The 144,179-nt window shown below is 38.2% G+C and overlaps 2 protein-coding genes across 2 annotated transcripts; one reads left to right on the top strand and one right to left on the bottom strand.

The window, feature by feature from the left end:
* Window positions 1-36,386: 36,386 nt before the first annotated feature.
* LOC149191248 (uncharacterized) lies at window positions 36,387-36,785 on the bottom strand. Its single transcript, XM_089406199.1, has one exon. The coding sequence runs from the start codon at window positions 36,783-36,785 to the stop codon at window positions 36,387-36,389; it is 399 nt and encodes a 132-aa protein (XP_089262325.1).
* Window positions 36,786-59,257: 22,472 nt separating this feature from the next.
* Window positions 59,258-136,566, top strand: LOC149191247 (small ribosomal subunit protein bS16m/bS16c-like). Its single transcript, XM_089404142.1, has 3 exons — window positions 59,258-59,573; window positions 59,690-59,735; window positions 135,895-136,566. The coding sequence occupies exons 1-3, from the start codon at window positions 59,438-59,440 to the stop codon at window positions 136,106-136,108; spliced, it is 396 nt and encodes a 131-aa protein (XP_089260268.1). The 5' UTR covers window positions 59,258-59,437; the 3' UTR covers window positions 136,109-136,566.
* Window positions 136,567-144,179: the final 7,613 nt, after the last annotated feature.

Genomic DNA, 144,179 nt, shown 5'->3' with positions numbered 1-144,179 from the left:
TTGTTATATATGAATAGACAAGATTCAAATTGATTCATATTCCTTAGAGCTACATTATTTATGCTCCAATTTCTTATTTTAAATTGGTTCCATTCACACATAGGCGGTTGAAAACTTCTGAATCGTTAATCAGTGTTGATCTTCATGTTGTTCATATCATTGTTGTAGAAACATATTTATCTAATGAGGATTCTAACTTGAGATTTTTCTCAAGTCTTCTTCTTAATTATGTATGTTTATGTTACTCAGATAAGCTTCATTCATTGTCTTTTCATGTTATAACAATTATGTATGTAAAATATAAATACATCACAAATTTTCATGTGGATGGGCTAATTCTACCATGTTCACACATGGATAATCCAAGGTCCAAAACTTCTTTGTGTATATTCACTTGTTGAGTGTCTATTTACCCATTTGTTTCTACAAGGCCTATGTGGGTTTGTTTGCATTTGGTGAGTCTACTTTGATTCTTTGCATCTCATAGGAATTTTCTCAACTCATAATTGTGTTTGCCTATACTTCATGCCTCCAAAGCCTATCTAATTACCCTTGACAGTTGTGAAATTTTCTTGTAGCACCCCAATGTTTTGCATGATGTTTTTAGTTATGACTAAAAGGAGATGGTGTTATGGACTCGTCATCCCATTATTGTTTTCTTTTGTTAATGATTAATTGTGGTGAACCTATACAAATATGTGTTTATTTGGATAACTATGAGCACTATTATTTCCTTGTCCATGATTTATTTAGCATTGATATTATTGAGAATTCCTATAAATCTTGGATAATCTTTGATGATGATTTAACATGGTTAGTCCTTGTATTAATATGGTTGATATGATATCACTTGATTAAATGACAAGAATAGTAAATCACCCCCTTGTTATGATGCTTTCCATTTATGATGATGATGTGGCATGTACATTGTTGTTATTGGAAGGACTAATATGTTATAGGTTGATACATTGATGGAAAGATGAGGAACACAATCAAGAGAAAGGGTTTGTGTCTCAATGAGGATTAACACCATATCCTATAGCTAAGGGAGCCTTTAAAGAGGACGAAACATAACAAAATGACCTTGACAATTTATTGGGGTAAAAGGGATAAGGGTAAAGAGTCGTAACTTACTTTTACCTTATTCTTAACACTTTTAATTTGATCCATATGGATGTTGGTGAATCACCACGGTCAATAATTATTTTCTACTATTGGTGGTTTACAAGCCCATGGTTTTGGTAAACCATGGTATCCACCCATGGCATTTGAAAGGTGGAAGAAAACAAAATAAAAATATAATTGTACAATTAGCTTTTATTGTATACAACCATTGCTAGCTTTCACCATGGAGGTTTATGGTATTCACTCATGGTTTTTGGTAACCCACCATATTTTAAATACAATGAAAGTGCATGACTCTTGGTGAAAAGGCACCCGTAAATAATATGAATATGCCTTCACCATTGTAAAAGCCATGAAGTTTCTCATAATGTAGTCTCGTGACATTTTTACCATATAATAAAAATAATTAAGCTCTTTTCATATTACTTTTTCCTTTGCATTATTTCTTTTCTGCACTTATGACATTTTCAATTGTCAATATTTAGTCTCATTCCTCAGATAGTCGAATCAGTGGTATCATAGTAATTTTCTCCTTGTCTTTTCCCAATGCATGTCCTTGATGAGGTGAGTGTATAGAGAGTTGAATCTCAGGCTAGTTTCACTTGAGGACAACCTCTCCTTCTAGCCCAAGCGACCTCCCATGGTGAAAGAAAAGATAAATAATAGAGCATTACATCTTATCAAGTTGTTGCTTGAAGAAGCACTCACATGAAAGAGGAACGAGATGATGAACAATTTCACCTAGATCTTTTGACAATTTTTAACAAAGGTTAAGGCAACTTCAACATGTGGCAATTTTGGAGGTGTGACATCCTTTAAGGTGCAAATTAACTTTGATATCCCCTTATTCGAAGGCCAAATAAATGTAGATGCTTCGGATAAATGGTTTCTATTAAAGGGCTATTACTCTGTCCAAAAAAAATCTGGCAATGAGAAGATCACCTTCTCACTCCTAAAAACCCTTCCCCATGTCAAATATTGGTGGGAATATTATTAGGAGATACACAAAGAAGACACGTCTAGGATATTCAATGTAGGACAAACTTGGGCCACTTTTGTTAATGTCTTTAAGGAGGAATTCTACCTTGCAAGGAACTAGGATGACTAATACATGAGATGGATGACTTTGCGATAGGAGAGAGACCAAACAACGCTAGAGTACACTAATAATTTCCATACCTTGCATTCCAATTTGGGTATAAGAGACTTTAAGCAACACCTAGTTTTGAAGTACCACAATGGCCTACATAGGTACATACAAACAATGATGGATTTCATGGACATCTCCTCATTGGGAGTCACGTATCACTAAGTTGTCAAACTAAAGCAAAATTTGAAGGAAAGGAGTAAGCAGGAGTTTGGGTTTTGAAAATCCATTGCACCAAAAGCTTGGAAAAGGAGGCCCTAACTCACAGAACAAGGAACAAAGAAAGGAGAACCAACCTCAAGATAATCAAAACAAGTTGTAGGAAAATAAGGGTAATGGGAAGTCAAAGAAACACACTGGAAAGCGGTGTGAGTTCCACAAAATCCCTGACACAACACTAATGAATGCTACTCGAAACAATCATTGTTGGTTGAGCTTAAAGAGAAAAAAATAGACTTAGGCTCAGATTTTGATTCAGAACAAGATAAAGAGAAGTAGATCATAGATTAAAAACCCAATATTACCATCGTGACCACAAAGATCAAACCAAAAGAGTCAGAGAAGCCTGAGGAGGTGGATCACCTCTTGCATTCACATATGTGGGTGAGGGGGACCCCACTACATTTAATTGTTGACAGTGGGAGCTAGAAGAACTTGATCTCAGTCAAGGTCATTGTTGTAACATAAATAGTTTTGATAAGTTAGACACCTTCAAGCAAATATATATATATATATATATATATATATAGAGAGAGAGAGAGAGAGAGAGAGAGAGAGAGAGAGAGAGATATTTGTGTGTGTGTTGTGTGTGTTGTGTGTGTGTGAGCAAGTCTAAATGCCACCATATAAAAAACAAAAACAACAAAATGCATTGAAGTAACTTTAGAAGTTTTTCAAATAAAAGTGTGTAGTGTGTTTAAATGCCACATGGGAATAAATTTTATAGTTTGATCATACTGTTTAATCATGATTAAACTAAATAAAAAGGTTGTGTAAGTTAGATAATAAATCAACCATCAAGTCTAATCTTGGTTGAAATAAATAGATAAATTAGAGGAATATTGACCAAAGTGTCTAAACTTGGTTAATTGCACAAATATGCATTAGAATAGGGTTAGAAGCAACCTTAGAAAAATAAAAAGGGTCTACAAGATTAAATGCGCCCTTAGGATACATTAGTTATATTTTGAATAGATTAATTTTAGTTTAATTATGTTAATCATGTGATTTAAACATGATTAATAAAATTGTAATATTATGTTGGTTGAAAAGCGAAAAGACTTGTTTTTTCGGCTTATGGTATCCGGCGCGCATCATCCACCGGCTGTGATTTACCTTGCCTAGATCAATGACGGGGAACCAATTTCAGACCCCCCTGCCCATTCTATCTTTATCAGTAGGGGGGTCCAAAAAGTTGATTCCCAATCCCCAAGCCCCATGATACGTGGTAGGCACTTGTTATTTTGCACCCCCTGAAAACTGCTCATCATCCAGCCAATGTTTATATGCACCCATCACATCATTTCCCTGCCATGTCCTCCACTTCTCCTCCACTCATATTCCACCACGTCTCCTCCCCGCTTCCATATGTCATTATTTTCCCTCTGCCACTTGCCTTTCCTGTTGACACCCATTCATTTTCGTTGTAATATGTCTATTACACAATAACCGTTACCTCCCGAATGTGCACCACCTAGCAACCGATCCGCTCCATAACGGACCAGAGGTAACGGGAAATTCCCAATTAATTGTAAAAATCCCCAAATTGTCCAGTGTGGTCCCTTTCTGTTCCCCCCGTTCATTTCAGATAACAGGTACAGAAATTTCATATCGCCACATTATCAAATATAGCACCCCATTACAATTGCAAATTCTAGACATTTGGTCTCTCACCATGTACCTGTTAATGAAAGCAGATTACTCAGCAAACATTCAAATATTCCTGGGTAAAATACCAAACTCCTCACCTCTGTTCCTCGTTATTCTGAATAATGGAACCTAAAGGAAAGTCAAAGAAAACTAGTGAAAATTTGATGATCCCTCCTGCAATTGACTTAGACCATATACCATTGGCAGACCAACACTAAAAAATTGCAGAGACCAATTGTGAGTTTGACTTATTCGAACTACACAATTGGCTCAAGAAAATCTTCTTGGACCATAGTGATGAAATAAACCTATGGGAATCCCTTTTGCCTCAATATGTTTTTCCCCAAACTCACCCTTTCTTAGACTTTGTCCTATGGTTTCAATCTCGATATATTCCTAGCCAAAGAGCCATGATGGCCCAGAATGGAGGCATTCTACTAACCATAACCCAAGAGTCCATTAACGAAAAGCTGCAAGTCCCCCAGAATGACTCTTTGAGCCCTTTTTCTATAGATTCCCTCATGGAACTCTACCAAAAGTTGACCTTCCCTCAGAGAGCTAGGATATTTGAGATTTTCCAACCAGAAAATGTTCAACTTCCAAAGAAGAATCCACCCTACCCAGCCTCTATGTTTCCTGAAAAAACTAAGCAAATTGTGTCATTAGTGTCTTGTCTACTAGGATATCACTCAAATAAATGGGTGGATGAACTTATTTTAGGTTTTTTGTCCATCACTTCACAAAAGAAAAACCTTATATAATATTTAATTTTAGTCAATTCCTTGCAAACAACATCCATGACCAATTCCTATCTTAGTCTTATCGCGCTCCTGAGAAACCTAGCGTGCGCGCGCTGCCTGCCGCCTTCAGTTCTCTGGTTTGCACCCCATTCTTCCTGATGGCCCCTCCGGAGGCTCCACCGGAGGAGGCTGCACAACAGCAGGCTTTCTCAACCCTTGTCAGTTCCCTGCCGCCTCAACGAGATCGCCCAACCCCTTCAAAATCTGTAAAAAAAAATAGAAGGACTTCAGGAGGTTTCCCTTCCTCCTACTCTGCCTAGAATGGTTGCTCTTGCTTTGGCCGAAAAGGGTCTGATAGGGCAATTCACTGGTCTTTTGCCATCACCTAAAATTGTTCAGAGGTGGGTGGAAAGAAATTGGTTGGACAAAATCCAAGGAAAAATTGCTATTAGATTCTGCGGGAAGGGCTACTTTACCTTTCACTTTGAGACAAAGAATGACAAGGATCTTATTTTTCGCAATGGACCTTATTTTATGGACTCCAGAGGTCTGTACTTAAACAAGTGGACACCAGATTTCGATCCAGAGCTTGACATTCCAAATGCAGTTCTTGTTTGGGTACGTCTCCCACATCTCCCATTACACTGCTGGGGAGATGACTCTGTGCGAGCCATTGGAAATGCAGTCAGCAAATATATTGACAGAAGCGAACCAAGAGACAACATGCAAGCATGCGCCTGTATCTGCGTTGAGGTCGACCTGGGCAAAGGACTTCTAGAAGCTATCAAGATCAAAGTTGATGAATGGTCGCACATACAACAGCTCGACTACGAACATATCCCCTTCAAATGTAAGGTATGTCACGAGTATGGTCATTTTGCCTATCGTTGCATTAAGATTATTAATGTGGATAATAATACTCAAGATCAGCAATGGGAAGTGGTAAAAAAAAAAAATCAGCCCCTAGTCCCTCTTTACCCAATGAACCTGGACCCTCCTCTCATAAAACCTTTGCCCAAATCCCATCTCCTCCGCCTTCCCCTCCTCTTCAATCTCATTCCCCTGGACTTGGAAAACCCCTTCATTCTCCTCCATCCACCAACCCTTTCCATGTTCTTTCCCTTCCTGAAGATGACCCTTCTCCTTCGAACCCTCCTGATCAGCCCTCCTCCCCTCATTCTATGAGTGCCCTTCCTCCCCTCTTACTTGAACCACTTCCCCCTAGAATTATCCGTAGCAACTCCAAGGATCAGGGCTCTTCCTTTGATGGACAAAAGAAGCCGAGGAGAAAGACTAAAAAGTAGCATAGGGATGAAAACGCGCAGAAAGACATAGCTCTTGGTCTACAGCATCCAATAGAATCTTACATTCAAGCCACGAAAGATCAAGAAGCAGCAAGCAAAGACAAGGGAGGCAGAGCACCTCCTCGAACCACAGTTCTGAAATGATTAAAATACTTTCTTGGAACAACAGGGGACTTGGGCACCCCGCTAAAATCAATGCTCTAACAGACCTTATAGTGTAGGAGAAACCATCCATCATATTACTTCAGGAAACAAAGCAAAGAGAATCAGAAATCAACAAAATCATTGGAAAGTATAAAAATTACAAAGGAAGCATATGCGAAGCAAGAGGAGCTTCTGGAGGGATTACCACCATCTGGAATCAAAATGACTGGCAAAGTGAAGCTGAGTTAATCGATCAGCATTGGATAAAAACAGTCCTGAGAAATAATATCAGCAATCAACAGATTGTCATCTTCAATGTATATGTCCCCAATCACTATAGGGATAAATGAAAATGCTAGGAAACTCTTAGCAATCACATCATGGAAGGAGACAGCAGCAACACCCTAGTAGGCGGCGACTTCAACTTAATTCTGCATGCAAATGAAAAGCGAGGGGGGAATTTTCTGCCAGACCCTTTCAGGAATCAAATGGAAAATGTAATGCACATTGGTGATCTGATAGACATAGCTCCAAAAAATCGCAAGTTCACATGGAGCAATCGAAGGCTGGGCAGCCACAACATCATGGAGAGGCTGGATCGATTCTTGGTTAATATTTCACTCCTGTCAACCTTTTCATCTGTTAATTCCACCATTTTGCCTTTTGCTGCTTCAGACCACTATCCAATCACCCTCGCCTTGAATACTCACTGCGCCCTTGGTCCGCTACCTTTTAAATATAATCATATTTGGAGTGATCAACAAGCTGCCCAAAACATCATTCAGCTCACCTGGAGACAGCATATTGAAGGTTCCCCAGGCTACATATGGGAGAGCAAACTAAAGAATGTGCAAAAAGTGCTTAGACAATGGGCCAAATCGCACTACAAGGAGCCAGAATAGGAAAAGCATGAGTTAAAGCTTCAAATCGCTGAACTCCAATGCACAATCGAACAAAAGGATTATTGCCACAGCGAAAAAATTCAAGAAGAAGAGTTGTACAATAAACTGAGCAAAATTAAAAGGCAGGGGGAAGAAAAGTGGCACATCAAATCAAGACAAATATGGCTGGAAAGTGGGGATAAGAACACATCATTCTTTCATAAGCAAGCCACCGCAAGACAAGTCAGAAACACCATAACTGCCATCTCGGACAGCGCAGGGACACAACATGTGGAACACGCAGATATTAAAGAAGCAGCTACAGAACATTTCAAGGATCTCTTAACCGAAGTACAGGAGGAAGAATCTTATGATGACCTGTTACAACATTTGCATTCTAAAGTCACATATGATCTGAACAAAAACTTGACAGCAGAAATAAAAGAGGAAGAAATCGTTGAAGCAATCTGGAACCTCCATCCCAACAAGGCACCTGGTCTGGATGGGTTCCCAATTAGCTTTTATAGGGATTATTGGGAACTGATAAAGAAAGACCTCATAAAATACATTAAGTGGATCCAAAAAAAAGGCAAAATAAGCGGATATACAAATTCTACCCACTTGGCTCTCATTCCGAAGGAGAACCGGCCATCCAATTTTTCTCGCTTCAGGCCCATATCTTTATGCAACTCATCATACAAAATCTTCACTAAAATCATAGCCTCTCGGCTCAAACCTCTTCTACCGCTGCTGATCTCAGAAAACCAAGGAGGCTTTATGGCAAACAGACAAATTTCAGATTCTATTCTTTTAGTCCAAGAGGCCATACACTCAAGTCATGCAAGGAATGAGAAAGGCTTCATTCTAAAACTAGATCTGGCCAATGCCTTTGACAGGGTAAGGCATTCTTTTTTATTTGCAGTTCTTCAAAGGATGGGCTTCTCACCTCTTCTTATTAATGTCATAAGATGCTGCATTTCTGGACCTTGGATCGCCCCCCTCATCAACGGAAGACCCGGACCTTCCTTCCAATCCTCAAGAGGACTAAGGCAAGGTTGCCCCTTATCCCCTTATCTCTTCATCCTCATGGCAGAATCATTTAGCTGTGCCCTCGATCAAAAGAGGCAGTCAGGCCTCATTACGGGCATCAAGTTTGAAGATGGCATTAAAAATATAAATCATTCTCAATTTGCCGATGACACCCTTCTGTTGGGGGGGCGACCACCATTATTGCAAGAAGATTCAAGTCCCTGCTTGACAAGTTCATGAGATATTCAGGAGGTAAAATAAATTACCTTAAGAGCTGTATTTATGGATGGAATGCTTCATCCCAAATGATACATAATATTGCCAATATTTTTGGTGTCCCCTTCAAGTTAGATTGGGACTGTTTCAGTTATTTGGGAATGCCGGTAACCATAGGGAAAGCAAAGACTAGAGTCTGGGACTTAACGCTAGACAAAATGAAAAGGAAACTTCAGAGATGGGGAACTCTATGGCTCAATCCAGCTGGGCGAGAGGTTCTACTAAAATCAGGGATTTCCTCCCTTCCTTTATATCAGTTTTCTCTTGCCCAAGCTCCAGCTTCATTCCACCGAAAGATGGATAGCATCCTTAGATTTTTTCTCTAGCAAGGGGGCAAGAATGAAAATAAAAAATTCAACCTAGTAAACTAGAAACAGGTTATACAAAGCCCTGAGAATGGAGGTCTAGGCATCAGGTCCCCATCTATTATGAATCTAGCATTCGCTGGGAAATTGATTTGGAGACTTATGGACAATCAACCAGCATGGTGGAAAAAAGTCCTAGAATCAAAATATCTTAACCAGCCAAGATCGCAAATTCTCAATGCTGAAATCCCCAACAGACACTGTACAAAGATATGGAAATTTTGTAAAAAAGCCATCGTCTTCATGGTGCAAAATGTTTCTAAAGTGCCAAAAGGAGGTGAAACAGTGAACATTGGTTCGGACAAAATCATGGGGAACCCTCCCATAAACAGTCTTCCAGATATCGGCCCTATTCTTCATTATCTCCACAGCAAAGGCATATCCAAACTGAGTCAAATCTCTCAATGGAATGAATCAACTAATAACCGGGTTCAATGGGAATTCCCACCCATACCCCACCATCTCAAAGGTAGCTTTGACTCTCTTTGTAGCTATCTGCACAGTATTGCACCCACCATCAAAGGTGCAAAGGACGAGTATCGTTGGGATCCTTCAGGAACAAACTATTCCATCAAAGCAGGTTACAGCTACTTGAGCAGCAAGGAATACCCCACTGCTGTCTGGGCTCAGGGGAAGATTTTAAAAAGAGCTGAAGCAATTCCAAAGATCAAATTTTTCATGTGGACACTTCTCCATGGTAAAATTTTAACTGCAGAGAACCTCAGGAAAAGAGGCATTTTCGGACCCTCTAGGTGTCCCAACTGTCAAGCGGCAGAGGAAACCATACAGCATTTATTTATATCTTGTCCCTTTGCTGCCTCATGCTGGAACAACATCATACCTTCTGCTCCCTCCATTTGGAATCCCCAACATTCTATTGTCGAAGCCTTAAACAAATGGAGGAGTAGCTATCCTTGGCATTCAGCGAATCAAAACCCAGCCAAAAGAGTTTGAAACGCCATTCCGTTTGTTCTTTTGTGGCGCATTTGGATCGCCCGAAACAGTATGATCTTCCGAGACAAGGCAACTACAATCAGGCACATAATCCTTAAAGCTTCAAGTCTTGCATCGGAAACTATAGCAGCCAAGATAACAAAGAGAATCGATCCCGTCAGTCTATGGACAGAGGAGCGAAACTTTATTTGGAATCTGATAGACAGGTCCAGCACCATTTCAGCAACAAAGATCAGTAAGTTCAGTGGCAAATCCGACAAACCAGAATGGAAAATCCGCCTCACAAAAGATGATTTCGATAAATGGCTCCTTTCAAAGAATTCTCACTCTTTATTTTTTTACGGAGCTTCCAAATCTAATCCGGGAGCTGCCGACGCAGGGGGCATCATTCTGGATCCTTCAGGTGCACCGGTGTCCTCCTTTGAATGAGGTCTGGGAAGAATAAGTAATAACCGAGCTGAAGCTCTGGGTTTGTTCCAAGGTCTTTTGCAGCTTCAGAACCAAGGGATTAACAAAGCCCTCGTCTTCGGCGACTCGGCTATAATAATCAGTTTAATGAATAGCAACAGACAAGCATCCAATCTCTTTCTCCATCAAATCATCAGCCGCTGTAAAAATATGTTGTCTCAGGGCTTGGAGTGCCAATTTTTTCATGTCCTTCAATCCAACAATCAGGAAGCGGATAAGAGAGCTAGTCATGCCATCTCATGGGAAAAAGGAAGCCTCTTATGCAATCAAGCGAGCCTGCACCAATTCATCCCTTGATCCACATGATTGCCCAAATCGCCACTCTCCAAGGAACTGTGCTTCTATTATCAAGGAGTCTGATCAAACCTCCATCTGCATCAATCTCTGTCTTCGCAGTTTATTCTCATTCTTGAAGACTTGGGAAAAAAATAAAATTGGATATTCTTTAGCAGAATTAGTGACTCTTGACAGCCAGCCTGAGGCCTCCATCGACTGACATATCAGATATATCACTATTGTTTAAATGTACTGCAAAACCAGTCTTCTGCTGTCCCAATTCATAAGAATCTATACTTGTTTTAGGATCTTACAAATGAACAATAAAGGCACTCATATGTACTGCCACAATGAAATACAAAAACAAGCAACTACTGTAATTCCATCTCTTTTAAAATCGGAGCTTAGACTCCTCCAACATTTTTGAATATATCAAGCAACCGATTTTGTAAAAAAAAAAACATCCATGACCAATTCCTCAATATCACAACAGAAGGAATGTTTAAACATTCATCAGTGTTAATGTACATGTTTTTGTTTCATCAGGGAAACAAATTTACAATGACCTTGCATAAATTGGATGATCAAGGTAATGCATAGTCAGTTATACAGTGGACCTCTTTAGTAAGGAAGAATTCAAGTGATTTCACCTTTAGTGACTTCATTGACGAATTTATCTATACAATGGTGTGTCTTCTAAACAACAATGTAGAACCCATAATAGGTTATGAGATTCAAAGAACCTTACAGCTTAGTGATCAAGCCAAGACAGGAGACTGGTACTTGTACCAGAACTACACATAAATCAGAGTGTATGGTTGTGAGTTTCCACCATGCAGATTCCCAAAATACGTTCCTATGAGAATTTTCTCATTGGATTATATCAGGAAAATGATCCATATGGATGATTTGCATTTTGTCTCAGCTAAGAAGAAGGCCCAATTCAAGATCAAAACAAATGTGGGACCATTTATATGCAACAACAGGGCAACAGGCACTGAGGCAGATACATTCTCAAGCAGATGAATTTTCAATTAAGTTTCACTTGGTCCTATGACCCCTTCAACATAATTTCCAGTCTAAGAGTGGAGCAGAAGACCACTCCTTATTTCAATACTCCGAAGCCCAAAATTGAGAAGTTTATGAAAAAAGATAAATGGGAGGATAACACCTTAGAGGAAGCTGAGGAGTAGATTTTATCTACAGCCACCTCACAGACAACAGTCCCTCAGGAGAAGCATGATAAAAGGCTGAGAGAATAAAAGTCTTCTCCAATGACAGAAATTGGAGCCAAGAAGTTCTTAATTTATAAAAAGAAGCCTAAAACAAATCCAAAACCTGTTTTTATGCAGGATGAAGAAGGAAAGGCTACTATAGTCATGACAGGTCCACATGTTTCAACAACACCATAAGACATTTTTGCAGGTACAAGACAAGAAGATATTTTTGTAGGCTCTCCATCTTCCACAGCCTCACAGGACCCTCCAGTGTAGCTCAGACAATATAGTTGGCTCAAGGCCATACAAAGCCCAACATCTTTGCAAAGTATAAAGAAATCAAGAAAAATAATGAAATGTTGAAGGCCAACACTTACACTCAGTTTTGGAAGAAGAATGTTCATCTCAACACATGCTCCCTCCAGATGTAGCTAAGACAATAGAGTTGGCTCAAGGCCAAAAAGAGCCCAACATCTTTGTAAAGTATAAAGAAATCAAGAAAAAGAATGAAATGTTGAAGGCCAACACTTACACTCAGTTATGGAAGCAAACTGTTTCATCTCAACACAGGTTCTTGTCAGCATTTGACACTGAAAAAGGGAGAATGTAGATGGCTTTCTTGTAAGCACGGGTTCCTTTTCCTAAATCATCAGTATATTACAAGAAGATCATCTTCTCCTTTGATACAAATCAAATCTAACCGATTGATTAGATGGACATGCACAAACAAACTAGAGAGATGTTGTATTCTACATTGACTAACACTGCCATGACACCTTCAAAATTGCAGGCCTCCATCAGCAACATACAGTCACAATTGAAGCTGGAGAAAATATCAACTTTGGTAAAGGATATTAAAATTAAATCACTGGAGGATTTAGTTATTAAGTTGGGTTATGACCCGAGTGATGTAAAGGCAGTAGAGGAAGTTATAAGAAAAAAGAATGCTGACATAGTAGCACTGAAAAAAAAGAAGCTCAAGCTACCATCTACAGAGGATACATAGGACAAGGAATTGGGAGAAATTAAACAACAGAAGGAGGACATGTTTAAATAATAATTGAAAAAAATGTACAGATCAGAAATATGGAGAAAGAACTAGAAAAGTTGCTCAAGGAAAAGGAGCAATCCTCACAACTAGCATTATTCCATTTACAACAATACTAATCGCAGTTGCAGGAGCAATAGAGGATTCAACATCAACAACAATACCAGGACAGACTTCATATTCATCCAATGAATTAATCAGAGCCATGGAAGATAAGTCCCTTTAGGGAAAGGAGATTGAAAATTTGAAAGAACAATTGAAGAATTTATGAAGAATGATAACGCTTATTTAGCAGAGTTACAAAAAACTCAGGGCTTACTCAGATAATAGATATTTTAGAGAGTGAGTCAGAAATGGCTCAAACTCTAGCACGGGCTAAAGAAAACATATGGACAAGTATCAATGAAGCTATAACTGAAATTTGGCCATCAATCCTAATCATTTTCGAGCAGGAAGAGTTGATACAGAGGTCAAAAACATTAATAGAAGAAGTGAGGGAAATGTTAGGCCAAAGACCAAGTGAAGTCACGACATTGATCAAAGTCCTAAATTATAATACTAGAGAATAATTAGAGGAACTTTAGATTGAATATAGGACTGAAACCGTCGTGGAAATCAAGAAGGTTTTGCATAAGAGAAACTTGATGGTTCAATTAGAGAACAAATGCCAAACTCTTGAAACTGTTGTCTAGAGATTACATACCAGGTTTAATCTGCTGAATCAGAAAGGTTTGTCGGGTTTAGTGGCTTTGAATGATAGGTTAATCAGTTTGAGTGACTATAATAAAAAACTTTACACTATTGCCAGAGATAAATCCAAGTTTGGAGGGGTAAAAGGAAGTATGATAGGCAAAGCTTTCTTGGAAGCTCTAGATTTTGATCTCATCATCAAACATGAGATTAAACATATTTTCATAAACAAGCCTACCTTTGAGATATATACCGAGGTTGATGAAACATATAGAAAGATAATAAAACTTTATATCCCTAGTGAAGACAAGTGGGATCACTTATGTGAATTGCTCGAGTAAAAGGTTTTCATCTCCAACACACAGACAACGAAGCATCACATTTTTTGCCCCAATCATCAACAGTCATCCTCAAAGATAGTGCCAACAACCCCATCAATTGAGCATTCCTTGATTTTTGTGTTATTTATGTAATTTGTTTTAGATATTTCCAAATATCTATATATCTGAATCTAGATATTTTGAGAAATTTTTGTATAAATAATTCCAAATTCGAATTATGAAGGGTTAAACACTTGGATAAGCTTCTAAAGCAGAATTGTAAACAATCTGAAATTGCTTCATATTAATGAAAGGATTCTAGATATACTTCAAAACAACTTGTCATCTTGTGAGTTCTTCTTATGTTTTCATTTCATTTTGTTGTTTCTACATATATTTAAGTTTTTGTGAAGGAATTTACGTAAGAGAAAATTGAATATCAATCTATCTTAAATCCACTGTGAAGTTATAAATTATTACAAAGACTAGTTTATTGGACTGTTTGTCTTTATAAGCTCCTCTACATTAATAAATTGTCACTTCTTCATGAAAGTATATATATTTGTTGGGATGTAAACATTGTTTACTTGCATTCTTTCTCTATTATTAAATAAATATCTTGTTTGGATATTTAAGAAATCATAACCTCTTACATTTCAGCCTTACACACACTTTTAAAATCCGAATTATTGTCAAGAGGTAAAGAATCAACCCTTTCTTGATATCTAGTTTTATTAAGGTTTAAGCACCTACTTTAATTTTCTCAAAACATTGGTTATCCAAAAACTTTCAAAACAAAAAAATGTTTTAGATGCTCTCGCATAGTTATCTAACCTATAATTATCTCAGACGATAACATCATATTGGCACCATTGCCGGGGATCCAAAAATTGAATTCTTAAAATATTTCAACCACTAATCCCTTTAGGTCTGTTCATCTCCTTTTGATTTGTTTGACTTAACACCAAGGGTATTAGAATAAATAAAATAAATAAATTAGATTTACATTTACCTGAGTTAAAACCTACTGATTTTATCTCATCAACTGTATATGCTTTTCAATCTACTTTTGCCCAACCTAAGGATACTTTTTCTGTATATTCAAATCCTTTGTTTGAAACTGAAGGAAAATCTGAAACAGAGGTGCAAAAGTTAGTTATTCAAACACCATTAATAAAAACTTCAAGAAACCCACCACCTTCATTTCCACCTCCATCTTCACCCACAACTTCATCTTCATCTACCACATCTTCTATTGATTCATCCTAATCTTCCAATATGGTTGTTTTCAAGCTATTATTCAAGCTAGGTGTTCTGCTTTACAGCTTCCTGTTCAACTCAATAATTTTCCTTATGGGTATTTACAACATCTACCTAGATTTAATGGATAAACAAGTTTGTCTGCTGATGATAATTTAGTTGCCTTCTTGGATTTTGTTGATAACATGAATATTGAACATGAAGATGTGTATATGAGATTGTTTGTTCAATCACTTGAAGGAAATGTTAGAATTTGGTTTAGACAACTGAGAGCAAATTCTATCCGGTCTTGGAATGAGTTAACCAACATAGTCAAAAAACAATGTGGGGTTAAAAAGGATCCTGTATATTTAGTTACAGAATTTGAAGAACTGAAGAGAAATCCTGGTGAGCCCATGGCCAATTTCATAAAGAGATTTAATAAACTTGATTACAAAATGCCGCCTAACTGTAAACCACCAGTAGCAGCAGCTAAAGTTAGATTTTCCAAATAATTTGAAGATGATTTTTCATTCATGCTTAGAGAAAGAACATCTCTTACCTTAGAAGACATGCAAACAAATGCCATATAAGTTGAAACCAATAGGTCAGCATCAACTAAAATTAAGGCTAAGGTAGAAAAAGTTGAAAGGAAAATGAAAAATAAGGAAGAAGGTTCTTCCTCAAAAATAAAAAATAAAACGAAGATCAAAAGATAGATGAAATCACTTCACTGCTTAGCAATCATTCAAATAGGATTTCAAAAATGGAGGCACAGTCTAGAACAATTCAACAAGCAACAACTAGACCTGAAACTCAATTTAGGAGACCTCCCCAACCCCAAATTTTTGCAAAGACCAAATACTAATCAGCAAATTCAACCTCCATTAATGATTGATAATCAGGAACCTGAAGACGTTGGCTCTCTTATTACAGATGAAATCAATAATTTTGATCATTCATCTATTCAAAGTGCTATTGTCCCTCCTCCTAAAAATCAATCCTCTCACCAAGATCAAGAAAACTCACAAGTTTCAAAATATCAGGCCTTTTCTGAATTCTTAATTGCATAATTGAATAGAAGATATGATTTAAGACCTAGATCAGGGCCTGGTAGACCTCCAAAAAATCCCATTGTAAATGAACCACAAATTAAATCCACTGAAACTTAAACAACAACAATTCAACAATAGAATCAATCAAATGAAACAATTACAATTGATAAAACTATTCTAACTACTTTCAATGTCGAAAGGGAATTAGAAAGAGTTAAAATACCTATTCCTTTATGTGAACTTTCCAAGAATCTAGGTTATAAAAATCAAGTCTCTAAATGGATCCAATCTTTAAGTGTTGATGCTAAAGGAGATGTAATAATCTTACAAGGTGAAAACCTTCAGTAAACTTTGGTCCTAGCTCTGATATGATTGATGAAATTGCACCACCCTTTCATGTCACTTTAAAAGTTCATGATTTTTTGTTATACAATTGTATGTTAGATTATGAAGCTTCCCATAATCTTACGCCTAAGGTAATCATGGATCAACTTCAATTAGAGATCACCATATCTTATCATGATCTATATACTTTTGATTCAAAAAAGGTACCTTGTCTTGGACTTATAAAGGATCTAGTGGTCACTCTAGCTCAAATCCATGTTAAGAGTGTGGTATTAGACATTGTAGTTACAAATATTCCTCCAAAATTTGAGATGTTATTATCTAGATCATGTTGTGTCAAATATGTTGAGGAAATACCATGAAGTCAAGTGGACAGTTCAAGCAAGATTTGCCTTCGAACAGATTAAGAAAGCTATTTCTAAAGCCCTACTATTGGCCAGTCCAAACTATTATGGAACTTTCAACATCTTCTCTTTTGCTTCTGAAACTACCCTAGTTGTTGTTCTTTTACAAAAGAATGAGAATGGAGATGACCAGCCTATTGCCTTTTTTAGTAAAGTCATGAGATATGATGAACTCAAATATGATATTATTGAAAAATAGGCCTATTCTTTAGTTCAAGCCTTGAAAGCTTTTAGAGTCTATGTCCTCCATTCTCCCATTACTGCCTATGTTCCCAATAATGTTGTTAAAATTGTATTATCTTAGCTTGATACACATGGTTGAAGAGGAAGATGGATTACCAAGATATTAGAATTTGATCTCATTATCAAATCTACAAAGTTGATAAAGGGCCAGGGTATAGCTAAACTCTTAGCTGAATCAAATTGTAAAGTTTCAGGGATAAATTCTATTTTGGAAATTTCAGTGGAGAAGAATCCACAAGAACTTTCTCAAATTTCAGTAGAAAAGAATCCACAAGAACCTTCTCAAATTTCAGTAGAGAAGAATCCACAATAACTTTCTCAAATTTTAGCAGAGAAGAATCCACAAGAACCTTCTCAAATTTTAGTAGAGAAGAATCCACAAGAACCTTCTCAAATTTCAGTAGAGAAGAATCCACAAGAACCTTCATCTTCAACTCAACTAACTCTTATTCGTATTGATGAGAAATTCGTGTTATCTAAATGGTACACTGATATTGTGCATTTTCTTCGAGATTATGAGTGTCTACCTGGATTTACAAAGAATCAATATAAGACACTCAAATTAAAGGCCATAAAATATTGTATCATCAATGCAAATCTGTATTGGAAGGATCCACTCAACATCCCTTTGCTATGCTTAACAAAAAGTGAGACATAGGGAGTTATTGATCAATTTCATGCAAGTATTTGTGGTAGTAATTACGCTTGGACAACAACAACATACAAAATTTTAAGAGTTGTGTTCTATTGCCCAAAATTATTTACACAAGTAGAGGCAAAGGTTAGAAGAAGTTGCATACCATGTCAATTTTTACTTGATAAGCAAAGATTAACAGCACTTCCTCTGGTTCTAGTACTAGTTGAAGCACCTTTCCTACAGTGGGGATTAAACTTTATTGTAGAGATTCATCCAACATCCAGAAACCAACATAAATGGATTTTAATTACCACAGACTATTTTACCAAATGGGTAGAGCCTATACCAGCTAGAAATGCTACTGATACTATTGTTATCAAATTCATTAAAGAAAACATACTATCTAGGTTCAAATGTCCCCAACAGATAGTTACAGATAATGCTCAAGCATTCAATAGTGTGAAAATGATTGAGTTTTGTCAAAGGTATCAAATTCAACTACATCATTATACCCCTTATTCCCTCAAGGAAATGGATTGGTAAAATCTTCAAACAAAAGTCTAGTTAAGGCCATTAAGAAGGTACTTTCATATCATAAGAGAAATTGCGACAGTCACCTTAAATATGCAGTTTGGGAAAATATAATTTCACCAAAAAGATCAACAGGTAAATCACCTTTCCACCTTGTTTATGGTATTGAAGCCATATTTCCTACACAATTAGCTTTTTGTGTCATGAGATTCTTACAAGAAGCAAATGAAGAACCTAGTGATTTTTCTAGGAGAATCAATCAGATTATAAAACTTAATGAAAACAGAGATGAAGTTCAATATAAGCTTTGGAAATATCAAAACAAAATGAAAAGTTTGTTTGACAAGAAGGCTAGAGAAAGAGATTTTAAAGAAGGAGATTTAGTATTAAGATGGGATGCTAGAAGGGAAGACAAAGGAAAGCATGGAAAGTTTGATAATCTCTAGTTTGACCTTTCAACATTGCAAAGGATAAAGGCAACAATACTTTTATCTTGCAAAACATGGAAGGAGAATATTCCTCATTGCCCCTCAATGGGAAATATTTGAAACATTATATCCAATATTGAAATTTCTTCAGTCATTCAGTATTTGTACATCACCGGTTTGTTTTCATTTTTAAGAAAAGTGTGATTGTTTTCAACTGAGTCTCCATTAGCCCGAGGAGAAGTCACATGGATTTGCAAGTTCTTTGCATCCTGTAAGAGGAAGCAGTCCCTAGTTGAAGCCGATATTGTAACATAAATAGTTTTGATAAGTTAGACATTTCTTCAAGAGAAAGGAAAAAATAAAATAAAAATAGAACAAAAAAAGCTTACAAGATGAAAAACCTTCAGTAATAAGCTTACAAGATGAAAAACCTTCAGTAATCTTTGGTGCTAGCTCTTATATGATTAATGAAAACGTACTACCCTTTTATGTCACTTTAAAAGTTCATGATTTTTTGTTATACAACTGTATGTTAGATTCTGGAGCTTCCCATAATCTGATGCCTAAGGTAATCATGGATCAACTTCAATTAGAGATCACCAGATCTTATCATGGTCTATATACTTTTGATTCAAAAAAGGTACCTTGTCTTGGACTTATAAAGGATCTAGAGGTCACTCTAGCTCAAATCCCTCTTAAGAGTGTGGTATTAGACATTGTAGTTACAAATATTCCTCCTAAATTTGCGATGTTATTATCTAGATCATGTTGTGCCAAATTCGCAGGAAGTCTTCAAATGGACATGTCCTATGCTACTATTCCTGTATATGGAGGTGAACATCTTAGGTTATACAGGGAGGTTAGATTCATCAATACTGTTTGAAAAGCTGATCAAGCAAGAACTCATCCAATTTATGTAGTAGATCAAGATTTTGGATGTTTTGCATTATCATCAAACAACTTACAAAACACTCAGCTTAGCATTGAACAAATTGTAGACAAACCACAGGTTGTCAAAACTGATATTTGGAAATTATATTTTGATGGATCTTTTTCAAAGGAAGGAGTTGGAGTTGGTGTTGTACTTATTTCACTAGATAAACAAAATATAACTCAATCTTATAATTTAGAATTTGATGTTCCAAACAATGTAGCATAATATGAAGCTTTACTTCTAGGATTGGAATTAGCTAAAAGTCTTAAAGTGCAAAACCTAAGCGTATTCAGTGACTCATAACTCATTGTTAAACAAGTAGGGAATCTATGTCAAACAAAACATCCTAGACTTAGATCTTATAGAAATGAGGTATGAGATTCAACAGATAATTTCTTTCATGCATTTAACATCACTGTTATTCCAAGAAATAAGAATATTCATGCATATTCTTTAGTTGTTTCAGCTAGTTCTTTTAAAATTCCTGATCAAATGTTGTTGCAATATCAAATTCAAGTAAAATACAAACCTTCAATTCATGATAATCTTAAATATTGGAAAATATTTGAAGACAATGAACAATTGAAATCCTTTCTGCAAGTAATTGATGAATTTTCAGCCTTACAAATTGAAGAAGAACAATTTGATGATAATGAGTTGAATAAGGAAAATGAAACTTCACAATTAAACTCAAAAATCGTTGATCATAACATCATTCAATTATCCAACAATTACATTCCTAAGGGCTTAGTTCCTCTTGAAAAATTGTTTCACCGCAATGAAGTTCCTAAGAATCCATTATCAAATTCACCTGAAGAAGATATAGTAGAATGCAATATTGGAACTCAAGAAGAAATCATAAATATTAAAATCTATGTATCTTTACCAATGGAAATAAAGGATACATATCTAGATCTCCTTAAAGCTTACATATATGTTTTGGCTTGGTCCTATAATGAGCTTAAAACATATGATACAACACTCATTAAACATAAAATTGCTCTAAAACCAGAAGCTAAACCTTTTAAGCAAAAGTTAAGGAGAATCAATCCAATCCTTCTTCCTACCATTGAGAAAGAACTTAAAAAACTACTAGAGGATAAAATCATAGTTCCATTAAGAAATTCTGATTGGGTAGCAAATTTAGTTCCAGTTATAAAGAAAAATGGTGAAATCAGATTGTGTGTCGATTTCAGGAACTTAAATAAATCATCTTTGAAAGATAATTATCCATTACCCAAGATGGACCAATTTCTTCAAAAATTTTCAAGTACTAATAGAATTTCCATAGTAGACGGTTTTTATGGATACAATCAGATCATGGTGAGCCCAAAAGATAGAGAAATGACAACATTTACAACTCCTTGGGGTACATTCATGTATGCAAGGATGCCTTTCGAATTAACCAATGTTGGAGCTACTTTTCAAAAGGATATGGATTTAGCATTTGTTGGTAAGACTAATAGATTTGTTGCCACTTATCTAGATGATCTAATTGTATTTTCAAATTATGATCGAAAGCATTTAAAGCACTTGAGGAAAGTTTTTGACAGGCGTAGAAAGTTTGGGATATCACTTAATCTCAAAAAGTCCATGTTTACAATCAAAGAAGGAAACTTACTTGGCCATATTATTTATAAGGAAGGAGTGGTCATTGATCCCAAAAGAGTTTTAGCTATCCAAGCACTTTCATTACCAAGGAATAAAAAGGAAATTTAGGCTTTTCTTGGAAAAACCAAATTCTTAAGCAGATTTATACCCAACTATGCTGAAATAGTTAAGGACATCAATAATATGTTGAGGAAAGACCATGAAGTCAAGTGGACAGTTCAAGCAAGATCTGCCTTCGACCAGATTAAGAAAGCAATTTTTGAAGCCCTAGTATTGGCCAATCCGGACTATTCTAAACCTTTCAACATCTTCTCTTTTGCTTTTGAAACTACCCTAGTTGTTGTTATTTTACAAAATAATGAGAATGGAGATGACCAGCCTATTGCCTTTTTTAGTAAAGTCATGAGAGATGATGAACTCAAATATGATATTATTGAAAAACAGACCTATTCTTTAGTTCAAGCCTTGAAAGCTTTTAGAGTCTATGTCCTTCATTCTCCCATTACTGCCTATGTTCCCAATAATGTTGTTAAAATTGTATTATCTTAGCGTGATACAGATTTTCGAAGAGGAAGATGGATTACCAAGATATTAGAATTTGATCTCATTATCAAATCTACAAAGTTGATAAAGGGCCAAGTTTTAGCTAAACTCTTAGCTGAATCAGATTATAAAGTTTTGGGGATAAATTTTGTTTTGGAAATTTCAATGGTGAAGAATCCACAAGAACTTTCTCAAATTTCAGTAGAGAAGAATCCACAAGAACCTTCTCAAATTTCAGTAGAGAATAATCCACAATAACCTTCTCAAATTTTAGCAGAGAAGAATCCACAAGAACCTTCTCAAGTTTCAATAGAGAAGAATCCACAAGAGCCTTCTCAAATTTCAGTAGAGAAGAATCCACAAGAACCTTCTCAAAATTTAGTAGAGAAGAATCCACAAGAACCTTCATCTTCAAATCAACTAACTCTTATTCATATTGATGAGAAATTCTTGTTATCTGAATGGTACACCGATATTCTGCATTTTCTTTGAGATTATGAGTGTCCACCTAGATTTACAAAGAATCAATATAAGACACTCAAATTAAAGGCCATAAAATATTGTATCATCAATGCAAATCTGTATTGGAAGGATCCACTCAACATCCTTTTGGTATGCTTAATAGAAAGTGAGACAGAGGGAGTTATTGATCAATTTCATGTAGGTATTTGTGGTGGTCATTACGCTTGGAGAGCAACAACATACAAAATTTTAAGAGCTGGGTTCTATTGACCAAAATTATTTCCACAAGTAGGGGCAAAGGTTAGAAGTTGCATAGCATGTCAATTTTTTGTTGGTAAGCAAATATTAGTAGCACTTCCTCTGGTTCCAGTACTAGTTGAAGCACCTTTCCTACATTGGGGATTAGACTTTATTGGAGAGATTCATCCAGCATCTAGAAACCAACGTAAATGGATTTTAATTGCCACGGACTATTTTACAAAATGGGTAGAGGATATACCAGTTAGAAATGATACTGATACTATTGTTATCAAATTCATTGAAGAAAACATACTATCTAGGTACATATATCCCCAACAGATAGTTACATATAATGCCCAAGCATTCAATAGTATGAAAATGATTGAGTTTTATCAAAGGTATCAAATTCAACTACATCATTCTACCCCTTATTACCTCAAGGAAATGGATTGGTAGAACCTTCAAACAAAAGTCTAATTAAGGCCACTAAGAAGGTACTTTCATATCATAAGAGAAATTGTGAAGGCCACCTTAAATATGCAGTTTGGGCAAATAGAATTTCACCAAAAAGATCAACAGGTAAATCACCTTTCCACCTTGTTTATGGTACTGAAGTCATATTTCCTACACAATTAGCTTTTTCTGTCATGGGATTCTTACATGAAGAAAATGAAGAACCTGATGAATTTTCTAGGAGAATCAATCAAATTATAAAACTTAATGAAAACAGGGATGAAGTTCAATATAAGCTTTAGAAATATCAGAACAAACTAAAAAGTTTGTTTGACATGAAGGCTAGAGAAAGAGATTTTAAAGAAGGAGATTTAGTATTAAGATGGGATGCTAGAAGGGAAGACAAAGGAAAGCATGGACAGTTTGATGATCTCTAGTTTGGACCTTTCAACATTGCAGAGCTTAAAGGCAACAATACTTTTATCTTGCAAAACTTGGAAGGAGAATATTCCTCATTGCCTCTCAATGGGAAATATTTGAAACATTATATCCAATATTGAAATTTCTTCAGTCATTCATCATATGTACATCACTAGTTTGTTTTCATTTTTAAGAAAAGTGTGACTGTTTTCAACTGAGACCCAATTAGCCTGAGGAGAAGTCACAAGGCTCTGTAAGTTCTCTGCATCTTGCAGGAGGAAGCAGTGCCCAGTTGGAGGCGATGTTGAAACATAAATAGTTTTGATAAGTTATACATTTCTTCAAGAGAAAGGAAACAAAAAATCATACAAGATGAAAAACCTTCAGTAATAAGCTTACAAGACAAGAAACCTTCAGTAATCTTTGGTGCTAGCACTTATATGGTTGATGAAAATGTACCACCCTTTTATGTCACTTTAAAAGTTCATGATTTTTTGTTATACAATTGTATGTTAGATTATGGAGCTTCCCATAATATGATCCCTAAGGTAATCATGGATCAACTTCAATTAGAGATCACCAGATCTTATCATGATCTATATACTTTTTATTCAAAAAAGGTACCTTGTCTTGGAATTATAAAGGTTCTAGTGGTCACTCTAGCTTAAATCCCTGTTAAGAGTGTGGTATTAGACATGGTAGTTACAAATATTCCTCCTAAATTTGGGATGTTATTATCTAGATCATGTTGTCCCAAATTCGCGGGAAGTCTTCAAATGGACATGTCCTATGCTAATGTTCCTGTATATGGAGGTGAACATCTTAGGTTATATAGGGAGGTTAGATTCATCAGTACTGTTTGTAAAGCTGATCAAGCAAGAAATCATCCAATTTATTCAGTAGATCAAGATTTCGAATGTTTTTCATTATCATCAAACAACTTACAAAACACTCAACGTAGCATTGAACACATTGTAGACAAACCACAGGTTTTCAAAACTGATATTTGGAAATTATATTTTGATGGATCTTTTTCGAAGGAAGGAGTTGGAGTTGGTGTTCTACTTATTTCACCAGATAAAGAAAATATAACTCAATCCTATAAGTTATAATTTGATGTTACAAACAACGTAGCAAAATATGAAGCTTTACTTCTAGGATTGGAATTAGCCAAAAGTCTTAAAGTGCAAAATCTAAGCGTATTAAGTGACTCAGAACTCATTGTTGAACAAGTAAGAAATCTTTGTCAAACAAAACATCCTAGACTTAGATCTTATAGAAATGAGGTATGGGATTCAATGGATAATTTCTTTCAGCCATTTAACATCACTGTTATTCCAAGAAATGAGAATATTCATGCAGATTCTTTAGTTGTTTCATCTAGTTCTTTTAAAATTCCTGATCAAATGTTGTTGCAATATCAAATTTAAGTAAAATATAGACCTTCAATTCCTAATAATCTTAAATATTGGAAAATATTTGAAGATGATGAACAATTGAAATCTTTTATGCAAGTAATTGATGAATTTTCAGCCTTACAAATTAAAGAAGAACAACTTGATGATAATGAGTTGAATATTGAAAATGAAACTTCACAATTAAACTCAAAAATCGTTGATCATAACATCATTCAATTATCCAACAATTACATTCCTAAGGGCTTAGTTCCTCTTGAAAAATTGTTTTGACCACAATGAAGTTCCTAAGAATCCATTATCAAATTCACCTGAAGAAGATATAGTGGAATGCAATATTGGAACTCAAGAAGAAACCATAAATATTAAAATCTCTACATCTTTACCAATGAAAATAAAAGATAAATATCTAAATCTCCTTAAAGCTTATAAATATGTTTTTGCTTGGTCCTATAATGAGCTTAAAACATATGATACAACACTCATTAAACATAAAATTCCTCTAAAACCAGAAGCTAAACCTTTTAAGCAAAAGTTAAGGATAATTAATCCAATCCCTCTTCCTACCATTGAGAAAGAACTTAAAAAACTACTGGATGCTAAAATCTTAGTTCCATTAAGATATTCTGTTTGGGTAGCAAATTTAGTTCCAGTTAGAAAGAAAAATTGTGAAATTAGATTGTGTGTAGATTTCAGAACTTAAATAAATCATCTTTAAAATAATTATCCATTACCCAAGATGGACCAATTTATTCAAAAAGTTTCAAGTGCTAATAGAATTTCCATGTTAGATGGTTTTTTTGGATACAATCAGATCATGGTGAGCCCAGAAGGTAGAGAAATGACAACATTTACAACTCCTTAGGGTACACTCATGTATGCAAGGATGCCTTTCGAATTAACCAATGTTAGAGCTAATTTTCAAAGGGCTATGGATTTAGCATTTGTTGGTAAGACTAATAAATTTGTTGTCATTTATCTAGATGATCTGACTGTATTTTCAAATTCTGATAAAAAACATTTAAAGCACTCGAGGAAATTTTTTGACAGACGTAGAAAGTTTGCAATATCACTTAATCCCAAAAAGTCCATGTTTGCAATCAAAGAAGGAAATTTACTTGGCCATATTATTTCTAAGGAAGGAGTGGTCATTGATGCCAAAATAGTTTCAGCTATCCAAGCACTTTCATTACCAAGGAATAAAAAGGAAATTCAGGTTTTTCTTGGAAAAACCAACTTCTTAAGGAGATTTATACCCAACTACGCTGAAATAGTTAAGGATATCACTAATATGTTGAGAAAAGACCATGAAGTTAAGTGGACACTTCAAGCAATATTTTCCTTGGACCAGAGTAAGAAAGTTATTTCTGAAACCCTAGTATTGGCCAGTCTAGACTATTCTGAACCTTTCAACATCTTCTCTTTTGCTTCTGAAACTACCCTAGTTGTTGTTCTTTTACAAAAGAATGAGAATGGAGATGACCATCCTATTTCCTTTTTTAGTAAAGTCATGAGAGATGATGAACTCAAATATGATATTATTGAAAAATAGGCATATTCTTTAGTTCAAACCATGAAAGCTTTTAGAGTCTATGTCCTTCATTCTCCCATTACTACCTATGTTCCCAATAATGTTGTTAAAATTCTAGTATCTTAGCCTGATACAGATGGTCGAAGAGGAAGATGGATTACCAAGACATTAGAATTTGATCTCATTATAAAATCTATAAAGTTGATAAAGGGCCAGGGTTTAGCTGAACTCTTAGCTGAATCAAATTGTAAAGTTTTGGGGATAAATTCTGTTTTGGAAATTTCAGTGGAGAAGAATCCACAAGAACTTTCCCAAATTTCAGTAGAGAAGAATCCACAAGAACTTTCTCAAATTTCAGTAGAGAAGAATCCACAATAACCTTCTCAAACTTTAGCAGAGAAGAATCCACAAGAACCTTATCAAATTTCAATAGAGAAGAATCCACAAGAACCTTCTCAAATTTCAGTAGAGAAGAATCCACAAGAACCTTCTCAAATTTCAGTAGAGAAGAATCCACAAGAACCTTCATCTTCAAATCAGCTAACTCTTATTCATATTGATGATAAATTCTTGTTATCTAAATGGTACATTGATATTGTGAATTTTCTTCGAGATTATGACCGTCCACCTGGATTTACAAAGAATTAATATAAGACACTCAAATTAAAGGCCATAAAACATTTTATCATCAATGAAAATCTGTATTGGAAGGATCCACTCAACATCCTTTTGCTATGCTTAATAGAAACTGAGACAGAGGGAGTTATTGATCAATTTCATGCAAGTATTTGTGGTGGTCATTACGCTTGGAGAGAAACAACATACAAAATTTTAAGAGTTGGGTTCTATTGGCCAAAATTATTTGCACAGGTAGGGGCAAAGGTTAGAAGTTGCACACCATGTCAATCTTTTGTTGGTAAGCAAAGATTAGCAGCACTTCCTCTGGTTCCAGTACTACTTGAAGCACCTTTCCTACAGTGGGGATTAGACTTTATTGGAGAGATTCATCGAGCATCTAGAAACCAACATAAATGGATTTTAATTGCCACATACTATTTTACCAAATGGGTAGAGGCTATACCAATTAGAAATGCTACAGATACTATTGTTATCAAATTCATTGAAGAAAACATACTATCTAGGTTCATATGTCCCCAACAGATAGTTACAAATAATGCCCAAGCATTCAGTAGTGTGAAAATGATTGATTTTTGTCAAATGTATCAAATTCAACTACATCATTCTACCCCTTATTACCTCAAGGAAATGGATAGGGAGAATATTCAAACAAAAGTCTAGTTAAGGCCATTAAGAAGGTACTTTCATATCATAAGAGAAATTGTGACAGACACCTTAAATATGCAGTTTGGGCAAATAGAATTTCACCAAAAAGATCAACAGGTAAAGTTTGTTTGATAGGAAGACTATAGAAAGAGATTTTAAAGAAGGAGATTTAGTATTAAGATGGGATGCTAGAAGGGAAGACAAAGGAAAGCATGGAAAGTTTTACAATCTCTAGTTTGGACCTTTCAACATTGCGGAGGTTAAAGGCAACAATACCTTTATCTTGGAAAACTTGGAAGGAGAATATTCCTCACTGCCTCTCAATGGGAAATATTTGAAACATTATATCCAATATTGAAATTTCTTCAGTCATTCATCATTTGTACATCACTGGTTTGTTTTCATTTTTAAGAAAAGTGTGATTGTTTTCAACTGAGACCCCATTAGCCCGAGGAGAAGTCACATGGATCTACAAGTTCTCTGCATCCTGCATGAGGAAGTAGTCCGCAGTTGGAGCCGATGTTGTAACATAAATAGTTTTGATAAGTTAGACATTCCTTCAAGGGAAAGGAAAAATAAAATAAAAATAGAACCAAAAAAAGCTTACAAGATGAAAAACCTTCAATAATCTTTGGTGCTAGCTCTCATATGATTGATGAAAATGTACCACCCTTTTATGTCACTTTAAAAGTTCATGATTTTTTGTTATACAATTGTATGTTAGATTCTGGAGCTTCTCATAATCTGATGCCTAAGGTAATCATGGATCAACTTCACTTAGAGATCACCAGATCTTATCATGATCCATATACTTGTGATTCAAAAAAGGTACCTTGTCTTGGACTTATAAAGGATCTAGTGGTCACTCTAGCTCAAATCCCTGTTAAGAGTGTGGTATTAACATTGTAGTTACAAATATTCCTCCTAAATTTGGGATGTTATTATCTAGATCATGTTGTCCCAAATTCACGGGAAGTCTTCAAATGGACATGTACTATGCTACTATTCCTCTATATGGAGGTGAACATCTTAGGTTATACAAGGAGGTTAGATTCATAAATATTGTATGTAAAGCTGGTCAAGCAAGAACTCATCTAATTTATGCAGTAGATCAAGATTTTGGTTGTTTTGCATTATCATCAAACAACTTACAAAATACTCAACTTAGCATTGAACACATTGTAGACAAACCACAGGCTGTCAAAACTGATATTTGGAAATTATATTTGACGGATCTTTTTCGAAGGAAGGAGTTGGAACTAGTGTTGTACTTATCTCACCAGATAAATAAAATATAACTCAATACTATAAGTTAGAATTTGATGTTCTAAACAATGTAGCAGAATATGAAGCTTTACTGCTAGGGTTGGAATTAGCCAAAAGTATTAAAGTGCAAAATCTAAGTGTATTCAGTGACTCAGAACTCATTGTTAAACAAGTAGGGAATCTATGTCAAACAAAACATCCTAGACTTAGATCTTATAGAAATGAGGTATGGGATTCAATGGATAATTTCTTTCATGCATTTAACATCACTGTTATTCCATGAAATAAGAATATTCATGCAAATTCTTTCAATTATCCAACAATTACATTCCTAAGCGCTTAATTCCTCTTGAAAAATTGTTTGACCACAATGAAGTTCCTAAGAATCCATTATCAAATTCACCTGAAGAAGATATAGTAGAATGCAATATTGGACCTCAAGAAGAATATCATAAATATTACAATATCTGCATCTTTACCAATGGAAATAAAGGATAAATATCTAGATCTCCTTAAAGCTTACAGATATGTTTTTGCTTGGTCCTATAATGAGCTTAAAACATATGATACAACATTCATTGAACATAAAATTCCTCTAAAACCATAAGCTAAACCTTTTAAGCAAAATTTAAGGAGAATTAATCCAATCCTTCTTCCCACCATTGACAAAGAACTTAAAAAACTACTGGATGCTAAAATCATAGTTCCATTAAGATATGCTCATTGGGTAGCAAATTTAGTTCCAGTTAGAAAGAAAAATGTTGAAATCAGATTGTGTGTAGATTTCAAGAAGTTAAATAAATCATCTTTGAAAGATAATTATCCATCACCCAAGATGGACCAATTGCTTCAAAAAGTTTCAAGTGCTAATAGAATTTCCATGTTAGATGGTTTTTCTAGATACAATCAGATCATGGTGAGCCCAGAAGATAGAGAAATGACAACATTTACAAATCCTTGGGGTACATTCATGTATGCAAGGATGCCTTTCGGATTAACCAATGTTGGAGCTACTTTTCAAAGGGTTATGGATTTAGCATTTGTTGGTAAGACTAATAAATTTGTTGTCATTTATCTAGATGCTCTGATTGTATTTTCAAATTCTAATAAAAAACATTTAAAGCACTCAAGGAAATTTTTTGACAAGCGTAGAAGTTTTGGGATATCTATTAATCCCAAAAAGTCCATGTTTGCAATCAAAGAAGGAAAATTACTTGGCCATATTATTTCTAAGGAAGGAGTGGTCATTGATCCCAAAAGAGTTTCAACTATCCAAGCACTTTCATTACAAGGGAATAAAAAGGGAATTCAGGCTTTTCTTAGAAAAACCAACTTCTTAAGGAGATTTATACCCAACTATGATGAAATAGTTAAGGATATCACTAATATGCTAAAGAAAGACCATGAAGCCAAGAAAGCTATTTCTAAAGACTTAGTATTGGCCAGTCCAGACTATTCTAAACCTTTCAACATCTTCTCTTTTGATTCTGAAACTACCCTAGTTGTTGTTCTTTTACAAAAGAATGAGAATGGAGATGAGCAGCCTATTGCCTTTTTTGGTAAAGCCATGAGAGATGATGAACTCAAATATGATATTATTGAAAAAGCAGGCATATTCTTTAGTTCAAGTCTTGAAATCTTTTAGAGTCTATGTCCTTCATTCTCACATTACTGCCTACGTTCCCAATAATGTTGTGAAAATTGTATTATCTTATCCTGATAGAGATGGTCGAAGAGGAAGATGGATTACCAAGATATTAGAATTTGGTATCATAATCAAATCTACAAAGTTGATAAAGGGCCAGGGTTTAGCTAAACTTTTAGTTGAATAAAATTGTAAAGTTTTGTGGATAAATTATGTTTTGGAAATTTCAATGGAGAAGAATCCACAAGAACTTTCTCGAATTTCAGTAGAGAAGAATTCACAAGAACCTTCTCAAATTTTAGTAGAGAAGAATCCACAAGAACCTTCTCAAATTTCAATAGAGAAGAATCCACAAGAACCTTCTCAAATTTCAATATAGAAGAATCCACAAGAACCTTCTCAAATTTCAGTAGAGAAGAATCCACAAGAACCTTCATCTTCAACTCAACTAACTCTTCTTCGTATCGTTGAGAAATTCTTGTTATCTGAATGGTACACTGATATTGTGCATTTTCTTCAAGATTATGAGTGTCCACTTGGATTTACAAAGAATCAATATAAGACACTAAAATTAAAGGCCATAAAATATTGTATCATCAATGCAAATTTGTATTGGAAGGATCCACTCAACATTCTTTTTCTATGCTTAACAGAAAGTGAGACAGAGGGAGTTATTGATCAATTTCATGCAGGTATTTGTGGTGGTCATTACGCTTGGAGAGCAACAACATACAAAATTTTAAGAGTTGTGTTCTATTGGCCAAAATTATTTGCACAGGTAGGGGCAAAGGTTAGAAGTTGCATACCATGTCAAATTTTTGTTGGTAAGCAAAGATTAGCAGCACTTCCTCTGGTTCCAGTACTAGTTGAAGCACCTTTCCTACATTGGGGATTAGAATTTATTGGAGAGATTCATCCAGCATCTAGAAACCAACATAAATGGATTTTAATTGCCACATACTATTTTACCAAATGGGTAGAAGCTATACCAGTTAGAAATGCTACTAATACTATTATTATCAAATTCATTAAAGAAAACATACTATCTAGGTTCATATGTCCCCAACAGATAGTTACAGATAATGCCCAAGCATTCAGTAGTGTGAAAATAATTGAGTTTTGTCAAAGGTATCAAATTCAACTACTTCATTCTACCCCTTATTACCTCAAGGAAATGGATTGGCAGAATCTTCAAACAAAAGTCTAGTTAAGGCCATTAAGAAGGTACTATCATATCATAAGAGAAATTGTGACATTCACCTTAAATATGTAGTTTGGGCAAATAGAATTTCACCAAAAGGATCAACAGGTAAATCACCTTTCCACCTTGTTTATGGTACTGAAGCCATATTTCCTACACAATTAGCTTTTTCTGTCATGAGATCCTTACAATAAGCAAATGAAGAACCTGATGATTTTTTTAGGAGAATCAATCAGATTATAAAACTTAATGAAAACAGAGATGAAGTTCAATATAAACTTCGGAAATATCAGAACAAAATGAAAAGTTTGTTTGATAGGAAGGCTAGAGAAAGAGATTTTAAAGAAGGGGATTTAGTATTAAGATGGGATGCTAGAAGGCAAGACAAAGGAAAGCATGGAAAGTTTGATAATCTCTAGTTTGGACCTTTCAACATTACAGAGGTTAAAGGCAACAATACTTTTATCTTGCAAAAATTGGAAGGAGAATATTCCTCATTGCCTCTCAATGGGAAATATTTGAAACATTATATCCAATATTGAAATTGCTTCAGTCATTCATCATGTGTACATCACCGGTTTGTTTTCATTTTTAAGAAAAGTGTGATTGTTTTCAACTGAGACCCCATTAGCCCGAGGAGAAGTCACATGGATCTGCAAGTTCTCTGCATCATGCAAGAGGAAGCAGTCCCTAGTTGGAGTCGATGTTGTAACATAAATAGTTTTGATAAGTTAGACATTCCTTCAAGAGAAAGGAAAAAATAAAATAAAAATAGAACAAAAAAAGCTTACAAGATGAAAAACCTTCAGTAATAAGCTTACAAGATGAGAAACCTTCAGTAATCTTTGGTGCTAGCTCTTATATGATTGATGAAAATGCACCACCCTTTTATGTCACTTTAAAGGTTCATGATTTTTTGTTATACCACTGTATGTTAGATTTTGGAGCTTCCCATAATCTGATGCCTAAGGTAATCATGGATCAACTTCAATTAGAGATCACCAGATCTTATCATGATCTATATACTTTTGATTCAAAAAATGAACCTTACCTTAGACTTATAAAGGATCTAGTGGTCACTCTAGCTCAAATTCCTGTTAAGAGTGTGGTATTAGACATTGTAGTTACAAATATTCCTCCTAAATTTGGGATGTTACTATCTAGATCATGTTGTGCCAAATTTGTGGGATGTTTTCAAATGGACATTTCCTATGCTACTATTCCTGTATATGGAGGTGAACATCTTAGGTTATACAGGGAGGTTAGATTCATCAATATTGTTTGTAAAGTTGATCAAGCAAGAAATCATCCAATTTATGCAATAGATCAAGATTTTGAATGTTTTGAATTATCATAAAACAACTTACAAAACACTTAGCTTAGCATTGAACACATTGTAGACAAACCACAGGCTGTAAAAACTGATATTTGGAAATTATATTTTGATGGATCTTTTTCAAAGGAAGGAGTTGGCGCTGGTGTTGTACTTATTTCACGAGATAAAAGAAATATATCTCAATCCTATAAGTTAGAATTTGATGTTACAAACATTGTAGCAGAATATGAAGCTTTACTTCTAGGATTGGAATTAGCCAAAAGTCTTAAAGTGAAAAATCTAAGTGTATTCAATGACTCATAACTCATTTTTAAGCAAGGAATCTTTGTCAAAAAAAACATCCCATGCTTAGATCTTATAGAAATTAGGTATGGGATTCAATGGATAATTTCTTTCACGCATTTAACATCACTGTTATTCCAAGAAATGAGAATATTCATGCAGATTCATTAGTTGTTTCAGCTAGTTCTTCTAAAATTCCTATTCAAATGTTGTTGCAATATCAAATTCAAGTAATATGCAAACCTTCAATTCTTGATAATCTTAAATATTGGAAAATATTTGAAGATGATGAACAATTGAAATCGTTTCTGCAAGTAATTGATGAATTTTCAGCCCTACAAATTGAAGAAGAACAACTTGATGATAATGAGTTGAATAAGGAAAATGAAACTTCACAATGAAACTCAAAAATCGTTGATCATAACATCATTCAATTATCCAACAATTACATTCCTAAGGGCTTGGTTCCTCTTGAAAAATTGTTTGACCACAATGAAGTTCCTAAGAATCCATTATCAAATTCACCTGAAGAAGATATAGTAGAATGCAATATTGGAACTCAAGAAGAAATCATAAATATTAAAATCCAATGGAAATAAAGGATAAATATATAGATCTCCTTAAAGCTTACAAATATGTTTTTGCTTGGTCCTATAATGAGCTTAAAACATATGATACAACACTCATTAAACATAAAATTCCTCTAAAACCAGAAGCTAAACCTTTTAAGCAAAAGTTAAGGAGAATTAATCCAATCCTTCTTCCTACCATTGAGAAAGAACTTAAAAAACTATTGGATGCTAAAATCGTAGTTCCATTAAGATATTCTGATTGGGTGGCAAATTTAACTCCAATTAGAAAGAAAAATGGTGAAATCAGATTGTGTGTAAATTTCAGGAACTTAAATAAATCATCTTTGAAAGATAATTATCCATTACCCAAGATGGACCAATTGCTTCAAAAAGTTTCAAGTGCTAATAGAATTTCCATGTTAGATGGTTTTTATGGATACAATCTGATCATGGTGAGCCCAGAAGATAAAGAAATAACAAAATTTACAACTCCTTGGGGTACATTCATGTATGCCAGGATGCCTTTCAGATTAACCAATGTTGGAGCTACTTTTCAAAGGGCTATGGATTTAGCATTTGTTGGTAAGACTAATAAATTTGTTGTCATTTATCTAGATGATCTGACTGTATTTTCAAATTCTGATCAAAAACATTTAAAGCACTCGAGGAAAGTTTTTGACAGGCGTAGAAAGTTTGGGATATCACTTAATCCCAAAAATTCCATGTTTGCAATCAAAGAAGGAAAATTACTTGGCCATATTATTTCTAAGGAAGGTGTGGCCATTGATCCCAAAAGAGTTTTAGTTATCCATGAACTTTCATTACTAAGGAATAAAAAGGAAATTTAGGCTTTTCTTGGAAAAACCTACTTCTTAAGGAGATTTATACCCAACTATGCTGAAATAGTTAAGGCTATCACTAATATGTTGAGGAAAGACCATGAAGTCAAGTGGATAGTTCAAGTAAGATTTGCCTTGAAACAGATTAAGAAAGCTATTTCTAAAGCCCTAGTATTGTTCAGTCCAGATATTCTAAACCTTTCAACGTCTTCTCTTTTGCTTCTGAAACTACCCTAGTTGTTGTTCTTTTACAAAAGAATGAGAATGGAGATGACCAACCTATTGCCTTTTTAGTAAAGTCATGAGAGATGATGAACTCAAATATGATATTATTGAAAAACAGGCCTATTCTTTAGTTCAAGCCTTGAAAGCTTTTAGAGTCGATGTCCTTCATTCTCCCATTACTGCCTATGTTCCCAATAATGCTATTAAAATTGTATTATCTTAGCCTGATACAGATGGTCGAAGAGGAAGATGGATTACCAAGATATTAAAATTTGATCTCATGATCAAATCTACAAAGTTCATAAAGGGCCAGAGTTTAGCTAAACTCTTAGCTGAATCAAATTGTAAAGTTTTGGGGATAAATTTTGTTTTGAAAATTTCAGTGGAGAAGAATCCATAAGAACCTTCTCAAATTTCAATAGAGAAGAATCCACAAGAACCTTCTCAAATTTTAGTCGAGAAGAATCCACAATAACCTTCTCAAATTTTAGCAGAGAAGAATCCACAAGAACCTTCTCAAATTTCAATAGAGAAGAATCCACAAGGACCTTCTCAAATTTCAGTAGAGAAGAATCCATAAGAACCTTCATTTTCAACTCAATTAACTCTTATTCATGTTGATGAGAAATTCTTGTTATCTGAATGGTACACTGATATTGTGCATTTTCTTCGAGATTATGTGTGTCCACTTGGATTTATAAAGAATCTATATAAGACACTCAAATTAAAGGCCATAAAATGTTGTATCATCAATGCAAATCTGTATTGGAAGGATCCACTCAACATCCTTTTGTTATGCTTAATAGAAAGTGAGACAGAGGGAGTTATTGATCAGTTTCATGTAGGTATTTGTGGTGGTTATTACTCTTGGAGAGCAACAACATACAAAATTTTAAGAGTTGGGTTCTATTGGCCAAAATTATTTGCACAGGTAGGGGCAAAGGTTAGAAGTTGCATAGCATGTCAATTTTTTGTTGGTAAGCAAAGATTAGCAACACTTCCTCTGGTTCCAGTACTAGTTGAAGCACCTTTCCTACAGTGTGGATTAGACTTTATTGGAGAGATTCATCCAGCATCTAGAACCCAAAATAAATGGATTTTAATTTCCACAGACTATTTTACCAAATGGGTAGAGGCTATACCAGTTAGAAATGTTTTTTTTTACAAGAATGGGTATGGGTTTATATTAGAATTGTGGCTAAAATGCCTTTCATTGGTTACAATAATTTAGGCCAAGCCCATGAACTTTCTTCCACCAGATGCTCAAAGGCCCCAAGATTTGGGTGCCAATGTTTCTTACTCGGAATTAGAGAATCTATTTCCGTTATTTTCCCTATCTTATGGACACAAACAAACTGATTTAGTATAATGCAGTAAAACATGAGAACAAGATTATGGAATGGATTCCCACTCCTCGACCCCATCTCTCAAGAGAGAGCCAACTGCAAGGGGCACCGCTTTGTTGGCTTCTGAATCAACATCCTTATTTTTCTCCCTCAATACATGAAAGAAATTAACAAACTGAAGAGATTTCACCAAAAGTCTGATTCTTGACACCACTCTAGCTAATCTAAGATCAGCAGGAGGAGAATTCTCCACTATGACTTTAATAATGGACTGAGAATCTCCGATAACATTTACCTTTGTTAAACCAAGGGCCTTGACTTGCTTGAGACCTTGAAGAAGTGCCAAGGCTTCAACTTGGATACTTGTGGAGTACCCTATTCCCCAAGCAAAGTTAGTCACAATTTTGCCTTCCTTGTTCTTTATAACTCCTCCTGCCCCTGCCATACCGGGGTTTCCTTTCGCTGCCCCATCAAAGAACAAGGTATGCTTGGTTTTCTTGGTGATCCATTCTGATAGTTCGTTCTCCTTCCCTCTAAATTGCCATTCTTTTTGTTCCTTGTGATGTCTTATTTCTCGAGAGAAATGGAGATCCAACGAAGTGCCCCAATCTAAGTCCTGTTGACTTAGGTTCGAATCCGACAAATGCTCACCCAGACTTTCTTTCCATTGACTTTTTATCTTTATTATGATGAATTTCGGATTTTGCCCTTCATCTCTGAAAACTCTTCTATTTCTCTCAAGCCAAATTTGCCAGCAGATAAATTTTGGCAAGGAGAGCCAAGAAGCCTTAAAGCTTTCATTTTTTGGAAGTGTTTCTGGATAAAAATTTTGCCAGGTTGCAAATAAATCAGAGATAGAAATTGGCAAGATGAACACTCTTTTCCAGTGGCTCAAGAGATTCTGCCCGATTTCTATTGAGTATTTTCATTCCAACATTAAATGGTGGGCATTCTTTTCGTTGTCACAACACAATTGGCATCGTGAGGGTCCATGAAAACCTTTCTTCTTTAACCTGTCCTCAGTAAGAATTCCTTTGTGGCATAACAACCAACAAAAAAAGTCCACCTTTGGCATGGTCTTGTAACTCCATAGACCCTTCCACACAGCAGGATCTGGTGGAACACGTGGAGGCTCCTGCAATGATTTATACCCCTGCGCTATTGTATATTTTCTAGGCTTAGCTCCCCAGCCACGGGCATTCTTCTTCTCTGCACGCAGAGGTGCCTTCCCATTCAACAACGTGAGCAGATTGTCCCGATCGTTGGTCAACTTAGTTGGCACAGGCGGTAGGTTCCAACGCAGCCAACTGTTGCCTGTCCATGTCGAGACATCCCAAAGTGTAAAGAGCCCAACACCATCCAACCATGAACGCAGCTCTTGAAGGGAGTCGTTGCTCGACCGGGGAGGGTACATCATGATACCGTCATCCCAGAGACCGATTTCTTTTCCATTGTCGGGTATCCAAAACGGTTTGTTTTTAATTAGAGGAATTGTTTTGTGACAGAGTTTTAACAATTGCGATCTGGTGGTGGGCAGGGGATTGTCCAAGCATATTTTTCGGCCCCAGTAAAATACTTCTTCCATAATGCTCTTTGCGCCCAGCCTGGATGAGGACCAATGATTTTCCAAAAAATCTTGGCTCCCATGGCTGTGTTTTGAACACTGAGATCCTTAAAGTTCAGACCTCCTTCATTCAAAGGCTTACAGATTTTATCCCAGCTTACCAATGGGATTCTTCTTTCATTGTGATTGCTACCTTTCCAAAACAATTTGCGGATGAAGGCTTCCATTTTCCTGATGATGCCAGTTGGAGCTAGGATAACAGAGAATTGGAAGATGGGTAGACTACTGAGTATGGATTTGATGAGAACTGTTTTGCCGACAAGATTTAGCCAAGTGAAACCCAAATCTTGAATTTTTGCCTTGAATTTGTCTAGCATAGGGAACCAGTCTTTGCTGTAGGCAAGTTTGCGGAAGATAGGAAGGCCCCGATACATAAAGGAAGTCCAATTGAGGGAGGCAGAGAAGCCTAAAGTTCTAGAGATGGTGGTGAGGGTGATGGCAGAGATATTCCAACAGAAAACATTGCATTCCCTTTGTTTAAAATGTTGCCTATAGCTTCAAAATATTCATCCAGTACTTCCTTGAACCTTAAGGCGGATCAGGCGGAGGAAGCCCCTAGCAGGAGAGTATCATCGGCAAATAGAGCATGGTTTACATTTTTAACCCCTCTAGCAATGTTGAGCCCCAGGATCTCTTGATCAACCAGCTTCTGATCTAAATAGAAACTCAGGACAGAAGCATGGAGGACAAAAAGAAGCGGGGAAAGGGGACAACCTTGCCTGAGTCCTCTTGATGCTTTGAAAAGGTTTGCTGCTCTCCTGTTCATCAAGGGAGTGATCCAAGGATCGGCAATACAAGCTCACATCCAATTGATAAAATTCATTCCAACGCCAAATTTTTGCATGATTTCCCAAAGAAAACTAAGTCTGACTCGATCAAAAGCATTTGCCAAGTCTAGTTTGATTACCATACCTTTCTCTTTGCGTTGTAGGTTTGAATGAGTTGGCTCTTGAACTAGGATGAAGTTGTCCGCAATCTGTCTCCCTTGAACAAACCCGCCTTGATTCTCCGAAATGATGGCTGGGACGATACCTTTTAGCCTATTGGCGATCTTAATTTATATCCATTGCTGCAAAGAGAGATGGGACGGAACCTATTGAAAGCCTTAGCTCCCTTTTCCTTAGGGATGAGGGCAAGGAAGGTAGAATTGGTGTTGCCCCCTATTTTCTGGCAATTTTGAGATTTCAAGATCATTTTGTAGAGGTCTTTTTCCACAATCTGCCAACAGGATTGGAGGAATCTTGCAGTGAAGCCATCCAGGCCTGGGGCTTTGTCGGGCTCCATGTCGAAGAGAGAATCCTTTATTTCTTTTATGGTGATCTTTGCTTCAAGATGTTGATTCATTGTGGGGGAGATCTTAGTAGGGACCGCCCCCAAGAATTTGGAGTTTGGGTCTGTCACTCCTTCTTCACTATAAAGTTTTTTAAAGTGAGTGAAAGTTGCTTTCTTGATGCTCCCGAAATCCTTGTGGATAGAGTTCCCTTCCTTAATTTCTACAATAGAGTTGAAGCTCTTTCTAGCTTGGGCTTGTTTGTGGAAGAAGGCAGAATTTATGTCTCCCGCTTTAAGCCATAGACTCCGAGACTTTTGTCTCCAATATTCTTCCTCCGAGAGGCAAGCTTTATGGAAATTTTGTTGAAGATCGGCCTCCTTATCTAATACATCTCTAGTGATTTCTGCATCTTCATTTTGGGCATGATGCTGATCAAGTCTGTCTTAGGCCAATTTTCTCTCTATTGCAAGGTTGGGGAGGGATTTGGCCCATGATTTTAGGACAACTTTTAGTCTTCTAAGCTTTTCCTCCCAGATGTAGAAGGGGGAGCCCTTCACCGGCATTTTCCAACAATCTTGAACCAAGTTCAAAAACTCAGGATTCTTGACCCAAAGTGGACTGAATCTGAAAGGAATAGGGCCAAGATCATTATGATCTAGTATCTCAAGCTTAATAGGCTTGTGGTCTAAAAGGCTACAAGGGAGGATGTGCATTCTGGACTCGAGACCAAGCAAAAGAAAGGAACTTTGCACCTGAATAGGTCGGGGCCTATTCTTTTGTTAGACCAGGTGTACTTACCATTGGAAGGAGAGATGTCGAGCAGATCCCAGTCTTGCATGAGATCCTCCACCCACTCCCTTGCTGGATCCCTTATGATAGTGCCTCCTCGCTTTTCCTCCACATGCAAGGTGAGATTTAGATCTCCAACAACTATGATGTTTTCCAAATTCTCTGATTCTGACAGTTGCTTGATGGAGTCCCAACAGGCCCTTTTCTCCCCTGCATTTATTGGGACATAGACATTGAAGAGACAAAATGCCTCCCTCGAGTCCATGTGCTGTAGCTTCAGAAACAACCAATGGGTATTGAGGATCTTTGTAACCAACAAATACTTGGATTTATTCCAGAGAGAGCCCAACCCCCCAGAGGCTCCCCGTGCTAAGATGGCTTGACCTCTACCTTCCTTCTAATTTTTTTTACTGATATGGAGAAACTCGTTGTCCTTCATTTTTGTCCCCTGAATTAGAAGAATATTTGGGGATTCTATTCTTATAATACTTCTCATTTCTTCTTCTTTCACTCTACTCCCCATTCCTCTACAATTCCAGGAGACTATCTTCATCATTTATTTTTATGTTGATGGGCCCCCTTGGAACCCTGTGCCTGATTTCTTGTCACCTTCAGATTTTTAGCAAGGAGTTTCTCTAGAGTGGGTTGACTATCCTGAAGCTTGTCTTTGTAGGTTTCCTATTCTCTCTTTTCTCCAGTAGATTTGCGACCCCGTGACGTTCTTTTGACCAATGTTTGTGAATCTCCTATTTCCCCTTCCTCCTCTGATTCCTCCAAGACTTGTTCCTCCTCGTTGGCTTCTGCTTGTTTTTCCTTATGTCTTTCAGTAACATTTTCTCCTGGCCTTGTTCCTGCTAAGGTTCCTTTATCTTGGGTTTTATCTTGCATTTCCTCTTCCTGTGGAACCTCTTCTGTAGAGCTTAAGATCTCATACCTGTTTTCTTAGATTTTCTGTGGAGGTCCATTTTGGGCAGAGGCCAGTTGAGGGCCTTGGCCGTTTGGGGCCCCAGTTTTCTCGTGAGAGGTTTTTGTCCTCTTAACTTGATTCCAACCATCCTCCTTCCCTTTCTCTGCTTCTCCTTTGTTCAGGCACCCTCTAGCAAAATGGTCGTAGATGTGGCATTTGCGGCACTTGAATGGGAGCTGCTCGTAATCCAGTTTTTGCACATGCATCCAGCTGCCAACAATAATGGCCTCCGTCGACCTCAACGCATATTCGAGCACAGTCATACTAATCCTTGTTGTTTGCCCTGTCGATGAATTTTCCCAGTGCATTGCCTATGTGCTTGAGGGAATCCTAGTTCTAACAGTGCACTAGGAGGTTCACGAGCCGAACCCAGACAGGGACTGCCATCGAAACATCCATGGCAAGATCGAATTCTAGGGTCCATTTGTTGAGGTAGAGGCCCTAGGGTCCCATGAAATAGGGACCATTCCTGAAAATCAAGTCTTTATCCTCCTTTGTGTTGAATTCGAACAGGAAGTAGCCTCTTCCTAGGAAGTATGAAGTTACGCTATTCTTAATTGGCGGGATCCAGTTCTTGACAACCCAGATATCTGTCGATTTTGGAGAGGGCCAAAGGCTCGTGAACTAACCGACTAGGGATCGATCTGCCAGGGACAAGGCGACCTGGATCGGGCCCTCAGGAGGAAGGGTGACCTTTGGTACATCCTCAAGCTTTTTAACAAACTTGGCGGCTTCTGACTTCTTCTTCTTAGGCAAAGAAGCTAGCAGAGAGTTGAACGCAACTTTCGCGGTAGGGGGAGGAGGCGCCGAAGGAGAAAGATGCGATCCCTGGGTCTCCATGATCTTGAGGCCTGCGCAACAAGCAGATCTGATCAAAGATTGCTACTAGCCCTAGCTGCGCTTTGACAAGCAGTAGGGAGACACTGCATCTCACAGCCGAAGAGGGAATCACTAGCAGGATCGGATCAGAGCATGTTCATAAATGGTGCTAAGGGGCGTGAGGCCCAAACCGTGACCAGGATCGGCCGAGGAGGCTGCAGCCCTAGCTGCGCGTAGAGCAGCGGTAACACAACAGCTTGGAGGCGTAGCGACTCAACCAAACAAGTAAAATAATTGAATTACCAGTTAGAAATGTTACTGACGCTATTGTTATCAAATTCATTGAAGAAAATGTACTATCTAGGTTCATATGTCCCTAACAGATAGTTACAAATAATGCCCAAGCATTCAGTAGTGTGAAAATGATTGAATTTCGTCAAAGGTATCAAATTCAACTACATCATTCTACCCCTTATTACCTCAAGGAAATGGATTTGCAGAATCTTCAAACAAAAGTCTAGTTAAGGTCATTAAGAAGGTACTTTTAGATCATAAGAGAAATTGCTACAGTCGACAAATAAAATTTCACCAAAAAGATCAACTGGTAAATCACCTTTCCACCTTGTTTATGGTACTGAAGTCATATTTCCTACACAAATAGCTTTTTTTGTCATGATATTCTTACAAGAAGCAAATGAAGAACTTGATGATTTTTCTAGGAGAATCAATTAGATTATAAAACTTAATGACAACAAATATGAAGTTCAATATAAGATTCGGAAATATCAGAACAAAATGAAAAGTTTGTTTGACAGTAAGGCTAGAGAAAGAGATTTTAAAGAAGGAGGTTTAATATATAAGATGGGATGCTAGAAGGGAAGACAAAGGAAGCATGGAAAGTTTGATATCTATAGTTTGGATCATTCAACATTGTAGAGGTTAAAGGCAACAATACTTTTATATTGCAGAATTTGGAAGTAGAATATTCCTCATTGCCTCTCAATGGGAAATATTTGAAACATTATATCCAATATTGAAATTGCTTCAGTCGTTCATCATTTGTACATCACTGGTTTGTTTTCATTTTTAAGAAAAATGTGATTGTTTTCAACAGAGACCTCATTAGCTTGAGGAGAAGGCACATGGATCTGCAAATTCTTTGCATCCTGCAGGAGGAAGCAGTCCACAGTTGGAGCCGATGTTGTAACATAAATAGTTTTGATAAATTAAACATTCCTTCAAAAGAAAGGAAAAAAAAATTAAGAAAAAATAATATATATATATATATATATATAGGTGAGCAAGTCTAAATGCCACCATTAAAAAAAATAAAAATTGTGTAGCTTTTTTAAATGTCGCATAGGAATAAATTTTATAGTTTGATCATATTGTTTAATCATGATTAAACTAAATAAAAAGGTTGTATAGGTTAGATAATAAATCAACCATGAAGCCTAATCTTGATTAAAAAAAAAAGATAGATTAGAGGAATGTTGACCAAAGTGTCTAAACTTGGTTCATTGTATAAATATGCATTAGAATGGGGTTAGAAGCAACCTTAAAAAATAAAAAGGGCCTACTAGATTAAATGCGCCCTTAGGATACATTAGCTATATTTTGAATAGATTAATCTTGGTTTAATTATGTTAATCATGTGATTTAAACATGATTAATAAAATTGTAATATTATGTTGAGTGCTAAAGTTATGATTTTATTATAAGGTTGAAAAGCGACAAGACTTGTTTTATCGGCTTATGGTATCTGGCGCGCATCATCCACTAGTTGTGATTTACCCCTCCCAAATCAACCAATTTTGGAACCCCCTGCCCATTCTATCCTTATTAGCAAGGGGGGTCCAAAAAGTTGTTTCCCAATCCACGGGCCCCACAATACATGGCAAGCACTTGTTATTTTGCACACCCCCCCCCCCGCTCTAAACTACTCACCCCCTACCCCCCCTCCAAAAACCAATCATCTTCCCGCCAATGTTTATATGCGCCTGTCACATCATTTCCCTACCACGTCCTCCACTTCTCCTCCACTCCTATTCCACCACAGGTCCTCCCTGCTCCCATATGCCGTTATTTTCCCTTTGCCACTTGCCTTTCCATTGACACCCATTCATTTCCATTACAATCTGTCCGTTACACAATGACCGTTACCTCCAGAACGTTCACCACCTGGCAACCGATTTGCTCCATAACGAACCAGAGGTAACGGGAAATTCCCAATTGCTTATAAAAATCCCCAAATTGTCCAGTGTGTTCCCTTTCTGTTCCCCCCAGTCATTTCAGATAGCAAGTCCATAAATTTTAGATCGCCTTATTATCAACTAGAGCGCCTCGTTACAATTGTAGATTCTAGGCAGCTTCTCTATAGCCGGGTACCTGTTAAGGAAAGAAAATTACTCAGTAATTATTCAAATCTTCCCGGGTAAAAGACCAAACTCCTCACCTATGTTCCTCATTATTCTGAACAATAGCACCTAAAAGAAAGTCAAAGAAAACCAGTGAAAATCTAATGATCCCTTCTGCAATTGACTTAGATCATATACCATTGGCAGACCAACATTACAAAATTGCAAAGACCAATTGTGAGTTCGACTTGTTTGAACTGCACAATTGGCTCAAGCAAGTCTTCTTGGACCATAGTGATGAAATAAACCTATGGGAATCCCTTTTGCCTCAATTTTCTTTTCCCCAAACTCACCCTTTCTTAGACTTTGTCCTATGGTGTCAATCCAGATATATTCCTAGCCAGAGAGCCATTGTGGCCCAGAATGGTGACATTCTGCTGACCATAACCCCAGAGTCCATTAACCAAATGTTGCAAGTCCCCTAGAATGACTCTTTGAGCCCTTTTTTTGTAGATTCCCTCATGGAACTCTACCAGAAGTTGACCTTCCCTAAGAGAGCTAGGATATTTGAGATTTTTCTACCAAAATTGTTCAACTTCCAAAGAAGAATCCACCCTACCCAACCTCAATGTTTCCTTAAAAAACTAAACAAATTGTGTCATTAGTGTCTTGTCTACTAGGATACCACTTAGATCAATGGGTAGATGAACCTATTTTAGGTTTTCTGTCCATCTTTTCCATAGAAGAAAAACCTTCTATAATATTTAATTTTAGTCAATTCCTTGTAGACAACATCCATGACCAATTCCTCAAGATCACAACAAAAGGAATGTTTAAACATTCATCAGTGTTAGTGTACATGTTTTTTTTTCATTAGGTAGACAAATTTCCAATGACCTTGCAGAAATTGGATGATCAAGGTAATGCACAGTCAGTTATACAGTGGACCTCTTTAGTAAGGAAGAATTCAAGTGATTTCACCTTCAGTGACTTCATTGACCAGTTTATCTATACAGTGGTGTGTCTTCTAAACAACAATGTAGAACCCATAATAGGTTATGAGATTCAAAGAACCTTACACCTCAGTGATCAAGCCAAAACAAGAGACTGGTACTTGTACCAGAACTACACAGAAATCAGAGTGTATGGTTGTGAGCTGCCACCATACAGATTGCCAAAATACGTTCCTATGAGAATTTTCTCATTGGAGTATATAAGGAAAATGATCAATATGGATGATTTTCATTTTGTCTCAGCCAAGAAGAAGGCCCAATTCAAGATCAAAACATAGGTGGGACCATTTATATGCAACAACAGGGCAGCAGGCACTGAGGCAGATACACTTCTCAAGAAGATGAATTTTCAATTAAGTTTCACTTGGTCCTATGACCCCTTCGACATAATTTCTAGTCTAAGAGTGGAGCAAAAGACCACTCCTTATTCTCATACTCACAGGCCCGAAATTGAGAAGATTATGAACAAAGATCAATGGGAGGAGAACACCTTGCAAGAAGTTGAGGAGCAAATTTTATCTACAACCACCTCACAGACACAAGTCCCTCAAGAGAATCATGATAAAAGGCCAAGAGAAGAAGAGTCTTCTCCAGTGACAGAAATTGGAGCGAAGTAGTTCTTAATTTATATAAAGAAGCCTAAAACAAATCCAAAACCAGTTTTTATGTAGGATGAGGAAGAGCATGCTACTATAGTCATGGAAGGTCCACATGTTTCAACAACACCAGAAGACATTTTTGTAGGTACAAGATAAGAAGATATTTTTGGAGGTTCTCCATCTTCCTCAGCCTCACAAGACCCTCTAGATGTAGCTCGGACAATAGATGGCTCAAGGCCAAACATAGCCCAACATCTTTGCAAAGTATAAAGAAATCAAGCAAAACAATGAAATGTTGAAGGCCAACACTTACACTCAATTTTGGTAGCAGACTGCTTCATCTCAACATAGGCTCTTGTTAGCATTTGACACTGAAAAAGGGAAAATGCAGATGGATTTCTTGCAATCACATGTTCCTTTTCCTAAATCATCGGTGGATTACAAGAAGACCATCTTCCCCTTTGATACAAATCAGATCCATCTGATTGATCAAATGGACATGCACAAACAGACTGGAGAGATGTTGTATTCTACATTGACTAACACTGCCATGATAGCTTCAAAATTGCAAGCCTCCATCAACAACATATAGTCACAATTGATGTTGGAGAAAATATCATCTTTGGCAAAGGATAATAAAATTAAATCATTGGAGGATTTAGTTATTAAGTTGGGTTATGACCCCAGTGATGTAAAGGCAGTAGAGGAAGTTATAAGAAAAAATAATGCTGACATAGCAACATTGAAAAAATAGCTCAAGCTGCCATCTACAGAGGATCCACAGGCCAAGGAGTTGGGAGAAATTGAACAATAGAAGGAAGACATGTTTAAAATAATAATTGAACAAAATGTACATATCAAAAAGATGGAGATAGAATTATAAAAGTTTCTCAAGGAAAAAGAGCAATCCTCACAACTAGTCATTGTTCCACTTATAATAGTACCAATTGCAATTGCAGGAGCAATAGAGGCTTCAACATCAACAACAGTACCAGGACAAACTTCAGATTCATCCAATGAATTAATCAGAGCCATGGAGGATAATTCCCTTCAGGGAAAGGAGATTGAGAAGTTGAAAGAATAGTTGAAGAATTTACAGGAACAAAAGTTGAAGAATGATAACGCTTATTTAGCATAGTTACAAAAAACTCACTGGCTTACTCAGAGAATAGAGATTTTAGAGAGTGAGTCAGTAATGGCTCAAACTCTAGCACACGCTAAAGAAACATATGGACATGCATCAATGAAGCTATAAATGAAATTTGGCCATCAATCCAAATTATTTTCGAGCAGGAAGAGTTGATACAGAGGACAAAAACATTGATAGAAGAAGTGAGGGAAATGTTGGGCCAAAGACTAGGTGAAGCCACGACATTGATCAAAGTCCTAAATTATAAGACTAGAGAAGAAGTAGAGGAGCTTCAGATTGAATATAGGACTGAAACCATCCTGAAAATCAAGAAGGTTTTGCAGAAGAGAAACTTGATGGTTCAATTAGAGAACAAATGCCAGACTTTGGAAACTGTTTTCCAGAGATTTCATACCAGGTTTAATTTGCTGAATCAGAGAGGTCTGCCAGGTTTAGTGACTTTGAATGACAGGTTAATCAGTTTGAGTGACTATAATAAGAAACTTTGCACTATTGCCAAAGATAAATCCAAGTTTGCAGGGGTAAAAGGAAGTATGACAAGCAAAGCTTTCTTAGAAGCTCTAGATTTTGATCATATCATCAAACATGAGATTAAACATATTTTCATAAAAAACCTACCTTTGAGAAATATACTGAGTTGATGAAACATATAGAAAGCTAATAGAACTTTCTATCCCTAGTGAAGACAGGTGGGATCAGCTATGTGAATTGCTCAAGTAAAAGGTTTTCATCTCCAATAGACAGACAACGAAGCATCACATTTTTGGGCCTAGTCATCCTCGAAGATAGTGCCAACAGCCCCAATAGTTTAGCATTCCTAGATTTTGGTGCTATTTATGTAATTTGTTTTAGATATTTCCAAGAATCTAGATATTTTGAGAAAACTTTTGTATAAATAATTCTGAATTTGAATTATGAAGGGTTGAACCCTTGGATGAGCTTCTAAAGCATAATTGTAATCAATATGAACTTGCTTCATATTAATGAAAGGATTATGGATTTACTTCAAAACAACTTGTCATCTTGTGAGTTCTTCTTATGTTTTCATTTTATTTTGTTGTTTCTACATATATTTAACTTTTTGTGAAGAAATTTGGGTAAGAGAAAATTGAATATCAATCTATCTTAAATCCCCTGTGAAGTTATAAATTATTACAGAGACTAGTTTATTGGATTGTTTGTCTTTATAAGCTCCTCTACATTAATAAATTGTCACTTCTTCATGAAATTAGATATATTTGTTGGGCTGTAAACATTGTTTACGTGCATTCTTTCTCTATGATTAAATAAATATCCTATTTGAATATTTAAGAAATCATAACCTCTTACATTTCTGCCTTCCACACACTTTTAAAATCTGAATTACAGTCAAGAGGTAAAGAAGGACCCCTTTCTTAATATCTAGCTTTATTAAGGTTTAAGCACATGCTTTAATTTGCTCAAAACATTGGTCATCCAAAAACTTTCAAAACAACAAAATATTTTAGATGCTCTGGAATAGTTACCTAACTTAGAATTATCTCAGAGGACAACAGTCGTCAAGAGATTGAAGCAGTTGATATTGCCACACCCCTAACCATACACCAATGGTTGGTTGAGCCATGGACGAGACATTGTTGTTAGTCAGCAATACCCCCTGTCCTACAACATCAAGCCCTTTAAAGATGATGTATTATGTGATGTTGCCCCCCTTAAACTTTGAGATGTTCTTCTAAGACAACCTTATATGTGGAAACATTCTTCTCATTGAGCTTGAGCCTCGTTCAGGGGGAAATACATGTGAGGTAGTTGTATTGCTTGAGTGGAAAATTGAGCCTTGGGTGCGATTTCCTTACCTTTGCTAGAAATTAGACTGTGGGGATTTGAAGCATTGATTGGATCAACCCTTAGACTTTAGTGAGCCAAGGATTGGATGTACTATTTGTCATGTTTAAATTAGATGTTGTTGGTTTACAATGATTGTTATGAGTTTATTGTATCCTTTATTGAATGTGGGGATGTCGTCCTTATTTCATTTAGTTATTGGATTTATACTTTGTTTGATATTATATTTGAGTGATTTAGTTGTGTCGCAATCTTAAATATTTGTTGTTCATGTTCAAGTAACATCCACTTACATTATTATATTTTTCTATCTTAAATTTCAAAAGATCCAAAATACTTCGATGTTTCTAGTTTTTTGTTTTTAAGAAATACCTTTATATTCATTTTAATAATATACATGTTTTAGTCCTCAAGAGACTACTCAGACAACAAGGCTCAAAGCCATTACAATAAATACTCATTATGAACTCAATATGTTATGTGTAGGAATTGAAACCCGATGGGGAGAATAACAACATTTCTCCCAACCACCCAAGCCAAACTCAATTGACTCCAATGCTTCTAAGATTATTAAAACTAAACCTACAATATTTTTTTTATATATGTTCCACATGTTTTGTACTCTCATTGATTGTTGAAGCCACTCTCATATGAAATGAATGAATTGTTAAGTCAACATTTAACATCATCCTTAGTCCAAGAGCTCATTTGGATTAATACTCTTTGACACATAATAAAACCAAGAACATAGTTACATCAATAAATAAATAAATAAATAAATACATTTAATATAACGATTTAAATTCCTAAGATGAATATATCCTAAACCCATACCTTGTATATATGCATACTGTAACAACCCCACGATGATTTCCATGTAAATAAAATAAGACCAAGGTCATGGGACACGTATTCCAAGCTGAATGCAGGGCAAAACATTATAGTGGGCATCACTTGTGGTTAATTAATGACTATGGAAATTGGCAAAGGTACTGGCAAAGGCAAAGAGGCAATAAATGGCAATTTAATATGAGAAATAAAGGAAAACACGAGAAAAAGGAGATGAAGAGACACTTATATGCATGCAAGGGAAATTAGAAAGAAATTAGAGGAAAATGAAGAAAACAGGAAAAAGGAAAGGAAGAGACTAGACATCAATGATAAAAAGGCATAAGAGAAACAATTTGTAGCTTTTGGTTCAAATTTTTTTCAATTCTAGCTTTGATCACTTTCAGAAATAGAACTCTAAGAGAAGAGAGAGGAAGCACTTGGACAAGAAGGCAAGCAAAGGAAAGCAAGGGAGCACAAGGAAAAGCTTGGAACAGTAGCTACAACAGATGTACATTGCAACTAACAGGTTGCATGTGTGATTTCATTGTTGAGATTCGAATGCATGGTACATTCATTTGGCTGTTTGGTTCATTTGTTGTCATTGGCATGGGATTTGCTTGGATTGGCTGTGGTTTTAGCCTTGCTTTTTCTTGGATAACCATGGTGTTGTGAGTGCCTTGTTTTGTTTTAAGCTTTGGATGGTCGGTAGACTTTAGATCTTGGTGAGGTGGTCTCGGGAAATTTCCAAGGGTCAAGGGTGGAGATGGGCTTTCTCTTGAAACTCTTGACGGATGGGTGGAGCTAGGAAAATTCCTCTTGTTATGGTGAAGAAAGTTGGAGAAATCCAAGCTTGTTTGGTGTTAGTGATTTCTGGACCGGTTTAGGTGAAATCATTGTGGTTGAGGGTTGAGGTGGTTTGGCCTCTAGAAGCCTTGGTTGGTTCTATCCTGGTTTAACCCATATGATCCCACATTCATGCTTGGAATATGGCACGAGGGTTATTGGTTGAAAGAGAGATTTGGTTAAGCCCAATCTATGGTCAAGTGGTACATGGAAGTCCCTGATTTGGTTGGCATTTGCATATGTTAATATGAATTATTTTCTTATTGTGATTAATGAGCACATGTACTAGTTATTTTGTTGTTTTTATGACCAATTTGTCCTGGATTCATTATGGTTATATGTTGGTTATAAGCATGGTTAAATGATGTGCTCTTGTTATGGCTCTTGTTCATGATTTGTTAAGTGCATGAACGGTTATATGAATGCATGGGATAACAAGTGTTGTTACAGCTAGTTTGATAGGGCATTGAGCCTTCTTGATGATTCCTTTATGAAGTTAAGGAGACTTTAACATATATGCATTCATGTCCTGTAGATTATCATGTTTACCATATGTTTGAAAAAATCTTTATCCTGTGTTTGCCTTGTTTAGGCAAGTTCTAGCCTTAGCATTCATCATATTGACTTGTCATCACCTTAGACTTGATTCTGGAAAGTTCTAGGTTGTTTTGAGTAGTGCCCTGTAGGCTAGCCCTAAAAATGTGGCACTGATTTCGTGACCGCATGCATGGAACTGCGAAATTTTGGCTGTAGCCGGACGAAGGGATGCTTGTGTGTGCAGCTGGAGCCTTCCAACCACACACACAGTAGCCAATGCATACAGATGGGTTGTGGCCTTAGTTAAAAAGAAGTTCCAGCTCAGGGTCTGAGAACTAGCAGTTGTAGTTTGATACCTATGTCATATGATGTCCCTGAGAGATTTCAGTAAGTTTCTGGTTAGTAGACCCCACTTCCATAACTAGAACTTGGATGTTGAGTCATGCCATAGTAACTATCAGCCCATGTTTACCTAGAAAGCTTGTAAAAGTAGGTAAATGTGGGATGTGGTGGTTACAGGGTGGTCTCAGAGCAAGGCTGCAACACTATACCTTGGGGTAAAGGTAGATGGTTATGCAAGCATGTCAATCGTCTATGTGTTTATCATTCATGCATGTTGGTTATTTATTGTTATGGTTATGATATCCATGTATAAGTTGGTGCATTTGTGATGTTGTATCATGTTAATCTGCATTAGCCTGTGCAGATGCAATAGCCTCCCCTGAGATACCTTGAGGTATGCTTTTTATTATTTTTTACATAGCTAACAGTGGCATATTGTAGGACATAGAAGGCCAATAGATGAATAACATAATAGTTGAGTAAAATTCATATGAATCTCCATATAGGGCGGAAGAGGCCTTGGTAGGATGGGAAAGATCAGTTGAGCAACAGTGAGAGGGACATTCTCCTAGTTTGGAAAACACGTTGAGAAGTTTGAAGACAAAATTTATGAGTTGCAAGGTAGACAATGAACAGTTGATTGAGGCACAGGAAAGGCTTTCCTGAGCTCAATAAAAGCAAATTGAAATTAATGCAGTGATACTTCAGAACCTTTCAAATTTGCATAAGGAGGGGCATTTGGGGATCAGTCATGGACAGGAAGAAAAACAAATGGTGCAGATGGAAGCATGTCTTATAAGGGGTACACGATGGACAAGGATGATATAGTGAGAGGTGGCAAATCCTCATATACACTTGACAGGAGGGCTAGCACTCATGGATTTTATTCTAGCTCTGGTTCTAAGAGACATCATCGCCATCATTGTTGGCATCCTTACAAGAGGAGTGAGAGGGGATATTTTCCATAGGAGTTCAAGAAAGCCAAGCCTCCTATTTTTTATAGAGAAGTGAAGAAATTAGAAGATGCAAAAGCACGATTTATTGGGATGAAGAATTTCTTTAGATTGCATGATTATTCAAAGAACATGAAAGCCAAGATAACTACCTTCAGTCTCAAGGGAAAAATAAATATTTGGTGGGAAGATGTTAAGCATATAAGAGGTATCAGGGAAGATGAGCTAATTTGGGATGAGTTTGAAAGACTCTCTGGGAAGAAGTACTTGTCTTGGAGATATTATGACGGGAAGGCCAAGGAATTCTATGAGCTCAAGATGGGTTCCATGATAGATGAAAAGTACACGACCAAATTTCTAGAGTTGTCCAGTTATGTGCCCTACCTCAAGGATGAGAAAACAAAGGTCTAAAGGTTCATCAATGGATTTCCATTAGCATTCAAAGATCAGATTGAGTATGATGAGCCTCAGTCATTAGAGGAAGCCATAGGAAAGCTAAAGCATTGTTATGAGCAGTATAAGCGCAAACCTGAGTTCAAGTGGGACTAGAAAGGTAATGAGAAGATGAAAGGAAAATGGCCATTGAGTGCCTGGACGATGATAGGGAAAGGACAATCTTGCAGGGAAATAAAAAGCCTACATCACTGATAATCATTACAACTATGTAGGCAAAGTGTAGTCGCGGGAATGGATCTGTATTGTTTGCAGTTCATATTTCCAGTGACAAAGGGAAAGAGGATGAGGATGATTAAGTCTTGAGGAAGTATCTTGTCTTGCAACAATTCAGTATGTGTTTCCTACAAATATTCGAGAGTTGTTGCCTCATAGGAAGGTGGAATTTTCTATTGAATTGTTGCCGGAAGCAACATTAACATCTAAGGCATCATACAGGATGAGCACTCTGGAATTGGTGGAAGTGAAGTTGCAACTTAAGGAAATGCTTGACAAGGGATACATAAGGCCAAGTGTGTCACCTTAGGGTGCACCATTGTTGTTTGTAAGGAAGAAGGATGGTACTCTTAGATTGTGCATTGATTACAGGCAGCTGAAAAATGTGACTATCAAGAGCAGGTATCCATTACTGCAGATTGATGATTTATTTTATCAGCTGAAGGGAGTTGAAATGTTTTCGAAGATTGATCTGAGATCAGGATATCATCAGGCGTGCATGAAAGAAGAAGACATCTACAAGACTACATTTTAGACAAGGTATGTGCACTATGAGTTTGTGGTGGTTCCTTTTGGTCTTACCAATGCTCCAACCACCTTCTTGTGTTTGATGAACAACATGTTGCACCCTTATCTGGATAAGTTTGTGACAATATTTGTTGATGATATGCTAGTATATTCAAAGAAAGAGGAGGAGAAAGCAGAGCACTTGGTAGTGGTGTTGAGATTGTTGAGAGAGCATTAGTTATATGCCAAGCTCAACAAGTGTAGTTTCTTTTAGACTCAGATTCATTACTTGGGACATGTTGTTTCCAAGGAAGGGATAACAATGGACCCAGGAAAGATTAGGGCTACCATGGAGTGGCCAACTCCGAGGAATGTGGATGAGGTCAGATCATTCATGGCACTAGAAGTTCATTACAAGTGGTTCATCAGGAAATTCTCAAAGATTGGTTATCCTATCACATCTTTGCAGAGGAAAGGGAAGAAGTTTGAATGGACTGAGGAGTGTGCAACTAGTTTTGAGCAGTTGAAGTAGTTGCTTATAAATGCTTTGGTTTTGAAGATTGTAGATCCTGATAAGGAGTTTATGGTTTGTACAAATGCTTGCAAGGAAGGACTTGGTGGATTCTTAATGCACGAAGGACAGGTGGTTTGCTATGAATCAAGGAAGTTTAATGAACATGAGCATAACTATGTTACTCATGATCTTGAGTTGGAAGTGATCATTCAGAAGATGTGGAGACATTATCTCCTTGATAAGAGGTTCGTCTTGATGAGTGATCACAATGGACTAAAGTATCTATTTGACCAACCCAATCTGAATGCTAGACAAGATGGATGGTTGGCTACTCTTAGTGAGTTTGATTTTGAGATAAGGTACATCAAGGAAATGAGAACATGGTTACAAATTCTCTTAGTAAGAGAGTGTAGGTGAATCACATTTCTGTTGTGAGCTTTTATGGGACAAATTTACATGAGTGGATCTTGCATGCAGGGCAACATGATGAGAGGTATCAGCAGCTGAAGCAGAGATTGTAGCAGTAGGTTGAAGGTGATAAGGATGAAAAGTATCACCTCACAGCAGATGGCTTGGTCAGATTTAAGAGTAGGATTTATGTGTCAAATAACAGTGAGTTGAAGAAGCTTATCTTGAGAGAGTTTCATGTCAAGCCATATTCAAGCCACCTGGGATACCAGAAGACTTTGACAACTGTTAAGAAGTTTTATTATTGGCCGAACTTGAAGAAGGAGGTGGCTAAGTTTGTTGCAAGATGCTTGGATTTTCAACAGGTGAAAGCTGAATGCAAGCATCCAGCTAGTCTATTGCTGCATATTCTGATTCCATAATGGAAATGGGAGGCCATTTCCATGGACTTCATTACAGGATTGTCGAGGACATTGAAACAACATGATTCCATCATGGTTGTGGTTAATTGTCTGAGGAAGGTAGCTCACTTTGTCGCAGTAAATTCTACTAATTCAGATAATGAGGTAGTTGAGATCCTCATTAGGGAGACAATGAGGTTGCATGGAGTTCCCGAGAAGATTGTATCAGACGGAGATGCCAAGTTCACTTCCAAGTTTTGGAAGGAGTTTTCTGCAGGCTTGGGGACAAAGTTAACCTTCAATAAAACTTGTCATCCACAGATAGATGGAAAGACAAATAGGGTTAATATGATTATTGAGGACACGTTGAGGATGTATGACGTGCATCAACAAAGGAAGTAGGAGGAGTATCTTCCACTTATGGAGTTTGATTATAATAATGGGTATCAGGAATCCTTGAAGATGAGTCCATTTGAGGCTCTCTACGGGTGGAGTTGTAATACTCCTATCAGCTGGAGTGATCTCGTGAATAGGGTGTTGATTGCACTAGATATGTTGGCTAAGATGGAGCAGGAGATAAAAGTTATTAGAAGGAATTTGAAGGTGACATAGGACAAACATAAGAGTTATGTAGATCAACATAGAGCATTCAAGGAGTTTCAAGTTGGGGAGCATGTGTATTTGCACATCAAGCCCAAGAGGAGCTCCTTGAGGATTGGGTCATGTGCCAAGTTGGCACCTCGATATTGTGGGCACTTGCATTGTTGCCAACAGTGAAAGTCCATGATGTTTTCCATATTTCATTGCTTAAAAGATATGTACATGATGTTGGTCATGTGATTGATTGGTCTGTATTGTAGGTGGAACCAGAGGGAGAGTTCCAGCCTGAGCCACAATGCATATTGCAGAGGAAACAACTCATGCTCCAGAACAGAGCAATAGAGCAAGTTAAAGTGCAATGGAAGCACTTTGGGCCCCGATGAAGCTACATGGAAGATGGCTGATCAGATGTAGGCATTATATCCTTCTTTTTTTGTTGGTTGAAGCAAATGAGTTTTTGATATGTGTGTGTGTGTGTGTATCTCTCTCTCTCTCTCTCTCTCTCTCTCTCTCTCTCTCTCTCTCTATATATATATATATATATATATATATATATATATATATATATATGCGTGCGTGTGTGTGTGTGTGTGTGTACTGTAACGAGCTGTGATACAAAGCCCTAATAAGCAGTATGTGTTTGCTGGTTGTAAGTTGAGGACGATGTTCCCCCAAGGCAGAGGGATTTTGTAACAACCCCGTGTTGATTTCCATGTAAATAAAATAAGACCAAGGTCATATGACATGTATTCCAAGTTGAATGGAGGGCAAAACATTATAGTAGATATCACTTGTGGTTAATTAATGGCTATGGAAATTTGCAAAGGCAAAGAAGCAATACATGACAATTTAATATGATAAATAAAGGAAAATAGGAAAAAAGGGAGATGAAGAGACACAAATATGCATGCAAGTGAAATTAGAGAGAAATTAGAGGAAAATGAAGAAAAAAGGAAAAATGAAAGGAAGACACTACACATAAATGATAAAAAGGCATCATAGAAATAGTTCACAACTTTTGGTTCAACTTTTGTCAGTTCTAGCTTTGATCATTCTCAAAAATAGAGCTCTAAGAGAAGAGAGAGGAGGCACTTGGACAAGAAGGCAAGCAAAGGAAAGCAAGGGAGTGCAAGGAAAAGCTTGGAATAATAGCTACAATAGGTGTACATTGCAGGGAACAAGTTGCATGTGTGATTTCATTGTTGAGATTTGAATGCATGGTACATGCATTTGGTTGCTTGGTTCATTTGTTGTCATTGGCATGGGATTTGCTTGGATTGACAGTGGTTTCAACCTTGCCTTGCCATTTCTTAGATAACCATGGTGTTGTGGGTGCCTTGTTTTGGTTTAAGTTTTGGATGGCCAGTAGAATTTGGATCCCGGTGAGGTGGTCTCGGGAAATTCCCAAGGGTCAAGGGTGGAGATGAGCTTTCTCCTAGAACCCTTGATGGATGGGTGGAGCCAGAAAAATTCCTCTGGTTATGGTGAAGAAAGTTGGAGGCATCGAAACTTGTTTGGTGTTAGCGATTTTTAGACTAGTTTAGGTGAAATCACTGTGGTTGAGGTGGTTTGGCCTCTAGAAGCCATAGTTGGCTCTATCTTGGTTTAACCCATATGATCCCACATTCATGCTTAGAATATGGCACGAGGGCGATTGGCTAAAAGAGAGATTTGGTTCAACCTAATCTATGCTCGAGTGGTACATGGAAGTCCCTGACTTGGTTGGCATTTGCATATGTTAATATGAGTTATTTTCTTATTGTGATTAATGAGCACATGTACTGGTACTTGTGTTATTTTTATGACTGATTTATCATGGATTCATTATGGTTATATGTTGGTATAGTCATGGTTAAATGATGTGCTCTTGTTATGGATCTTGTTCATGATTTATTAAGTTCATGAATGGTTATATGAATGCATGGGCTAACAAGTGTTGTTGTAGCTAGTTTGAGACGTCATTGAGCCTTCTTGATGATTCTTGATGAAGTTAAGGAGACTTGAACATATATGCATTCATGACCTGTAGATTATCATGTTTACCATATGGTTGACAAAGTGTTTATCATATGTTTGGCTTATTTGGGCAAGTTCTAGCCTTAACATTCATCATATTGACTTGTCATTGCCCTAGAATTGATTATGGAAAGTTATGGGTTGTTATGGGTAGTGGCTTGTAGGCTAGCCCTGAAAATGTGGCATTGATTTTGTAGCTGCATGCATGGAACTAGGAAATTTTGATTGTAATCGTACGGAGGGAGGCCCGTGGGTGCAACTGGAGCCTTCCATCCACACTCACAACGACTTATGTGTGCGACTGAGTTGCGAGCTTAGTTAAAAAGAAGTTCCAGCTCAGGGTCTGAGCACTGGGGGTTGTGGTCTGACACCTAGGTGATCTGATGCCCCTGAGAGGTTTCAGTAAGTTTCTGGTTGGTAGACACCACTTCGATAATTGGAACTTGGATGTTGGGTCATGTGATAGTAACTCTCAGCTCATGTTTACCCGGAGAGCTTGTAAAAGCAGGTAAATGTGGGCTGTGGTGGTTACATATACAACTCGAATCAATTACACACACACATAATTGATTCGAGTTGTATATATATATATATATCTTCTAAGCCTGATATGATCTATCATACCTTAAGAATGTAAGATTTTACTTAGGTCTATCATACCTTAAGAAGGTAAGATATGATATGAAGAAGGTATGATATGGTCTATCATACCTTAAGAAGATAAGGTATTACTCAAGATTCTTTAGCATTTTATTTCTTTGCTAAAAAACATAAGAGAAGTGTTTCAAGATCACCATAATTTTGCTAACTTAAAAGGTCAAGAGGGATAGTAGCGTGACAAATATTTTGAAAAATAGATTGAATATCAGTATAAGATGGACAATCTAAGAGAAAATGATTTTTATTAACCTTTTAGTGCCGCAAAGGTGACACATTTTTTCATTCGACTGTATTTTGGGAATTGACCAATGCCTAGTTTCATTACGAAGCTCATAAGAATTTGTTCTTATTTTAGCAATGCTCATTTTCCTCTTAATATTAGTCAAGGCAAGGAGATATTTTTGATTTTCATATTTGAAGTCGATCACCTCCTTATAATATCATAATTTTTTTTTTCCTACTCTTTACTACCCCATCATTGATGGTCACCTCCTTATAATATCATAATTGTTTTTCCCTACTCTTTATTACCCCATCATTTTTTTTTTTTTTAAATTTTAAAATAGTCATATTTTAACTTTATCCTTATTTTATAAAATCACTTATTTTTTTACCATCTAATAATCTAGCTAAGACGGTATCTCGAACTAAACCAAAAATAAATAAATTGGTTTAATATAATATATGTGAACTAAAATTAATTAAAATCAATTTCAATAAGGAGTTTTTTATCCTCCAATAATTTAGTGAATACTGTATCTCTTCCTAAACAAAAAAAGTGTTTTAATATTAATATATGTGACTTGAAATTAATATATACAGCTTGAATGGGCCTAATGGTTAAGAGCATGTGTTTCCTCCTGAGAGATCACATGTTCAAAACCAGAGGGGGTAGAGTATGTATGCCTTAGCAATCAAATCGTTGCACAGAGGTGAGTCCCTTGTCCTACAAAACAAGGGGGTCTTATACACCAATTTAGCACCGAGGTGGGTCCCTTGTCCCACAAAACAAGGGGGTCCCATACACCAATTTAGTGCGGAGATGGGTCCCTCGTCCCACAAAACAAGGAGGTCTCATTACACCAATTTAGTATCCCACAAAACAAAGGGGTCTCATACACCCATTTAACCGGGAAGTGGATCCCTTGTCCCACAAAACAAAGAGATCTCATTACACCAATTTAAAATATTCCAATGAACTGAAATTAATTAAAATCTCTCACCCACAACCCAAAATGCACCGAATATAAATCTCCTCTCTTACTCCTTTCACAGTTTTCACTGATACACCGCAACCTAAGGATACTCAATCCCATAATCCCTTCGGTGCCATTTTGATCGATGATACTTGAATTTCGAAGGCGAGCTAAAACATTAATTTAGACTGACGAAGTTTCAGACATGGGTGTCGTTCGTTTGCGGTTGGCTCGATTTGGATGCAGCAATCGACCATTTTACCGGATAGTTGCCGCCGACAGCAGGGCACCCCGCGATGGAAAACATTTGGAAGTTTTGGGGTATTACAATCCCTTGCCAGGTAGCTACCGCCATGTTTGCCTCTTGTTTTTTCTCACACAAAATACAATTTCAATATTTGGTCTCTTGAATTGGGATGGATGCTTAAAGCCTCTGTTGTTCCCGAGTTCTCAACAGTAAAGGATGGAGGGAAGCGCATGGGTCTCAATTTTGACAGAGCCAAGTAAGTTTGTTCTCGCGGATTTCTATGCTTCTGGAATAGTTTAAATAAATTCCCAAATATATACTGAAAATGCACCCTGTTATCAGACCAGCAGATGGAAGGGATGTGAATTATAGAATACATTGTTTAGGGACCATAGAGGTGATAACAATGGAAGTTAGGAAAGGACTGTCTGAGTGAAAATACCTACATGTTGTCCATTCCAAGAACCAACGCTTTCAGCATTCAAAATTCAATGGTCAAAAGTTGTATCTAAATGTAACTGCCCACAGACACACAGTAACCATCTCCCATGTTATATTGATTCGAGCAGTCCTGTAACGTTTTCTTTTGTAAATCGGCACCATGATCCAATGTCTCTTCCATTCTTTATCATAGCACTAATATTCCTAGGGCATATGATTTATACCGTTTTAAGCATCTTACTTCTAGTAAGCTTAGTGACCATATGATTAAGATGTTTTGATTTTAAAGTCTATGGATTTGTAGGGTGAGATGCTGTACATGCAAAAAGTTATGCTAGAAACCTCCATTTTTTTTTTGCTTTCTCTGATTTTATCGTTTTAAATATTCTTCAATATTCTATTAATAAGATATTATGGCACAAAGCCCGGAGGGTTAGTTCAATGGGTCGAGTTTTTCCTTTGCTATTGAGAGGTCATGGGTTCAATTCTCTCGACACTCTCGGGGTCAGGCTCCATGGTTGAGATAGTAAGAAGTGTTCCCTTTGGGTGGATCTGCCTGGTACAAATATTCCGTGGATGTAGTGGTCACCAATCTCCGGGATCTGTGAACCACTTAGGGGAAAAGAAGAAGCTATTATAGTACAAAGCAAATTACAAAAAAGTCGATAAAGGAACACCAACACCACCTAGAACGAGCAACATCTCAGGATTCAATAAACATTAAACTAGTGTATTTCAGTCCCATCAAACCCTGAACAAATTGCCATGGAGTCCAAGAAACCATTATGACTGTAATTAATCGGAAGGATACTAAACCAAAAATAGAGTCATAATACTAAACAAATCTGCAGATCTATATTACTTTGCCACCTTGAGGAGGTAACCTCCCAATACAATAGTCAGCATGTCTCCAATTACATACAACAATGTTTATACAGATTGAGGTAGGCAGTGGTAGCTACCACACACATTCCCTCGTGATGACATATGGAGAGGAAAAATGTTATTACCAATAATAGTTTAAGTAGAAGAGCGATGGTGTTAATAAAAGATAACTGAAACAGAATAAAGTAGGTGAGGGGTACAAGATACAACAATTTTATTATTGTCCAATGAATGACAAAGATAAGTAGGTCAATGGGACTTAATAAGTACATCCAGTGTAAGAGCACAATGAGAGTGCAAAAGCAGCTCCTATTGCTGCTCTATTAAAAGCAAAAAAGAGTTAAGTATCTAGATAAAAGAGGTATATAATAAGTGTAGAAACAAAACCATGATGGCTATAGAGAAAGGATGTGAACACATTCTAGAACTAGCAGCCAAGGCCGAACAAAGGAGAGAGAATAAGGCTTCTCAATTGAGTCATCAATCACCCTGGAGGGGCCAATGTCTTTTTTGATAATGTTGTTTGGAGAGATCTTGGGGTTGTAAGGGCTTGGACGTGTAATCTTGGGAGGAGTCCTAGACTGAGGAGGTCCATCATTCCGAACATCCAATGTTGGGGTTAAGAATTTCCAAATAGAAGATTGGTTGCTTGACTAGACTTGGAGAGTAGTACTCTTAGTTGTGAAAGTTTGGCATTGGGTCCTCTTAGGTGACAACAACAAGGAAAGGCAGCTTAAAGATCATCCAATTGAAGGAGAATACATAAGGACCAAGCATCTAGGAGAACTAAGAAGCATCAAGGAGGACTATCCATCTTATCACAAGGATCATATCATCTACAAGGAACAACACTTTGAAAAAGAAGACCTCAAAGACCCTACCTCCATCCAAAGAAGGATTCTACACTTGAAGCATTCAAAGAAGGATTCTACACTTGAAGCATTTAAAGAAGGATTCTACATAAGAAGTTGCTAAAAGATAAGTTAGAACAATTTAATCAAGAAGAAGTATCGAAGTCTCCAGTCGTAATAGTCCAAGTTGAAGATAAGGGAACGAATACCGATCTAATCAATATCACAACTGAAGAAGAGGATAAACCAAATGAAGTAAAAATGTACTCAAAAGTTGCAGTTCAAACATTAGAGGTTTCAAGTGAAGATTCTATAATGAACTCAACTACATTAGTACCCAAAGTAAATAAGGAAATTACCAGTGTTGCGGAAATCGCGATATTATCGGCAAATTGCGATTTTTTGAGTTTGGCGATATTATCGGCAAATTGCGATTTTTTGAGTTTGGTGATATTATCCCCTGATTTTTACGCCCTTTTTTTTTTAATCTCGAAAAATCGCGATTTTTTGGGAAAAAATCTTTTGGACAAATATTTTTTTTATTTTTTATTTTTTTCTCCGAATTTTTTATGAGGAGGAGGAGCAACAAGAGGAGGAGGTGACACAACCTACCCAGGCTACCCCTGTCACCAGTAGAGGACGTGGTCTACCTCTTGTAGCTCCTAGTTCTTCAGCTTCTAGAGCACAACAAAGTCCACTGCCAACTCCACCGACATCTATATCTAGAGGGAAAGGGAAAGCTATTGCATTTTCTCGCAAGAGGGGTAGAGGAAATCAGTGGTATTAGACTTTAGTTATTTGGTTCATTTCATTGTATATGACATTATGACTCATGATATGAGATACATTATTATATTTTTTGTTGATATTTTGAGGCTGAGTTGGGACTCAGGAGTCAGGACTTATTGTTCAGGACATGATTCACTGTTATGTGTGATGTAGCACTAGAAATGATATTACACATCTTATATATTAGTTCTTTTATCATATTTATGTGTCAATGTATTTATTTTATGTTGTAGATGCTTTAGATATTAAAAAAATTGGAAAAAAATGAATATTTTGTATTTTACAATTTTTTTCCCGATTTTCCCGTTTTTTCCCCTTGCCAATAATATCTCGATAACGATAATTGCAACATTGGAAATTACCATACATTTGATAAGGGAAAGTCAAACCAAAAGAACTCCTTATCAACATCCGAATCACAACAGTAGACAACTCAATCAATCTATGTTTCCGTATCACTCAAAACATAAACAACAAACTTATGTTTCAAAGAATACTGATGTGTGCAAAATTCAGTCTTGTGATAACAATTCATCACAAGTTTCTAGTAAGCGGAAGGTTCCACAGAAGATTAATTTAGGATGGTCAGCTCCTTTCTCCGTGAGACAATTTTACATATCAGTCCAAGGAACATATCAACTTGTATCAATGAAGATGGCAGTTCCGAGATGAGAAGACATTCGAAACAGAAAAATAGATCAAGCCTTTTCATCAACAAGCTTTGAGGACAAAGCTTTTTGAGGAGGAAGGCAATGTTATGAATAAAATATAGATATAAATAATGTAAATATAAATAATAACACATCATAAATAATGATTAATTAGTAATTAGTTAATGAAGAGGTATGCCCCTAAAGGACATGACCATTCATAAAGGGACATTTGCATAGGGTGTATAAGCAGGCCCTCACTCTCATTTGTAATGTCATTCTCATTCATACATTTTAATATATATTCTTGTATCTTCAATGGAGATCTTCATATTCCAAGTCTTCTGGAATATTTAACTTGTGAGTATACAAAGTTTGTTCGTAACAAAAGACCTAGAAGCATGAAGAACATGCTTATCAAAAAAATAATAATATATTTTTTTTCTTTTACTTTTTACATAATGGTACAAATTATGAAGACTGAAACTAGTTACATTGTCCAATAGGGGGAGGGGGGATTCGAAACAAATACCACTAGTTTTGGCAGGCAAGAAGTGGCAACAGTGTATTACCTCCCCTCTCCTCCCCAAATGGCATTCAAAACCACTGGGGGACCCCCCAAAAACCATTGGATGAGAAATCTTCACATGAGACCTTTGATTGATCTTTGCATGTTGTTGTGGTGTTTCTGTTATTTATCGTTGGGTAGACTAGACAGAATCCTAGACTTGACTCTGTAAAATCTGCTAAACATTTTCCCAACTGTCCTAATTTGCTAATTTTTCTATCTTTGGTTTGCTTACATGACGATAAGGGGCAAGGCCTTGTTCCATTCTTTTTTAGTAATGACAAGAAGAGGATCATAAGTCCATGGTTCTCCTTGACATTAAAGGGTCCAGCTTCTTTCTTCAGTTTGGATGTGACCTGCTGCTTCTTGGAGGCAAAATGAACATAATCTGACTCTAATCTTTGCCTAATATATTCCAAGGAAAAGAATCTTATTGTCAAGAATACAGGTCATAGATATGGCCAAGAGTTGAAAGTTGTAACCATAAATTCTGATTTATGTATTGTTTTTGAACAAATACGAATCTCCCCCCCAGGACCTAACTGAAGTAATCTTCAGAACTTAGGAAATACCCTTGGGGGCAATTCCTCATTCTGTCAGTGCTCTCCAGGGTAGCAACCTCCCTAGATTTCTCTACCAATGCATTATGGAACAGAACCACTTCATTCTTCAACTGAGTCTTCAATCCTTCATTCTCTATCTGCAACAGAGCCAGAGAAGACTGCAATGTAATAACTTCGCTCGTATAAGGCCAACCAACTAATGCAGAATAACCGATACAGATACACTGCTAGACCAACCTTATTGGGCATATCACCACTTGCCGCCTTTTTTCGTTACATAGATTTACCTTACTCTCCAGTCTCGATAGGCTACGTTTGAACTCTCTATCATCCGGAGACGCCAACCACCTTCTCTCTAGCGAATTCCCCATAGTCATCCATGAGGAATTGCCCCCAAGGGTATTTCCTGAGTTCAAAAGATTACTTCAGTTAAGTTCTGATACCAGAGTGGGAGATTGGTATTTTTTCGAAAACAATACATAAATCAGAATCTATGGTTTCAACTTTCGACTCTTGGCCATATCTATGACCCATATTCTTGACAATGAGATTATTTGCCTTGGAATATATTAGGCAAAGATTAGAGTCAGATTATGTTCATTTTGCCTCCAAGAAGCAGCAGGTCACATCCAAACTGAAGAAAGAAGTTGGACCCTTTATTGTCGATGCCATGTCAGCATTGCGGGTAGTTGAAAAAATGCTTAAGGAGATGGGATTTCATCAGGGAGAACCATGGACTTATGATCCTCTTCTTGTCATTACTAAAAAAGAATGGAACAAGGCCCTGCCCCTTACCGTCATGTAAGCAAACCAAAGATAGAAAAATTGGCAAATTAGGACAGTTGGGAAAATGTTTAGCAGATTTTACAGAGTCAAGTCTAGGATTCTATCTAGTCTACCCAGCGATCAATAATAGAAACACCACAACAACATGAATAGATCAATCAAAGGTCTCATGTGGAGATTTCTCAAATAGTTTTAGATATGGAAGAAGAAGAAGAATCTAGTAAAAACTAAAGGACCAAGGAACAAGCAGATGAAGGAGACAAGTCAATACAAAGTTCAGAAGAAGCATCACCAAGTGATCTTGTTTTTCTCCGCAGAATTTGTTTCATCAGCGTGTATAGGAAGTTCAAGTATTTCAGGAGGTAGAGATGCTACAACAACAATTGATCAGGCAAAGCAAAAGACTATATTCTCCCCTATACTTAGAGATGAAGAGTGAAAGTACTAAAATCAAGAAATAAATGTACTCACAAATGTGGGAACAAGGGTCTTCATAGACCATACTCCCATCAGCTTTAGATTTTGAGAAAGGGTAATTGAATATGGCTATATTGGAGCCTAAATCTTTGACTGTCAAAACAACAGATGATTACAAGGCAACAAAACTTAGATTTGACTTAGACAAGATAAATCTAGTTGAGAAGATGGACTTACATAGGCAAACTGGAGAGATGGTGTTCAGGGATATAATGTAGACCTCTATAAGCAAAAATAAAGTACAAACTATGGTCTAAAATTGACAAATAGCTGAGAAAAGAGAACTTGGCAAATAGAACTAAACAGATGAGAATTGATGAAGTTGAGCAATGGATAATTGATTTTGGAGCCAACCACAAAGATGTCAAGTCAGTACAGGTTTGGTTAAAACTAAAGACAATGAAATATTGGCATTGAAAAAGAAAATGAAGATTCCAAATATAGGTCATGTTCAAACTCTAGAATTGTAGGCACTTCAACAAGAAAAAGACCAATTATTACAACAAATTATTCAAATGAATAAACAAATTGAAATATATGAGCAGCAAATGTAAATCTTAAAAAGAAAAGAAGCAAAGCAAGTTCATTAAAGGCCTTCATCTTCCCAATCTACTGTGCTAGTTGACCCATATGAAGAATTGGCCAAAACATTGGCAGATTTGAATTTTAAATAGCTTGAAGTTGAAAGTTTGAAAAGAACTATTACTATAAAGAACAACCAATTAGATATTTTGAAGGAGTATATGGTGGTGCAGGATGGTATCATCACCGAATACTAAAAAATCAAGGCCAAGCTACAGGGAGAATTGGAATAGACGCAGGGCAAGTTAGTTGGTAAGTCTTATTTAATTGGAGCTAAGTACATTCTTTGGGCTCACATTATAGCTGAGATCACAGAGCTTTGGAATTCATTCGGATTGATTGAAGATGAATCTGCATTAGCATATTGGACACAACAGCCAATTCAACAAATATTGGAAGAATTACGAAATAAACCCCAAATGGCAAATAAAAAATAAAGTTCCTGTATTCTAAATCCTGCGATGAGTTGAAAGCTCTCTAGGAGTCACTGATAGAACTTCAATGATCATGGAGACCAATAAAGTTCTAACAAAAAAGAATTTAGTTCAGGAAGCTCAAAGCAAGTGCAATATGGTTGGGAGAAATGTTGAAGTGTTTGTAGCCAAGTTTAATAATTTGTTAGTGTTGGAAATACTAAGAGGGGGGTGAATCAATATTTCTTAGCAATTAACACTTTTTAATCTTTTTCAGAGCATTAGTTGATCTTCAATTATTATTATTGTTCTTCTTTAGATAATCATAAACAATAATCAACAGTAGACAATACTAGACAACAATGCAGAAAGATAAAATAGTGGACACAGATATTTTTAGGTGGAAAAATCCCTCTGGGTCAAAAACCACCAAATGCTTCTTAGTAATTGTCTTTTTATCTCCTTTTAAAAGAATATAATGACATCAAGATTTTAGCTACAACTGAGGGAGGCGTCAACCCCCTAATTTACAGGCTACAACTTGTAGGATGCTACTACACCCTAATACCTGTTGCAACTGGAGGGACGCCCCAACGCCCTATAAGTCAAGCCGCAACCTGATGAGTGCCCCAACACTCTGTTTACCAGCTGCTGTTGGAAGGATGCTTCGCTGCCCTGTAATTTATCAGCCACAACTGAAAGGACGCTTCAACGCCCACTGCAGGTTACAACCTGCCCTAGCACCACCCTACCACCCTGAAGAGTTCTCAGGTCACAATCTGAAGGTGTCTCCAACCACCTGCCTTGCACCACCCTGAAGAGCCGATAGACCACGTTTCACAATTTTCAGACTGGATCCCCTTGTGCTCTTGAATCAAAATATAAGAATGCTGTAAAGAAGATATTGCTGCTCTGTATACTCTGTCAAATCCTGCTGCTCTGTATACTTTGTCAAATCTTGCTGGACAAAAACTGTTCAACTGATCATTACCAAATCAACCTACATCACTGACCACTTCTCATCACTAACCACGTCATAGCACTACTCAACTTACAACTGCATATACTGTCACTGCACTGCACTGCTCAGGAATGAATATGCGTTCAATGGTTCATAAAACAATAATCCAAATCACTGTGCTAAACTGTTAATGCTGCTGCAAGTGTCGGGCACAAATATCTGATGACGACACAATCCAAGATGCCTCAGGTCATCCCTATGACCTGCTTGCAATGCTCTCAAACACTGCCTGAGTAGGGCTACCAGCATATGTCTTATCACTGCTGCTGCTGATCACAAGTCATACACTGCTGTCCATGTCTCATGTCAATAAGCTGTACGAAAAAGTTATTATCACGTCAAGAATCATGTCAATGTATGTTAAGTCATTGTGTCAGGTCACTAAATATGTCAAGTCACTAACAGGTATATAAGTCAACTAAGATTACTATAATGTATAGGTCAGGTCTTATAGGTCAAGGTTGTATGTTACATGTCATAGATAGCCAATTCCACTAACTGCTAAGAGTCTCATTAACAATATCACTGTCAAGTCTCTATGCCAATATATCGAGGTCACTGTTATATCTTTTACTGCTTGTCAAGTCAAGGATCAAACCCCAATATTCATTGTCTTATTGACATGCCAAATGTTACAGTGGTTGACTTTTGCCAATTAATCACAACCCAATGTTACAGATTCACTGTGAAGTCTTTATACTACTGTTATCAACTTAAGCATCTCATTAAATCACACAAGAGTCACTGTTTCACTATTAGATTCTCAATCACATGTCAAGATGAGTGTACAGGATTTTTAAACTACTGTCAAGGTTACATAAGATAAGTGTTATGTAACAATGTTACTATACTAAATGTCATTTGTCAATATCATATCGTATTCAAGTCATATGTCCAGACTATATATCAAGTTGCTGTTAATATACCATAGTCACATCACATGTGACTATCACCAAGTCAAAACAACATTGTCAACATGCTTGACTGCTGTAGATGATCAAATTGCTAGTAAAGTTACTGCTTTTATGCTTTTGTCACATTACTTGTTAATTTTGTATGGCAACACTATCTCAAGTCACTGGATTATCTGTATCACTGCAATACAAATGATCTTTAAGACAACTGTACTGAACAGTCTCACTGAGCACTGAATGTTTCAATGTTTTCTTGACAAGTTGACTCACAATGAGGTATACAAATTCAATGTTAAAGTGCTATTGTTTCAAGCTGAATCAAGAACCTTGTGCATAAATAGGTTATCTAGTTTCCAGGTTAGTATAGAGGGATATTCTACAAGATGGAGACTCCTATCAGTCCTACAAGGAGTTTGTCAAAATATTTTCCAACATGCTGCAATATTGTCCTGGCACAGGAGGTTTGCAATGTTTTAGTTCTACTAGTTACAAAGTCTGCTATCTTAATCAAGTGAATTCAATGATTGGCTTAGTGCATTTGATCCTACCAAGATTATGAAGTCAATGGTTGGCTTAGTGCATTTTGATCCTTGCAGTTGCTCACTAATACACTGAGATTACCACCACTGTTTATGGTGAGAATAAACGTCATATTGACAATGGTATAATTGATAGAAGTGTCTTTATTCACATGTCACAAAAAGAAACACAATAAGAAACCTTCGCTGCCCAAGAGAGGTTTGTTATGGTCCTGAAATAGGTCTTGTAGAAGTGATGCCCAAGAAGGGCCGAGGAAGAGTTGCTAAGTGAACTCCCAAACCAGAGATAAGCTCTTAAGACTTTGAGCTAATTGGAATAGTATTTACCCAAGATGAATCTCAACCAAATAATAAAAAGATATTGGAATATCTATATGAATCCCTTGAGCAAAAATAAAAAACACAATGGAAACCCTACCTTCTGCAATGTTCGCTTGTTCTGTTCAGGTATTTAGTGCCCTAAGTGAGGGCCGAAGTGCTTTAATGGAAGGCCTGAACCTAGAATGTGAATCTTCCCAACGAATCACCCAAAAGACCTAAAATAAAGCCAAACAAAGTCCACTTGTTGACTTACCTCAGGTGATCGAACAGTTTTGTGAAGGAAAATAAGTCCTGGAGATCCTTCGCTGTTCCTTGCCTCAGAGAGCCGAATATTTGAGAGAGAATTTCATAGAATGGATGAGTTAAGAATGTTATAGCATGATGGTTAGATTAGGTCTTATTTTATAGTGTTAGGTTAGGCTAATTAGGGGTTATTTGAAGATAGACGTTGGAGTAGATTAGGGAGTTAAACACCTTTCCTTTTTTTTTGTATCCCAAAGGAACCCAACAGCTTGATTGACACGTAACTACTAGTAAACTTTTGGTGGTCTATAGCTTGTCCTCCTCTCCGTAAACCAGGTCACAAATAGGGGGATTTGAACTTTGGATCTCTCAGTTTTCACAGATTTCACATTACTTCGATTACCAATAGAGCTGCGCCCCTCGGGGGTACCTTTCCTTTTATTTTAATAATTGTTATCTTATTTAATAAAATTACTAATTAGTTACCTTTATCCCTAGGTTAACTTAATTGAGGAGTTTTAGTCTTGGGAGTTATGATGAATGCTTCATATGGGTACACTCGTGATGATGCCTACAAGGAACCCTTATGCCTAGTTTTTGGATGCCCACAACCAATGAAATTATGCCATGTCACCACCCCTTGGGGTTTTAGCCCATAAATTGGGGTCACCAACTTCAAAAGTGAATATCTCTCAAACCAGGAGGCCTCTCAAGGCATACCACATACCACTAGAAACATATTTCCGAGGAGAATCCAATGATGTGGATCTCCAAGTCAAACTCAATATTTTGACCCTTCAAAACCCTTGCAATGTCGGGATACACTCGTTTAGTCCAGGGAACCCAAACCTTAGGACTTGGGGTTTTCAACCATCCATTAGTGTAGCTGCCAACTTGATGTAATCCGACAACTACTAAGAAGCGTTGATTAACCATTTGACATCAATGATTGGTGTTTTTAGTCAAAGTCAAATCCAGTCAACTCCATGGGCTGACATCAATGATCATTGACAACACCATCCAACAGTTAGAAATGTGTTTGCCTACTTGTTGGGGCAAGAAGGGAAATTCAATCTCTTTAGAAACTTACAAAGAGATTTTGCTAAAGAGAAAAGATAAAGTTGATAATTTATAGACATGATAGAAACATTAAGAGGTCAAACCATAGTGGATAAGTTGATTGATGACTTTTACCTATCGTGGCAAATTAAAAATTTGTTATCAACTATTCCAATCTATGACAAATATACTGAGCTAGATATTGGATATAAGAAAATGGTCACATATAATTATCCAACGGATAATGCTTGGAGGATGCTCACACAATTTGCACAGGGAGGATTCAACAAAACAACTTTTCCAACAGAAGCATACAGAAGGCAACACCTGACAGTGGTTTTTTCCGCTCTTATCTTTTGAATAATCAGAGTCTGTTTTTGAATTCTGGTCTAGAATGTTGCTGAAGGCAAATAGTGTGGTTATGTTTCATATTGTATAAAAAGAAAGAGGAACTCAATATCAGGGGATCGAGAATTTTGTACTCAGCCATAATTTGTAGTTAGGATAAATATTAAATATTATTTTCCTCAGTCTGTAAGATTCAGTCTTTCTTATTATAATGGTCTGTAAAAGCTTTGTTCATGTATTTTCTTGGTTTATCATAAACTTATTCCTCATATGTATTTGGTTTCCAGTTATGAATAAATTTTGAGTCTGATAATTGGGTGCTACTTCCTTGGTCATTTCTGTCTTTGTGATAAGATGAGAAAGTGAGAATTCATGAAGATACAATCTGTATTAATTATGATCTCCTTCTTTCATTGAATCATTCAGGTGAAATTGATATTGCTTATGAAATGCATTGTGTTATTGCTAAATTCAATTGTTTAGCACATATTCCTATCTAATAGAAGTTTAAGCGTCATTAAAATTACATTTACCATTTGTTTATGTTTCCTCACATTTTTCATAACCTACATATTATCTCAAAAGTTATCTATTACATTTGAGAGACTGCTTGTAGATTGCATTTATAGTCAATTTGTTCAAAAGTTTTAGGTGTTTGGTACAAAAGATCAAATAAATTTTAGATTTGAGATTAATGGATGCCGTGGCATAGTTCTGTAGCCAGTAACATCTCAAGGAACTACAATGTGAATAGTGAAATGTTTTTCAGTTGGCTTTGTTATTCCTGTTTGGAGATCAATTGTAATCTTGTTGAAAATTTGTATCTACTCATTGGAGATCAAATATTAAGTGGAGAGCTAAGCAATCTGCATGTTGGTCCAGTAGTTTCCAATGTCCATTACATTCCAATTTTGAAAATGGTATTTTGATTTCCAGCGAAATTATCTTGTAATTTTTTGTTTTCATTTAGGATTTCAAGGATCAACCTACAATGCTATACTTTTATCTCTTGAATCTCCACCATCCATGGTTCCTAAGTCCAAAAGGCAGCTTGATCAAGCATGGGAACATGCTATTTGATTTGAATTGGATGATAATAAGAAAATTGCAAAGACTATAACACAATATGAAATGGAGGGGCATAAATAGGCTGAAACACCACCATGCACGAGCCTCATGCAAAGATGTCGTTGTTTGTGATCATTGTCCATAAAAAGTCTTTGAATTGGAGTAACAATGTTTGAATCTAATTTAACAAAACAATTATTATAGTTGGAAGAATAGAGAGTAATGTTGAAGCTATCAAGTGAAAGATCCTTGTATTTATTAAACGGTTCTATGCATATGATAGGATCATAAGAAGGTTGATGAATGGAAAAATCAAATTTTTCAACCCAAGAGTTGCAGTTGCCAAATTGTCCAAAGACCTAATTCTTCAACCTCAAAACAATTGTCATAAACCCTTTTAACCTTGGTTCAACAGACATGTTTGTAACCCTCAAATGTTTTATTGTTGAAGATATTCATCACTTAAGACTTTGAATTTAAACACGAGGAGGATGCTTTCATTGAGCAACTAGATAATGACTTTAGGCCACAAGACGAAACCCCTCTACCATTAGAAAGAGAGGAATCCTTGCCTTCCTTGCCAAAATAATTGGGTCGGGTAGTCTTGACACCTTCACGTTTTATACCTACATTAAATATTTTTTTTCCCTTGTCTTATTTGATCTTGATATTACTTTGAACAATCTTGATAAGGAACAAGTTAAGTGATTGTGCTTCCACCTTGATCAATGTTATCAAAATTGGACTTGTTCCAAGGGGTTTTGGGTGGAACTAGGGTTTTAGGTTGTGTTGTAACTTGTTGCCCAAATTGTACACAGGATTGCGACAATGCTCAGGGTAGGGGCTGTCACTCTGATCCCTGTGCTCTCTATTTAAGTCGTCTCAAAACAATAGACTAAGGGGGGTAGTCCCTATGGATAAGACGATGAACAACTTGTTGGGAATCAACAAGTTAAGGAGACACAATTGAATGGCCTAACAACTTGGATGGAAATAGGAGGCAAGTATGATTATCAAGGACACTTTAATTAGATTCCTTAAGATTTTAAGTTAGAGACAAGTGCCTTAGGAGATTGATTACTTGCTCAATTAGAATTAGATTTCCAAGTTACCGGATGAACAATTGTTGTAGTATGCAAGTTCTGTCCTATATGAAATGAAAAACTTAAAACTATGTGAGATGCAAGCTCTTGGTTATTTTTGATTATATTCCTACTCTAAGTGATTCCTTTTCCTCAATTCTTTCGGAACTAGTCACATATGCAAGTTGTAGTGAGAAACCCAAAAGAAGGAGGCTATGGCCTCATTAATGATACTTCCTGTGGGGTTATAACTGTTGAGAAATTGAAGGAGGTGGCAAGTTAATTGATTTATCTTATTATGACATTATCTTGTGATGGTTTATTATTATTATTCTTTCATTCAATTTATCTTCTCATTATCATCAAGATTAATGCCAATCAACAAATAGAAGAGGACACAAGATGTAGGCATGTAACCAGGGCAAAACCCCACTCTAGGGGAAAACCCTGTCAAGAATTCTTCCTTCAATAGATTCAAAACAAAATGAGATAACCAAGACCCTCACAAGCTAGACTAGAGACTCCCTCCATCAAGTCATCCTTGTTTGATCTTCTTCAGTTTGTCATCCATGTCATTGTGTGAGCACTGAGTCCTTGTCACTGTGATTGTACCAAATTCTTATCACTGTGATAGCACTGAGACCTTCCAACTGTTGAGACACTGAAACCTTGTCACTGTGATAGCAACGAAACCATCTCACTGTGATAGCACCGAGACCTTGTCAATGAATCGAGACCTTGTTATTCTGGTAGCACCGAAACCTTATCACTGCACCTAGACCTTGTCACTGTGGTAGCACCAAAATCATCTCACTGTGATAGCACCTAGATGTTGTCGGTGCACCGAGACCTTGTCATTGTTGTAGCACCAAAATTATCTCTGCAATTTATAGTGAAGTTATATCTTCATTATATTGTGCCTTCACCGAAATTCTATGAACCCATTCTCTAGAAAAGATCCGAACTGTCTCACTGTAATAGTACCGAAAAACTTCTCTTTGAAATCCGAACTTGTCATCTTGTTATTTGAGCGAAGTCCTTATGCTTATATATATAGTTGTTTGTTTATCATAAATGAACCAACATGAGTTCATGAAGAGAAGTTTCTTTATAAGGTTAGGCTGACATGAGTTCATTGAGGGAAGCCGACTTGATGATGATTCTTTTTGAGGCCGATAGTAAGGAGACTTTGATGGAGGAGTCTTTGACCAAACAAATTTGATTTTGACAACATCCCAAAGCCTACAATGGAGGTTTGACCTATGACAATTGACTCAAGCATGAAACCCATGCTTTAACAAGTTGTTAATTTATGGTATGTTCTATGCTTAGTGCAGTTTACTTCAATTTCTTCTTATTAGCAACTGTTTAGCAATCACATAAACATAAAGTAAAGTGCAGATAGAACATTAATATATCGACATAAAACAAGCCAAGACAAAAGACACTAGATGTGGCAACTAGCCAGGGGCAAACCCCAATGTGGGGAAACCCTTTGATCAAATCCAGATTAGCAATCACATTAGCATTATAGTAAATTGCAGATAGAACATAAACATAAATTGCAGAAGACAAGCCAAGACAAAAGGACACAAGATGTGGCGCTAGCCAGGGACAAACCCCAACGTGGGGAAACCCTTGATCAATTCTTCTTATATGTCCTTCAATAGTTCAGCAGAGAGAGAGAGAGATAGTACATTTACAACAGAAGTCAACACTTTGACTTATCTAGATAAGAGCATAGATCATCTCCAAGAAGATGATACATGAGATCAGTTGAAGACATGCTGCTTCAACTGATTCTCTAAGGTGACTCCTTCACCTATCATCGTGCTACATCTCGTCATCATGCTGCACCTCACCGTGCTGCACCATGCTGCACCTCACTGTGCTACACCATGCTGCACCCATCATCACATTGTTGCATCTCATCATGCTTCACCAATAATGACTATACCATGTACTTGCTGCACCAAGCATCATTGTTGTCCCAAGTACTATTGCTGCACCTAGTTGCACCATGTACTTGCTGCACCTTGTTGTTGTTGCTATCCTATTGTGCCACTGCTGCACAATGTCATTGCTGTCCCATCATAGTTCTGTTTGAACATGCTGCTGTCCCATCAATGTCATTGCTGTCCCAACATAGTTCTGTCCCAACATGCTGCTGTCCCATCAATGTCATTGTTGTCCCATCATTGTCATTGCCGTCCCAACATGCTGCTGTCCCATCAATGTCATTGCTATTCATGCTTGTCATGCTTGCCTTAGCATTTCTTTGCTGTCCCATTTACTATACAGCTGTCCCTTGCCACTGCTGCCTAGATATATAGGTGTAGCTGCTGTCCTTAACAATCATGCTATACCTTGCTGCTGTCCCCTTAGCGTTGCCTTACTTGCTGATGTCCCATGTGTCTTAGCCTAGCTGCCCCATTTATTAGCATTGCTGTCTTGGGCATGTTTGAGTCCTCAAACTCTCATGCTGTCCCTGTTTTGAGGGTCACCTACAACCCCCCTTTTCAGTCGTATTAGGCCCGCATCTAGGGCACCGCAGGTTAGCGTTAGGGCTCCCTTTAGACTGCATTAGGGCTGCCTTTAGACAGTGTTTAGGGCTGCCCTTTAGACAACGTTTAGGGCTGCTCTTAGACTGCATTTAGGGTTGCCTTTTGGACAGCGTTAGGGCTGCCTTTTGACAATGTCTAGGGCTGCCTTTTGACAGCGTCTAGGGCTACTCCTAGACTGTGTTTAGGGCTGCCTTTTGGACAGCGTTAGGGCCTCTCTTTGCTGTGATAAGATTCCTCCAAGATTGCGGCTAGGGCATGCTTCCTTGACAATATTTAGGGCTGCCTTTTGGACATTGTTAGGGCCTCTCTTTGCTGTGATAAGATTCCTCCAAGACTGCGGCTAGGGCATGCTTCCTTGACAACGTTTTTGACTTCTTCTTTGACAACGTCTAGGGTTAGGGCATCTCCATTAGGGTAGCTCCCTTAGTCTTCTTTCCTCCAACGTCTAGGGCTTCCACTCCTAGATTTCTCTTCCATTAAAACCCAAGACAAGTGGAGAGAAATCAAGATAGAAGTGTGTGTAGAAATGACTATCAAGACATCTCCTTTTATACTAAAATGTTGAGCACATGTGGGGTTTATTTGGTTGTTGGTTGACCTTGACGAATTGCCTTATAACACAAATAAATTCATAACTCCATGAATACTTATCGGAATCAGATGATCTTTAGATCAATCCTACACCTCTTGATGATAGGGATCCAAGAAAAATATCAGCTACCATAAATAAGATGACCCGCATGGAGTTTGGCCCTAGTTGCCAATTTTAACATAGTACTACTATGGTCCTTAACCCCATTTCCCTGCTCATTGATCAGATGAGAGGTACTTCCCATGAGCCCTAGACTGCATGGGTAGGATGTCTCGACAGGAGAACTAATCATCCTGTCCCTAAGTCACCACGGGGTTATCACACGGGTAGGTTGAACCTTTCACCTTGTACATAGCGCACCACTAGGGGAGGGTGAGTTGCCTTGTGGTCGCATGTTGCTCCAAGAAGTACCCCAAGCCCCCCGGAGCTCTTAGAGCTCAATGTATGCATCATACACGACCCTCATTAGAGGGTCTCTCAACGACACTAAGTCGTTCTCTGAAAGTCAAGAATTTGACCTTTCCCAAGGGCTTCGTCAAAATGTCGGCGACTTGCTCATCTGTACCCATATGTTGGAGCCTTATTGCTTCCTTCTGCGCCATATCTCAGATATAGTGGTATCTGATATCGATATGCTTGGAGCGATCATGAAATACGTGATTTTCAGATAAATGAATCTTTCTCTAGTTGTCACACAGGATCACGATAGTATCCAATGTAAATCCAAACAGCTCATTGAAGAGCTTCCGCAACCAGACCGCCTCACAAGAGGTCATATTCGCAGCAATGTACTCTGCCTTAGCGGTGCTCAAAGCCATCGACTTCTGCTTCCTACTCATCCAGGATATCGAGGTAGATCCCAAAGAGAAACAACACCCGGAAGTGCTCTTTCGGTCCACCACACTGCTTGCCTAATCAACATCGGTATATCCATGTAGTCTCACATCTCTGGCAGTGTATCTCAACCCATGAGTGATTGTGCCACGAAGGTATCTCAACAGATTCTTGGCACCAATCCAATGTGTGTGGTGAGGCTCAACCATATGTTGACTCAACGTGTTGACTGCAAAACATATATCCAGACGGGAGTTCACCAAGAACATCAATGCTCCGATGAGTTGACGATACTTGGTAGCATTTTGTAAAACAGGTCCGGCAACACTACCGCTTAACTTCTTGAAGTCAAGCTCCATCGGGGTAGTCACGGGCTTGCAATCCACCATACCGAATCTCTCTAATATCTTCACCACATATTTTCCTTGAGATAGGAAAATCTCCCCTGGCTTCTGCCAGACTTCTAGTCCTAGGAAATAGTGCATCAGTCCCAGGTCCTTCATCTCAAACTCAGAAGCCAACTCCCTCTTACATTTGTGAATGAGAGGGTTTGCACCTGTTAGAAAGAGGTCCTCAGTGTACAACACCAGTATGAGAGGTTTGTCATCATCAACCTTAAAGTAAAGGTTAGGGTCGGCTTCACTCCTAGTGAATCCCAACTTCATCAAGTAGCTATCAATCCTCTCATACCATGCTCGGGGTGCTTGCTTCAGCCCATAGAGGGCTTTCTTCAACCTGCACACGTGAGATTCCCGATCATGAATCTCAAATCCTTCAGGTTGTTCCACATAGACTTCCTCTTTGATCGAACCATGCAAGAATGCGGTCTTGACATCCATCTGATGTAGGTTCCATCCTTGCGAAGCAACAAGGGCTATGATCGAGCGGATGGTGTTATATTGGGCAATGGGTGCAAATATCTCATCATAGCCTATACCTTCCTTCTGAGAGAAGTCACGAGCGACAAAACGAGCCTTATACTTTTCAACACTTCCATCAACTCCATGCTTTATCTTGTAAAGCCATTTCGAAGTGACAACTGCTTTGCCCTGGGGTCTGGGGACCACATCTCAGACATCGTTCTTCATGATGGACTCATATTGCTCAGTCATAACATCCTTCAATACTTGATGCTTGACAACTTCTGCGAACGATGAAAACTCATTTTGAATGATCGTGCTGATGATGGTCAAGTATCTCTGATACTTGGCCAACTTCTTACTTTCACGACAAGTCCCTCTGGGTGCAATGTGTCCTTCGGCGTCATCAAGTGTCCCCTTGAGCCATGAAGGCCTCTTCCTAGAAGATGAAGGTTCTTGTGGAGGGGGATCAATAGGATCCATAGGTTCTTCTACATTGGGCATCGTCTCATCTTCCTTTTCCTCTGGTTTCCTGGTGATAGCTTCTCCAAATTTCCTTAGTATAGGAAGATTGTCAACTTTGCTAAGAGCCATATCTTCGTCAAAGGTGACATCATGGCTAATCTCGACATCCCTTTGACCAGCCACATAGATTCTATAGCCCTTAGTATTTTTGCTATAGCCCACAAAGATTCCTTTCTTTCCAGATGCACCCAATTTATTCCTTTTCTCTTTCGGCACATGAAAATATACAGGACTTCCAAAAATTCTAAAATGAGATACGTCAGGTTTCTTACCAGTGAACATTTCTTCGGGAGTCTTGGAACCCAATGCTTGATGAGGGCATCGGTTTTGAACATATACGGCAGTATTCGCAGCTTCGGCCCATAGAAACTTCAGAAGCCTTTGATCATGGAGCATAGCACGGACAGCTTCCACAATCGTACGATTCTTCCTTTCCGCCACACCATTCTGCTCAGGAGTATATGGTGTTGTAGTCTCCCTCTTAATGCCAGCCTCTTTGCAAAAGTCATGGAACTCATTGGATTCATACTCAGTCCCATTATCAGTCCTTAAGATCTTGATCTTCTTTTCGGTTTGATTCTCGATCAAGGCTTTGAAGTGACAAAACCAGGAGAACACTTCATCCTTCTTTTTCAAGAAGTATATCCAAGTCTTGCGAGAATAATCATTTGTAAAAGTGAGTTAATATAAATATCCTCCCAAGGAATTCACAGACATCATACCAAATATGTCAGAGTGAACCAACTGCAATATATCGGAGGTCTTGCTATGGCTTGAGGGGAATGGTCCCCTTTTGAGCTTTCCTTCGACACATCTAGGACATACACCTTCTTGCTCTAATTTGAACTCGGGCATCCCGGTCACCATTTGTCTCACATCGGGTAGAGCTTTATAATGAAGGTGGGCAAACCTTCGGTGCCATAGTTCAGACTGAAGAGATGTGTCACAAGTCATGACACCCAATGGACTTCCTCCGACATGATATAAAGAGTCAACCCAAAACCCAAGAGTGAAAGCATCTTTGAAATTCTTTTTCCATACACGTACCTTGCCATCGATGAAGGCCACCTTGTAGCCTTTGTCCTCCATTGCCAAAAGGGACACTAGGTTCTTTTTGAGATCAGGTACATATAGGTCTTCTTGCAAATGAATTGTATTACCCTGATTCAATTGTAGAGAGACATAACCTACGCCTTTCATGGGATACTTGGAGTTGTCCCCAAGAACAATTTCTAGGTTGGTCTCCTTCTCTATCAGATTAGAGAGAGCTTCTTTGTAACCATTGAAGTGCCTTGAGGCACCACTATCAATAAGCCAATTTCCCAGCGAGTCCGGGGGAGTAGTAGTAGAGAGGGCCGCTGGTAGATAATATTCATCTTGCTTATTGTTAACAACGTTAGATTCATACCTGGAGTTTCTTGCCTTCTTGGAGGGTTGACCATTTCCTTGATTTCTATCATTCCTTTTTCCTTTGCCATTGAACCTGCCCTTCCTTTGATTGTTGTTGGAATTGCCTCGAGAGTGATTTTGATCATCGTCATGAGATGTGTCCTTTCTATCAGGGCACTCCCTCGCATAGTGACCAATTTTGTTGCAAATGTAACATCTACCTTTCCTTCCACTTTTTGGTCTGGCCTTTCCCTTAGATTTTGCCCCAGAATTATTTCTCCTTTTAGCATGAGAGGAGAATGCAGCGGGATTGCCTCTAAGTGCAGGCATTTCCTGCTCTTCCATCCTTGTTTCTTCTTGAATGCATCTCGCCATCAGTTCCTCAAATCCTGGGATTACATTATTGTTGAGAAGAGTGGTTCTGAATATATACCATTCAGATGGGAGCCCTCCGAGAGTTGTGATGGTCAGTTCCCTGTCAGGAACGACTTCCCCAATCGATAGGAGATCATTCTTGATCTCGGTGATCCTTAAGAAGTAGGCTTGCATACTCTCATCTTTGCCCTTTTTAATTTCCTTCAGCTTATTTCTAAGGAACAAAACTTGATTTGCATCACTAACTTTAAATAGGCTTACCAGTCTATCGTAGATTTCCTTGGAGGTGGTCAATTCGGAAATGTAGGCCACCAGGGGCTTGTCGATAGAGTCCCGGATGATCTTCTTTGCTTTGACTTCTCCCCTGGTCCACTTGTTCCTAGCAACAACGAATGCATTTGATGGAGGCTCAACAATTTTGCCTCTCACATGGTCCAACACTTCCTGCTCTTCCAATGTTAGATCTAGAGACATCTTCCATCCGTGATAGTTAGACTTCTCACAGAGCTTGTCTTCACCGGGGTAGTGTGATGAGGACCCCATGAAGCTTTTAAGATTGCTTCAACAACGTTCGGTGATTGCTCTTGCTCTTGCCCTTACTTGGGCTTAATCTTCACCTTAGCTCCGATACCATGTTAATTTATGGTATGTTCTATGCTTAGTGCAGTTTACTTCAATTTCTTCTTATTAGTCACTGTTTAGCAATCGCATAAACTTAAAGTAAAGTGCAGATAGAACATTAATAGATCGACAGAAAACAAGCCAAGACAAGAGACACTAGATGTGGCCGCTAGCCAGGGACAAACCCCAATGTGGGGAAACCCTTTGATCAAGTCTTCTTTAATCCTCAATAGTTAAGTAGAGAGAAATAGTACAAATTCATAAATCTGTAATTTTATGACAGCAGCAGCAAACCATAACTAGCAAAGTCAAATCTGGTCAAACAAGATGAAATTGACCTTCAATATGTTTGGTCAATTTCCCGGTCATCTAGTCCTCCAATAGCAAGAAGAAGCAGCCCATAAACAACCCCAAAAACACAGTCAAACTGCAGTCAACTGAAGTCAACCTGCTGCCCCAAACTAGGGCAGTGAACGCTGGTCAAGCCAGAGGTTAGATTGCCTCGGTTTGCATGCCAAAAAATTGTGGCCTGCCTAGGAGAGGCTGTGACACCAAAACCGCACTCCTGAAAAGTCAACGCTGTCCAAAATGTCTTGCTACAACTTTTGCGTCTTCCTACATCCTTCCTTGCCCTTCTGCGTCCTCCTCCTTCCCACGTGTGAGCTTCTCTTCCTTGTGTGTAAACCCAATCAGTTAAGGAGAGAAGAGATGTTTGAGAGATGAGATGAGTGAATAATGACTCAACCTCACTTGTATTTATATGATATGTTGGACATGTGTGCCACACATTTAGCTGCTGGCCGACCTTGACAATTTGTCAAGTAAATACAAATAAATTCATATCTCCATAAATACTTGTCAGAATCGGATGATCGTTAGATCAATCCTACACCTCTCAACTAGAGGAATCAAGGAAAAATATCAGCTGCCATAAATAAGATGACCCACATGGAGTTTGGCCCTAGTTGTCAATTTGACAAATATATTACATTTTGAGTCAAGTACAATTATGAAGACTGAACCTAGTTACATTCTTCAACACTCTCTCTTAACTAGGGAGTTATTCATATTTACATATAACCATAGAGGTACATGGAAGATCTCAAAACACATAATCTATGAAAAAGTTTAGGCACTGCAATGCCATGGACTAGATTCTTGACTAGGGCAATCTATCGAAGGTCTCTCAACAATTTAGGTACTGCAATGCCACGGACTAGATTCTTGACCAGGGCAATACATCCGAGTGGGACTAAGATGGACTAAAGCTTTCAGCCTTTCTAGGTACCATCAGGCTTACTTACTAACCATCAACCTAGGGATCTAGGTGCGTATCCGAGGTCAGAGCTCTATGACCAACACCACCATCCCTACTTAGGGAACTAGACATCAACACATTGTGCCGACCAGATGTCCTCCCAGGCAATGTATCACACACAAAGCCTCAGCTTCCCGATTATTTCAATCGCTAACAAATTCTCCCCGATCAAACAGATCGGCACCAAATCTCTCCAATCAAATTGATCAACTCTAAACATGTAAAAACATGCTATCAAATTTTCGAGAGATTTACCTGTACAAACACAACCCCAATCAATAACAAACTATTCAAATGTACATAAATGGATACAAACCTCCAGGGTTTTCCAAACAACTTGATGTTGCTTCTCAACTTTTCATAGTAGGACTTAGAGCTTTTCCAATGAATCTTTGACAAAAGATTCCTCAACCATGCAACTTCCTTTCCTACTTCCCATGCAACAACATATTTCACAAATCGATCAGGCTTTTCTTATCTCTGCAACCCTTCAAAACACATTCTCCAATTTTCTTCTCTCACTCATGGCCTTCACTAAAACTTATGGCTGTTAGTCCTGGTCTAGTGCATGATACATGAAGTAGAGAACCATATTCGTCACTCCCTCCTAATTAGAGATGATCTAATCATTCTGTACAAGGAATATTCTCAACCATCCTCTTATCCTAGGGAGATTTCTTTCATTCAAGCTCCCTCTTAACCTAGGGAGATTTCATCCAGGCTCCCTCTTAATTTAGGGAGTTATACTTCTTCTTTATGACATCGAAGAATCTTTTGTGGCATCCATCCTTCTTATCAGAGTTATTCACATCATGCTTATCACATCAACTTTTCTTTACGAACATCTTCATTATCTTGAAGATCACGTACCTGCACAATTCAGATAGAAAGTACAATCAAATCTATAAAAACATGAAGTTAACCATATCGAAATCACGAAAGCATTCAACTTTATATATCAGATGCACAAACTTACAAACAAGAGACACATACTCTTCAATATCTTGCTAGGGATTTTGTCATAAACCCTAGACTACTTCATCAAGACTTTGAGCATTTCGTAACAAATTTCAATACATCTAGGGCTTCAATGTTTCTTCCAAAGGTATGACATACCCTACTACAACATATAGCAAACCCTAGAAACAATTCAAACAAATATAGATCTACAAAGTATCTAACAACTTCAGAATTCACATGTTAGACTTCCTACTAGGATTTCATACAAACCCTAGATTTTATACATGAGATTTCAATAGTCAAAACCAATCACAACTCAATCAACATCATGACTAGCTTCCACTAGGGTTTGTTGCAAACCCTAGATTTTCTCAAATAATCCAACATCAATCATAACTAAATCTCAGATTTCAACAATCTTATACAAATCTCAAATTATCACACAATCATCATATATCAGAGATTTGGAATTCTACTAATTTTTAATTACAAAACCCTAGAATTCACAAATACTATCATTCTAGAGAATCAAACTTCGACTAGGGCTTAGTTCCAAACCCTAGGACTCATGACCGCCAGCAAACATGTCAACTCATACATCTAGGATTCCATCATCATGCACATGCATCTCATAACATGTGTTAGTCAAACCCAACTTCACAAATATATATAACAAATTTGATTAGACTAGGGTTTGGTCGAACAAACACACACATCCCATGGAAATCATTTCTAAGACATTATAAGGGTCTTGCTTACACATTCCACCAAACCCTAAGGAGCTAGGGTTTCAACATGGAAAACCCTAAATTACCAATACTTCAAAGGTTCGGGATTTTAGATAATATCATTCAACCCTAACAAGTTAGGGTTTCCATAATCATACCAAAACCCCAAGCAAGACATCATGAAGGCATCAACCATTTATTTTAGATTTCTTCAAAACATGAAACATTTTCTTTTAATAACCCTAAGCAGATTAGGGTTTCACACATTATCATTGGCATACCCTTAAGTTAGGGTTTTTCAGAGAAACTTTCGAGGGTTCTATGAGAACAATTGAGGAGGGTAGATTTATCTAATGATGAATCACCCAATGAAGAATCCTTAAGATTCAAGGAAGCTATACAAAAAGATGTTAGTAATACAAATTTTAAAATAAGATGAATGTACTTTTTATATTAAGAGAATTTTATAAGGTGTATAGTCTAAGACATACCTGGAGATGTTCCTTGACAAACCTTGTAAGGATTCCTTGAAGTGTTCTCTTTGTATTAAGCCATGATCTTTTATACTTGTAATACATACTTTCAAGCAAAACATGTGATACCAAGAACATGATTTAATTTCTCAAGTTAGATCTTCTACGTAACCATGGAGGATGGAATCCTATGATATTGAAACTCAAGTTATTCCTTCAATCAATATTAGGACTTTTACTTGACATCCTAGATTACTTGTGAACCCTAGAAGATAAGGATTAAGGTTCTAATATGAGATTTTCGTATGTTATCTAGGGATTATAATCTTTATCCTAGACTAGCTATAAACAAGGATTGTATGAACCATTTAAGATTAGATATATTGAAAATCTAAAAGCTTATGAGCATATGTACCTTGTGTTTACATACCTATGATTTGATAGCTTATTAGACTTGTTGCATGTGCATCTTATTAAGTGACAATACATACTTGATTTCCTTGAGCTGGTACCTTGTACTCGGACTATCAATTCAGATCCTCAAGCCTTGAGTTCCTTTCTCCATAGGATAGATTTTAGATTCCTTATTACTCTGATGGCAATATAGAAAAAGTTTTATACTATGATTCCGTGACAGCTTGAATATCTCGATTTGTAGTTATGTAATCCTTCTAACTGAATAGTCTTCTGAACTCCCTTTAAATATTGATTTCTGAGATATATCGAACTCTTTTCTAATTGCACTGAACTTGATTTCTGAGGTTGCAGTGAACTTGCATCACTGATATTGCACTGAGTTTCTTCTCTCTGCATTTGATCTCATACAGTGACTTTGCTCAAAATCTACTTGCCAATAAAGTGATCTTCTTTTACCATAGCTCTGATCCCATGTTGAGAAATGCAAGGAGGTGGCAAGTTAATTGATTTCTCTTATTATGACATTATCTTGTGATGGTTTATTATTATTATTCTTTCATTCAATTTATCTTCTCATTATCATCAAGACTAATGCCAATCAACAAATAGAAGAGGACACAAGATGTAGGCACGCAACTAGGGCAAAACCCCACTCTAGGGGAAAACCCGGCCAAGAATTCTTCCTTCAGTAGATTCGAAACAAGATGAGATAACCAAGACCCTCACAACCTAGACTAGAGACTCCCTCCATCAAGTCGTCATTTTTTGATCTTTTTTCGGTTTGTCATCCATGTCACTATGTGAGCACCGAGTCCTTGTCACTGTGATAGTACCGAATTCTTATCACTGTGATATCACCGAGACCTTGTCACTGTTGAGACACCGAAACCTTGTCACTGTGATAGCAACGAAGCCATCTCACTGTGATAGTACCGAGACCTTGTTTCTGCACAAAGACCTTGTTACTGTGGTAGCACCAAAAACTTGTCACTGCACCTAGACCTTGTCACTGTGGTAGCACCGAAAACTTGTCATTGCACCTAGACCTTGTCACTGTGGTAGCATCGAAATCATCTCACTGTGGTAGCACCTAGATCTTGTCACTGCACTGAGACCTTGCCACTATGTTAGCACCGAAATTATCTCTGCAATTTATAGTGAAGATATATCTTCATTATATTGTGCCTTCAGCGAAATTCTAGGAACCCATTCTTTGGAAAAGATTTGAATTATCTCACTCTAATAGTACCAAAAAACTTATCTTTGAAATTCAAACTTGTCATCTTGTTATTTGAGTGAAGTCCTTATGCTTATATATATAGTTGTTTGTCTATCATAAATGAGCTGACATGAGTTCATGAAGGGATGTGTCTTTATAAGGTTAGGCCGACATGAGTTCATTGAAGGAAGCCGACTTGATAATGATTCTTTTTGAGGCTGATAGCAAGGAGACTTTGATGGAGGAGTCTTTGACCAAACAAAATTGATTTTGACAACAACCTAAAGCCTACAATGGAGGCTTGACCTAAGACAATTGACCCAAGCATGAAACCCATGCTTTAACAAGTCAATTCAATTAATAATAAAATTCTTTTTGCTTTCTTTTGACAAATATATTACATTTTGCCTCAAGTACAATTATGAAGACTGAACCTAGTCACAGTCTTCAACACCAACCACCTAAGTGCCTTCCTACAAGGGATTGCCCACAAGAGAACTGCAAGATAACCTTTGTTAACTGCAAATGAGGGTCTAGAGTCCTCAAATTGTTTAGAGAAGGTGTTCCTATCTTCTTACAACAAAGCTTATGCTTGGAGGTATGTTTTATAGAAATGCACTTCTAACTTAGAATGAAATGCAAGATGTGAGTGGTAGCTTCAATGAGATTATTTAGAGAATTAAGTACTCCAACTTGGAATCAAAATGCTCACAATGATATTCAACACAAGATAACAAGAGCAAGAAAATGAAGCACTTTAGAGCAATTTAACAATTATCTCAATGAAGCAACATGAAACTAGAAATTTCCAATGAGACAAGATTAGCAATTCCAATTATTAATAAGATTAACTCAAGAACAAATTTTAGAGCACTTTATCACAATGAAACAAGGCTAGTAATTTCAAATACTCAAGATGCTTATTAGATGTTCTCAATGTATTACAATTTGATTAGCAATTAGGCACACGAAACAACTTTATATAACAATGATGAGAACAAAGTCTATTTTCCACTTAGATCATGAATCAATTAGGCACAATATAATAGTAAAATAGAGATAAGCACAATGAGATTGCTAACAGTGATATGGAGTCAACAAGTGCATCAAATTAACAATGGATGCCAAATAGAAGAAATGCAATGATGCAAGATGCAATAGACAAGTTAATGCAAGACTTACATGGTCAATTCACCAATGGATCTCCCACAATAGTATCACCTTAAAAAATGCACCAGACTTCAGCAAATCAGATCAACAAGCTATACTTGTGAAGCAGTCCCAAAAATGACAAGAAATAATAGAGATTAAGCCCGTAACAGAGGAATGTTACTTCTTATATTTATTAGGCTTACTTAGAGGTATGTTTAAGCTTCTTTAGGGTGATTAGTACTTGATTATGCCAATGTTATATTAACTTCAGACCTGATTTGATTTATGCAGCAAGTGAAAGAGAGGACAAGGAAAGAGATCAAACCCTCAAGGCCCCTAGACTTTGTGCAATCGTTGATTTAGCTAGTCAAGGCACCAATGAGGCTAGTTTTGGCCTTGAATGCACTTTGTGAGCATCCCAACACCTGCAACCACAAATGTAAGTCTGAAATATGATGGACCAACAGCCAAAAACCTCAGCCAAGCTAGAGAAAGACCGCCAAGGCTGCGGCTAGGGCAAAATGGCAAAAATAAGTGAGGAATGGCCCTTGTAACTTGGTGATCAGCCCTCCAAAGACCTGCAACACAAATGTATTAGCTTCATTCAAATACTCAAGATGATTATTAGATGTTCTCGATGTATTACAATTTGATTAGCAATTAGGCACAAGAAACAACTTTATATCACAACGATGAGAACAACATCTATTTGTCACTTAGATCATGAACCGATTAGGCACAATATAATAGCAAAATAGAGATAAGCACAATGAGATTGCTAACAGTGATATTAAGTCAACAAGTGCATCTAATTAACAATGGATGCCAAAGAGAAACAATGCAATGATGCAAGATGCAATAGACAAGTTAATGCAAGACTTATATGGTTAATTCACCAATGGATCTCCCACAATAGTATCACCTTAAAAAATGCACCAGACTTGAGCAAATCAGATCAACAAGCTATACTTGTGAAGCAGTCCCAAAAATGACAAGAAATAATAGAGATTAAGCCCTTAAGAGATGAATTTTACTTCTTATATTTATTAGGCTTACTTAGAGGTATGTTTAAGCTTCTTTAGGGTGATTAGTACTTGATTATGCCACTGTTATGTTAACTTCAGATATGATTTGATTTATGCAACAAGTGAAAGAGAGGATAAGAGATCAAACCCTCAAGGCCCCTAGACCTTTGTCAAATGGCTGATTTAGCTAGTCAAGCCACCAATGAGACTAGTTTTGGTCTTGAATGCACTTTGTAAGCTTCCCAACACCTGTAATCACAAATGTAAGTCTGAAATGTGATGGACCAGCCACCAAAAACCTCACGGCCAAGCTAGAGAAAGCCTTCCAAGGCTGTGGCTATGGAAATATGGCAAAAATAAATGAGGAATGGCCCTTGGAACTTGGTGATCAGCCCTCCAAAGACCTGCAACACAAACGTATTAGCTTCAAAACCGCAAGAGAGGATGAATCAACCCTCTTAGAGCTAGTGGCTAGGGCTAGAAGCCCCTCTAATGCTAGTGTCCAAGCTTGAAAGTGGCCTTAGGGCTAGCAGCTAAGTCTCCAAGGGCTAAAATGATGTGGCAGAATTTCTTTTGGCCCTTGAAACTCCACTTCAATGGATGAGAAGCCTGCAAAACCAAGATTAGTCCACTAAATGACAAAAATACAATGAGAAATCATTGCAAACCCTTGCCAAAAATTGTTTCAAGCCTGCAAACAAAGAGTTAGCCCTTAAAATGACTTGAAAGACAATTTTGGTCCCTCTTAGGGCTGCGGCTAGGCCTTAAAGGCCTAATTAGGGTTGCGGTTTGCCTAGAAAGGCCTCCAAGAGGTTGCGGCTAGGGCTTTTAGCCCTCTATTCCCTACGATTGGCCCAAGAATGGCCTCAAGCCCTCGCGGTTAGGCCAATCTAGCCTTCAAAACGCCGAAAATGCCAAAAATGACCTCAAATTTGAGAATCCACCTGTAAAACAACTTCAAAAAATAATTGTTCAAGAAAAACCCCAGTTGCAACAACAGAAAAGTCCTGTAGGGTTAGCGACTTCTCCAGACCCTAGATCAACCTTCAAAAGGTGAACGACTTGCTTCTTTGGGCTGGACGACTCCTCTTCAGGCTAAATACCCCTCCAAACCCTAGCTGTCTAAGCTAGGTGAGGGTTAGGACCTTCACACTTGAGTTTGTCTTCAAAAATTTAGTCCTTTGGCACCTGCAAGATGAATAAATAGAGCCCAAGACAAGATCTAGAAAAATCTAAAATAAAACCCCAAAATTATTATTTACAAATGAGAAAAATAATTTACAAGGGTTAGAAATATTTACAAAATATTTACAAATTATCTACAAAAGAATATATGCTCTAATTAGCAAATAATTCATTAATAGCCCAAGAATAAATTTTGCAAGATAATTTGATGGAAATAATTTTAATTTTAATGCACAAACCCAAACTCTGCAAAACAGATTCATTAGATAAGCTCAGTGTCCAAACAAAATGCAATCACCTTGAAGTCCATGTACTTGGGTCATACCCAACGACTGAATATTTGAAGATCTCTACACATAAGATAGGTTATCGTTGAAAAATGTAACTAGGATTGGTCTTCATAATGACGTGTAATTGTGATTTTATGTAATTGATGTAAAGAAGAAAATCAAATTATTTTTTGTAATGCTTGAATCATGGGTTTCATGATCAAGGAATTTTATTTTATAGTTAAGGTTCCCATTGTGAGCCTTTAGGGTTGGTCATCATGTCATAAGGTCAATTGAGTCAATATCAAAGTATGAAGGCCCATTTGGGAATATTATACATTGTAAAAAGCAAAGTTAATTGTGTCACAAAACCTCCAAGGCCTTGTCACAAGCTCTCCCTCATGTCGACCTTCAAAAGAGATGAAGATGTTTCTAGAATGACAAGTCAGCCTGCCCCATGGTACAAGTCGGCCTATTTCAAGGGTCAAGATCTCTATATATAGGGCAACTCGACCTTCATTTGAGAACACAATTCGGACAAGCAAGAAAGTGAGGAATAGAAGTGCGAAGATCTCAAGAAAGGTCATATCACCAAGCGAAGAAAGAAGGAGTAGCACGGAGCTCATTTTCTGATTTGTTTTGGGCTAACACCTTCACATGTGCAAGAATATAGCACTATCTACTGCAGAAAGGACTGAGACATCACAGTGATCTTGAGAGGACATATTTAGGAAGAAATCAAGTGGATTCTCAAGCCGAGTTAAGGAAGAAGAGTCTCCATCTCAAGCGAAGGAAATTGAGGAACAAATTCTCTCTCAAGTACTAAAACTAGGGTTTCTAAAGAAGGGCCGAAAGTTGCAGATCTGAAACAAGGAACCAAAATCTGAAGGATAGCTAAGTTAGTGAGAGAAGGAAGAAGTTTGACCATCGTTGACTCATGGAAGAAGAAGTTGAATCAAGAAGGCTTGCGACTTGGTCTTAGAGAGGTTATTGTTTCAAGGGTCTTGGTCTTGGTATTCGTCACTTGAAGCCTCTATAAGAAGAAGAATTCAAGGATCAAATCTCGAAACAATATATTTAGTACCAAATTCTCTTCTTCTTTTTTTGAGGACCAAATTTGGATTAAATTGGCGATTTTTTTCCCAAAAATCTTGATTTTTCAAATTTTTTTTTTGCTGATTTTTTCCGATTTCGGACCCTCGCCGATTTAATCCCGATCGCGATGTTCACAACATTGGTTTGTCCTAAGCTCAAGAAGGACAATAACAAAAGAAGTAAAGAAGAAGCCCATATCACCGAAGAAGTGGAGGACGCTGAAAGGAAGAAATCCAAGAAAGAGGAAGTAAAAGATCTCTACTATGACTGAGATAGTCTTCCTCACCTAGTTCTTTTCAAGTTTTTCTGTTGCAAGATATGGCTATCATGAGTCACTAAGAAAGCATGATGGATGCGTTATGGCATCATAGAAGCATTGAAAGCAAGAGCTCGCGAAATCATCATAGAGAAGCATGAAAGATAAAAGTCTATGGTAAGATATAGCTCTTGATAACCTCATTAGAAGCATAAATGGTACTTATGAGAAAAGGGAAAAGTCATCTAGCACATCATACATCAATCAAAAGGAAAGCATTTGCTGGATGAGGATACTCAAGATCCGCTGTTAGAATCTTCATTGGAAGGTTGACCGACTAAAAAGGAAGCAAGTGTTTCATCAAGAATTCCAACTTGTGGGAATTCATGGGATGGTATAATGATGTCAAAAGAAGTGAAGCAGATCAAGGAATTGATGGTTTTTCAATCAAAGAAGCTGTTGAAGGGAGTCTAGATGACCTAAAAGAAAAATGAGGTATGTATGCTTGTATATGATAAAATAGAGTCATGTCATATGGTTGCAGGTAACATGGATGAATGCTCTACCTCGAAGAGCATGATAAAAAAGAAGGATCTCTTCCTTTGAAAGGATGTAGGAAGGCATGGGTCACACATCAAATAGATGAAATCAACACAATATGTCCTCATATGAAATATGAGGTGGTTGACAAAAATTGGAGGAACTTTGACTCGAAGTTCCTGGAAAGGAAATGTGTGAGAAAGAAAGGAAGAGATCATGAAATATGCAACTGCGGAAGAGGCGATCAACACCCAAGGATTGAAAGATTTGACTATGATATCTCCATGAAATATATGAAGACCCTGATGAAGTCTGAAAAAGAAAGAGACCCTTGACAATATATATCTTTTGGAGATGTGTCAATATGTATGCAAGATGTTGATGCTCATAGGAAGATGTCATGATGAAAGACCATCACAAAGGTAATTTTTGATTTAATGTTCATTTGTTATTTTTGAATAATATCTGGATGGGCTTATGTAGGGCTGCCAAGGGAAGCGCTGTGGATGTCTTCCACAACTGATGCCCATGTAGCAGGATGAAAGATCCTTAAGGGAACATGGCATGAAGAAGGCAACATGGCATGAAGGAAGACCAGATATGGACTAATGGATCACTTTCCAATGAAAGGAATAATGACATGACTGACTCATGGATGAAAGTGATGGATGGTCGTTGCCCTACAAAGAAGTCCCAAAAGCATGAAGACTCCTTAATAAAGAAAAGAAGTTCATGACATTGTAAGGAGGAGTTCTTCAAGCAGCTGGTTGTCCCATCATCTCCACCTAAAGAGATGCTGTAGGTCCCTAATTAAGGGGGAGCCCAGAAACAAGTTTCTAACTTGGAAGCAAATTCCTAAGCCAAGAGGGAGCTTAGGTACATTCCTTCCGTAGGAATGAGTACATTCCTTCATTGGAATAAATATATCCTCCCTAATTAAGAGGGAGAGATAGATACATCATTCTGGTCTTCACTTGGGAAGATATAATGGAGGATTGGGTAAGCATATGGCATCCGATACTCTTTGAGGATGTGTTAGGGCATCCAAGATAAGAGTAGTCGTAGAGGACCGATATTCTTTGAGGACTAGGAATCCAAGATAAGAATAGTCGTGGGGGAACATACTCTGAGAGAACCCGGGTGGGGTATGTTCCGAGAGAGACAGTGATGGTGTCTATGAATCATTTGTTTCGCCAACATTGTGCTCTGATCTTATGGAGAGATAGAGTTGTTAGTCAAGGCCTTGCTATATGACAATGTTGGATGATAGGATGCTAAATAGATGGGTTACCAATCCGACTCTTCTTATGAGAATTCTTCAGATTGAGAATTCCCAAGTACCTTGTATGGATTATGAAAACGTCCCTAGTTAAGAGGGAGTGTTGAAAATTGTAACTAGGATTGTTCTTCATCATGACGTGTAATTATGATTTTATGTAATTGATGTAAAGACTAAAGAAGAAAATCAAATTATTTTTTGTAATGCTTGAGTCATGGGTTTCATGATCAAGGAATTTTATTTTATAGTTAAGTTTCCCATTGTGAGCGTCAATGTCAAAGTATGAAGACCCATTTGGGCATATTATACATTGTAAAAATCAAAGTTAATTGTGTCACAAACTCTCCAAGACCTTGTCACAAGCTCTCCCTCATGTCGGCCTTCAAAAGAGATGAAGATGTTTCCAGAATGACAAGTCGGCCTACCCCATGGCACAAGTCGGCCTATTTCAAGGATCAAGATCTCTATATATATGGCACTCGACCTTCATTTGAGAACACACTTTGGACAAGCAAGAAAGTGAGGAATAGAAGTGTAAAGATCTCAAGAAAGGTACTATCACCAAGTGAATAAAGGAGCATCACAAAGTTCATTTTTTGATTTGTTTTGGGCCTATTACCACTCAAACCAATAGGGGACCTAAAAGCGGTTCCTAAGAGGGCAACTACTAGGTCAAGGGCAACGGTGGAGGCTTAACCCACCGTCACCACAGCTAAGTCTGCCTGCTCTTTATAGACTTTCACCGATGGGAGGAGTCTTGGTAGTGTAGGAATCATGTTGATAAGGTAGATGTAAATGGAGAAGTGAGGAGTGACCTTGAAAACCCTTTCCCAAGGATGGAGTGATGAATGGAACTTGCTTGCTCTTTAAGCAAGGGACTTGGTCCACCGGGGGTAAGGGGTGAGGATTGGAGGGTTGAGGGAGAAAGGATAGGCTTATAAAGGAGTTTCTCAATCCCTATAATCCTTGGAAACTTGGATTCCCAAATGGTCTTTGACAAATAGTCTTTATTGAGAAGTGGGACCACACGGGGCCAAGTGGACCCAACCCAAGTTCGGGGATGGAATGTAACAACCAATGATGTTCCTATCCTAGACAAGGTGAGGGGAAGGACCAAACAAGAATATTTACTTTAAAGGGTTGAATTGATCCTATCAGTGTTTAGCCTTAGGGATGCCTAGGCAAGATTCGGTCCTAGAGCTAGGGCTTGGAATTCCAGGGGATTCCACTGTCAGAATGCCTCAAATTTGGAGGAGAGGGAGGGAACCCACCAATGCAGTAGCCTAGAGGAGATCAAATTTTTTCCTTGGGCCAATTGCCGGGAAATTGATGCCCTAGGTGACCCAATGGGGCTAGACTTGGGAAAAAGGGGAAAAATGGTAAAATAGAAGGTTAATATGATCACCCTTTTATGGAACCAATGCCTAATTCACTTGGGGATATGGAGTCAAGGATGGTAATGAGTAAGAACTTGGATTCTTGATCAAGGAGGCCCAGAAAGTCAACTTCATCCAATGTAGATAGTAAGAAAAGAAAAGCGACTTTCAAGCATTTATACTTTAAAGCAAATGATGCAAGCTTCTCGAGATAAATAATCTCTAGGACATTTCATTCATATAACATTGGCCCATACATTTAATAACTAAAACATTGCTCAATTCCACATTACAATAATGCAACAACTAGCCCTAATTTTAGCAGTATGCAGCAACAAGAATAACAACGATAAAAAGCACTTACAACGTTATAGAGTATATCCAACCAGCAATTCGTTTGCATAACAAAGCTCCAAGATAAGAGAAATAGCCCAAATCCATACATCAAAATTCATCCATCTCCAAAAATATCCTCCAAGGAAAAAGTGCGAAAATTCTCTAAGACTAGAGAGATCCCAAGTCAAGTGATGATACAAATGAATGTATCTAACATGAATATATAGCCTCCTAAGGAGTTCGAATTAGCTTATGGGCCCCTAATGATAAAATAATGTGCAAATAATAACCCCTAATGGTGACAAGCCCACCATACTAGCTCATAATGTAAAAACAAGCCTCACAAGGGGCCAAATAATGATGTATGCATGTCGTAGGGCCCTCCAAAGGCTCAATAACAACCTGAAGTGCCATATTGAGGAATAAATTCCTCGAAATATGATGGACAAGGGGGTGGCCCCTTGTTTTCCAAGTAGTAGACCTGTGGTGTTCTTAGTGGGTATGAGGGCACATCAATAACCCCATGGGTCTCCATATAAGTCAGAGATGTCTGTAGATCCTCTGCAATGGTCCAGGTGGAGGAATGAATGTTGCTATGACCTCGTACAAGTGCTGGGACACTTGCCAAGGGTGTGGGGCTCCTGTGGGGGCTTGCTGGGCATAGTGTACCAATCATGTCACCATCGTCCCAAAAGTGGATCGCTAGTAGTCTCTAAAAATCCATAAAGATCTGTGGAGTGCTATTTGCTGTTGTGGAGGCCCATGGCTCTCTGCACACCCTACATGTGCTAATGTGGACCTCTGGGGGTCAGGATCCCATATAGGGAAGCCAAACCCAAATGGAAACCACCTGCAATCTTGCATAAGATCCAATGCGTCCCCTAGGCTTCCAGTACAATCAGTCATTAGAATAATCGGGTAAAGGAGCTTGCAAACCATGGGTAACAAAGTGGGCACTTCATAATGGCATGCCTTTTCATAGTGGGCTTTGGCATGTGCTATTATCTCCAAATTCCAGAGGGGGTAAGCCAAGTACCTTATTAGGTGGTTACAACCTTTAGAGGGGATAGTATGTCCAAGATACACCCTTCTAATGGGGGTGGCAAGTGATAGATAGGTGAGATGGAATAGGGAATGAGAGCAGCAACCCTGGGCCACATCATGGGGCATAGGGGTAGCTAGATAAGGGGAAGCCCACACTTGGGTATATAATGTATAGGAGGGAGCAGTTGTTGTACGTGAGGTGCCCTAACCTTGATTTTTCCACACTTCTTTATATGCCTTTTGCCTTCTATGAATTTTCTTTAATTAACTGCTGGGGGCTCAAAGGACAATAGCATGGTGTGTATAATATAGCAGTGATTACCCCTTTTGAGGTAGGGCGGTTCATTGCCCTCCAGGGGTTGGGATAATCATGGGTTCCTGAATGATAAAGGAGGCTCATCTAGGGCATATGGAACCAGGGTGATGGCCATGGATGGGGTGGAGCTCATGTGTCAACTTTTACCCATGTGCTAATTATTTTTGTCCTGACCATCTTGTGCATTTTGTGGTACAATTTCCTGTTAAATGTGGCCAATTATGCGTTTTCTTCTTCTTTTTTAGTTGCTTCAACCTCTGGGGCATCATTCTAGGCTTGACCCAAGGCGGGGGCAAAGGGGATAGGGAGGCTAGCCCTATGTGGACCCCGAATGGGAATGTGGACCTGGGCGGGAGAAATGATGAATGGGGTTATAGTGAGTGGAAAGGAAGTAGTATGTGCGGGTAAAGGAGCGGGACTGGGCATCCAAAGTTGGGGTTTCCCAAGTAGTACCACCCTAGAACCAAATGGCCAATAAAGGAGATCCCACGGGACTAAGATCCAAGGGTAACAACCAAAAGAGATCAAGGTGACAAGAGTACAAACTAAGCCCACTATTTTCGCCAAATCCCCCCATCAATCCACACCTAGAGGTATCCATGTTAAGTAAACTCAATACTCAATTATCAAATGACAAGACATACCTTTAGATTCAGGAGGCCCACCTTCAAACATACGATCAATACCGATGGGTGAGGAACCACATGGTTGGCTCAAGTGGCAGAGAAAAGGTACAACGAGCTAGTAGGAGGCATCAAGGCGCTGCTGGGGCAGGCTGAGGCTCATCATTGGGAAAATTTTTCCTGGGGATATCATCCACAAGGTGGTGGGTAGCAGGGCTAACACCTTCACACGTGCGAGAATATAGTACTGTCTACTGTAGAAAGGACCGAAACGTCATAGGACAGATTTAGGAAGAAATCAAGTGGATTCCCAAGCTGAGTTAAGGAAGAGGAGTCTCCATCTCAAGCGAAGGAAATTGAGGAACAAATTCTCTCTCAAGTACTGAAACTAGGGGTTTTAAAGAAGGGCCAAAAGTTGTAGATCTAAAACAAGGAACCAAAATCTGAAGGATAGCCGAGTTAGTGAGAGAAGGAAGAAGTTTGACCTTCGTTGACTCACGAAAGAAGAAGTTGAATCAAGAAGGCTTGTGACTTGGTCTTGGAGAGGTTATTGTGTCAATGGTCTTGGTCTTGGTATTCGTCAATTGAAGTCTCTATAAGAAGAAGAATTCATTTGGGTTTTCCTCTCAAGTTAGAGATGTTTTGGCCCTCACTAATCGCCTACATTCTGTGTCTCTTGTCTCTTTATTGTTTATGCTTTTGATGAAAAAGAACACTATAATAATATAAGTAAAGAGAAGATCCTAATCCAAAGAAGTAAAAAAAACATTCACAAGCAATTATCATCAAAGAGAAATCTCCTAATCCTAATCCCCTAGATTTCTCAACAGTTATTAGTCCCAGAGGGGTTCGATTCACACAAGAAGTCTAGAGACCTAGAGGTACCTGCTAGATCTGTTAGATTCAATGTGCTTACTCTAACCCAATATCTAAAGCAAGATACCTGTGCTAATAGATAATCCAACCACTGGCTATGGAACAATAATCTTCAGTTAAACAATTAGAGCATTAAACTTAATTCAACACATACCATGAATCATCAAGTGAGAAAACACCTTGAATTGAAACCCCAAAGTCTTTATTAATGCAGAAATTCCAGCAGAGCTTAGCTCAGTACAAAAGATTTTCAACACAGTTGAAGTTACAATGAGGAGCTTGAAAGCTTCCTTATATAGAAAAAATGAGAGGGAATAACCCTTCCGAGTGGAAATAACGGCTAGTTGCATTGATCCATGGCTTCATCTTGGAGGGAAAAATTTGAACCCTTGATTAGCTGGCACAAATCTCCAAAAAAATTCGACCTTCCTTGTTTACTGTGCTAGAGGGGTCAAACTTTCACTTCTGGACCATGGAGGACCCTCAAAAAATAGAATTATCGTTACTTGTGCAAAATAATTATCTGCTTGGCCAAAAAATTTGAACTGCTAGGAAAATAGTCTTTTTTTGCCCCAACGAATTTCTAGACTGGGTCCTTTTGCCTTCGAAATGAGGCATTTTATCTTTGACTTGAATTTTTCTTTTGAAAATAGCCTCAAATATATTTTTGATGAATTTTCCACTTGGAGGGTAACTAATTTTCCCTTCATTTTATTTTTTAGATAATTTTGGGCTAATTTAGTTTTTATTTTTTGCCTTTTGGTAGGAATTAAAATTAAAAAGACTCAAGAGGGGATTAATTATTTTTCCACCCTCTAAGTGCATCTAAAAATATTTCCGTAATCGTGTTCTAATTATGAGGAACCACTCACCAAAAATATTTCCTAGATAACACTTTTACGTCAAAATATTACAATATCAACGCTTAGAAGGGGAAATACACATAGACATTGACTCTTGCAACTCAACCAAATTCTGCGACAAGACACATGATCTAGTATGAAAATTACATAGACTCGATAAACACTAGGACTCACCTAAGACCTTTTCAATGAGTTCCACCTTAGCTTTGGGGTATATATGGGAGGAAAACTCTGCCAATTATCCGTCTTTATAAACACACATAATTTGGGAAGGTTAAAAAACTCCCTAGGATGAAACCCTTTAAGAAGAATCATAGGCCTACCTAGGTGTTGTTACATGGCCTAATAGTCATACTATAATCATTTACAATAATTTTGCAAAATTTGGGATTACAATGATTATATTGACTTTAAAAAAAATTGTTTGCTACTATACATCTTGCTTCCTGGACTATTGACATGTTCATGGTCAATAGGTTGGAAATGACTGGTTCTGTATGGAACCGGCCTTGCTAGTTTGAACTGGTTAATTCCGTACAATGTAATATCCCCAATTTTGATTTTCAGCATTAGAGATGAGTTTGGGGAGAGGATGCAATTCCGACATTAGGACTTAGGATAGGAAAATTGATGCAAGTGATAACCTCCAATCCAGCCCAAAAATCCTTGTCCAAAATCTAGTCTAACAATAAGTGAATTTCTAGCAAAAACCCGGAGCCTCTAATCCCTGCTTGCTCCCACAATGTGCTCCACCGAAATACCTATGCGCCCAAGAAATGCACACTGCTAAGTAAGCCCCTGCAATGATGCCCAAAGGAAACTCTGAATTGAGCTCCCCAAATTACTTCACTAGGGAGATACTCGAAGTTCTCTTGAATGATGGTGGAATTCTCGCTCGGAAATTCCTTGTGCTAAACAACACGGTTGTCTTGGCTAAGCAGCTCAAGAGAACAATTGTTAGATTGTCAAATGATCAAAGATGCCAAAAGTGAGACCCCAAGCTCTATTTATAATTTGTTGGCCCCTTCTCTCCTTGTGGTCCCCACTTTCTCTCTCTCTCTCTCTCAGAATTTGTAGTTCTCTTTTCTCTCTCCTTTAAGAGTGCGAGTTCCCTTGGGTTAGGAAAATTGATGCAAGTGATAACCTCCAATCCAGCCCAAAAATCCTTGTCCAAAATCTAGTCTAACAATAAGTGAATTTCTAGCAAAAACCCGGAGCCTCTAATCCCCGCTTGCTCCCACAATGTGCTCCACCGAAATACCTATGTGCCCAAGAAATGCACACTGCTAAGTAAGCCCCTGCAATGATGCCCAAAGGAAACTCTGAATTGAGATCCCCAAATTACTTCACTAGGGAGATACTCGAAGTTCTCTTGAATGATGGTGGAATTCTCGCTCGGAAATTCCTTGTGCTAAACAACACGGTTGTCTTGGCTAAGCAGCTCAACAGAACAATTGTTAGATTGTCAAATGATCAAAGATGCCAAAAGTGAGACCCCAAGCTCTATTTATAATTTGTTGGCCCCTTCTCTCCTTGTGGTCCCCACTTTCTCTCTCTCTCTCTCTCAGAATTTGTAGTTCTCTTTTCTCTCTCCTTTAAGAGTGCGAGTTCCCTTGGGTTGAATTTCTCTTTCTTGTGGCCCCCACATTCCACTAGAGCCGCAATTTTCCCTTTTTCTCCTAGGTGCCAATGCCAAAATTGTGTCCTCTCCCCAAATTCACCTCTAATGCTAAAAATCAAAATTGGGGATATTATAGTGCTCCCTGCCAAAAATTGCTTGTCCTCAAGCAATGCCTAAACAAGCGCCTCCTTTGTCTGTTGACCACCACTATCACCATCAGTAATACCAGGGTCCCAAAACATGCCACTGAGTCATCCTCGATCTCTGCACTTTCTGGTCATGAAGGAATCCCTCGATATTCGAATCTCGAGCCATCTTGATCACTGTGAAACAACCCTTGCTCTGCTAATTGTCCAGTAAGGTATAGGTACCAGAAGCCCTCTGCATACTATAAATAAGTAAGACATCATGATAATGTATGACTCTGTTCGACTCCCCATGAAATTGCCCTGCCGAGCAGTCCACCCCTTGCACTCCAAGAGTAAATTCCTAAAGATACAATCTAATCCCCTTGGGGATGAAGTTTCTCCTGCATGGGCTTCCCCTGATATCCTCCTGCTGGCCAACCTGCCATACTGATGGAGTCCCCCATACCATTAGTGAGTCACCAAATCCCAATGGAAGATCTGAATGATCTTTCCCTGTAGAAATCAGCTCATCCCCAAGGGTAGTTGTATTGCCAAGTCCTATGATCCCCGGATCCCATGCTCGTCTAAAAAGAGTGCCACTATGTTGTCGCTGCACAACTTTGATCGTGACAGTCTGCCCCTCATGTGCAAGTTGTATCCTCCTCCTCTGGGACCTGATGGCAAAATATCTATGGAGTCCCAACGCATCTAGACCAAGCATCTCCATGATGTCACCCTCCTCGACTGGGCCAACCTCTCATCGTCCCAACGGATTCCACCCTAGAATTTCTGCATACTGGATTTCCCTTGAGCCATGGGTTTGTCTTCGGATTCACCCATCACTGTGCACTCATACCCAAATCCTCCATGGTCTTCTGGCTACCCACAACTGAGCCAAGATCAAGCTCTGATACCATTGTAATATTCCTAATCGAAATATTAAGTGATAATAGCCATAAATTTCTTACATGCAACCAAAAATCAAAATAAACACCGTAAAAATATCAACACATCACAATTTACTCCAAAGAGACTGAGCCATTTTATTATATATCATGGTAGGAGTACAATAGGCAAGAACAAGTGCACCCGGGCTTGCAAAATGCAAGCTAAACAAATCCCAAGCGAGAAAACAAGGTGCCTGGATGATAGGAAGTAGCTGCTCATTTGTGCTCTGCGCTACCCTGGGAATCTGCACCGTTGGCTAGAAAGGGACCCCTGTTTGAGCCCTATAGATTGCTCACAAAATTCTGCCAAATTAATCTTGGTCTCTCCTCAATAAACCCAGAAAGGCCTAGAAAGGGTTGGGCCTAATTTTACCGACTATCCGGAACCCAAAATTTGAGCTCACTCCTTCCAACTGGCTGCCAAATAATTCTTCTGGTTTGGGGCACCAAAACTCCTCCAAAAATTCTACAAAATTAGGAGCAGACTCCTTGAGTCTAGTCCAACAAAAACCAGAAATGATTTGGGATAATTCTGACCTCTCGGAATTACACAAATTTGGTGCGCTCTCCTCCAACTGCTGGCCCAACACCCAGTTCATAAATCTCTGCTAAATCCTTGCTCCAAAACTCCTCCATTGAGTTGGAAATTTCTGCAATATTTCTCCCGGAAGAGAAGTGAGAGTCCAACCTTCAAATCCCACTAACTCTAAATGATTTGATTACTGCACGCTGAGCATAGAAAATGACTGCACAGGCCCTAAGAAGGCCAGTTCGTCCCACACTGAAGCAAGTACCTCTAGCCCAGAAAATCACTCCATAATTTCGTACCCCGCAAGGAAATTTCATGTAAATGCTCGAAGGGAATTTCTCTGGGAATCTCCTTCTCCAAGCACCACGAATTAGCTTTTGTGTCCCTGCGAAGAGATAGGAAAATTGACCCAAGTGATAAACTCCAATCCAGCTTGAAAATCCGTGTCCAAACTCTTGTCTAACAATAAGTGAATTTCCTGCAAAAACCCGAAGCCTCTAATCCCTGCTTGCTCCATTGCAGGAGCAAGAAATGCGCACTGCTAAGTAAACTCCTGCAATGGTGCCGAAAGGAAACTCTGAATTGAGCTCCCCAAATTACCTCACTAGGGAGACACTCCTTGACTCATTCTTTGTACCCCTCACCAACCTTGATGCTTAGCCCACCATTGATAATAAATGGAAGAAGGGAAGTCATAGTTGGATGGTGGTATGATGTAGACATACCTTTTAATGCCACTAAATCCCTATATTATCAACCTATGATAGATGCTATGGCTTCATGTGCTTTGGTCTATAAGTGGTTGGGTTTTCATGATATAAGGGGACCACTTTTATAGAGTGAGGTTCAAAGAATGGATGAATTTATTGTTTAATTAAAAGAGTCCTGGAATAAAACAAGTTGCACCATCATTTCCAATGGATGAACTATTGGAAGGTTCTATACCATTCTTAATTTCCACATTTCCTACCCATGGGGAATTATGTTTCCTAAATTGGTGGCTGCATTTAATCAGGGGAAAGGTTTACAATTATTATTTTGTCTTTTAGATGAAGTAGTTGAGGAAGTGGGGGTGGAGAATGCTATACAAATCATTGTGGGCAATGTCTCCAACATTGTTTTGGTAGGAAAGATGTTGGAGACCAAACACCCCACCATTTGAGGGATTCCATTTGTAGTACATTGTCTGGACCTCATGTTTGAGGACATTGGCAAAATTGAGTGGGTGAACAAGTGTGCGGAACAAGCAGAAACCGTAACTAGGTCTTGAACCTTATGAAGAAAAACATTGTGGGAAAAGAGCTTGTTTGGCTTGCCATTACATGATTTTGAATAAACTTTCTTATGTCACAATTAGTGCTTGCCCAAACAGCCGCGGTATATATTTCTTATGATGAGTGTAATTAATATCAATGGAGCAAAAACATTGAAGGAAATAAATTGTGGATAATTTTTTTGAAAAGCCTTTTGGAGAAAGGCAAAAGGGATAATTGAATTCAATGAGTCTCTTGTGAAAGTATTGTGAATGGTGGATGGTGATAAAACTACCGTGGGTTATATTTATGGTGCTATGGATTAGGCCATGGAAGTAAGAAGTGAAACATACAATGATAAAAATTAAAGGTATCTTCCACTTTGGAAAATCATTCATGATAGATGGGGGAGGCAACTCCATTGAATTGTACATGTACTTGGCTATTATTTGAACCTAAGGAACCATTATATAAAATATTTTGTGTTAGGATATTTCGACACATAGGAAATAATTAAGTATAACTTGGTCTAGTGTATAGTTAGGTAAAGTGTGTTTCTTTAGTATATACTTTTTGTAACATACAATCCGACGGTCATGATATGTTCTAGACATGAAGTGATCCGACAGTTCATTCTCTCCTCGGTATTACCGACATTTGATCCGTGGCTTAACACCCGATTGGTCCATGATCTCTATTTAAAGAGCATGGAGGGTCATTTGTAAGGTGACCGTTCATGAGAGAAGCTTATGTAAGCTTTCTTTCTTTTACATTACTAAATTGCTAGAAGTGGCCGCGTTGGCTCGGGTCATGGACTGTTTCCCTCTTTGAGGGTTTTAACCATGTCAAGAATACTGGTGTATTGTTCTGCGATCTGTTTGTGAGCGGTGTATCAGAGCTATTCGAGGGCTGCATCCGTTGGTGATCCAAATCCGAAGCCAGTACAACTGTATTCGATTGTCGTTTTGTAGATCTACTGTTTTTGACCACTTTCGGGCCGAGAGGACTGCTCTATTGTGTTAGGAGCATTTGTTCCAGTGAGGAACCCCTTCTGTTTTACGCGAAAAGGTTTCCGGTAGCCCTAGCTACGTCATTTTTAACATCTGGAGGTATACAGTCTTTATTTGTAGTTATAGTTATTTATTTCTCTGTTTATTTCGGTTTATAGACTATAATTTTTTTTATTACCAGATCTATACCTTTCATTTCTGCGTATGCTCTTTGTCCCGTGACTCTGTGCGATCTGGGCAAACCAGAAACAGAAAGAAATGATTTTTTCATGTGTATGCTCTTTTCCGTTGCGCCTTATTGCGATCTTGGAAAACCAGAAACATTGAGGAAAATACATAGTTTCCGGCCAAATCTAACTTTAAGCCGTAAGGGTTGGATTACTTCTGCGTGTTCATTTTGGTTTATGTGGTTTTTTTTATTTTGTAGACAAAAAGGGGTTTTTCAAGTAAGTATGCACTCCAAAGCTTCAGTGAGAAACCCCATGCCCCTTCTTCTTTTCCAAAAATTACTAACCTTTTAAAATAGCTCACTTGGTCCAAAGTTACTTTATGAGAATAGAGGTCTTGCGTTCAAGTCTTTCTTTTTGTTGAGTTACTTTTTCAAAAAGTACATGTAACTTATGTTTTAAAGTTACTTTATGTAAAGTGTTCTCACACATTATAAAAAGTGAGTCACTGATAATTCTAAATTCACTTTATCTTTTATTTAAGTTACAATTTAGTAGATAGTTCATAAACTATCATTGTAAAAGTGACTTTCACTTATTTATAAAAGTGAGTCACATAAAGTTTTTTTTAAATGTGAGCTAATTACCCCCTTCGTCTTTTCCAAAAATTACTAACCTTTTAAAATAGCTCACTTGGTCCAAAGTTACTTTATGAGAATAGAGGTCTTGGGTTCAAGTCTTTCTTTTTGTTGAGTTATTTTTTCAAAAAGCACATGTAACCTATGTTTTAAAGTTATTTTATGTAAAAGTGTTCTCACCCATTATAAAAGTGAGTCACTGATAATTCTAAATTCACTTTATCTTTTATTTAAGTTACAATTTAATGGATAGTTCATAAAGTATCATTGTAAAAGTGACTTTCACTTATTTATAAAAGTGAGTCACATAAAGTTTTTTTTAAAAGTGAGCTAATTATATTAAGTTTGGGGGGGGATTTTTTTTTTAAATATAACATTATCATTCACTTCCCAACATTCACGTAGTTCGTTGGCATCTTCAACAACTTTTCTTCAAAAAGCCATAACTTCTTCATCCGGAAGCCATTTTTAGAGCCGTTTTTTTTTAATCGGCTTAATTTTTCGAGATCTTTCCATTGGAACACTTAGTTTCAGCTTCTACAACTTCAGTTTCTTTTAAAATGGAAAGTTGATGCCTAGTTTTTCTTAACAGCACCAACTATTTCCAATGGCTATCCTACATTGTGGATTTACTTAGAAGTAAAGGTCTTTATAGAATAGTCTCAAACCGAGAGTCTAAACCTAAAGATGAAGATAAGCAAGCCAAATGGGAAAATAAGCAAGATCAAGCACGTGGGTTGATAGGGATGTCTATTTCTCCAGACCTTAGATTCCATATCGCAGAAATTGATACCCCCGATGAAGCAATGAAACACGTCAATAAAGTTTCTGGAATTAAAAATGAAATTAAAGCCCATCAACTCGAAATTGAATTGCTTATGTTGGACCCCAATAATTTTTCTTCCATTGAAGATTTTTTGTCCAAGTTCAAGACCCTTAGACTTCTCTTGGAAGGTGTTAAGGTTAAGAAAGAAGATGGTAGCCTTATTTATTCTATTCTTACTAAGTTAGGACCAGCCTACTCTGTGTTTGTTTCCACCTTCCATTTTACTAGAGAAGCCTTTATTTCTCAAGGACAAAACTACAAGTCCCCCTCTTTTGGTGTCTTTTGTGATTCTTTAATAAGAGAGCAAGAAAAACTCTCACATCTTGGTCTTCTTAATACTGGAAACTCTTCTAAGAAAGCCTTAGCAGCCCAGCAGCAACCAAGTTCAAAGAATCCTAAGAAGCAAAAACCTAAAAAGAATGGTCCTAAACCAAACAAGGGTTCTAAGCAATTTTAGTTTCACAATGAAAAATCAACTCAACAAAATGATAAGGCAACTAAAAACAAAGGGAAGAAGACTGATAGACATTGCAACTTTTGTAATCGTGATGGCCACTTACAATCCAAATGCTTTAAGAAGATGGAAGCTTTGTAAGCAACAATGAAGAAGCATAACATCCATTTGGAGCACTCTTCAACTTCAACTTCATCTTCAAGAATAACACTTTTTGCATGTGGTTATCAAGCATCTCGGTCTGGTTATGCACTAAATGTATCTTCTTCTTCTCATTCTCATGAGTGGCTCATTGATTCTGGAGCTTCTAATGACATGGCCAAAAACAAAGCCGTGTTTTCTTCTTTAAATGATTGTAACAACAAAAATATATATGTTGGTGATGATAGATCTCTTAGTGTTATAGGGATTGGAACTAATCATATAGACAATGGTCAATTTAATGATGTATTATGTGTTCCTACCTTACCATGCAACTTTCTATCTGTATATCAGATAACTCATTCAGGGGAAGATAAAACCCTTGAATTTTCACCTCATGATGTTGTAATTAAGGACTTAAGAGATCCTAGATAAATTTTAGCTACTGACATTGCTGATGATTCTACAAGGTTGTATTAGTTTAACAACCTTGGGTCATCAACTCTTCCCTCGGTATTTATTGCTCATAATGAAGTGAACAAACTTTGGCATGAACGATTTGGTCACTTAAACTATCGCTCCCTTCAAACTCTATGTAAAGAAAATATGGTGACAGGTCTTCCTATTGTATCTTGCAGAGATGGCGTTTGTTTCGGATATGTACTCTGAAAACATCATCGGGATGGTTTTGACAAACGTGCCTCTTGGCATGCCTCAACCCCTTTACAGCTTGTGCATAGTGATTTATGTGGTCCACTTCTAGTTGTTTCATTCTCTGGCTACAAGCATTTCTTAACTTTCATTGATGATTTCTCCAGACGCACTTGGGTATACTTAAAATTCAACATTGTCATTCACTTCCCAACATTCACGTAGTTCGTCGACATCTTCAACAACTTTTCTTAAAAAAGCCATAACTTCTTCATCCGGAAGCAGTTTTTAGTGCTGTTTTTTTTTTAAATGGCTTAATTTTTCGAGACCTTTCCATTGGAACACTTAGTTTCAGCTTCTACAACTTCAGTTTCTTTTAAAATGGAAAGTCTATGCCTAGTTATTCTTAACAGCACCAACTACTTCCAATGGCTATCCTACATTGTGGATTTACTTAGAAGTAAAGGTATTTATAGAATAGTCTCAGACCAAGAGTCTAAACCTAAAGATGAAGATAAACAATCCAAATGGGAAAATAAGCAAGATCAAGCACGTGGGTTGATAGGGATGTCTATTTTTCGAGACCTTAGATTCCATATCGCAGAAATTGATACCCCCGATGAAGCAATGAAACAAGTCAATAAAGTTTTTGGAATTAAAAATGAAATTAAAGCCCATCAACTCAAAATTGAGTTGCTTACGTTGGACCCCAAATAATTTTTCTTCCATTGAAGATTTTTTGTCCAAGTTCAAGACCGTTAGACTTCTCTTGGAAGGTGTTAAGGTTAAGAAAGAAGATGGTAGCCTTATTTATTCTATTCTTACTAAGTTAGGACCAGCCTACTCTGTGTTTGTTTCCACCTTCCATTCTACTAGAGAAGCCTTTATTTCTCAAGGACAAGACTACAAGTCCCCCTCTTTTGATGCCTTTTGTGATTCTTTAATAAGAGAGCAAGAAAAACTCTTACATCTTGGTCTTCTTAATACTGGAAACTCTTTTAAGAAAGCCTTAGCAGCCCAGCAACAACCAAGTTCAAAGAATCCTAAGAAGCAACATCCTAAAAAGAATGGTCCTAAACCAAACAAGGGTCCTAAGCAATTTCAGTCTCACAATGAAAAATCAACTCAACAAAATGATAAGGCAACTAAAAACAAAGGGAAGAAGACTGATAAACATTGCAACTTTTGTAATCGTGATGGCCACTTACAATCCAAATACTTTAAGAAGATGGAAGCTTTGGAAGCAACAATGAAGAAGCATAACATCCATTTGGAGCACTCTTCAACTTCAACTTCATCTTCAAGAATAACACTTTCTGCATGTGGTTATCAAGCATCTCGGTCTGGTTATGCACTAAATGTATCTTCTTCTTCTTATTCTCATGAGTGGCTCATTGATTCTGGAGCTTCTTATGACATGGCCAAAAACAAAGCCATGTTTTCTTCTTTAAATGATTGTAACAACAAAAATATATATGTTGGTGATGATATATCTCTTAGTGTTATAGGGATTGGAACTAATCATCTAGACAATGGTCAATTTAATGATGTATTATGTGTTCCTACCTTATCATGCAACCTTCTATCTGTATATCAGATAACTCATTCAGGTGAAGGTAAAATTGTTGATTTTTCACCTCATGATGTTGTAAATAAGGACTTAAGAGATCCTAGACAAATTTTAGCTACTGACATTGCTGATGATTTTACAAGGTTGTATTAGTTTAACAACTTTGGGTCATCAACTCTTCCCTCGGTATTTGTTGCTCATAATGAAGTGAACAAACTTTGGCGTGAACGATTTGGTCACTTAAACTATCGCTCCCTTCAAAATCTATGTAAAGAAAATATGGTGACAGGTCTTCCTATGGTATCTTGCAGAGATGGCATTTGTTTCGGATGTGTACTCTGAAAACATCATCGGGATAGTTTTGACAAACGTGCCTCTTGGCATGCCTCAACCCCTTTACAACTTGTGCATAGTGATTTATGTGGTCCACTTCTAGTTGTTTCATTCTTTGGCTACAAACATTTCATAACTTTCATTGATGATTTCTCCAGACGCACTTGGGTATGCTTGGGTATACTTAAAATTCAAGAGTGAAGTCTTTAACATGTTCTTGGCCTTTAAGGCCTTTGTTGACAAACAATCTGGACATCAAATTCTTAAGCTAAGATCTGATAATGGCGGAGAATATGTTAACAACAAATTCATCAACTTTTGCACTGAGCATGGAATTCAATTGCAACATACTGTTCCATGTACTCCACAACAAAATGGTGTAGCTGAAAGGAAGAATCACACCTTAAAGGAAATGGCTAATTGTATGCTTCAATCTAAAGGGCTTAGTCTTAATTTTTGGGCAGAAGCAATTAACTGTGCAAATTACATAGTAATTCGCACTCCTACTAAGGTTTTAAAGAATATCACTCTAGAAGAAGCATGGAGCTCAATTAAATCAGATGTAAGTCACTTTCGTGTTTTTGGAAGTGAAGCATGGGCCCATATTCTAGATGAGAAACATAAAGCCTTAGAACCCAAGAGTGAAAAATGTATTTTTGTTGGATATTCTGAAGATGTCAAAGGATATAGACTTATTAAACCTAAATCCAAAAATGTTATCATTAGAAGAGATGTAAAGTTTGTTGAAAATATATCGGCCTGTGAGCCTAGTTCGGTGGATGTGCCACCTTTCTCTATCCCTTCTACTTCTGAAAATATTCCTTCTTCAAATGATGATAGCGAGGATGACAATCCTCCCCCACCTTCTCGGGATCCGCCTTCAGCTCCTCAACTTCCAAAATGGGTCCAAGCTACACGGGATGCAGCAGGTGATCCTACAAATCAACGTCATACACGTTCTCAGTGTGATAGAGCCTCTTCTTTACTTGCTCAAGCTTTAGCAAATTATGATCCTGACACCTTTGCAGAAGCTTCAGGCCATCCAAATTGGGACGCAACTATGAATGAGAATATTGTTTATTATTGACAAATGATACATGGGACCTTGTTCCTCTTCCAAAGGGAAAAAACTTGTTAGATGCAAATGGGTTTACAGAACCAAGTTTGGACCAGATGGAAAAGTTGATAAACATAAAGCACGCCTTGTTGCTAACGGTTTTTCACAAGTTGAAGGCATTGACTATACTGAAACCTTCTCCCCTGTTGCCAAAATGAACTCTATCCGCCTTGTTCTTTCCCTTGCTGTCTCTTTCAAATCGGAAGTCCATCAGATGGATGCTAAATCCACCTTTTTGCACAAAGAAATCTATATGGAACAACCTCCTGGCTTTATACAAACAAACTCCAGCCTTGTATGTCAGCTTAAGAAATCCCTTTATGGTCTCAAGCAAGCCCCTTGGGCTTGGTATGCCAAAATGGATAGCTTTCTTTTAAATATTGGCTTTTCTAGGTGTCATTTTGACAATACTGTCTACACCAAGAAAGTGGGTAAGTCTCTTATCATTCTTGTTCTTTGTGTTGATGATCTTATCCTTATTGGTAGTGATCCCAACCTTATAAACCATGTGAAGTTCAGCCTTAAAAAGCAGTTTTGAAATGACAGACTTAGGACACTTGTATTATTTTCTTGGTCTTCAAGTCTTACAATCCAAAGAAGGTATTTCCCTTTCTGAGTCCAAGCATGCTTGTGATCTTCTACACCACTTTCACATGGAAGACTGTAAGCCAACCCCTTCTTCCTTTCACTCTGGAGCCAAACTTTCAGTCACTTGTACTTCCCCTGAAGTTGATGCAACCTTATACCATCAGCTTATTGGAAATTTTTTATATTTGACTCATTCCCCTCTTGACCTTTCCTTTGCTGTTGGCCTTGTTACTCGGTTTATGCAAAGCCACATGAAATTCATTGGAAAGCAGCTAAACTAATACTTCTTTATGTTCGAGGTACAGTTCAGTTTGGGATTCATTACAGTGCAGAAACATCTATTCTATTGGTTGGTTTCACTGATTCTGATTGCGCTGGTGACCCTGATGATCGAAAGTCTACTGCAGGTTATATCTTCACTCTTGGTTCTGGACCTATTACATGGGCTTGCAAGAAATAAAGTGCCATTTCTCTTTCTTCAGCAGAAGTAGGGTATCGTGGTGCCGTTGAAGCTATTAAGGAAGCCCTGTGGCTTTGTCAGATCCTGCTAGAGTTTGGTTTTCAACAGCAACATCCGACTACACTTTGGTTTGATAATCAAAGTGCCATTCAACTATGCAAAGATCCAGTCCAACATCAACGCAACAAACACATTGAACTACACATGCACTTCATCAGAAAGCTCATTCATGACCATGTTCTTGAAGTGCACTATTGTTCAACCGATGATCAAGTTGCAGACATCTTTACAAAGGCTTTCACAGAGGCGAAGTTTACTAAACTTCGATTTATGGTTGGAGTTCAGGAAGTTGTCACTAAGGGGGGATAGGCTCTAATGCCTCCTTCCTTCTCCTATTGTGTCATCTTTGTACATCCTTCAATCCTATCCCAAGTTGTTCTTAAGGGGGGATGTTAGGATATTCCGACACATAGGAAATAATTAAGTATAACTTGGTCTAGTGTATAGTTAGGTAAAGTGTGTTTCTTTAGTATGTACTTTTTGTAACTTACAATCCGACAGTCACGATATGTTCTAGACATGAAGTGATCCGACGGTTCATTCTCTCCTCGGTATTACCGACACTTGATTCGTGGCTTAACACTTGATTGGTCCATGATCTCTATTTAAAGAGCATGGAGGGTCATTTGTAAGGTGACCGTTCATGAGAGAAGCTTATGTAAATTTTCTTTCTTTTACATTAATAAATTGCCTGAAGTGGTCGCGTTGGCTTAGGCCGTGGACTGTTTCCCTCTTTGAGGGTTTTAACCACGTCAAGAACACTGGTGTATTGATCTGTGATTTGTTTGTGAACGGTGTCCTTTGGTGTTATATCTGAGGAACTTACCTTGTAAATTCCTCCGTTTTGAACCAAATGGGAACATAAAAGATGGGTTGTACAAATTTATTGTGCACATGGTACTTGACATGAAGATACAAGATGTGATACACAATAAGCTCTTGCATTTCATTGACAATATTCATACTTGTGCCATGACTATGGTTATTTGAAGTAGAATCAAGTACCCACTAGCTAGGCAATTCCAAAGTATTTAAGTAATATTATTCATTGTTTTGCACATTACAAAAGTTTAGTCAGTTTCAAACTTATTGAATGAAGCTTATTTTTGTCATCAACTCTTAAATACTTTAGACATGTCATGTCACCTAGAGACATGACATGTCTAGCTCAAGTTTCAAATTTGCAAAAAATTGCAATTTGAAATTTGAGCTAGACATGTCATGTCTCTAGGTGAACACAATTGTAGTGTTTTTGAGCATGTATACTCCAAGAAGAAAAATTGTTTGGAACATAAATGATTGAGTGATATGGTTCATGTTTAGTATAAGCTTAAGGTGCAACTAGTTGTTGAACAAGATCCTTCATTCAGGGGCCATAGTATTAGATGATATTGATTTCTTAGGGTGGGTTGTGGAGGCTCATCTAGCAAGATTTGACATTGAAGACTTATCATGGATGGACTTGTACCCACCTCCATGAGCAAAGGATCTAAACATTGGTGTTGAACCTTCAGGTCCAAGGGAATTGAGTCATGATCTAATTCCCGAATCTACTCATGTTGAGGATGAAGAATCTTCAAATGATTCTTTCATATGGTTAGATTTTCGAGTCTAGTGGTTATTAGTTAAAACTTAATACTATGCCTATTTTTGTACTCTAGAGGCTATCTAGGTCCTCTTTGTTTATGTATTTTGGTTCAAAATCCAAATATGGATTGCACTCTATACTATTTCGTTGTATACACCCTTGCTATATACATGAGAAAACTTTGCATCTGTGTCTAATGGTTTGGGTTCACATGGACCTTATGAGTTTATTGGCATGATATTCAAGATGTCTAGCATAAAGAATGGTTTATTGGAGGACTATTGCCTCATATCAAGAGTATTGCAGAGCTTAAGGAAATCAAATGTAGACTAGGAGAATCTATTTGGGAATATGATTAAGGGTTTTGAGAGCTAATGAGTGGGTTGACATATTATTCAAGATGTCTAGCATAAAGAATGGTTTATTGGGGGATTGCTACCTCATATCAAGACACCATTGTTGCAACAAAGTATTAGTTACCAAATTAAAGTGGAGTTTGCAATGCACCTTGAATCTACAAGGGGATTGTATGGTAACATATTACGCCATGGTTCGCTGAGTTTCAAAATCAATAAAAGAACACATCTAGTAACTTACTAAGGCAAAGGCAACCAAGGACAATACTTGGGACGATATGAGTCAAAAGGAGGGTAATCTAATAATGGTTATTTGATATGAAGGGTATATTCTTCACTTGGTCTTCCATTGGGAGAATATTTTTGATATGCTAAAAGAATGGACATTCACCTTGTTGGCATCCTTTGTCATAGAAGGTACACTATTGTCCCTAGAAATGTTTAATGTGAATATTGTAAGTTGAATACACAACATCGATAACTATTGAGCATTACAAGCCTTGTAGGAGAGGTATGAGAAAATTACTTTCTTGGTGGATGACTTTAATAGTGGAGACAAGGACAAAGGAATGATAATAGGGGATCATAGAATGGAAGATGCAAGTTGCTCGAATGTTATAAATGTGGGGAGGTTGGACATATTGCTTGGGATTTCCCTCAACCTAGGAGGCTTCATTGTAGACATTGCAAAAAATCAAAACACAAAAGAAAATATTGTCCAAAGCTTGAAATGTGAAGTTATGGGAAAATAGAGGGGCCCATCTCATTGCCATTGATTTTTTTGTGTAGCTGTGGGGGGTATTCCCTAGCTACACAAGTTAAAAGAAAGAAAAATTAACTTTTAAATTAAAAGAAATAAAATAAAATTTAATTTAATTTAATTTTAAATTTAATCATGTGGGTGGATTATAGCCTAATTCCAATGGAGTAAAATACAAATTTTAATATGAGGAGATTTAACCTCATAGCACCAATAAGTAAATGGTTAGAGAATATGTGTGGGGTGAATAACAACATAGATCCACTAATGTTCATAAGAAATCAACCTAGGAGATTTAGAGGGTATGTCTTGAGTATTCTCCCAAAATTGAGCATAAATTCATCAATAGTGATCTATGTTTGAGAGAGAAATTGTACAAACATCTATAATCGTGCCAAATGATTGGAAGAGCTTCTAGTTTAGAAGGAGTAGACGGTTAGGTAGAAAGGAAGGATGCAGCCTACTGGAGACCCAAAGGGTCTCTCATGATGATGAGGAGCAGGAGGCTCCCAAGGATGTGGGTTCAGGTTCTTCTGTACTTGTGGAACATCCTTTAGATTATCAGGAAGACCTAGAAGGGCCCATTGAGCTAGTGGACCCATTTAGGGTTGTTGTTCCAGAATCCAAGAAGAGGCCGACATGACTTCAAAGTACATTGAAGGATGTAAAGGGGCATGCAGCTCCACGTGGCAGCTTTATGGAAATCAAATGTCCTAAGTAGTATTGAGGATATGCAACATTGATGAGTCACATCATTGATTCCGAGCCATCCAACTATAAGGAGGTAGAAAGCCAATGAGTTTGGAAGGATGCCATGATAGAGGAATATCGATCCATCATGAAGAATGATGTGTGGGAAATTACGCTGAGATTTGAGAGGAAGTTGGTGGTGATTTCCAAGTGGATCTGCAAGATCAAGCATGCGGGAGATGGTAGTGTAAAGAAGCACAAAGCGAGATTCGTGACAAGAGGGTTCTCCTAGAAAGAGGGAGAGGACTATGAAGAGACATTTGCTCCAGTCGCCAGAAACACTTATATGAGAACTATTATTTTTATTGCTTCTATTATGGGTCAGAAATTGCATCAGATAGATGTGAAAACCGCTTCCTTAATGTAGTGATTGAGGAAGAAGTGTACATAGAACAACCTCAGGGCTTGGAGGTACATCAGGAGGAGTCTTATGTCTGTAGTCCGAAGAAGGCTTTGTGTGGTCTCAACTTTCAAGTAGGCACCTCGGGCTTGGTATTCTTGGATTGATGGATACTTGAGTCTTGGTTTCACCAAGAGTGATGTTGATCCTAATCTTTACTACAAGGTTGTTAAAAGTGAGCCTGTGATCTTGTTATTATATGTTGATGATTTGTTTATGATGGGAGTAAAAGGACTTGCCTACATGACAGAAGGAGCAACAATGGCAGGAGGATTTGCTTTCGTGATAGAGAAAGTGGTTAGGATTATCACATAAAGCGTTGCTTTAGCATCAGAGGGAGACCTCTGAGTTCGAGATGAAGGATGTGGGTTTGATGCATTACTTCTTGGGATTAAAAGTGTGGCAGAAATCGGATGGGGTCTTCCTTGGTCAAGGGAAGTGTATTATTACGATCCTTTAGAGATTTGGGATGATGACCTGCAAGTCCAAGGTCACTCCCATTGTGACCAATTTGAAGACGTTGAGAGGCTCTGACTCAGATTTGGTGGATCCCTCTATGTATCAACAATTGGTTGAATCCTTGATGTATCTGGTTAATAACAAACCTGATATATGCTTTGCAGCGAACACTCTGAGCCAGTTCATGGCAAAACCTAAGCATGTACATTCGATTGTGGCAAAGCATGTGTTGGGATATCTGCGTTGTATAATCGGCTATGGATTGAGATATGTCTCAAATGGTGAAGTACATCTGCAAGAATACGTAGATTCCGATTGGGTAGGAAGTGCCAAAGACAGGAAGAGCACATCAAGATGTTGCTTCAATTTGGGTTCCGCTATGATATCCTAGATGAGCAAGAAGCAGACATCTGTGGCATTCAACACTGTAGAGGCAAAGTATATTGTAGGTAGTCTGGTGAGTTGTGAAGCAGTGTGGCTTCAGAAGCTGCTCATAGGATTATTTGATCAGATGTTAGAGATGACCGTGATACATTGTGACAATCAAAGCTGTGTGAAGCTTTCAGAAAATCCAATTTTCCATGACAGGTCAAAGCACATTGAGATCAAGTACCACTACATCCGAGACATTGTACAAAAGGGAGCAGTGAGGCTCCAATACATTTCTACGGACGAGCAGGTTGTTGACATTCTCACAAAGCCTCTGTCTTAAGATGAAGTTTGTATACTTCAAGGATAAGCTTGTATACTTCAAGGATAAGCTTGTAGTGGTTGAGAATGCCTCCCTCGTTGAGAGGAAGTGATGATGTTGTAGCATTAGGGTAGACATTCTCCCTTGGTCAAGGGTATTGACCGGTGCCATGTAATGTGGATAGAGGGAATAGCCTAGATAGCATCAGGGCTTGGATTGCTCCCCCAGTCAGAAGGATCTGACAATATTACCAAGGTTTACTTGGCTAGTGGATAGAGTGAGTGCCTCAAAGCATCGGGCAAGTACCCCCGAACCAACTAAAGTGATAGGACTTCTTGGACACCAGATCAATGTGTGCCCCACACCCGCAAACACTATTTGATGTGGCCTCATCAAAATATCCCATCGGCTTGGTTGACCCTATTTCATGAGGCCTACCTACATAACATTTTTTACCATTCAAGTGCCATGTGACGACATAGGGGAATGGTAAATGGGCCCAAGATTTCACCATTAGTCAAGGAAAATTAACCTGGTTCCAAGTGATGATTTGGTTAGTTGGTGACCCAATACTAGTTTTGTTTTTACCTCGGTCAGGGGGTACCTAACCATATTGCCCAAGGGTATTTGGCTAGTGGGTGACTAGATCCTTTGCATGATGCTGACGCAGGATGTTTTTCACATGGTTTTGGAATGGGACATTGTTGGGAATAGCCCAACTTGGTCCAAGTTTTGGGTCAAAGACTCCGTATTTTGAGGAACGGAGCACGCGAAGCTGATGAAGTTATATTCATCGTGTTGTGTTTTAGGGGCTTTAGGGCGGGTCAAAGCCCCTTATCTTGTAACGGTATTAGGTTTTAGTCATTGTTTTGTCGGATCCATGGTATGTAGACCGTGGTCTTGTAGTAAGGAAGTCTATTTAAAGAAGATGTAATACTTTGTAAATGATATCAATCATGTCATAATAGAAGATCATAAGTGAATTATATTCTGCCTTGAGTCTGTATTTTGGGAAGGTTCCGCAGCTGAGTGCGCGGAGGCCTTGAAGAGTCTGTAGTTGAGTGCGCAGACCACTTGCAGTTGGGTGCACAGGTTAGGAAAGAGCATGTATTGAAGATCATTATTAATAATGAAGAGTTTTGGTGAAATATTGTGTATCTTTCTGTGTTCATTCTCTGTTATTGTTATTATTGTTATGCATGCTTTTTACTGAATTGCGCGAAAAAATACATGTTATACTGCTCTTTGTTATTTGATGCGAAAAGGGTAATTCTGTAAAGATAATCATTGTCGCGAAGTTATTTATGCACGCGAAGTTGTAGGAAGGTAGAAAACGTAAGTAAATACACAGACGCAACAACACGCATATCTCTTTGGTTGCGGAAACCTGGTTCTGCAGCCTCACATAACCGCTTCGGGTGAAACTGCGATCTGCTTGCAAGTCGTTGCCAAAAGGGCCAGCGGTTGAGGGCTTTGTTGGTGTGCAACACTCTCTGAACTTGGGTCAAGCGCCCATAAACCAACAAATGGTTCTGTTGTTGGGAGCGGGATCTACTTACGGGATATGTTTTGGCGCTCGTCGAAGACCAACAGTGGGTTGAACAGAAAGAAAGAGAATTTGCGGAAAAAGAGAACAAAAACCCTTGATTGTCAACTGAAGATTGGTTGCAGAAGTATATCTTTGAAGAACAATATGAAATCTTCTTTGGTTCGTTCCACATTGAATTGTACGAGTGGTCGAGCATAAGACTTGTTTCAAGAACGACAAGCCTGAGTGGAACCCTGAATTGATACGGCGACTCAAGAACGTCAGTAACTGTATCTCTAGGGCTGTTGATTTCTGGATCGATAACATTTTGGGACGATTTGTCATTGAGTTCACAATAGATGCAATCGTGTCCTATAGTCAAGCTGAACGAAGATTTTTGAAAGGACCACGAGGTAAGTTCTTAAGATATTTTAATTTGTGGATTAAGATGTTATTGTGTGAAAAGGGGATTCTGCGAAGGCAGTCAGATTAATGTTTGGGCAAAGAGGAAATAACCCTGAACCAATATCTACGCGAGGTGGGAAACGATACAGAACAGATCCGAAGAATTTTATTTACACTGACTATAGCCCCTTGTTAGGAGGATCTGAGAGTGAAGAAGAAATAAGTAACCCTACAACCCCGCGATATTCTTGAAGGCGTGTTGAAGGTGCGTTGAAGTCAAGAGCTGAGAAGAATCAGGGTGTCTTTGGGATTCCCCATCCATCCACCCCCCTTACACCCCATCCCCCTTCCCATAATTCCCCTACACCCCCACCCCCTCCCCCTCCACCTAGCCCCTCGAGAAGGAGAATGGACGATGACATTAAGCTGCCTATTTTTAAAGGACTGGGATCAGAGGATCCTGATCAGTTTTGGTTTGTAGTTGATGCAGTATGGACAACAAGACAAATCACTAATGATGATGTAAAGAAGGCGCAACTCGTCACGTCGTTGTGAGAAAGAGCGCTAACCTGGTATATGAAATACTCTGTGACTAACCCGACTGCTTCGTTGGATGAAATTAAGAAAGCATTGGTATCAGAATTCAAGAAGTTGAAATCAGAATCACAGTGCATCACAAAGCTAAAAGAAATCAAATAGACAGCGACAAAATCTGTTTGGGAGTTGGATCAGCTATTCAAGGTGTTGATGAGTCAGGTAAGCTTTGATATACCCCCACAATAGCATAAAGAATGGTTCATAGCCGTGCTACTGCCACATATTAGGTTACCTTTGACACAACAAAAGATCGCGACTCAAGTTGAAACATTGCGGATTGCGATGAAGTTGGAAGCTTCGTCAGTGTAGTGAATAATCTGCATAGACACAAGAAGTGGACTGGAAAGGAAATGAGGCTTCCAACACAGATTGGGGAATACGACATGGATCAGGTTATCGTGGATGTAGGATCTGATGCCAATGTATTGCTGAAGCAAACTTGGGAATTGATGGGTAGACTGAAGCTGCAATGGTCAACTATCCAACTGAAGATGGTGAATCAACAGAAGATCGTCCCTCTAGGAAGATTGTCAGGAATCACAGTAGACATTGATGGAGTGCGCACTACCACTGACTTCGAAGTGATTGAGATTGTGGATAACAATAATCCCTACCCTGCGTTGCTTGGATTGGATTGGCCATTTGATAACATGGCTATAATTAACTTGAAGAAAAGACAAATGATATTTGAAAGCAATAATATGAGAGTTATTGTGCCATTAGATCCATAGGAGGGAGCAAGATATACTGAACCTGTCAGAGAAGAATACAACGTGGATGACATCGACAATTATCAGAAAACAACTAAAGAAGAAGAATGGATTAAACCTATTGCAGATGGAAAATTGACTTGGGAGCAAGATAGTTCCTGCACTTCAGATTCAGAAGAGGAATTGGAAAACTGGCAGAACAAGTTGCATGAAGTGTCTACAAGGCGATGTGCAAGGATCACTAAAGTAGTGCGCTGTATGACAATTGAGGTACGTGACTTACCTTTATATGATGGTTTCAGTGATGTAAAATCTTTCTTTATAGATTATGAATGATGGTTACCCGAATGTCAGAGACTGTTAGCTCTGGATCAGACATTGAGGGCTACTCCTGCTAGATGGTGGGGTACTCATAAGAAAAATATAAGAGATTGGAAAAAATGTAGAAGGTTGATGTGGGTAAGATTTGGTCAAGTAGAAACAAAGCTCGTAGACAAGTATGATGGCCAGAATGATCCTAGAGACCACATACAGCTCTGTATGGTAGCTTGGGAAGAAATTCTGCGAGAAGAATGGGTGCATGGCTTCATTCATACCTTGGAGACAATTCCTCATAATTGATACCTGGAAACCGAGCTTCGACATGGTACTGCTAGCTGGGCAGAGATGGTTGATGGATTTATAATGACAACCATATTTGAAGATGATTGTCCACATATAGATGCAGCCCTAAATATAGTTAAGAAGAAGATTATTGGAAACGAAGTTCTAGTTATTTGGCAACCTGATTGGGCTACGCAGATACGCAATGTCATGGAGTACATTGTGCCAAGTTTGAGAATTGCAGCTGTCACAGATATGGCAGATCCTGACATTATGAAGGAAAGAAAGTCGCAGATACTAGCTCTAGAAGAAGACAGGTTCGTAGCAGGGTTCCATCAACAAGTACAGAGAGCAAGGGAGAAAGCTTGGCATGATAGGCATATTAAGAAGAAGACATTCAAAGAAGGAGATCTTGTATTTGTTAGTTTTTAGTAGCATCAGAAGTGCTCTAGCCTTGAAAATTGGTGGAGAGGCTAAGGCACATGAGTTATAAAGAACTCAGAAACCATTTGGTGAAAGTCCACTAGGATTGTATTTTATTAAAATAATTAATATTTTTAATGGAGTTCCTAAGTCTAAACTTAGGGAAATTAAAATATTAATGGGTATTAATCAAAATATAGAAGGCGGATCAAGTCATGTTTTAATCTTAGCTGTTGATTAGAGACTTGATCCCGGCCGTTGAAGACTCAACATGAAAAGTATAAAATGGAGGCTTGGGGTTCATTTGGAAACACACAGAGAGATTGAGGAAATCGATTTTTTGAGGTGAGAAGTTCTCAGGAGGAAAATCGATTGGGGATATCTTGCAACTGAGGAGTAGAGAGATTCCGGGGGAAGGACTTTCCGGAAAATACAGAACAGAGAGGTGGAGAGAGCTTGCAGAGAGGCAACGCAGTAACCAGGAGAGCTGATGTTGGGCCAGTCTGGGCCCACGCAGTCCTGATGCAGAGCCAGAAGGGCCAGCGCGGAGCAGAAATGCCGCCTGTCACATAGAATCCAGAACCGTTGGAACTGTTGGAACTGCTGGGAACTGTCGGAACAGCCGGGAGAGCTGACGCAGAGGGCAAAGAAGGTGACATAGGGTTGACGCAGAGGCAGCTCAAAAATAACAGGGGTAAGCCAGTCTTGTGTTGGATCAGCCGAAATTTTGCGGGGTGAAGTGAGGTAAAACTCACTCAGATTTTTCACCAGTGTTTTCTCTATAAAGGATTGCTAGATGAGCATCCTAGATTGTATTTAGATATCTATTGCCAATAATAAGAATCCTCAGATTTGCTGCACCGGTTTTCCCACATTGGGTTTTTCCGGGGACGATTGTGTAAAAACAAGTATGTCAATGTGATTGTTCATATGCTGATGTTTCTCTTGCCATTTAATTTTCAGTTCTAGTTTGTGAAGTCTACAACTGAATTTATTTTGGTATTTACTGAAGTATTGGTAAATAACTTATCATAAATAAGTAGGAGAAATAAATCAATTATTGCAGCAAATTTTCACATGGTATCAGAGCAAGGTTCAGGCAAGATGGAAGCAAAGAAAAAGGGCATGGAGAACAGTAGGGATCAGAATATTTCCGAATTAGCTTCCAGGTTGGAAGAGGAGTTTGCTTGCCTATCAAGTTCTGCATCAGCCAAGGATTGGTACATTGATAGCGGGGCTTCAGCTCATATGACTAGAGAACGAGAATATTTCTCGAGCTATCAGGAGGAACATATGAACTTTCAAATCACAATGAAGTGCACCCTAGTAGGAAAAGGAACCGTTATATTCCAGACAAGAGCAGGAGAAAGTCTTCGAGGCCATGAATGTACTGCATGTTCCAGGTATGGAAATGAATTTGATTTTGTCTCTCAATTACAAGATAAGGGATATGATGTATACTTCATTGGTAATAAAGTATATGTCAAGCATCCAAGGTGGAAAAAGAGGGCCTAGATTGGAACTCGAAGCAACAGATTATACAAGTTGCAACTCGAGTCTCCTATGGCACTGATAAGCAGTAATGTCGATGGAGAAAAATAATTAAATGAGCTGTTGCATAGGAGGATGGGACATTTACATCATGGGGCATTACGGATGCTTAAGGAAACTGTTACATGGGTTCCAGTGCTTACTGCCAAGCATGATGATACATGCAGAGGCTGTGTGCTAGGTAAGTACGCTAAAGCAACATATTCCAGAAGCAACAATAGAGCTAAGAGTGTATTTATTTATTTATTTTTTTTTTTTTTCTGAATTTGACTAATTCTATTATCGTACAAAACAAATATACAAAATAGAGTACAACCGGCAAGGCTTAAGAAGATTTGCCTGTCAGCCCTGGCCTTGCCCAATTAGCAGCTCCAAAATTGAAAGGATTCAAAATTGGGCATGTTGCCGACACTGTTACATAACATAGATGGACTGAACATAGATGGACATAACACATCATGAACAACAAGACACCAGGGCCGTAGGATGACCCGGACAGAGACACAAAGACAACTGGACAATGACAATTGACACTTGGACAGTTACATGTGACACATGGACATTGTAGCCGACACGTAGACATAAATAAGGCCGCCCCTTAGCCGAATTACATTCCAAAGACCCATCAAAACCAGAGATTACCAGGGCGAGATTAATCTTCATCAGAGGTCTGGAGCTCCTCAGCAATGCGGCACCCGAAACGGAGCGGATCTTCTGAGTCCGAGAGATGGATGACCTTATCCGGGCTACCCTTTCTAGCTGGTTTGCTCGGGCCAGCCAGTGAAGCATCAACGCGCGCAGAGGGGCCTGCCTCCAAGTCAAGATTGATGGCGGGGCGTTCCAGATTCATTCCTTGTGCACGCCGCGGCTCCATCCAACCCGGTCCAGGATTGCGCTCAGGCGGCGACCAGCCAGTTTCTGCTCCGACCGGGAGGCAGGCAATTGGAGAGTCTTCTCGGCTCATGCGCTGCCCTTCTGTCAGCGGCTCGACCTCCATGCTCGGATGAGCTAAGAGTGTATTGGGGTTAATACACTCAGACATTTGCGGTCTGATGTCTACAAGGGCCATCAGTGGCGCTGAGTATGTTGTTACCTTCATAGATGACCATTCCAGGAAAACTTTGATCTATTTTTTGAGAACCAAGGATGAGGTCTTTGATCGGTTTTAAAGAGTTTAAGGCTCTAGTGGAAAACCTGATAGGGAGGAAGATCAAGATATTGCGCTCAGACAATGGCGGAGAATACACGGATAAGAACTTCACTGATTTTTGTGCAAGAGAAGGGATCCGAAGAGAATGGACAACACCCTATAATCCAGAACAGAATGGAGTTGCAGAAAGGAAGAACAAAAGTATTGTTGGAGCAGTAAAGGTGATGTTATATGATCAGAATCTGCCCAAGTTTTTATGGGCAGAAGCATGCAACACAATTGTACACATTCAGAATAGGACTCCTCACAGGGCTTTAGGAAAGAAGACACCAGAGGGAGTTTTCACGGGAAAGAAGCCAGAAGTAAGACACCTCAGGATATTTGGAAGTGTAGCTTATTGCCACATTCCAAAAGAGAAGCGGAGCAAGTTAGAGCAAACTGCTGAAGTTGGGTATCTAGTAGGTTACAGCGAGACTTCAAAGGCGTATCGGATCTACATTTTGAGTAACAGAAAGATTGTAGTAAGGCGAGATGTGAAGTTCATGGAAGATAGAGCCTTCAGGAAATCCCGTGAGATGCCATTTGAAGAACAGGATAAGGATGCTCCTCTAGTCTAGCAACAAGGAACAAATCTGGCAGGAAGACAAGCATCTGGTTCAAGCACGGTAACCAGTACTAGCATCTCCTCAAGAGCAGAGGAGCCAGGAGTGTCACAACAGGTACAGGAAGAGGAACATATGGAACCTCCCACCACCAGTGGAAGAACTATAGGACTCCTCACAGGGCTTTAGGAAAGAAGACACCAGAGGGAGTTTTCATGGGAAAGAAGCCAAAAGTAAGACACCTCAGGATATTTGGAAGTGTAGCTTATTGCCACATTCCAAAAGAGAACTGGAGCAAGTTAGAGCAGAGTGCTGAAGTTGGGTATCTAGTAGGTTACATTGAGACTTCAAAGGCGTATCGGATCTACATTCTGAGCAGCAGAAAGATTGTAGTAAGGCGAGATGTGAAGTTCATGGAAGATAGAGCCTTCAGGAAATCTCGTGAGATGCCATTTGAAGAACAGGATAAGGATGCTCCTCTAGTCCAACAACAAGGAACAAATCTGGCAGGAAGACAAGCATCTGGTTCAAGCACGATAACCAGTACTAGCATCTCCTCAAGAGAAGAGGAGCCAGGAGTGTCACAACAGGTACAGGAAGAGGAACATATGGAACCTCTCACCACCAATGGAAGAACTAGCTGAGAAGTACGACAAACTCTGAGGGACGCAGAGGAATTTGTTGGAGCTCCTAGAGCCGAGAAAAGGCAGCGTAGACAACCTGACAAGTACCAAGCATTGGTAGCTCAGGTCGAAGAACCCTCTAGTTTTCAAGAAGCTGTACAACACCAGGTATGGGTGGATGCCATGGTAGAGGAGTACAGTTCTATCATGACAAATGATGTCTGGAAATTGTACCCATACCAGAGAACAAATCAGTTGTAGGTTCGAGATGGATCTACAAGATCAAGTATGCTGCAGATGGCAACGTAAATAAGTACAAGGCTAGGTTTGTCGCAAAAGGATATGTGCAAAAGGAAGGAATAGACTATGGGGAAACCTTTGCCCCAGTAGCTCGATATACCACTATCAGATCTATTATATCCCTTGCAATACAGATGGGATGGGAGATTCACCAAATGGATGTCAAGACAACTTTCTTGAATGGGGTGATAGAAGAAGAGGTATATATCGAACAACCAGAAGGTTTCGAAACACATGAAAAGAGAACTCATGTGTGTAGGTTGAAGAAAGTCTTATACGGGCTAAAACAAGCACTCAGAGCTTGGTATGGTCGAATTGACAACTACTTAAAGCAGTTGGGATTCATCAAGAGCAATGCCGATCCCAATCTTTATTATCTGCTGGTAGAAGGGGAGTCGTTGATTCTGGTATTGTTTGTGGATGATCTATTTTTGACAAGATCCTCCAAACTCGTAGAGGATTGTAAGAACCTGGAAACTGAGTTTGATATGAAGGATTTGGGGCTAATGCACTATTTTCTCGGATTGGAATTTTTGCAGCAGGATGGTGAAATCATCCTTGGCCAAGGAAGATATGTATCAGAAATTTTGAAAAGATTCAGAATGCAGGATTGTCGACCTATGGCTACACCTATGATTACCAATTGGAAGAAAACAGATGCTTTGGAAGACAAGGAAGTGACCCCACCTTATACAAACAACTCATTGGGTCACTTATGTATCTGGTCAACACCAGGCCAGACTTGTGTTATGCTGTCAACACCCTTAGTCAATTCATGGTGGAACCAAAAAGGGCGCACTGGGTAGCAGCAAAGCACATTCTCAGGTATGTGCGTGGAACAGTAAATTTTGGATTAAGGTACGCCAAGGGCAATGATGTCGAATTGAGTGGATTCACTGATGCAAATTGGGCAGGGAGTTCAATAGACAGGAAAAGTACCATTGGGTATTGCTTCGGTATTGGATCTAGGATGACCTTCTGGTGTAGTAAGAAGCAAAAGTTTGTAGCTCTGAGCTCTGCTGAAGTTGAGTATATGGCAGCTAGCAAAGCAACATGTGAAGCTATATGGCTAAGGAAACTGCTTGTAAATCTATTCAGGGGAAGGATGGAAGCGACAAGGATCTTCTGTGATAATCAGAGTTTTATCAAGCTCTCTGAAAATCCAGTATTCCATGGTCGCTCCAAACACATCGATATTCAGTGTCACTTTATCAGAGATTGTGTTCACTGTGGAGTGGTACAGTTGGAGTACACTCTCACAGGAAATCAGGTGGCAGACATACTCACCAAGGCTCTAGGAAGAGCCAAGTTTGTTCAATTCCGGGAACAAATGGGTATTTTGGAAAATCCCTTTCAATAGAATGATGCAGCGTTTGAGAGGGAGTTGTGGTACAGATGCAGCAGTGGCAATGTCATGGGCAACAATACAGTAGCAATAGTAGCACAATGTTGGTGGCAACAGCAGTGCAGAAAGGAGATGCTTCAGAAACAGAGCAACATGAAGGTAGACATTGTTGCTAGAGCACTTTCTTCGCTAAGAGGGAGTGTTAGTTTTTGGTAGCACCAGAAGTGATCTAGCCTTGAAAAATGGTGGAGAGGCTAAGGCACATGAGTTCTAAAAAAACTAGAAACCGTTTGGGGAAATTCCACCCGGATTGTATTTTATTAAAATAATTAATATTTTTAATGGAGTTTCTAAGTCTAAACTTAGGGAAATTAAAATATTAATGGGCATTAATCAAAATATGGGTGAGAATGATCTAGAAGGCGGATCAGGTCATGTTTTAATCTTAGCCGTTGGTTAGAGACTTAATCTCGGCCGTTGAAGACTCAACAGGAAAAGTATAAAATGGAGGCTTGGGGTTCATTTGGAAACACAGAGAGATTGAGGAAATTGATTTTATGAGGTGAGAAGTTCTCAAGAGGAAAATCAATTGGGGAGATCTTGCCGTTGAGGAGCAGAGAGAATCCGGGAGAAGGAATTTCCATAAAATATAGAACAGAGAGGTGGAGAGAGCTTGCAGAGAGGTAGCGCAGTAGCCGGGAGAGCTGATGCTGGGCTATTCTGGGCCAACACAGTCCTAATGCAGAGCCAGAAGGGCCAGCGCAAAGCAGAAAAGCTGCCTGTCACACAGAATCCAGAACTGCCGGGAACTACCGGAACAACTGGGAGCACTGATGTAGACGACAGAGAAGGTGACACAAGGTTGGCGCAGAAATAGTCGGGGTTAACTAGTCTTGTGCCGGATTAGCCGAAACTATGACGGGTGAAGTGAGGTAAAACTCACTTAGATTTTCTGCCAGTGTTTTCTCTATAAAGGATTGCTAGATGAGCATCCTAGATCGTATTCAGATATTTACTGCCAATAATAAGAATCCTCAGATCTGCTGCACTGGTTTTCCTACATTGGGTTTTTCTAGGGACGATTGTCCAAAAACAAGTGTGTCAATGTGATTGTTCATATGCTGATGTTTCTCTTGCTGTTTAATTTTCAGTTCTAGTTTGTGAAGTTTGCAACTGAATTTATTTTGGTATTTACTGAAGTTGACACCTAATCATCAGGATTCGGTGAATATAATGTAAATAATAAATAAGTAATATGAACAGTCATCGGGAGATGAAGTGAACAGTCTCTCCCTCATGTATATAGTGAAGACCTACCTGAAGGAATAAGACATACGAATCAATTTTGCTTTGAGGAGTTACTGCCTGGCCTGACATGGTATCAGAGCCAACTCCCAAAATAGTTGTAACTCCCTTCTGCCTATTGCTCTCTGTCCACTGCCTACTACTCTTTGTCCACTGTCTATTGCACTCTCTGTCCCCTCCACAGTCGCTATCACTCTGTAGTCACTGCTACTGTCTAACCCAAAACCATTCGTTGAACAAAACCAGAAGGTTGAAGAACCATGCGTGAATCAGTTGTTTATTAACGCTGTGTGTCAAAATTTTTGAAGGGTTGTTGTGTGCTGTACGTTGGTCCGTTGGTTGAACGCTGCTCATTACATATAACGCTGGTCGAGGTGTATTCCAACAGACAGTAAGGTCTACGCAACAACGAGTAGCGGTACGCAGTTTGAGCGTGATCGTATTGGTTCCCGTAGAAGAGGGCCTTGCCCAGAAGCACGAGAGCTTCATAATTGTTTTGGCCTCTGGGCTGCTTGACAACTTGCTTGCACAAGCGCACTGTTTCCTCATAGTTTCCCTTTGAGAGGGCCTCGAAAGCTGCTTTTAGACGCAGACTCTCAGCATAGTCGACTGCCATCTGCCAGCGGCATGCCGTTAGGTATTGAGCATAATGTTTAACAAGAAGAACCTGATGCATTGCATCCAGTGTTTTGCTTTATGTAGATTTATGAGTTTGACATATAAACGAATAGGGCGAGTATGCGTTTTTGCAACAACAATTCTACCCGGAAAAAGGAATCCAACGGGGTCATTATTCCCTCTATTCATTTGATCCATTCCTTCGTGAGTTGTCATCTTCTTCCGTCGATGAGCCTTTCATTTAGTTCTTGCATAAACAATGAGGTGAGGGAAATATGTTGCATAAAGGTGTAGCGTAGAATACTGCTGTCCAAGAACACCGCTGTTCTGGTGCATTAACTCGATGACTGTGCTTGGTATATGAATATTGTGGAATATGTTATAAGGAATACAATATATATTGCATGATATATGAATATTGAGAGCTTGCAGTTGATTCCATTTTGTAAAGACATAGCAAATTACTATTAGTGTTTTGCTACGAATATTGTAATTATTTTTGGGCTTAGTTCAAATTTTATGATGGTGAAGTTTGTTGAAAAAGAGAAGGGTTTTCTGTCTTCCGAAAAAGTTGTGTGCCCTACACACAGAGAGAATAATCTTGCTCAAGATTCTTCCAGAGGAAGAGGTGGTCGAAAAGGAAGAGGAAGAAATTTCAGAGGCAGGGGGGGCAACCACTCTCAAGGAGAAAAGGCAGATCTGCACTGCATACACTGCAAAAGAAATGGATCACATGATGCCTCTACATGCAAACTACCATGGGACAAAATTGAGCGGCAAAGAAACCAACAGAAAGGTAAAACTGATGATACAGACAAAGGTAAAGCACCTGAATCCACTCACTATGTTGTGGCACAATGTAATATTGGAGTAAATGAAGATTTATTTAATGCTTCACTTGCTTCTTGCAAAAATGATTGGTTGCTTGATTCAGGAGCAACTTGCCACGACTCATAGAAAAGATTTTTTTGAAGAATTTACTGACAATGTTGATGGAGCGGTATACTTTGTAGACCAATCAAAAATCAAGCCATCAGGGCTTGGCACACTCAGGCCTAAATTGCTTGGTCTTCCAGACTTTCTTCTACACCATGTTCTATATCTCCCACAGCTGAAGAGAAACTTGCTGTCCTTGGTTCACATCCGCCAGCAAGGTCACTCCATTCATATGTTTGATGGCAAGCTTGAGGTGAGAAAAGCATCTGACCTCTCACTTGTCATGAGTGGAATAGAAGAAGAAAGGCTTCTCAAGCTGCAAGGAACCTCTGTTCGTGCACAACATTTCTCATACGATTCTCATTATGAAGAAGGTACACTTCCATCAAGTTTATTATGGCATGCTAGATTTGGACATTTGAACTATGACAGCCTCCGCTTGTTGAAGAAAAATGGTGTTGCTGGTTTGCCTACAATTCCTAGGAAACTTAAGCAATGTGATGCTTGCATTCTAGGAAAGCATAGCAAACAGTGTTTTCATGATTCAAATTCAAGAGCACATAGAAAACTTGAACTCATTCATTCAGATTTATGTGGTCCAATCCCTATTCCTTCTGCAAATGGAAATAAATATATGATGACATTTATTGATGACTACACTAAAATGTGTTGGGTTTATTTATTGAAGAACAAATCTGATGCTTTTCAAACATTCAAGAACTTTCATAGATGGATCGAAAATGATGCACAATCTCATATTGGGTCTATTCGCACTGATAATGGAAAAGAGTACACATCAAATGAATTTGAAAACTATCCTCGCCAACATGGGATCAAACATCAAACAACTGTGCCTTATAATCCCCAACAGAATGGTGTAGCTGAAAGAATGAATAAGACAATCTTAAATATGGTACAATCCATGCTCTTCTTCAAAAATGTAAAGATAACGTTTTGGGCTAATGCTGTTCTCTGTTCTGCATATATAAAGAATAGATGTCCATCTAATGTTATTAGAAACAAGATTCCATATGAAATGTGGTATGGACATGTTCCTTCGGTAAATCATCTCAGGGTCTTTGGTTCCACTTGTTATGCCTTGATACCAAAGGTACATAGAAACAAACTTGGTGCTAGAAGTCGTAAATGTATCTTCCTAGGGTATTCAAACACCTCCAAAGCATATCGTCTCTATGATGAAGTAAATAAAAAGTTTGTTGTATCTAGAGATGTAATTTTTCTTGAATCATCCAAAACTGACAATGTTGTTGAGCGGCAACTTGATCACTTGGATAGATTCGCAAATGCAAATCATTTCAAGAATTTGATAATTAGATTCCACATCTTGAAGGGGGGATTCCTATACTAGATCAACATGTGGAATCTTCTTCTGAAGAACACTCTCCCCTGCATGAAACTCCAACAACGGATGATGCTTTAAGTGATGTGATTGATAGAATTGGGAGACTCAACCTTGATTCAGTCCCAACTCAATCAACAGAACAGCCTGGACCATCTGAGAAAGGTCCCCCAAAGTGGTTGACAAAGACACTTGAAAGTGTTCATCCTGATGAGGTTGGAAAGACAGGAACTAAAAATTCAAACCGACAAAATGGAGGTGATGTGGATGACTCTAATTCACCTGTTGATATGGATGTTTCTTATAATTGTGAATTGAACTTGTCTATTGATTTTGAACCAACTTCCTTCAAAGAAGCTGCTTTTCATGATGAATGGAAAGAGGTGATGCAAAAGGAGTATGATGCCCTCATAAAGAATGGCACTTGGAAGCTGGTTGATCCTCCATTAGGAATCAAACCAATTGGCTACAAGTGGGTCTACAAGAACAAGTATAAAGCTGATGGCTCACTTGACAAGCACAAAGCTAGGCTTGTGGCAAAAGGTTTTGCACAGAAGGAAGGGGTCGATTATGAGGAGACTTTTGCCCCCACAACAAAATGGGCTACCATCCAGACACTCTTTGCCCTAGCAGCTCAGAACGGTTGGAAAGTCCATCAAATGGATGTAAAAACTGCCTTCTTGAATGGAGATCTAAAAGAGAATGTTTTTATGTCCCAGCCCGAAAGATTTGCTGTGAAAGGACATGAACATAAAGTATGCAAACTTGTGAAGTCCTTGTATGGCCTCAAACAAGCACCGCAAGCCTGGTATGAAAAACTAACTGAGCATCTTCTGAAACTCAATTTCAAACATTATGATCTTGATGATGCAACTTTATTTGTCAAGAAAGTTGGCAAAACAGTTGTATATCTTGTGGTACGTGTAGATGATCTTTTGATGACAGGGAACAATGAAAGCTACATTGCATCCATAAAGAAGGAATTGGGGAAAAGTTTTGAAATGACTGATTTGGGCTATATTCACTACTATCTTGGTATTGAAGTAACCCAACATCCGAAGTCCATATTTATTTCTCAAAAGAAATACATTGGAGATCTGTTGAGCAGGTTTGGCATGACAAAATGCAATCCTCTTACTACTCCAATGGAACAAAACTTAAAACTCACATCTATTGAAGGAAAAGAATTTGAGGATGCAACAAAGTATAGACAGCTTGTCGGAAGTCTCAACTACCTAACTACTACTAGACCAGACATTTCGTTTCCTGTTGGAATCCTCTCCAGGTTTATGCAAAAGCCTTGTGAGGGACATTGTTCTGCTGCAAAAAGAGTTCTAAGGTACTTGAAGGGAACTCAAGACTTTGGAATCAAGTATACACAGGTGGACGACTTCAGCTTGATTGGATACTCTGATTCAGACTTCGATGGAGACAAAGAAACTGGGGTATCTACTTTAGGATATGCTATGAGTCTTGGATCATGAGCTGTCTCCTGGAGATCACGCAAACAATCAGTTCCAACAGATTCCACAACAGAAGAAGAATACGTGGCAGCAGCTGAAGCAACAAAAGAAATTGTGTGGCTTAGGAAAATTCTTGAAGATTTGCAGGTAAAACAAGTACAATCAACTCCACTCATGATTGACAATACCTCTGCAATAAAGTTGGCCAAGAACCCAAAGTTCCATGATCGAATGAAGCACATCAATACTAAATATCATCTGATTCGACATCATGTTGTGGCCAAAACAATCCATCTTCGTCATTGTTCCACTAATGAGCAAATTGCAGACATCTTCACCAAAGCACTTGGAAGAGAAAAACTTGAACGATTCAGAATGATGCTTGGACTCACCAACATCCCTTCAGATTAAGGGGGGTAATGTTGACACCTAATCATCAGGATTGGGTGAATATAATGTAAATAAATAAATAAGTAATATGAATAGTCATCGGGAGATGAAGTGAACAGTCCCTCCCTCATGTATATAATGAAGACCTACTTAAAGGAATAAGACATACAAATCAATTTTGCTTTGAGGAGTTACTGCCTGGCCTGACAGTATTGGTAAATAACTTATCATAAATAAGTAGGAGAAATAAATCAATTATTGCAGCAAATTTCACATGGTATCAGAGCAAGGTTCAGGCAAGATGGAAGCAAAGAAAAAAGGCACGGAGAACAGTAGGGATCAAAATATTTCCAAATTAGAAGTTGACGTAGAAAGGAAAGAAGCTGATACAGCAGAAGGTGCCTCAGCAAATCAACGATAGCGAAGAGGAGGCTGAGTTTCAATGCATGCAGACAGAGGATGAAGAGATTCCCGCTGTGCTCCCACCTTACATGCCACCAAGAAAACCAAACACCAAGCCGGTTAAGGAGCCCAAGGATGGAAAGTTGGATATGTTCACTCTGTTGCTGCCGGAGGAAGTGTCGTTTGAGGGCGAAGTGTTGGGGAGGATCCCCCAGCTAAAGATGGAAGACTGGGACTTCAACGATCGAAGCAAATACCCTCAATTTGAACCAAGCAGGTATTTGAAGTAGGTTCGGTACCTAGATAATGGAGTCATGAGGCTGGAGCCGTTCCAGTGGGCCGCAGGATTACAGAGAGTAGGCCTCCTGAACATGCTGAATGTGCCACACTTCGGTCAAAGCACAACCAGTACAATCTGTGTGCGGTAGCTCCTCACACTGGTACATGATGGATGCATTTGGCTAGGGACGAGGATCCCGATTGATGAGATGTTAATCAAAAAAATCATAGCGTTGCCTCATCAGGGAAAGGACCCCATAGAAGAATTTGTGGGAAAGAATAAGGATAAGGAGATGGCACAAATGATGAAGGAAAAGTTCGGCTTAGTGAAGAAGTCGCGGGGATATGACATCAACTCCATTGATGACCAAGGAGTGCGTTTTACCGCGCACATCTTGGCAGGAAAGATAATGAGGAAGTGCAGGGCCAATGAGGAATTTTTGATAGACTACAGGGAAGCATAGGAAGAAGGGACGCCATTCCACTATGCTTGGTTGTTAATACTCATCGTGTGGAAAGAACTAGAGGACCCGCAGTTTCCATCTATCGAGGTGGATGTTTGTGAGGCAGCGAGGTATGCCTCCCTCTGGTTTACTAAGGAGCTGATGCGCACAACAAAAAATAGGATTTTATTTGTGGTGATGGCAATGGATCTACACATGGTGGTGAATCAACATCCAAGGCTGTCACCTAGTTTGTATAAGCAGTATTGTCACATTGCAGATTTCAAAGCAGACTTCCATAGAGCTTATGTGAAGGCGACGAAGGACCCAACTGAGACATGGCACCCATTGCCATACTTAGTAACTGAAGACGATTTGCTCGCCGTAGTACAATAGTGGCCGGAAGAATGGATGACTCCACTTGGTGGAGTAGTTGGAACAGAGAAGGGTACCCCACAGGATGCAGGTACAAGTGGAAAGGATGCAGAGGTGGAAACAAAGGAAACAAAGTAGGAGCATGAGGAACCCCTTAGTGATGCAGGAGTATCAGAGGAGTCACCTTTCATTATCAGAAGGAGAGACACAACTGCGACAGGCATTTCGAATTCAATTCTTTGCCAAACATTGCACTTCCACGATGAATTCTTAATTGTGCCGGCATCAGTATTTTTCGGAAAATAAGTTGGTTGTTTCTATCTTGAGTGTTGAAAATCTAGGACATCCTATAAACTGATAGTTACTTCTTATGATAACCATTAGTTTAATTATTTTCTTGTGATCATTTTAATCATACAGCAATTACACAGAGGAGCTCAAAAGTAAAACAAAATGCCATAAGGATCATAAAGAGACAGCCACACAATAATACACATAGTTACCATGGGAAAACCCACATGGAAAAAAACCCAACAATCCTTTCCTTATAGAATCAATTTAACAAGAGAGACATAAAAGCTATAGACAGACTAACCAGAAAGATGAGAAGACCAACAAGCCACGAAGGTGCCAAGTCAAAGGTCAAAGGTCTGGTACAGGATCTGCAATAGGAGGCCAAAATTCGGCCTTCTTTCTCAGAAGTTTGGCCAGATCACAGAGAAATCATTACCGAAAATTTTATCTGTTCCCTCCTTGTGCAAGCTTCTTTCTTTCCTTCTTTGACTTGTCAACTTCTCCTGTTTCAGCTTCCTTTCTTTACTTGGGAGCAGATGTATTATCCTTTTGTGAGAGTCGAATTAGTGTCTCATGAAGGAGGAGTGAGTGCCTATATATAGACATCCAGGAGGGTCGAATGGGTGCCTCTAAGGGGCCAGGTTGACTTGAACGGGAGGGGCCGACTTGGACATCTTTGTGGAGCCATGACATTTAATACAAATCAAAATTTTCTTTTGGAAGGTCTTGAAGAAGAAGCCTTCTAAATTCTAATTTTTCCTTTACAAATACAAATAATATACTTTTCTTTTGAGCATGAAGAACATGCTTACAATGAATACATAATGATGAAAATATACATTATGAAGACTGTCCATAGTTACAAAATAGTTACAAAATTCAACACTCCCTCTTAACTAGGGAGGTATTCATGATGACTATCAAGATGTTCTCAAGTTGACAATTCTACAAGGAAGGTTCATCAAGATTAAGATTTGCTTTGGGGTGATGCCTTGTTTTCTATGGCACACAACCTACAATGTTCGAGGAGAGGCAATATTTGTTATTGAGTTGCTAACAGTCCTTTAGTGAGGCTAAAATGCGAATATTCAAGTTCATCTGAGGGGTGCGTCTTTTCTATGTTAGTGGTTGATTGGGATGTCTTACGTTCCAAAAGGATTTGAGAGTTTTTAACAATCCTATATAGAGGCATGTTGGAGAACCCTGTGAGTGGTCGAGGGTGATGTCCATCTCTTTGGGCAGTTCCTACCATTAAACTGGCAATTTTTTGTTTATACTCAACATTCAGGTCCTAGGGTGTTTAGATTTACGTTAATGCTTATCCCACTATGAGTATTGTCATGAATAGCTTTAGTTTATAGGTGTTGTTTGACACAGGTATAATAGGTTTGGTTGCTTGTAGGCTGCAGTATGCATGATTTAAATATTGAAACATGCTATTTCATGAGTGCCATATCATAGGGAATAACAGTTAACTCCCTTCCAAAGCATAATATCTACATGTGAACAGCCGGGTATTATTGGTTTTTTTTGCAAAAGTATGTTTTTTTATCATAAAATATCATGAAGTTTGACTAATGATAATGCTTATCCCACTATGAGTATGCTCATTGTCTTACATATGGAATATCTTCAGTTTTATGAGTGGTGTTTGACACAGGCTGCAGGTATAATATGTTTGGTTGCCTGCAGGCTGCAACATGCTTGATTTAAATATTGAAACATGCTATCTCATGATTGACACATTCTAGAGAATAATTGTTCCTTCCAAAGCATAATATCTATATTGAATAGTTGGGTATAATTGGTGTTTTTTGCAAAAACATGGCTTTTCTCATAAAAAGTCTTGACGTTTGATATGGAAAGTAATGGTCATCTGAATGGTCTCTAAGAAAATATCCTGATTTTTTTACCATACATTTTTCTCACCATTATGGTTTTGGTCCATATATTATGGTCATAAGGAAAAATTACAATTTCATGCTTGCTTCACTCGAGAATTCATACAAAGTCTACGAGGCCGTTGCTACCTCTTGGCTTGATAGCCCTTTTCAATAATTACCAAATGTTCTGCGTGTGATCTAGCCAGTAGAAGTCAATTCATTTTGAAGATAGGCTAAGCAAGAAATCATCTGCTTTCACAGGAAAGGCTTTGCATATATTGTAAACTAGCACCGTCTTGTTTGGTCACATGCCCTACATGTTTAGTAAGGTTTTTGGCAGTTGAGAGTATGAGGCTGTTGTCGACTATGGTTATCTGGATAACAAATCTTAACTCTAGATAACTATTACAGAAGAAAGACTTTTAAGTTTTTATTTGTGGCAAGCAATCTTGTCTATTAGCTGTTATCCATACATAGAATGATTTAAATTCATAATTTATGTTTTTCACGGTGTTTAGTCTCCTCGGGATTCTGGGTATATGTAATACTTGCAAAATAAATAAAAATTGCAATGGCGATGTTTTTTTGATAGCATTACTGTATGATTTTGATTTTTTGTTCAGGTACTGGCTGTCTGTTGGAGCTCAGCCCTCTGATCCAGTTCAGCGTCTTCTCTTCAGAGCAGGACTGTTGCCACCTCCACCAATGCTAGCAATGCTACGGAAAGGTGGCCGTGATGAGGAGCGTCCTGTTGATCCCTTGACTGGTCGTCCTATTGCTCCTAGTGAAGATGTAGAGCAAATTTCTGATATAAAGGGTGATGCTACCAGTTCATAATAGGCTAGGAAATACCGAAAGTTTATGGAATGCCAGTCTCTGCCTTTCAGCTTTCTTAGATTGCTATAATATGGGTTAGCTGGTTTCCCTGGTCGATGTAAACTGAAAAGAATGACCCCATTTATTATTTCCAATTCGCACTTTGAATGTTGTTGACAGGGTATAAATCAGACCGTGCTAATGTATCTGTTGAGCAGAACAGTATTTTGTTTTCGATAATGCTTGTTTCTAAGATGACTTTTAGCATAGAGGGTGGTTAGATAACTGAAAAAAACACATGCAATGAACTATTCGTGGGCTGGAGGTGCTAGCAAGCTTGGTATTCCTGGATAGAAATGATGCTCAGAAAAATCTTCTGGGTGAAGTATTTCTGTAGCAAATACTAAAGGTATTCCAATGTTTGATTACTTTCTCATTCCTTCGATATTTTGAAGTCAATATCAATTTTTTTTGGCCTTCCTGATGCTATGTAAACATTTATAAAACTTTATTGGAAAAGGATGAGAAACTAAAAGAGTTGTTGGAATAATATAATCTAAAGTAAGAGCCGCAGCATACAAGTGTTTGGCTAAAACCTTACCCTAGGCAAACATATCCTAGTGTTGGAGATTTTGCCAAAAATAATCGCCTCGAGGTTTTTCCATAGATAAATGGATTAGCGTTAAACATGTTGAAAGATTTTTTCCATTCGACTAGCTACGATTCTTAGTTTTTCAGATAAATTATACTCGTCCAAAAATTATTTGGGATGACATTCAATTCAATTTCTGTTGGGACTTGGCAATCAGTTTTGCTGTTTACTAAGTCCTTTTCTAGTTTAGTTCATGTTCATGGAGGTTCGTATGCAAAGAGTGATGGGATTTACAGTCAAACCCTGAGATGGGAGAGTTGAAGTAAGTGGAGAATCGTTTCTTTGCATGGTAGGAGGTGGCTGATTCACGGAATGGAATTCAAGCTAGCAATTTTTCTGTACCTCGTATTTTTTTCCTCCGGTTTTAACAGTTTCGAGCTGGGTGTTATTTGTTATTGTGGATTGGTCCAACTTTGATATTTTTGCTTAGGGGATTTCCATTCGTCATGGCTGTTTCGAAGATAATTTGACGTCTTACTACGTATATCAACTACTCGCATAAACTGTGAATCACATGCTCTTAACAGTTTCGAGATGGGTGTTATTTGTAATTGTGGATTGTTCCAACTTTGATATTTTCGTTTAGGTGATTTCCATTTGTTATGGGCTGTTTGGAAGATAAATTTGACATCTTACTACACCATATATCAACTACTAGCATAAACTGTGAATCCCATACTCTTGCATCTAGCAAATTTTTTGTGTGCTTGTTATGGACGGTTTGGAAGATAATTTGACATCTTACTACACCATATATCAACTACAAGCATAAACTGTGAATCCCATACTCTTGCATCTAGCAATTTTTTCTGTAAATTATTTATTTGCTCATTTTTTATATTGATTTAGAGTGGATTATAATTTGTCATCGATTTTGGTACTTTTTGGTGGAAACATTAGAGCAATTGACTTGTAAAGCTCATTTTAGGGGTAGGATCCATTTTGGAGATTTGAGGTCTAGAAACTTCTAAACCCCATTAGATGCCTTAAAATGGATGTTTTGGGGGCCAAAGCTTTCTAAGCATAGTGTCTGGCCTCTTGATGCTATACTACACTTCGAGGGCTTTCCAATGGTGTCAAATTCACATCTATTGGAGTTTGTATACTAAAAGTTATGGAGTTTGTTGACCACCATGGCATTGAGTTGACGCCACATTAGTATTTAAGTTGACCTATCTTGTGGACCACCATGGCATTGAGCGGATGCTACATTAGTATTTAAGTTGACCTATCTTGTTGACCACCATGGCATTGAGTGGATGCCACATTAGTATTTAAGTTGACCTATCTTGTTGAGCAGTTGCCACATTAGCCTTTATTACTCACATATGTGGAGCTAGTCACATGTAGACTTTCAAAAATATTCTATAGAGGGTCTAAAATCTAAACATTAATTGGTGGTTGAGGGATGCAAAAACTCAACCTTGACTCTAGATAACTATTAAGCTACGTTAAACAATTGGATACTAGAAAAGGTAGGGGTTCCATTCTTATTGTATTGAGTATTGTTCCATAGGAGAGTGGAGAATTGAGAGAGGGACATTGAGGGAGATCAAAGGAAGGAGGAGATTCTATAGTAGCCACATTGGCCATAGTGTCAATGGCATATCCATAGTGAGTGCCCCATTCTTTGTATTCACATTTTACAATTGAAAAGAAAACTGTAGGGCATAACTCTCACCCCTTGCGCTGGGTTCTTTCCATATTGGATTCTCTTAGGGTACATCTTGTGTTCATCGTGTGGATGTGTGTCATTGCTTGTATCTTTCATTTGAGTTTTTGAGCTTACATCTGTGATATATGTGTTAAAGTTAGTAACATTAAGATTCCATTCTATAGTAAAACATTGTATGGTAAAAGATTGTAGAATATTATAAGATTTGTTGTGACAAATTATTTCAATGGGCTATCCATGGTAGTTTATAGATCTTTCACTAAATGATACAAAAATTGATTTACATGTTGACACTCATTTTTCTATAATTTTACCTTCAAGTTATAATAAGTCTATGTTAGTGAAAGAAGGTGTTAGTGAAAGAAGGTCACCACGTAATGCATAAATAAAAATCAATTACTTAATTGATTTTATTTTTATGGGAGATTAATGTCTATATTTCACAATGCTTGTTAAATACTTTGAGAAGAGAATATAGAAAAACTTTCAACAGTAAGGGTAAGTTTATGACTAACTTCCATTATTTTCAACATCTATTTCAACTTACTTTATACGACAAGTGGATATATAACAATGAATTCTCTCTACTTACAAACACACATTTTACATTTAAGTGTTAATTTGGCAGCTTAGTGATTAATTCCAACCATGGAACGAGATTCCTCTTTTCGAGAGGACCAATTTCGACTATTGAAGCACTCAATTTGGACAAGGGAAAGTGTAATTTTGAATTAAAGCCCACGCGTGCACATTTGATCAGGTCGACCCTAAAGCAAATTGGACACTCTTAGAAGTCTATAAATACAAGTGACCTCAACCTCATTTCGATATTATCATGAAGCATTATTCTATTCCCTTCTTTGGTTTTGGCTCGCACAAGTCTGAGGCAGATCACAGATATTGGTTCGTACAGGTTTGAGATTGCAAGGTTTGAAGCTTGCATGTGCAATCTAAGGTTTTGGTTCCTAACTACAGGCATGCTACAGGGAAATTTTGGTTGTAACTGCAGGCATGCAGGCCTATGTGTGCGGTTGAAGGATTTCAACCACACGCACATCACTCTCTATGTGTGGTTGGAACCTAGGGTTTAGTTTTATCAATTGACCACTAATTTCCTCAATTGTTTGCAGTGTTCGACAGTTGACCACAAGCTTCTGGAGCAAGGTTTTGATTATTAGCATGGTTGGGTTCATCTCATGAATGTTGTTTAGTTGATTTTACTGGATAAGACTATGGATGAAGATACAGATCATTGTACTCCCTTTTGTTGAATCTTTCAATGACAATCTAATAAGAAGAAGAATTTGAAAGGGTTTTCCCCATAGTGGGTTTTGCCCTGGTCTCTGACCAATCATGGTGTCTCTATGTGTGATTGCTTTTCTTCTATTGTTCCTTTATGTTCTATTGCATTAATGATGATATTGTTCTTTCTATATAATTTCATATGTTGTTAAATAATGTTGTGAATTTGAATAATGTTATGAAGTCGTGGGGTGAATTCTATATGTAAATAATAAAATGCAATTATCTAAAACAAAAAACAATAAGCCTTCATAAAATTTAACATGGTATTAGAGCTGAGCTGAAGAAAATTCATTGAAGATCATCCCTATGAAGATGCCATTAATGGAAGCAAGATAAGATAAGAATACTAGGGTTTGAAGGAAACCCTAGGCAATTTGGTTATTAGGGTTTGATGGATATTATGAAGTTAGGGTTTGGAAGAAACCCTGGATTATGATAGATTTGAGATATGCACTCTAAAAAATATTGTGAAGATGTTCTAGCACTTGTGACAGGTTTGATGTAGTCCTAGATGGGATAGTCTCAATTATTTCTTGGTTATTGATGAAGTCGAAGGATATATTGAAGGAAGCAAATGTTATATGGACAATGGAAAGTCACGAATCTTAAAGGCTAGTTCAAGAGGGAGATGATCACCTCTCATTGAAGATAAGTACTCTTTATAGTTATGTTACTTCTCTATGTCTTTACTTTTGTTTAAGATTTATTGATTTGATTATTACTTACACTTCCTGCATGTATAAGTGAGTATTTGGATACTTCTAACCTCTTGATGAGATGCAATAAGTGGCTCCTCCTTGAGGATCATCTAAGGTGCAAGAAGAGAAGAGCTACAATTGCCAATGTCAAATAATAAGGTGCATAGGTATTTGAATATTACAATGTGTGTATGGTGTATTGTTTCAATGTTATGTTTCAACTGCAAATATTGGATGGCAAGGTAAGCCCTAAGGTATGATGAAAATATCACCTTCATGAATGACTCATAATGCATATCAAAATAAGTTTGATTCATGCTACCTATGATGAGATGGTGCACTTGGTATTGGACAAGTATCTTACCTTCTATTAAGTCATGGTAAAGTTACTTAGAAACATTGATTTTTGATATATTGGTATTCTTGATGTTTGGCAAAAAATTTAAATTTTAGACATGATGGATTTCCTGAAGCAAGCTAGATATATTGATTTTTGATATATGGTGAATTGATACTATTGTTAATGCTTATGATAAGCATGGTAACCTTAATGATAAAAGTGTAACAATAAGATTATTATTTAAGATATTCTTGTTGACTTTGGCTTAGTAATTGAAAATGTAGTAAATATGGATGTCTCGACTTGATGGATTGAGTTATGTAGTTCATGATTCTTGAAGTATACTCCCATTAGTTGTGCTAATTATTTGGCTCTAATCTTTGATGAAAGTTTATGTCATCATGAAGTAGCCGATGTTGATATGTTCTGACCATGATGGATATATGTTTTAGAACCTGATATAGTTTGATTTCATGATCTAACAGTTCTGCTAATGCATGACAGTATTATGATAGACAGGTTGATGTCTTGAATGATGATGACTGAAGTGGTTTCCCATTCAAAGGGAGAAACTCTCCATAAGATCCCTACACCTATTATCATTTGCATTAAATGTATAGAAGATTCTTTATTGTTGAAGTAAGATTTTTGACATAAATAGAAAAATATTTGATATTGTTGGTCTGCAACAAGTTCTGGTCTGAGAAGAGAAGGTTTCTCTTAGTCTAAGCCCCAACCACTAGGAGAGAGGCTTAAGAGTGCGGTTATAGGCCTCCCAACTACATAAAAGAAAGCCTATGGGTGCAGTTGTGCCTATAGGACACAAAAATTGAAGCCTTATGCATGAGATCAAGAGTGCACCAGAAGTATGTTGTTTTTCCACGATCCTAGTGTCTAGGATAGGATCTTAACTGACTCTACCAAATCAAGAATCGCAATGAAGCTACTTTGCACAACGGAATATAAACAACAGTAAATCTACTAGTGCACAAAATATACACAACTTTTTACACGATTTTGTACAATAACCCAACTTCGTTATATTAATCCAACTGAATAATACAACAGTCTAGGGCTCTCATACTATGTATAATGACCCTCATACATCCACTGATACAAAGATACAAAATTTGGGCTTGGTTTCAGTGCATCGACAAGCAATCTACCCTCAATAAGATACTTTGACCATCTGGCTGATGTAGTGCGCTCTCTTAGCTCCTCTTGGCTGTACCTTGTACTTGCCCAATCCTTCGGCTCCTAATCTACAACCCCTGCCTCTATCAATGTTCCAAGTCCATTTGGCCACTAAATCTCGGCTATCCAATCTGCTCTCTCGTTGATCGCTCGTCCATCAACACATCAACACATTGAGACTTATGTTGAGTTGTTCACAACTCGGTTTGTGAAAAACTCACAACTGCTCATTGTTGCTCCTCAGCTACTCAGGGACTTCAACCCACTATAGTCTTCCTGTGCTGCTCCAATGAAGACTATCATAGGGCACAAAGGGTTGACACCTATCACTGCAAGTTGTCCATCTCCCACAATGAACACAGGCTAGGAGGATTGCCCATCTTTTGTTGTAGATGTCCTCCACACGACAAGTCTAGGGCTACTCAAACTGCTCTTGGCTGATCAGACCCTTGGCCTCTTCTTCTACCACTCTAGCAACCATCTTAGTCCATCAAGATGGTGCACACTAGAATCGAACTTGGGCACTATCACGCTGCCTTGCCGATTAGACCCTTGGGCTCTTCTTCTGCCACTCTAGCAACCACCTTAGTCCATCAAGATGGTGCACACTGGGCTCGAACTTGGGCACTATCACGTTGCCCTCCAACATACCATAAATTCTCAATCCACTGTCCACACTTGATCCACTCTCACACTACCCACCAACAGAGCACGAGTGACTAATCCTTGTTGTAGAAAATGCTTCTGGTTAGGGCATCCAACACCTATGAAACTCTTCCACTTCGCTGCTAACAAACTTCACCAACTGTCCATCCCTTGGACACCCATCCACCTGCATCAAAACAACTACAACTTCATCAATACATACCTTGTTTTTGGGTTTGTTCAACTATTGTAGGTGCTAGTCCTGGTTAGGGTTGATAACATATTGCTCCAACACATAATTCCTCCATCAAAACCTCTCCTACAACTACGGTCACCCTCCTCCTTGCTTCCACTATCAAGTATTGCTTGTCTAGGGGGAAACCAGGGCTAGATTAGGCCTTCCATCCCTCTCCAAAGTGTCCAAATCTCCTCCCAATCTCTGTTTAGGTCTGTGACACCCTACAGTAGCCCCAAACAACCTTTAAACAAGCCTTTTGGCCTCCTGCAATATGGCAGACCTCTGCGACTTCCTAAACATAGGCTTTCCACACAAGATTTGACCACAAAACAACCCTCAAAACACCCTCAAACAATGCAGCCTCCTCTTGCAATCATTTGGACCTGCAATAGAGACAAATAGAACCCAAAACAACCCTCTTTTGTTCCACACCTTGTCCTCAAGTGACTGTGACCTCCTCAAAAATGAATTGGTGCTTCTTCAATGCTCTTGGATATTCTAATGAGGTCTCACAAGGTATTTTGTTTATATGTTTTATGTGGGAATCAAATAACCCTCCAAAGGGCACCTATAACACAAGGCTGACTTGCTTTCATGACCTTCTTTGCCCACCGTAACATATAAAAATTAATATCTTCACTTGTAGATGTTGAAATTTGATGATTTTTGTTGCGTTGGATTTGTCCCAATGTCCTCTATCATCTCCATCCATCACTTGTCAAATTATCTCCATCGGTTTGGACCCAACATCGATGGGTACAAAACCCCAAGCTTAGGTTTCAATCCCACGAGGCCACTTGCGGAGCTCTTTCCTCCAAACCTTTGATCCGCAAGGCTTAGAGTACCTCCCAAGCTACAAATCTGAACACTCCCTCTTAGCAAGGGAGGTACTTCCAACACTAGGAAGTCTTCACCAATATCATCTAGCGGCACTAGCCTATCTGGCATCCATCACTACAACATACTCTATAGAATGAACCCTGCAATATCGGTAGTGCCTCTAACTCATCACATATGAACCTGAAGATCCAAAACCTCCCTAGAGCTGCTCCCTTTGAGGCTAGACTCCCTCTAAGCCTACACAATATCCACTGGCTCAGTCCTGCAAACACTCATCCTCTTGGATTAAACACCACACGTGCAAATCCCTCCAATCTCAGATATGCAACATCATGATCCAATGAAGAACCTAGCATGCCAATGTCCAATCCATCACATGAAGCAATCTCGATCAAACCAATCTCGTCCATGCCAAAGCAAAGCTCGAGTTGTCCCAATGATCCATGACAAGTCATGGGAAGTCCATGATCAACAACCTGTACTACAACAAACTGTTGTTCACCAG

Source organism: Pinus tabuliformis, chromosome 2_2, assembly GCF_031772625.1.
Source record: "Pinus tabuliformis cultivar Carrire ecotype Pingquan chromosome 2_2, CPIR1, whole genome shotgun sequence".
Lineage (NCBI taxonomy): Eukaryota > Viridiplantae > Streptophyta > Pinopsida > Pinales > Pinaceae > Pinus > Pinus tabuliformis.
This window is presented reverse-complemented; position numbering and strand designations above follow the sequence as displayed.

What these genes read in the sequence shown, in the direction of transcription:
- LOC149191248 (XM_089406199.1), bottom strand. Translation starts at nt 36,785, where the DNA reads ATGGCAGGGGCAGGAGGAGTTATAAAGAACAAGGAAGGCAAAATTGTG.
- LOC149191247 (XM_089404142.1), top strand. Translation starts at nt 59,438, where the DNA reads ATGGGTGTCGTTCGTTTGCGGTTGGCTCGATTTGGATGCAGCAATCGA. An exon ending in GTATTACAATCCCTTGCCAG is followed by an intron (nt 59,574 to 59,689) that starts GTAGCTACCGCC and finishes AGTTCTCAACAG; the next exon opens with TAAAGGATGGAGGGAAGCGC. An exon ending in CTCAATTTTGACAGAGCCAA is followed by an intron (nt 59,736 to 135,894) that starts GTAAGTTTGTTC and finishes TTTTTTGTTCAG; the next exon opens with GTACTGGCTGTCTGTTGGAG.